Source organism: Pipistrellus kuhlii, unplaced genomic scaffold (genome assembly GCF_014108245.1).
Source record: "Pipistrellus kuhlii isolate mPipKuh1 unplaced genomic scaffold, mPipKuh1.p scaffold_m20_p_1, whole genome shotgun sequence".
NCBI lineage: Eukaryota > Metazoa > Chordata > Mammalia > Chiroptera > Vespertilionidae > Pipistrellus > Pipistrellus kuhlii.
In genome coordinates, this window is record NW_023425404.1 from 53532289 (window position 1) to 53676467 (window position 144179).

Genomic DNA, 144179 nt, shown 5'->3' on the forward strand with positions numbered 1-144179 from the left:
GCACTGGTGGTGGCGCTGAGAGTTCAAACTCCAATCCATCGCCCCCACAGCAGCTGTGAACTAATCCCTCTCTCCCCACACTGATCTGAAATGCCACCTCCATCCTATTCTAGTCATGGCTTCTTGCGTCTTTGGTGGAAGCATGAACATCATTAAGGTTGAAGTTTGTTATATTAAAAAAATTTTTTTTTTAATGTGCCTTTCTCACAAGTCTTAACTTTAGGAGCCAGATTGGAAGCAAATTTTAACATTAGAAAGAGCTGGATGAATAATTTCTCATTTTCAGATGTAACAGAAAAGCAGCACTTTTTTGCTTAAAAACTTTGGCCTAAAATACAATAAGGAGATTAATTTCAAAGAGCCAGTGTTAACCATCTAAAAGGCTTTCTTATCTACCTTGTGGTAATAGCTCAACTAACAGTCTAAAGTCCAGCTGTCAGAGGAGACCGTTTCATTCCCAGCCTCAGGTCTGGCACCAGTGGAGCACTGTAACTGGAAGGTTCTTACACAGCTGGCACAGGACACAGGCGTTCAGCGGCAGGAGGCTGGGGTGCACACTTTGTGAATGGTGAGGCACTATATAATACTCCATGGCCTCTTTCCAAACAAAAGTGAAAATCCTGTCTTTTCAGATGTTTATTTTTCTTCCACGTCCTCATTATGCTATTCTTGCCTTAGTGAGACAAGAAATAAGAATTATTTGAACCTTCTGCCAAAAATCATAGGCTTCTTTCTCCCAAGAAAAACAATGCATAAAATATACAAGAAATGAAAATGTGCCCGCTTTGCGGTTTTATGCTTATGCTAAGATGTCCTAACTGATCAGATACTATTTTCTCTCCTCTACAAAGAAGGCCTGGAGTTGGAGGGATGGGAAATGGAGGGAAGGTGGCAAAACAGTTGCAAGTTCCCTAGTAAGTGGCTTCTTCAAATTCTCTTCCTCTCCTCTGAGTAGACTTTCAGAAAGAAAGCTTTCTCCCGAGAGCAGTAGTTTGTCAGCCAAGCTGTCAAGGTTGCTGAAGAATTCACTAGACTGTAGCTAAGCTTACACTAAGAAAGAATCTAGGTTCACTGTCCAGCCTCAGAGTAATGACTTTGTACAAAGCAGTAGATTGAATAATGAGGAAAGCAGAGGTGCTGAAGGGCTCAATTACATAGTCAATACAGATACGTTACTTTACATCAGCAGTTGTACGCGAAGTAAACATGAAAATGTTATTTTGAATAAGAGCAAGAATTTCTAACTTGGATCTCCTAGATCCAAGTCATGTTTCAGGGCTTCAACTATATATGCTTAAATATTTTTAGTTGCGATATATTTAGAATTTTCTACTTTCCAGCAATCTTCACTGTCACAGCAGTAACAGTGACAACTAGAGCTCGAAGAAAAAAAATAAACAAATAAATAAAAATTCAGGCATCTGCACGGAGTCATATTTGATAATTTTGACATTTAGATATGAAATAGATAATCTTCAGTGCCCTTTTATACCAATTTTTTCTCTCTCAGCAAGGCCAGGTGTAGTTCATGCTTCCATTTGGGGGCTCACTACTTCATCTAGAACTATTCTCTTACAAATTATTCCATACTGCAAAGTTATTTTTTTATTCTGACCTCTGCCTCTTCAAATCTTCCAAACAACAAAATCTCCTTCTATTCCTTCAAGCCTCCACCAAGTCATTCTGTATGTAACAGAATGATGACTGCTCCATTTCTAAAGGGTTGTTAAACCAGTGAAAACCTTTCCTTTTCCTTTCTAATAGCACTGCCACAATCAAGAGACTCAGTAGCAACAGCACCACTAGATTATATAAACAGACAAAGAAATGGGTAGATAAAAATTAAAATATCCTATATAATAAAAGCCTGATATGCTGTCTAGTCAACTGTTCAACCAATCAATGTGTAACATGCTAATGAGATGCTAAGGCCGCTCAACCACTTGATATGTATGATGTATGCTGACCACCAGGGGGCAGAAACTCTGACTAGTAGGTGAGCTTGCTGCTGGGGTCTGGCCAATTGGGTCTGAGTGAGATGGGCTGGCCATGCCCTGGAGCCCTCCCACAGTCCCTTCCTGGCTGGCCAACCTCTTGCATCCCTTGGCCTAGCCTGCGCCCTCTTGCAATCCGGGACTCCTCGGGGAAGGTCGGAGAGCCAGTTTTGGCCCAATCCCATAGACCAGGCCAAGGGACCCCACTGCTGCATGAATTCGTGCACTGGGCCTCTAATTAAGATATATTGAAAACATAATCTTGCCACTTGAAAGTTAAGAAAATTTGGGCCTAGTGTAAATATTTTACCTACTTTTCAATTTAGATCACTTAGTGAAAGGTCAGGAACACCTAAAGGAATGGTTTGCCACTATCTAGTTATAAACCTATCATAACAGTTCCAAATATGGGATATATAAATTTCCATGGCAAAACAGCTCCTAACTACAAAACCAAGCCATTTATTATCTTCGTTGGCAAAAAGTAGATGTTAGAAGCAGAAATTTAACAAATACTATTTTATTATTTACAAAATACACAGTGATCAGAAGGGTACACATCACAAATTATGGAAGGGAAAAGTAGAGACAAATGCAATGAACGACAACAAGGTACCCATTCACATGGAGTCCATTTGGAATAAAACAGTTCTTTGTTAAAGTTTGACAAGAAAAGTAGGCACATTGCTGTGTAAAAAAACCGCAGTTACCTAGAAGTACACCACTACCAAAAAGCAGAAAGTGCTGGTAGTGTATCTAAACGCTTCCTAGAGTGGCTTATAGCATAGACAGGCCTAGTGTACTACAGCAGAACCAGGGGTTTTAGGCAGGAACCTGGGAGAGACTTGGCTGCCTATCTTGCTGGAAGAGCAGAGCCCCAGGACCAATTAACTTCCCTACCTTCCACAAAGCTTTGTTCAGGTGACTGTAGAATGTGGTGTCAAACACCCCATTCATTTCTGCTGCAAGTTCCCTCAGAACAGACACTGTGGACTCATCACTGGCATTCAGAATCCGCACAAAGAACTTATTCCACAGTTCACCATCTTTTAGCCTAAAAACATATAAAAACCATTTCTGTCAACATTAGGCATGTAAAAGTTAAAATTCTGTGTTTAACTCAGTGGTACATTTGCGTACCATATGATTTAAGGTAATGCCTAGAACACTAGGGTTAGAGATCATTCAAATAACACTTTGGAAGTCCAAGGTGAAACTTAAAAAGACTATCACAGTGGGAAAAGCCATAATACAATGCACTTACAAGAAAAAAAGTCTCTCATCTAAATCAATAAATTTCCTCTATTTACTAAAATGCAGCACTTCTCTTCTACAAATAGAAGAAAAATGAATTTTGTCTCCTCTAACTTTCCTAAAGTCTAGGTCATTAAAAAAACTATAGAATCTCTCCCCCTGCCTAGTGGTTTATTATCTTCACAATCCTCTAAGAATCCTAAGCTTGACTGAAGTAACTGCTGCTTAGTCTATGATGTTTGTACTTTTTTTTCTTTTCTTCAAATCAGAGAAGCTGCCATTATTGTATAAGGCAGAGCTCTAGGAAATCCCAACTGACCCCACCTGTGTGTGTTTGTGTAGAACCAACTAGGATCATAAACAACCAGAGGCACCTGAATCTATCCTATGTGTTTTGTGTTATATTTCAAGCCTATTTTTAAAGTATATGTTGGAGGCAAATAAGATTGGCCAAATTTTAAATTAAATAAAGAAAAAATGCAATTCAATTGTTGGGAATGGGGAATGAAAGAGAAGGAGTGTTAAATCTTCAACACTGATTTTTTAAAACCAAAGAATGGATCAGTGATACCTTGGTAAACTTATCCCGGGAAGTTATTAGCTCTGATAAACTAAAGGGAAACATGGGATATTTAATAAGTTTCATGATCAGGCTTGAGGGAGTACTAAAGTTCTGAGACCAAGCAGCTCTTTTTAGTAAAAGACGAAAGATTTATGCGGTCTGAAGAGAAACCAGAGCATGGCAAGCAGCTCTTTTTAAAAGAGCATTTACCTCTTCATCAAGGAGATTCAGTTCTCTGCTTTGGTTCTACCCATTCACTAAATAAACAATAGCCTACAATTAGTATATAATTTAGAAATTTAACTATCTTCAAGAGGTGGTTATTAACTTTTGATAAGAACAGTTATTAAAAAGGGGTATAACACTAGCACCAATTAGTTAGAAAATTATTTTCATGAATTAATTTCATTTCTAAGAGGCTCAATAGTTACAGTCTCAACAACTGCAGTCTACATCTAGGTCTAGAATGATGTCCTGAAGTCTGAATAGTTTCTTGTTTTTAATTACCAATTCCTTTGTCCTAGGTGCTCCACTGATACTTAATAAAAACTGTTGAAATTAACGGAATCATGGCATTGGGACTAAGAAAACTAAAGCTGCGAAAGCAGAGAGAGCACCCAATAGAAGAAGAAAATTATTTGAGCAAGCAAAGACCCTGAAATCACCAATACTTACTCAGAAACATTCTGGCTAAGTTTCCAGAGGGACCCATCCCAGAAGACCTGTAGGTGTTCCTTGAATAACAGTAAATGTGCTAAATCTGCTATACCAAACAGATCTACCTGAAATCACAAAAAGCACCATCAGCTAAAACAATTCTTTGCTACTCTCATGGCAATTTATTTAATTATTTTTATTTATTTTTAGAGAGAGGAAGGCAGCGAGGGAGGGGAAGAGAGAGAAAAGGAGGGAGAGGGGGAGGGAGGGAAAGAGAGAAACATTGTTCGGTTGTCTCCCACACTCAGCTTGATAGGGGATCAAACCTGCAACCTAGGTATATGTCCTGCCTGGGAATCGAACCCGCCACCTTTTGGTGTATGGGACAATGCTCAACCAACTGAGCCACACGGACCAGGATTCATGGCAGTTCATTTGTATAGGAAGTTGAGATACTAGAGTGATTAAATTTATTTCATGACATGTATTTTAGTAGACTCTCCGTACCCTTATACACAGTAAAGGGAGAAGCCCCCAAAGAAGTGACCAATGGAGCCAACTCTAGGAACTATCCCTAAGAACAAAAGGTAACAAAAATAACTGGACCGTCAAATTCAAATCGTAGATCTACTGACTGTGCATGGACTCCAGCTGTGATCTAAATGTGGTCCACATGACTAATTCAGGTTCAAGCTACATAGTCAATCAGCCAATGCTATCTGTCCAGAACTGAGTCAGAGAGTGTTGTGCATATAATGTATAAAACACTTTACATGTGTCCTAATGTTCCCTTTATATTTTCTAATTTAATCCTCACAACAATTATTATGTACACAAAGCAGATTAACCTTATTTTACAGAGACCACAGAGAATGACTTACTACACAGATAAGTGCTAGAAATAGTCTGACACTTAGGTTACTGAGTTAATCATGGGTTTGTCTGTATATTCTTTAATGTTGTGGCAAAAAAATGGTATATTTTGCTTGACTTCATGATATTTGAAAATTAGGTCATCTATTACATTATCAGTCAACGCTAGCTTTCACAGCTTATCTAGAAAAGAGGGATGAAGAAACCCTCTCCATATTTGCTCAGGCTTATGTTACACTTACCTGGAAGGGAGAAGAACAGTTAGCCAGGATCTTTTGTCCTTCCAGGATCTGTACAGTCCGAAAACCACTGACGGTAAAAACATCCAGCTGTGCTCTAAGGTCCACACTGTAGGAGAAGTCCACTATGTTCAAAGCTTGATTGTTCTTATCACAATCATAGGGATCGTAGATTCTAAGCCCAGATTTAAGAAAGAGATAATAAAAAATAGGCCATGAAAGAAGCTGCATAGCTGATCTCAAACAAAAAAGAAAAAAAAGAGGTATTGCAGGTGTGTCTTAGCTATGCCAACAGCTCCCCCCAGTGGTTAGTTTTGAAAATACACCTGTAGGAGCAGTGGTAGTGTCTATCCACCCAAGTGAGCAAGTGGGGATTGTCAAGATTATGGTTTAGTGACATAAGCATTAGTATATATCTAAACCATAGTGCGTGGACACCACAGAACATTTATCAAGTTTCCATAAGTAAGTACCGAAAGTATTAACTCATACAACAGCAATGATTTATTTATACACTGAGGAAAATTATGATGGAGAAAATTAAGCTTTTACAGGTGTAATAACCTTTCTGTTTACTACTATAAATTTGATTTTCCAAGTTTTCATTTTCATTCAGGTTCTTTTCTCCCAAATTTTAACGGAAAATATAGGACTTTTTTTTTTGTAGTAAAATGCTACCTATATTGACATCTATCCTGTTTTCTATTAAACTAACACCAAATTCAACCTTACTCTTATTTCAACCCTTATTTCCTAAAATAAAAACAATTAGAAAAGTAATTTTGTAACACTAATTCACCATTAATTTTACTTCCTTGGGTTTATCTATTCCATACAATAAAGCTACTGTTTAAAGAGATGTAGGAACTATTATGTGAGAGAAAAGAACGGATTATTTTTGTGCTTCTTTGTCTCTCTGCTTTTCTAAGTGAGTTCCCTCAGATCCCTGACTGACACTGGTGGCAGGTTCTCTATTCCTAAACACAGGCTTTGACTAAACCACTTACTTACGTCTAGAGCACAGAACGATCTAGATAACCTTAAAATTTATATTTGCTTCCATTTTATATGATGCAACTGTTTTGGCCATCACAAAATTGTAATTTCTAGATATTTTAAAACTTGGGAGAGAGAGGAAAAGTGTTTCTTAGGTTAATAAGAAGCAGAAAGATCTCCTCACTCTCTAATTGGCCACTCACTGTTACCTTGGACAAGGCATTTCACTATTTTGGATCTCATTTTGTCACATGTATACACACACACACACACACGCACACACACACTGAATTAAATGATTTCAAAAGGTTCTTTTAAATCCTTTTGAATGTATATGAAATTTCCTACCACATTTGACAAATCGTGATAAAAAAAAGAGATATCTAAATACAGAGTGCACAAATGCCCAATCCTTAAAAGGCTTTGAATATTCCTTTGCTTAAAACTTCGGTAGAAGAGGGCTCTAGCATTATACTCTAAACTTTCAGTGCAGTGAAACACAGTGGGTGGAGGGGAGTCTGATGGTCACAGGGCTGGGGGAATATAAGTTGTATTTAATTGGATGGGGTGGGGACAGTTATGGGAGAATAGTGACTTAAAACATCCTAACATGTATGGAATAGACCGGCATGAAGAATTATCTTATCCAAAATATTTCTGGTGCCCTGGGTGAGAATACTGCTGTACTATGCCTGGGGAGGACTTTAGGATTCTGCTCTCTCAGGAAAGAAGGTGGGGTGCCCCAGCTCTTTTGGTTATAATTGCAGAAATACACTGGGGGTTCCTTTAATTTCCATACAAACTCTAATTTAGGGCTGGATTGAATCTTTTCTTATAGATTAAGTAATCAGGAGAAATGTAAAGAATGATTGCTGCTTTTAGTGTCTATCAGTGGCCTCAGAGAAAGTTAACTGCTTGCCTAAGGTTGGGGTAGACACAGGGTTGGGGCAGAGAAAGCATCTTTAAACCAATTGCTTTACTCAAACACCATGAGACCAGCAATCACGACAAAGATATGCTGGTCCTCTAGTCCCTCCCATAAAACAAAAACTGTGCCTTCCTTGTTCTGCCTTAATGTGTGCCCTCTTTATTTTTTAATTAAATTTAATAGAGTGACATTGGTTTGCAAAACCAGATAAGTTTCAGTGTACAACTCAATAAACACCATCTGCACACTGCATCATGCTCCCAGTGCCCCACGCAAAGTCTCTGCCTGCCTCCACCTCTCCCCTCCTCCCCTTGCCCTCTGGCTATCACTACTGCTGTCTGTGTCTATGTTATATATATATATATATATATATATATATATATATATATATATATGTGTGTGTGTGTGTGTGTGTGTGTGTGTGTGTGTGTGTGTGTGGTCTTCTTTTTTCTTAATTCCTTCCCTTTTTTCACCCAGCCTCCCAACACCCCTTCCCTCTGACAGCTGTCAGTCTGTTCTTTGTATCTATGAGTCTATTTCTATTTTTTGTTTATTTTGTTCATTAGATTCCACATGTAAGTGAGATCACATGGTCTGTCTTTCTTTGATTGGCTTATTTCACTTAGCATAATACTTTCCAGGACCATCCATGCTATCACAAAAGGTAAGATTTCCTTCATTTTTATAGTCAAGTAGAATTCTAATGTACATGCCTTACTGTGTTCTATATTTTCTCAGTTCTTAGTATTTGGGCTTTTTTTCTTATTTCCTGCTCTCCACTTACCCCTTGAACTTGATGGCTAAGCTGGGTTTAATTTGAACACTAAGCCCCTTTTCTTGGCATAGTTTGCATTTGTATTCTGGTTTTTACCTATTCCTCTTGGCAATTGCCTTAATTTGGCCTGACTTAAGCTTTGGTCTTTGAAACTAAGCAGTGCCTTGGTTTTGCTAGCATAGTCACTAGATTTGTACTGGTCCCACTCAAAGAAAGACTGGACAATCTATTGTACTTTACATTCCCCAAAATACTCATATGTTTTTTTTTGACAGGAATCACCACAATACTCAGAGTGGTTAATTACGGTATTTTTTTCTGAATTAATGTATTTCCAATTTTTTTTCCCTTTGCTTTTAAACTATTGACTGTTTAAATAGTTATTGATTTTTAGATAGCAAATATTTTCTTAACATACTGTGTTTGTCAATGTGGCACTTATTGAAAGGCAAAAGAAAATGGCAACTATCTATGCTTGAGAGAAAGCTAACAGAAGCGTAAAAGAATGAAAAGGACCAACCTGTTTCTAAAAATCAGAGTACTTGGACTCAAGTCACCATGGACTATTTCTGCTTTGTGTAGTTTCTCCACTATTGTCAAAAGGTTATAAACAACCAGCACCGTTATTTCACGGGTATTCAATTCTCTGTGTTGAAGAAGATCCTAGAGATAGAAGGACAACAAAATTCACTGTCTTTTAAGTTAGGGTGACTGTACTTATATTCAATACTTTGCTTGCTGCTGCTCTGTCCTCTTTGTTAATGTTCTGTACTAGAATCGGGGGCTCTTTTGTAGGTTTGGCCTTTGTCCCAGTTTTAACAACACTGCTCTCCTATAAGATTGTTTGTGAGGATTTAATGAAATAATGGACTAAGAGCATTAAGGAAAAACCTGGCCCATAAAAAGTGTTCTATAAATGGTAGTTTTAAAATACCCTTATTCCAACCATTTAGGGAAATCACACTACTGTCAAAGTATGCAGCAAAACCTTCTTAAGAACATTACAAGAGAAAATGTTATATGTAGTTGGGTTCTAAACATAATCAAGTGGGGGTAATAGTAAAAAGCTCTGTAACTCTTCTAGAATCTGTAAGCAAAGATCCACACTTTTGTGAGCATTTACTGTAGGAGCTAGACCAGGTTCTCACAGTACATAGTGGCAAAAATGTCTCTTGTGCTTCTGCAGGAGAAGAGAAGAAACCATGTGAACTAGCCCAGAGTGCTCTGTTCTTAACAGGGCCTGCCTCATGGGAAACTGGTTACCCAGAGCCTGCCAGGCCGGGGAAGGCAAAGCCCACTCCAGCCCACTCTAGCCAGCCTGCTCCACACCAGGACGTGGGGTAGGGAGGACAGAAACAGAGACATGGGCTCCTAAAAACAAATCACAGGACTATACAATGCTCCCGGTTCCTCCCCTCATCCCTAGCACCACGTTACTAAAGGTCTAATTATAGCAGTTTCTTTTACCCAGTACATCACATCGGCTAACAAGAAAAAATTACAAGGAATACTAAAAAGCAAAACCCAAATTTGAAGAGCCAGACCAAGTGTCAAAACCAGACATGGCAGAGAAATTGGAATTACCCAACCAGGAATTTAAAACAAGGGGGACCATGAGCTGATGATGATCATAGATGACAGGGTCATTACACAATTATCAATGTCTGAACATTGATATAAGTTAAAAGAGATCTTGGTCAAAATAACTTGGGAAAAGAAAATGATCTATGCTTTTCATTTATAATAAATTGGTCTACTTTTAGACAATTAACAAGAATTTAGTACTCAATTCTTTTGCTAAATGGAACACAAATCTCTCTACTTGAGGACTTGAAATTGTTTTTATGTTATTGCAAACCTGAAGGGTGAAGCAGTTTGTATATTGGTGCCAAATGATACAGCCATCTTGGTACTGATAATAGCTGCACAAATAATCACACTCCTCATTTAAACGTTCCTTTAACTTGAGGTTGATATAAAAGTCCCATGGGATAGTTTGAGAAGATACCTAGAAAGAAATGATATTTTAAAAATAAGAGCAATTAGAATCTATGGTTATTGTTGCAGATTAAAATATTCCCTCCAGCCCTTCTAATACCCCAACAGAAATAATAGTAAAGAGATGTTTTGAAAGGCATCTTACTTAATAATAGACAAACATGTAAACTGACTGTACCTCCATTATGCTACCAGCCAATCAGGAGTGGTATGCAAACTAACCAAAGACAGCAGTTAATTTGCATGCTCAGGCAAAAATGTCTCTTGTGCTTCTGCAGAAGAGAAGAAACCATGTGAACTAGCCCAGAGTGCTCTGTTCTTAACAGGGCCTGCCTCATGGGAAACTGGTTACCCAGAGCCTACTGAGTGAAGGGTGCAGGATGCTTGCATCATCGTCATGGCAACGATGCAGGAGTTCTGCCCCACCCCTGTCTCTCAGGGCCTCTGGGCAGAGTGGGAAGGCAGGGTTGGAGTAGAAAGAGGTGACTCTGGGGCCTGAGTGGAAAGGGGTTGGGCCAGAGTGGGAAGGCGGTGCTGGCAGCCAGGGAAAGGAAAGCCCATTCTAGCATGAATCTTCGTGTATCGGGCTTCTAGTAAATCTGTAACAAAAGAGCTGAGAGCAACCAAATCTTTGCCACAAGACCATCTGCTTCTCCTTTCCCCTTTCGAAAAATCAGTAAAAACATATTTAAAAAAAAATTCTAAAGAAAAAGTGTTTTAAACAAAGAATTCTAATATCCAAACTACCAATAAAGTAAAGATGTGGAATAAGAAATTTTCACAATGCTAGGAAGCTATTAAAGCATGGGGCTTAAACCAAAAAAGGAGAAAAAAATGAAATCCAATTAACGGGGCATCCAATCTAAGAATGAGGTAATGTGAATCACTGGGATGGTGGTGAATGAAAACTTCAAAATAATATTGTGTGCGTGTGAAGTCTAGAATGTAACTTGTTAATACTGAAGCAGGGCAGAAAATTTCAAATTTTCTCAAAAAAAGATAAAATTACAGAATACTGAGTATGTTTGGACATATTAAGAGAGTTACACAATAGCTTATTTCTGATATCTGGTCCTGGAATGTAATGGTGAGTGATTTCTTGAAGCACTAGTGATTTTCCTATAAGAAGCTTACAGATTATTCATAGAATTTGATGGTACCAAATCACACAATTAAAGGGGAGACAATTATTGCTTCAACTCACTTTATTTACAAGGTAATTGTAATGAGAAAGAATCAGTCCTACCTTTATTATGGTCAACTCTGCAGAGTTTCTTGGTGTCACCCAGAATAATTTGTAATCTTCACATCTTAGGTATTCTTGTTTAATACAATAATCCTCATTATCTGTTGAGAAGGTTTTGATTTCATTTAAAAACCACTGGGATATTCGATTTTACTTCCTGGTTTAAGGGCTAATAGCACCCTGTAATTAGTCAGTTAGTAGCAGCTAGAATACTTTTCAAAATCATTTGTTAGCCAGGCTGGTGTGACTCAGTGGTTGAGCAATTAGCTATAAACAAGAAGGTCACAGTTTGATTCCCAGTCAGGGCACATGCCAAGTTTGCAGGCTCGATCCCCAAAAGGGGCATGCAGGAGGAAGCTGATAGATTATTTTATCTCATCATTAATGTTTCTATCTCTCCCTCTCCCTTCCTCTCTCTGAAATCAATAAAAACATATTTTAAAAATTTATTTATTACATACTGAAAGGGAAGACAGAATTCCTACTGTTAGTAGGACAAGAACTTATCAATGATTCTGTTTCTTGTAATCTAGAAATATTTATTGTTGAAAAGCATCAAGCTCAAATACAAAAATAATCACTTATTTGTACACTGTCATACACAAAGGACATGCATTCAATGGTACTTACCCAGTTCAATTTCCTTGTCTATTTCCAGCTTAGGCATTGGTCTATCTTCTACAAAAAACTCTGCAGAAGCACTCAGCTCTGGTTGGGATTTTAGTAGTAGTCTGCGATACTGTGGACACCAGGGTGACTGAAGGGGGTTTTCTGGGGGAGGAGAAGTTGTAAGAAAACACACCCAAAACCCCCAAAATGAGTATTATAACAGAGGGGGAAAACAAAATTGCATGATCAATACTGGTAACCTAACAAAACTCATCTATCTCAGGTCTTTATGATATTTCTAGAGGCCTGGTGCACAAAATTCGTGCACTGGGGGAGGGTGATGTGGTCCACCAACCTGGCCTGTGCCCTCTCAAAGTCCAGGAGCTCTCAGGGGATGTCAAACTGATGACTTGGACCTGCTCAGACATCCTTGGTGCTGCTGCGGAGGCAGGAGAGGTTCCTGCCACCACCACTGCCCTCGCCAGCTGTGAGCCCAGCTCGGGGCTTCGGGCTGAGCGGGGCTCCCCCAGTGGGAGTGCACTGACTACCAGGAAGCATCTCCTGCATTTAGTGTCTGATCCCTGGTGGTCAGTGCACATCATAGCAACTGGTTGTTCCACTTTTAGGTCAATTTGCATATTAACCTATTATTATACATGATGTTCTGTTAGTACTAATCTACTTTAGAAATTTCACAATTTATGGAAACTTTTCTAGAAAAGAAAAACAGTTCAAAGTTTGCTGAGATAAATAAGTGTGTACCACACATGGATGTAGATGTCTGCTTACAAGTCAGTGGTATATGTGTACTTACCTGTTGCCTCATTAGTAAGCTCCAGTTTCTCAGGAATATGAAGACATTTGATGGACGAGGTACTCATAACTGAGGCAGAAGATCCAGAGAAGCCAGAGGAATGTGTGGCCTCACCGCTATCTTCAATAATTGGGCTGAAAGAATTACAAATCAGTCAATCCTCATAGGGAAAATACCTGTCAATTTAAAAAAAATATATATATATTTTATTGATATTTTACAGAGAGGAAGGGAGAGAGATAGAGAGCTAGAAACAATGATGAGAGAGAAACATCAACCAGCTGCCTCTTGCACACCCCCTACCAGGGATGTGCTCGCAGCCAAGGTACCTGCCCTTGACCGGAATCAAACCTGGGACCCTTCAGTCCGCAGACCGACGCTCTACCACTGAGCCAAACCAGTTTCGGCAAATACCTGTCAATTTTATCTGTTATATAACATTTTGATATTTAATAGTCTCATTTTCCAAGGCCATTATTTTCCTGAAACAAAAGTAGATTGATAATCAGAATCTAGGTAACTTTACCCACCCTGGTTAACAAGCAATACATAGCATTAAATTTCTAAACTTATGCTTTATTTATCTAATCTATAGTAAATGCCTATTCTATTATATATCTACCCTAAATGACTGAGAAAACTGAAATAGACATTAACTTTTTCCTGTTGATTGTTTCTCTGGATTTTTTACTCTGCAAAAAGAAAGAATCAAGAAAGATAAAGGGAAACCAACATCACTCAAGGTGAAAACATGCTAACAAATCTGATAAAAAGTTTGTTGGAAAAAAAGTCTGAAAATGCAGTTTAAAAAAAAATTGGCAAACTTAAGAATATTCCTGAAGATGGAGTAAGTTTGCTAAAATTAGCCAACTTTTAAATATGGATAGTCTCTGGCTATCTATGCCAGTCCCTTCTAATTATTCTTTGTTCATTTCCATCTCTCTATTGAAATATACTTTTTAAAAATACATCTCTAGTTGCCTAACCGAAGTTAATATCAAATTATTCTACTATTATTGCCCTAACCCAGTGGTTGACAAACTGAGAGCCACAGTTTGCTGGTCCGTTGACTAATGAGTTTATCAACCACTGTCCTAACTGGTTTGGCTCAGTGGATAGAGCGTCAGTCTGCAGACTGAAAGGTCCCAGGTTTGATTCCAGTCAAGGGCACGTACCTTGGTTGTGGGCACATCCCCAGTAGGTGGTGTGCAGGAGGCAGCTGATCAATGTTTCTCTCTCATCAATATTTCTAACTCTCTATCCGTCTCCCTTCCTCTCTGTAAAAAATTAATAATATATATATATTTTAAAAGTTATTCTGCCCTGGTTTGGCTCAGTGGATAGAGCATCAGCCTGCGGACTGAAGGGTTCCACGTTCGATTCTGGTCAAGGGCATGTATCTTGATTGCAGGCACATCCCCAGTAGGGGGTGTGCAGGAGGCAACTGATCGGTGTTTCTCTCTCATCGATTTTTCTGACTCTCTATACCTCTCCCTTCCTCTCTGAAAAATCAATAAAATATATTTTAAAAAGTTATTCTACTATTAAACTTAATATTAAAGAAAAAAAATAAATGCTTCTTCTCTCCCAATCAGGTATACACCATGATCCTCCTGGGCCTCTCAGTCTCCTAACCATCAAAATGTACTTTTCTGATCCTCATATTTAAATCAGTTAGTAAATTCCTTTGACACTTTATCTAATCACCTCAGCTTCTTGGCGCTGAGAGGCGAACTGTAAATAGTGCCACAAGCCGTCTGCTGGTCCTCAGAGGTCTTCACATCTAGATCCTCTTCCTGCAACAGTGTCTCAGCATCAGAAGGGAGATCCTTCAAGGATATTATCTCATGAAAAGGAGTGGACACAAAACGAGCTGCTCTAGCAAAGTCACAGGAGTCTTCTGGGTTAGGACAAATGGTTACGTTCCTGAAGCCCGTGATAATAGCATCCTCACTCAAAGGCTCGATTCCTGTAAAGTCATCCTGAAATAAAAATCAAATAGAGTTCAGCTGAAATATTTCAATAAGCATATGGATGCCCTATCTTTTTAACTTAGAGAGACATACAGTAGCTATGTGATTTTCAACACAGGGTACAGAAGTAGTATATCAGAATCTCTAAGAAAAGATAATTTAAAAAGCACATCAGCCGAAACCAGTTTGGCTCAATGGATAGAGCGTCGGCTTGGGGATTGAAGGGTCCAGAGTTCGATTCTGGTCAAGGGCATGTACCTTGGTTGCGGGCACATCCCCAGTAGGGGGTGTGCAAGAGGCAGCTGATCGATGACTCCCATCGATGTTTCTGACTATCTCTCTCCCTTCCTCTCTACAAAATCAATAAAATACTTAAAAAAAAAAAAAGCACATCATAACATTTGAAGAAAAAAGTTTTGTATCATAAAAACAGCAAACTACATTCCTAAAAAAAAAAAAAAAAAAAAAAGGAATCTCCACACAAAGGAAAAATACTGGCAATAGTTTTTTCCCCAACCAATTTCACCTAAGAGCTAAAGGGCTAAAACTATTTTTCTCCTTATTTTGGCCTAGAGAATGTTCTGTAATCTGCTATACTACTACTTTTTAAGAAATCTTCTATGCCAAATAGTTAATTTTTATTAAAAATAACTCATCATCCTGGTAGAAAATATAAAAAAACAAAATATAAAGTATAAAAAGAAACACTTAAAATATGTTTGTCTTTACAAGTAATACATACATACATACATACATATATATATATATGGTTTTAAAAAGTCAACTAATTTGCCTTGGCCAGAGTGGCTCAGTTGGTTGAGTGTTATCTTGTTTCTCTCTAATTGATGTTTCTAACTCTCTATCCCTCTCTCTTCCTCTCTGTAAAAACTCAAAAAAATATATTAAAAAAGATAAAGTCAAATAGTTCAAAGGACTTAAAAGGATATATAGTGAAAAATTCTCCCTCCTGCACTTGACCCTTACCTTCCCCATCACTTCAATTATCACTCTCCAGAAACAATTGCTGTTGTCATGTATTTACATTTACCTGCAGTATACAAAAGTGCCTATTTCATTTAACCCTTGTGGATGCTAGATATTAATTTTCTAGATGATCAATTTGACATATCCTTTAAATTCCTGATAACATTTGTAAGTAGAGATGAGAGGTACATCTAAAAGAAACAATAGCCCTAGCCAGTTTGGCTCAGTGGACAGAGCATCAGCCTGTGGACTTCTGTAATATCCAGACATGATTTTGCAAGACTCTGTCACAACATAAACTTTGATGCTGATGAGGAAGGACAGGGTAATGACTTTTTTTCTATTAAAAACTAACAAATACGTTTCTTATAGAAGCAGTGAAATATAAATAACTATTTAAAAGGCAAAACTACCCATTTTTGCCACCAAGAGATGACTACTATTAACATTGATATAGCCCTCCTTTTGTGTATGTACTGTTTTTGTTTTGTTTATAGACTTGGCATGTGTGGTTCATTGGATGAGTGTCATCCCATGCACCAAAGGTCATGTTGACTCCAGATGAGGGCACATGCCCAGGCTCAATCCCTAGTTGGGAGCGTGTAGGAGGTGGCCAATCAATGATTCTATTGATATTTCTCTCCCTCTCCCTCTCTGAAATCAATAAAAATATTAACAACAACAACAATAAATGTGGCTAAAAATTATAAAATCAAAGTAAAATATGTATCTATACTCTAAGAATACATTTTATGCAAATATGACTTACTAGGTGTACCAGTTAATAATGGCGGATTTTGTAATCAAAGAAAACACGATAATTTCAAGAGAAACAAAAAAGTGCTGTATTAAAGTAATGTCCATCACTAGCTACACATTTCCCCCATCTTTCAGGTAATTTGTGGATATCATCCCAATAGAACTTGATTTGTTTTGAGGCAAACCATTCAGAGACCCAATTTCCCACTTGTTTGTATGTTTTGAAGTGCTGCTCAGAAAGTGCGTGCGCCATTGATCGGAACAAGTGGTAATCTGAAGGAGCAAGGTCTGGTGAATCAGTGGGTGGGTTAATACTTCCCAGGCAAGATCTTTTAACGTGCCTTTTGAAGTTTGTGATGGTGCGTTATCATGAAGCAAAATTATTCTGCTCTGTCTCCTGGCCCATTCTGGTCATTTTATGATCAAAGTGTGGTTCAAATTGATTATTTGTTGTCGGTAGTGATCAGTATTAGCAGTTACACCTGATTTTAGAAGCTCATAATACATACATCACACCTTCCTGATCCCACCAAACGTAGAGCATTGTCTTCTTTCCGAAGTGATTTGGCCTTGCAGTCGATGATGGTTGACCTGGATCAACCCATGATTTTGTGCGTTTGGGATTCTCAAAATAAATCCACTTTTCATCGCCAGTCACAATTTGAGGCAAAAAAGACTTTCTTTCATGCTGTTGAAGCAACATTTTTCTGATGACTTTTCAGTATCCAATTGTCTTTCATTCAGTTTATGTGGCACGCATTTTCCTTCCTTTAAAATCTTTCCCATTGCTTGTAAATGATTTGAAATTGTTTGCTGAGCAATGTTTAATCTTTCTGCAAGTTGTTTTTGAGTTTGACACGCATCTTCATCCAATAATGCTTGTAATTGCTGGTCTTCAAACTTTTGCAGTTGACCTGGATGTTGTCTTTCACATAGAAATCATCATTTTTAAAGCGTTTAAATCAGCATTCACAAGTAATTTGAGATGGAGCATGTTCACCATAAGCTTCCCGAAGTATACGACAACTTTCAGTAGCACTTTTATTCAAAATAGAGTAATGAATTAAAACTTCCTGCAAATACTCTTTTTTTTGGCAGGAAATTCGACATTTTTAAGCATAAAATATTTATGATGTTTACAACTTCAGCAAATTTGACATATGAAGTTTTGAAGCTTGCTGTCAATATAACAAAATATCAAATCGCATATATATCAACGTATGTGTAACTCCATCTATTAAAAAAATCTGCATTATTAACTGGTACACCTAGTATGGCCCTTTAGACATATTATTTTTAGGGAGGAAATTCTGATAGGTATCTATTAACAAAATTCAAGTAAAAGGTTTAAAACCAAAACACTGGCTCTAGATGGTTTGGTTCAGCAGATAAGGGAGTTGGCTTGTGGACTGAAGGGTTCTGGGTTCTATTCCAGGAAAGGCACACGCCAGGCTGTGGGCTCAATCCCCAGTGTGGGAACTGAAGGAGGCAGCCGATCTATGATTCTCTCCATCATTGATGTTTTTTTCTCTCCCTCTGCCTTCCTCTCTGAAATCAATAAAAATATATTTAAAAATAAATAAAACCCCAATAGATTTAGACTTCTTTAATAATTCAGCCCATTTCGAATCTAGAACTACCACCTCCAAACCCAGCCTACCCATTCATTATGTTCTCTGGTGGTATTGTCAGGAACACAGTATATAATTATTACTGTTCTACATTGTTACCTTTTCATAGCAGTCAGTAAACTATCAGAATTATCTGGGAGAATATTTAAAACAAACAAAAATACAAGCTTATTTTACTAACTGGCCAGCCAATAAATTAAAAATAGTTTTAAAAGATACATGCTTGGACTTCATCCCTAGAAATTCCAGTTCAGTATAGCTAGAATGGGGCCTGAGCACCTGCAGACATAAATGGCTCCCTAGTCTCTTCTGTTGCTAGATATTGTCTACATCTTGATCTAGGTGGAAGTTGCTAAGTTATTCACACATGTAAAAACTCATCTAGCTGTAAAATTAATGTGTACAGTCTACTGGATGTAACATATACCTCAATAAAGAAATGGGGAAAACATGTTTAAAAAGTTTCCCCAAGTGATTAATTCCCTAGGATATGGAGAATACACTGCTTTAAATCATTATAGCCACTCTGTCTTCTGTCAAATTTTCAGATTAAACATATTCCATTTTCTTCCACCTCATGACAAGTTTCCAGATGCTGGTTTGAAGATAGGGATGATTTCTTCCTTAAAACTTCACTAAAATGTCAATGATAAAAGTTATTTACTTTGACTTGAATTTTTATAAACTAGTCATGTCACTAGTCCATAGTGGTTAAAACAGAACATTACTGAAGTCAGATGGTTGGTCACATAACTATTCTATTGCCACAAAAAGCATTTTATATAAAAAGAACAAATATTCTTTGCTATGTTATTTTTAAAAAAGTGCTTAAGGCTTTTAACACAATACTCCCCTCCAACACATACCAAAAAAAATCACCCTTTTAAAGTGCACATTTCAGTGGTTTTTAGCATATTCACAAGGTTGCACAATCATTACCACTATTTAACTCCAGAACATTTTTACCCCCCTTCTCCCCTTGCCCCTCCCAAAAAAACCCATACCCATTAGTAGTCACTCTCTAACTCCTCTAACCTCTTATTCCCTGGAAATCCCTAATCTAGTTTCTGTTTTGTTTTATATATATATATATATTTTGTTATTGATTTCAGAGAGGAAAGGAGAGGGAGAGGGATAGAAACATAGACGATGAAAGAAAATCACTGATGGGTGGCCTCCTGCATGCCCCACACTGGGGATCAAACCAGCAACCCCGGCATATGCCCTGACTGGGAATCAAACCATGCTCACCTGGTTCATAGGTGAATGTTCAACCACTGATCCATGCCAGCCGGGCTAATTTATCTTTTTATGGATTTGCCTATTCTGGACATTTCATATAAATGGAATCATATACTAAGTGGTCTGTTGTGTTTAGCATCACTCACTTAAAGTGTTTTCAAGGTTCAACCATGTTATAAGATGTAACAGTTCCTTTTTCTTTTTTATGCCTGAATAATAGTCCACTATGTGGATATATTGTACATTTTATCTATCCATGCCTCAGTTGATGGACATTGGGTTCCCACCTTTTGGCAATCATGAATAATGCTATCAATAATCAATCATTTACAATTTTTTTTGTGTTAACATGTTTTTAATTCTCTTGGATATAAACCTAGGAGAGAATTTCTGATCATGTAGTCACTCTATGTTTAACATTTTGAGAAACTATTGTACAAAGAGGCTATACCATTTTACATTCCTACCAGCAATGTATAAAGGTTCTAATTTCTCAATATCCTCACCACCACCTGTTATTGTCTATCTTTTTTTTATTATAGCCATCCTAGTGCTTATGAAGTAGTACCTCACTGTGGTTTCGATTCTCTGATGACTAATGTTGAGCACCTTTCTATGTGCTTTTTAAAACAGAGAGAAAGGGAATAAAACTGGCCAGTGCTTTTTTTAAGTCAGTAATTTTCACTTGAATCCTAAACTTTTTTTTTTGAGAATTGAATGAAACAATCCACTAGTCCATTTATATTAACTTAGGAATACTTCTTACACAAACATCTGGAGACACATCTTCATTTAAATTGATGCTGTCTGAAGTTTTGAGAACTGCAAGGGGTTTTCGTTGGACTAAAACCCGTGGAGGATCTGTAGGAGGACTATAAAAAGACACATTACATTTAACAATATTTTTCTATTGACAAAGATAACAGTAAACTTTCATTTATAAAAATAGAAAACTTTAAAGTGTCAAAATGGAACAAAAATACTCAAACCTGATATTCTTTTTTTCTGAGAGAGACTCATCAAAAATGGAGAAAGGTACACTGGGACCTATAGAAAAAGGGACTAGATTTATTCTCTTTAGAGTAAACGATCTATTCGTCAAGGCAACTAGATCAATTAATATTTTGTACTGTTTGAAAGCAGAAAGGCACCTGTTTGTTTTTTATAATGAATTAGGAGCCCAGTGCATGAAGATTCATGCGGGGGGAGGGAGAAGAAGGGGGGTCCTCAGCCCGACCTGCACCCTCTCCAATCTGGGAGTTTTTGTCTTTGCAATCATATGAGCAAACTGTCTGAGACCCTAACACAGTTTGGTTTGTTGCTCACAGAATAGAGGCATTCCTTTTTTTTACTTCTTCACTGGTGGAGATTTCCTGGAAGTTTTAGGATATTCCCTTTAACTTTTCCTAGACCCTCTGATTTTACTCGTCTCCCACCTGTGCTTTCCCTCCGTCCCCACCACAACAGTAACCTGCTCCAGGCTCACTCTGCTCCAGTGTCTAGGAGATCCGTCTGCCACCAGAATCCCCAGCATTTCTGGTGCTCCCCGCGTTCTGGGCTTCTTCTTCCGGTCCTGGGGCTGCCACCAGAACTACTATTCCCAGAATTCCTGGTGTTCCCATGCTCTTGGTTTTCCCTTCCTGCTCTATCTTCATCCCACGGCCTCTGGCTCTGCCAGGTCCTCCAAGCCACTCCACTCTCTGCGGGCTCCCCCGCTCTGTTCTCTGTCCAGGGGCTTGGTTGGAAAGACCAAGTGAGCCACACCTCCCCAAGCCACTGGCTCGCCCACACTGCTCTCCTCCTGGCAGTTTGGAAGGAGCTATAGAGGGAGCCATATCTCTCCAAGCCGCTGGCTCTCCTGCTCTGCTCTCTGCCTGGAACCTGTATATGCAAATAAATCCGCCATCTTTGTTGGGTTAATTTGCATACTCATTCCTGATTGATTGGTGGGCATCACAGAGGTGCAGTCAATTTACATTTCTCTTTTATTATATAATTTCAAACACATAAAAAGTAAAGATCATCTATATCTATCTATCTGTATCTCTATATCTATATCTATAGATATATGTATATAAAGCCAGTGGCTGTAATGCCATAAGTATCTTAACAACAGGTGGCTATGATGCCCACTGTGGCCAGTGAACTGGCCGAATCAGGTACAGATGTCTCCTTTCTTCTCCATTGACGCAAGAGCTCTCTATGTGGTTCACTGAGGCTGATTCCTGGCCAGTATTGAAGCTTTACTTATTCCTCTGCTCAAACCTGCTCTTTCTCATTCTTCCCAGTTACTGTTTCAAAAGTATCTTATATAATAAAAGCCTAATATGCTAAGTATCCAATCATCTGATTGGCAGTTCAACCAAACCATCACCTACCTAATAAAAGTATAACATGCTAACTGACTGTACTTTTGCGACGTCCACCAGCCAATCAAGAGTATGCAAATTAACCCAACAAAGATGGTGGGTTAATTTGTATATGCAGGCACTGAGCAGCCGGGAGCAGGGTGGGACGCTTGTGTCATCACCATGGCGATGATGCCGGCATTCTGCACCATTCCAGCTGCTCTGGGCCTCTGGGTAGCCTGGGAAGGCAGAAAGGCTGCTCTGGCCAGAGTGAACGTGGTGCAGGCAGCCAGGGGAAGGAGGCCCAGTCTTGCACAAATCTTCCTGCATCACGTCTCTAGTCCTTAATAACCCCTTTAATCAGCCTTCCTGTGTGCCCTGACTGGGGCCAGACCAGACCCCACCTGTGCAAAAATTCGTGCACTGGGCCTCTAGTTTAATAATAATTATCTAAACATGGATGATCTTGTTTATCTTTATTCCCTACCACTACCACTCCCAAACTTTCAACCCAACTCCAGGTTATTTTGATGCAAATCCAAGTCATCATTATCATTTCATCTATACAAATTTCAGTATGTATTTCTATGCAAGGCTCTTTTATAAAAAGCATAATCTCAAAGCAGGAGTCATAACTATAGAATTAACAATTTCTGAATATCAATTATCCAATCAGAATTTTCATATTTTACCAAAATTTCTTAGAAAGTCTGAACGGAGGATGCAGAGTAAGATTTATGTATTGTGACTGGTTAAAATGTCTCTTAGCCCACCCAGTGTAGCTCATGGTTGAGCACTGACCATTAAACTAAGAGGTCTCCTGTTCAATTCCTGGTCAGGCCACATGCCTGGGTTCAGGGCTCAATCCGCGGTGGCAGGTGTGTGGGAGACAGACAATACAAGTTTCTCTTATGGATGTTTCTCTCCGTCCCTCTCCTTTCCTCTCTAAAAATTAAATAGTAAAATAAAATTTCTCTCAAGTCACTTTTATTCCATAGAATTTAAAAAATATATATATATTATTGATTTTTTTTTTTTCCAGAGAGGAAGGGAGAGGGATAGAAAGTTAGAAACATCAATGAGAGAGAATCATCGATGGCTGCCTCCGGCACACCTTCTACTGGGTATGTGTCTGCAACCAAAGTACATGCCCTTGACTGGAATTGAACCTGGGACCTTTCAGTCTGCAGGCCGATGCTCTATCCACTGAGCCAAACCAGTTAGAATTTTTAAAAAAATAGTTGTTAAAGAAACTGGGTTGTTTGCTCCATAATGCTGAAATTTTTTGCCAATTACATCCTTCTGTGTTGTTTAACCTGTTCCTCCCTGCTTTTACTTCCTACTAGAGGCCCAGTACACAAGATTCGTGCACTGAGGGGGAGAGGAGGTGGGGTGTTCCTCAGCCCAGCCTGTACCATCTTGCAGTCCGGTACCCCTTGGTGGATGTCCCCCTGCTGGCTTAGGCCTGATCCCCAGGAGTCTGACATCCTCTCACAGTCCCGGGCTCTTGCGGTCTGGAACCCCTCTCTTCTTACCACCCGCCTGCAATGGAGGTGGTGGGAGAGGCTGACCACCAGGAGCAGCTCCTGTGTTGAGCGTCTGACCCTGGTGGTCAGTGCGCGTCATAGCGACCAGTTGTTCTGCCAGCTGGTCAATTTGCATATTAGGCTTTTATTATATAGGGTAATTTGGTGGGAGGTTTATTAGAATTAGAGCATTCCAGTCTTGGCTGCTAGATAGTAAATCCCCATGAGGGATTTAATGTACACTAGCTAAAGTGGAAGATTATTTGGTAGTTAGTACAACTTTATACTTAACATTAAGCCAAATATTTCAAAAACACTTTTTAAAATGTCTTTTTTCAAATCATATGCTTATAAATAAATTCCATGATTCAGAGATACAATAATAACCTTAGTTCCCCTCTCTGCCTTCTTTCAACTCTTTTTATTGTAATTAAGAAAAATATCTATAAAAAATATCACTTGTTACATAAAGCATGGGTTATCAGCAAGTTCTTCATGACATTGTCAAATGTAACTCACCTTTAGAATGAGGTTGTTCTTGCCAAATGTTTTCTGCAAGTGAAGTTTCCCTATAAAGAAAATTATTTTAAAAGACGTGCTTACTACACACAGAAAGAATTAATTTTTAAGTTTAGTAGGCTTGCTCTGGCTGGGTTGCTAAGTGGTTAGAGCTTTGGCCTGTGCCCTAAAGGGACTCGGGTTTGATTTCCGATCAAGGGCAAACACCTGGGTTGCAGGTCAATCTCCAGTCCCTGACTGTGGCTTGTGCAGGAGGCAACCAATTGATGTATCTCTCTCACACTGATGTTTCATTCCCTCCCCCACTCCTTCCCATCTTCTCTCTCTCTCCTTCTCTTTCTCAAAAGAAAGAAAGAAAAAAAGGCAATGGAAAAAATATGCTTGGGTGAAGACTAACAACAGAAAGTCTATGCGGCATTTTTTTTTTTTTTTTAATATTTATTGATTTTATTACAGAGAGAAAGGGAGAAGGACAGAGTCAGAAACATGGATGAGAGAGAAACATCAATCAGCTGCCTCCTGCACACTTCCTACTGGGGATGTGCCCACAACCAAGGTACATGCCCTTGACCAGAATCGAACCCGGGACCCTTGAGTCTGCAGGCCAATGTTTTATCCACTGAGCCAAACCGGTTAGGGCTCTATGTGGGCTTTTTTATTAATCTTTTTCACTCCTAGATAAAGAAAATATTCTAGTACTGTCAATCAAAATTATTTAAAAAGATGGAATCTTCAGTCATTACAGCCATTATAGAAATACAGAGGCCTGGTGTACGGATCTGTGCACACTGAAAGTAAATTAATGAGAAGGTGGCCAGTGGGGCGGGACTGGGTGAGGTGGGCTGAACACACCCTGGAGCCAAACTCCCAAGGACCCCGGAGCCGGCTGACTAGAGTGGCGCCAGGGCTCGAAGGACATCTGTGGAGCGGGGTCCCCTGGCCTGGCCTGCAGAGACTGGTCCAAAACCAGCAGTCCAACATCCCGAGGGGTCCTGGAGTGTGAGTGCACTCTGCAAAGTTGCTGTTGCTTGGCAGCTCCTGCATTGAGCACCTGCCCCCTGATGGTTAGTGTGCGTAATAGCTACCGGCCAGTCAGCTGGCTGCTTAGGCTTTTATATATAGACTAGAGCAGGCGTCTTCAAACTTTTTAAAGTGGGGGCCAGATCACGGTCCCTCAGAGCTGGAGGGCCGGACTATATGAACTACTAATTCCTACTGTAACACCTCGGCTGCGCTCACTGCCCAAAAAACCTGGCGGGCGGATCAGACTCCTCTTCGGGCCGCATGTGGCCCGCGGGCCGTAGTTTGAAGACGCCTGGACTAGAGGCTCGATGCACAAAATTCGTGCAAGAGTAGGCAGGCCTTCCTTCTCTCAACTGCTGGCACCAGCTTCCCTCGCAGCCCCAGCTTCATCCAGAGGGTCATCCAGAAAGATGCCTGGTCCAATTAGCATATTATGCTTTTATTATAATGGATGTTTGATAATATATGTTATTATATTAACAGTGTAAGATTACAAAATGGTAAACTCTCATGTGTTTGTCTTTTTGCTATTGTTAATCCTCACCTGAGGATATTTTCCCATTGGTCTTTTAGGAGAGAGTAGAAGAGAGAGAGAGAAAGATAGAAACATGATGTGAGAGGAACACATTGTTTGCCTCCTGCACATGTCCTGATCAGGGCCCGGGCTGGGGAGGAGCCTGCAACCAAGACATGTGCCCCTGACTGGAATTGAACCGGGGATCCTTTCGTCTGTAGGCTGACACTCTATCCACTGAGCAAAACTGGCTAAGGCTCTCCTGTATTAAAAAAAAAAATGTTTATATTGATTTTAAAGAGAAATAAAAGAAGAGGGAGAAACATCACCGGCTGTTTCCTGCACGTCCTCTCCTAGAAATAGAGCCCACAACCCAGGCAGGTGCCCTGATCTGGAATCAACCTGACCCTTTGGTTCACGGGATGACACTCCTCCAACTGAGCCACATGTGCCAGGGCTAAACTCTCACTTTTATGAAACAAAACAAAAATAATGTTAATAGTCATTTCTTGGAGGCAGAAATGGGTAGTTTTGCCTTTTAAACTATTATGTACATTTGATTGCTTCTATAAGAAATATGTTAGTTTTTAATAGAAAAAAGTCATTACCCTGTCCTCCCTCATCAGCATCAAAGTTTATGTTGTGACAGAGACTTGCAAAATCATGTCTTGATATTACATAAGTCAAAGAGACGCCAAGTCACTAGAGTCAGAGGTTGGTTGTAAGTGCCTTCCCACAAGCAGCATCCTTTCCACCAATGTGATCCTACCTGGCACAAGAGGTTACTGGACAAACAGAATTGGACACAGTCATTCCTGGTATTTCCTGAGTATCGGAAGCAATTTGCAATTCAGCTGTCTCTTTTGTAGGCATCTTTTCTTCTTGCTGTTTGCATTAAATAAACAAAATCAATTTGTCCCCTCTATCTAAAAAATGCTACCTATTTTCAATATTTAGTTACAAAAGTTAGCTTTATCATATTTTCCCCCTAGATATCCACCAATAAGATAAAAATGTCTGCTCCATAAAAGTTCTTTCCAGTAATTTACAGTATATTCCTAATATCAACTGGCACTGTTATGAGAATGCCAAACATATACTGAATTTCTTTATCGATAGTTAAGCCTATTTTAATGGAGAATGAATAGAAAAAAAGAACTAAAATTAGAGGTAACAAAACAATATAACTAAGAAGTTAATAAATTGTTTCACATGCCACTAATTCCATTCGAAATCACTTGTTAAATTACTTTCCTGTTCAATTTTGCTGCTATTAACAATTAAGGAACTACAGAAAACTCTAAATGGGGCTGAGGACTTTTACATTCTGTGCTTTTACATTGCATAAATTTGTTTCAATAAACTTTAGTTTCATGTATTAAAAAGAAAGAAAGAAAAATAACCTGATCATCCGCTCTTTCTTGCTGAGTAGTTTGAATTTCTTTTAGCTTCTTCTCCATCTCTTCAATTTGTTTCTGCATTTCTGCTCTCTTTTCTGCAATGATCAGTAGCTCAGCTAGAAACAATAAAGTTGGCTGAGGCATTTACTCCTCATAGCAATTTACTCAGTCAGAACTGCGTTTGGGTTTCATGTCCTTAACATGGATGTTAATATTACAGATATGAATGATATAAATGGTGCAGAACCCTCGACTTCAGGTCTCATTTATTCAGTCAGTAAAAAATAATATATCTACTACATGCCAAGTACCACTCTTTTTTTTTAAATATATTTTATTGATTTTACACAGAGAGGAATTGAGAGGGACAGAGAGTCAGAAACGTCGATGAGAGAGAAACATCGACCAACCGCCTCCTGCACCCCCCCACAGGGAATGTGCCCGCAACCAAGGCACATGCCCTTGACCGGAATCGAACCCGGGATCCTTCAGTCCACAGGCCGACGCTCTAGCCACTGAGCCAAACTGGTCCCGGCATCCACTCTTGAGCATTTACTTCTCAGGGAGGGGTACATAGTGCAAAGTCTTTGGTCATGTAATGCTAACACTCAATTTGGGGGAGACAAATACACACACACACACAAATTAACAAGAAAATCAGGTTTAAAAATAAAGTAAAATAGGTGATGTGAAAATATGTGACTGGTAGGGGATGGAAATCAGGGACTATTTAAGGCCAGTGATAAGGGGAGATCATTATCAGAAAGAAACATTATAAAGCTATAATCTGAATAACTAGGGGCCAGACATATACAGACCTCGGGAAAGATTCTAGGTCAAGAAACTAGCTGGCACGAACGCCCTAATGAAGGAACAGTATCACTGTGCTTAAGGATCCAAATGAAGGCCAGCAGGGTGTGCAGTATGGTAAGAGGGAGAAAAGTAAACGATGGGGTTGGAGAGGTAAGCAGAGGCCAAGTCACATGGGGTTAAAGAGTTTATATTGCATCCTAAGATAATGCAAAACACTGGAGAATTTAAGTAAAGAAGTGACATAATCTGATTTTTTAAAAAGATCATTTACTGTGAGCAAAATGGGTTGCGTTAAGCCCAGAGTGAATGTAGAAAGTCTAGTTGTAGTCTAGCTAAAAAATTGTGGTTTGGATTAATAATGGGAGTGATGATAAACAAAAGATTTGGAAAATTGGGGTGATCAAGTTGATGGGCTTATTCATTAATTGTGGGGCACAGTAAGAAAAGGGTGATCAAAGATGACTTCTGGATTTTTTTGGCTTGAATCAACAGGGTGCATGATCAGAAAGTTATTGGGTGATAAGGTCAATAGTAAGACCATGTGAGAGTTGGGCAGTAGGGTTGAAGAAGAGATCACAGGAGGTATGTCAAACACAAAATTGAGAAGCCATACTATTGGATGCTGTAGGGGTGGACAGGAAGATACAGAGTTAGGTACTTAGCCAATTAATGAATGATGGGGAGTGATTAAGGAGGTTCAGGGGGTAGAAAAAAAAATGGGAGGACACGGATCTGAAAGAAGGTCGAGTTTTTGGAGAAGGAAAAAAATTATTTGGAAGTAGCAACGGGAAGAATGTACAACTAACTACCTTGTCCCCCTGGAGGCCCTACCTGTGGCTTCCTCATTTCTAGTATTCCTACTTGACAGTAAGTAATCAGTGACAGTCTTTGGAGACAGTTTCTAATAGTAACAAGAAATCACTTCATTACAGGCATGAGGATTTATAAGGATACAAACTATACACAGTAGGGAAATTACATGTTCATGAATTAGATTCAGAGACCAGCTTAGAAAATGAGTATTTAAAAAGCCTCATAGATCTTTTCATCTATTCAAATACGATCTAAGCCTAACATAGATCCTTCTTTGGCTAGCTGAGAATAAAATGTACTTTCATCTTATATCTATATATCTGGTATAAGCTAGACCTCTCCTAAAGAAACTGAAGTGTGTTTTTTTTTTAATGCTGTTTTCTTTTAATTATTAAAAATTTTTCTAGGTATAACGGACATACAATGTTAGTTAATTATTCTATACTTGTATACATTGCAAAATGATCTTTACAATAAGTCTAGATACAATCTGTCACCATACATAGTTGTAAAATTTTTTTCTTGTGATGAGAACTTTTAACATTTATTCTTTCAACAACTTTCAAATATGCAATACAACATTATTAATTATAGTCACCATGCTGTTCATTATATCCCTAAGACTTATCAATGTTGTTTCAAATGGTAAGATTTCATTCTTTTTTTTGTTGCTGAATAGTCCATTATACACACACACACACACACACACACACACACACACACACCATTTTCTTTATCCATTCATCTATTGATGGACACTTAGGTTGAAGGAAACACTAATTTTTTTTAATTTTTATCTGAGTATCTAGTTCCTTTCCCAGCTCATATTAGGTTACCTTGCTAGCCTACTTCTTTGCTAGGGTGGTTCCCATTTTTTAAAAGCCTCAACCATCTCCTTGCTTTCTAACCATTCCCTTTCTCCTATCTATATAAATCCGTTCCATTTTTCAATACATTAATTTGAACCCAGAGCACCTTTGTCAATATTGATATAGCTAATATGACAAATGAAAGCCATTCCAAACTTACTAACAACAGTCTGCTTTATAGAAGTTTGCTTCTAACTTGTCACCTGAAAATCAGAAATCATTCTTCCATAAATAAATTATAAGTAATGGTTAAATTTCCCAGCTCTTCTTTCCATAGTAGGTTATTCTGGATATCTGTGTAGAAAGAAACATTTCTTCTTTCTTGGTATAGATTCTAATCAAAATATCTAAGTGGATGAACTTTACTTTTGGGCCCTCCCCTACCTTCTTTTCTGTGCTCTCCCTCATCTTTTAATGCCTTTAAGCTCCAAATACTATACTTCAATGTTTTTCAGCCCATTCAGCACTACCTTTTGCCCCAAGTACTCTAGGCTCCAAAACAGAATTGCTACCCATTTTCCCAAAATTCCAAATTTCTCTTACAGTAAAACTTTCCTTAATTTAGAAAAAAGATGCTGTCTTTAAGAAATAGTACAAATAAATACCATCTAAGTGATTGCAGTGTGACCGAGTATGTTAACCTAAGTCAGTCCAGGGAGAAATTCCAGGTAGAGTATCAAAAGTCAAGTGAAATATTTCAGGCCTCGATGAAGAAGGTACTTAATGGGGAGGCATGACATGCACATGTATGTATGCCAGGGATCATAGCTGTCTGCCTATTACAATGGTGAATATGAACTGTTCCTGCAGATTAGAGCTTCCTCTCTTCCTTTACTTTTGAACACAGACTTAGTTGCTTAGTTTTTTCCCTTCAGGGATCTCATGGAAAGCAGAAATGGAGTTCAGTTTAAATAGAAAGAGAAACAGTAGAAACCATGGAAACATCACAAACATACAAAAAATAAGGCAATTCTCCTCAGACTTAATATACTAACCTTCCTACTACTAAGTTAAGTTATTATGACCGACATAAATAGATCAATACACATACCTTCCCTTTGCTCTTTTAATTTCTTACGGAAAACTTCAGCCCGGATCTCTTCAAAGGAGAACTCGCCCACTCCCGCATAAATCTTCTCCTTGCAGTACATCACCTTGTCTTTCTTCTCCTCAGACGCTTGCTGATGGCTTTGAACTCTTTGCAGGAGATCACCTTCTTCCTTTCCAGGCTTTCTTGTGCTTAGAATATGGTTTATACTGGGTTCAATTTTACATGGTGTCCTAAAAGAAGCAAAATAATTATTATTCACGAAGCAGATTAAATGAGGTTTTTTTTTGTTTGCCCTTGACCGGAATCGAACCTGGGACCTTTCAGTCCACAGACCGACGACGCTCTACCACTGAGCCAAACCGGTTTCGGCTAAATGAGTTATTTTTAATGTTTTGATAAGACACATGTACAATATCAGCAGCAAGACTAAATGTGATTGATTTTAAAAACAAAACAAAAACACAAAAGGTTGAGAAAAGAGCCTACAAATAATTTACATTTGTTATCAACAATCATGCTCTAAGTACTATGTTATGATTAGGGGAAAAATTAGCCATAAGTTAGAGTAATCAAATATTTATATTCCTTATAGGTAAAAAAAAAAAAAAAAAAATAAAAAAAAAAAAATATATATATATATATATATATATAATAATGCAATTTCTTTGTTTTTTAAAACTATGTTTTTATTGAAGAGAGAAAGGGAGAGGGAAAGACAGAAACATCAATGATGAGAGAGAATCATGTGTCAGCTGCCTCCTGCATGCCCCCACTGGGGAGCGAACCCGAAACCCAGCGATGTGCCCCGACCGGGAATCTAACCATGACCTCTGGATCATAGGTCGACGCTCAGCTACTGAGCCACACCAGCGGGCCACAATACAATTTCTTTTTTTATTTTATTTTATTATTTTATTTAAAAAAATATATATTTTATTGATTTTCTACAGAGAGGAAGAGAGAGGGCTAGAGAGCCAGAAACATTGATGAGAAAGAATCATCAACCGCCCCCTGCACCACCCCCACTGGGGATGTGCCCGCAACCAAGGCACATGCCTTTGACCGGAATCGAACCCGGGACCTTTCAGTCCGCAGGCCGACGCTCTATCCACTGAGCCAAACCAGTCCCGGCACAATACTATTTCTTAATCAAACACAGTATATGAATGGAAATTAACCTACCCCATTTCCCACTGTTTAGCACCCAAAAGAATTGGAGTTAGGAATACAATTTTAGGGAACTGATGATGTAGGTTCAAGGTTCTTAGCTGAAGGGGAAGAGTGAGAGTGGTAATATAAGTTGGAAAAGAATGAAGTGTAAAGTGCCTCAGTAAGGATAGCTCAGATGCTGCATTCATTGAAACCATTGGGTGGAAAAAGTTTAAACTTTTTTTTTGTTTATTGAAAACACCAAGGATAAAGCTGACTGGTGTGGGGAGAGGTAAGGGATGTGGGGAACAAGAGTGAATCTCTCTAGGTGAATGGGTCATAAATGTGTTACTGGCTGTTTGCCTGCATTTTTTTTTTTTTTAATCCTCACCTGAGGATATGTTTTTATTGCCAGAGAGAGAGAGAGAGAGAGAGAGAGAGAGAGAGAGAGAGAGAGAGAGAGAGAGGGAAAAGAAAGGTAGAAAGGAAGGAGGGTTAATTGATTGTCTCCTGGATGCACCCTGACTGAGGATTCAACAGGGGATCGAACCTGAAACCTAGACATGTGCCCTGACTAAGAGTAGAACCTACACACAACCTTTTGGTATATAGGACAATACTCCAACTAAATGAACCACTCAGCCAAGGATGCCTGTAGCTAATTTTATTTTGATCCTCTATGCCCTGATTTAAAGAGGTCTGTGTACTGTACCCACTTCCCAGCTGTCCTTGTATCTCCTACTTTCTCCAGAATTTCATTTCCTAATGACATTTGAGAAAAACAAAATTATCATTTAAAAAATCATAAAGAAGATGGTAAATTTGTTGATTAAAGATATTTTTTTAATTGATTTCAGAGAGGAAGGGAGAGGGAGAGAGAGATGGAAACATCAATGATGAGAGAGAATCATTGATCGGCTGCCTCTGCACGCCCCGTACTGGAAATTGAGGCCGCACCTGGGCATGTGCCCTTAGTCAGAATCAAACCTGGGACTCATTAGTTGCAGGCTGACACTCCATTCACTGAGCCAAACCGGCTAGCGCAATGGTCAGCAAACTGCGGCTCTGTTGACTAATGAGATTGCCTACCACTGACCTAGACTCTCGATTCCAATAATTACAGGCTGTTGTTCCTTGTGATTAAGACCCTATCCAGTGGTCGGAAAACTCATTAGTCAACAGAGCGGCAAATCGCAGTTTGCCAACCCCTGGAGTAGGGCAAAGATGGAAAATTTTGATTGTGTAAAAAATTAAAATATTGTTATAATGGTTGCTATAGGCAACATCAAAAGATAAGCTGCAAACTAGAAGATAATATTTACAACTCCTATTACAAAGGTTAGCTGGTTTTCTTAATCAATCAAGAGTTCTTGAAACAGCCGAAACCGGTTTGGCTCAGCGTATAAAGCGTCGGCCTGCGGATTGAAAGGTCCAAGGCCTGATTCTGGTCAAGGGCATGTACCTTGGTTGCGAGCACATCCCCAGTAGGAGGTATGCAGGAGGCAGCTGATCGATGTTTCTCTCTCATCGATGTTTGTAACTCTCTATCCCTCTCCCTTCCTCTCTGTAAAAAAACAATAAAATATATTTTTTTAAAAGTTCCTGAAACATATTAAGAAAAACACAAACTAAAAAATGTTATAGAGAAGTCAAACAAGACAGCCATGAAAAAGAGTTTAATGAAAATAGAGTTGAACAACATTTTCTATACCATATTTATTCTGACATAATTATTTCTACAAAGTAATTTGAAACATTAAAAAAATTAAACATCCATAAATATGTGCTATCAATTTTTTCAGGTAATTTTTCATAAATACTCATTATTTTCTTAAGAATAATCTTCTGCCATGCCAGTGTGGCTTAGTGGTTGAGTGTTCGTTCACCCATGCATCAAGAGGTTGCCAGTTTGATTCTAGGTTTCAGGCTCAATCCACAGTAGGGGGCCTACAGGAGGCAGTTAATCGAAGTTTCTACCTCTCTCTCCTTCTGCATTCCTCTCTTTCTAAAATCACACACACACACACACATTTTTAAAAGACTAACTCCCTAGTAATGAGCTCTATCAGACAGAATATTTACTTTAAATCTTATCTATTTTACTCTGCTACACTACCTATCATATAGTACAATACAGGGTTATAGATTCTTTTCTTTTTCTTTTTTTTAAAGGATTTCTTCTTTTTTTTTTTTTTAACATATTTTATTGATTTTGTACAGAGAGGAAGGGAGAGAGATAGAGAGTTAGAAACATCGATGAGAGAGAGTCATCGATCAGCTGCCTCTTGCACACCCCCTTACTGGGGATATGCCCGCAACCAAGGTACATGCCCTTGACCGGAATCGAACCCGGGACTTTTCAGTCCCCAAGCCGACACTCTAGAGTCTATCCATTGAGCCAAACCGGTTTCAGCGGGTTATAGATTCTGATGAGTTAGGTTGCACTGGGGCACAAAATACAATCTAGTATTATAATGCCACAATGTTATGTATTAGAACAAATCTGAGACTGCCTGATTATCTAGTCCAGCGTTTTTCAACCGCTGTTCCGGTTGCCTGGTGTGCCGTAGGTGCAGACAAGACAAGAATTTTATAATTTTTCACTATTTTGTTTACTTAATATTTCATAATAAAGTAATTATAAAATACTTTCTTTGTGTTTATTTGATTCCTATTCAAGAGAATTACTTTATATATAGTCAATATAGGCACAGAGTTAAATTTTTTAACATTTTCTAATGGTGGTGTGCCTCGTGATTTTTTTCATGAAACAAGTGTGCCTTTGCCCAAAAAAGGTTGAAAAACACTGATCTAGTCATCATTCTTTCTTATAAACAGAAATGCTAAGGATTAGGAAGTAAAGAAAAGTACATTTGGAAGGAAAGAGTAGGATCAGATGAAAACACTATAATAATATCTAATTCTGTCAATAATTAAGGTAGAATATCTCACTTAAATCACAGTGGTTATCTTTGACTTCACCCACCAGCCACACCCACCAGCCAATCAGGAGCAAGTATGCAAATGTGCCCAACCAAGATGGCAGCGGCCAAGGAGCTGGAGCAAGTAGTAGGCTTGGGTTGCCCCTGGCAATGGACGAAGCCAAGCTTCCCACCACCCTGGCTAGCCCTAGCCTCTACTCAATTGTAGAAGATAGTAAATCCCTGATGCCTGCTTCCAGCCGGCCCTTGCCTCCACTCAAGGAGGGGCTGGGAGCTTGGGTTGCCAGGGACAACCCAATCTTCCATCCAGCCCTGGCCTTCACTCAAGGCTACAAAGTTTCAATTATAGAAGATAAAGAAATCCCAGACACCTACTTCCAACCAGCCCTGGCCTCTGCTGAAGGAGGCGATGAAAAAAAAAAAAAAAAAAAAGAGTGGCTGGGAACCTGGATCAAGCAGGCCAGTGTGGAGGAGAAGCAGACAAGCGGGGGGAGAGGGGACAGTTGGGGTGAGCAGCATGGCAGGGGAGGCAACTGGGGGCAAGCACACTGGAACGAGGGGCAGTTGTGGGTGATCAGGCTGGCGGATGGGCATTTGGGGACGAGCAGACCAGCAGTGGGGGGCAACTGAGGGCGAGCAGGCCGGCAGGCAGAGTGGTAAAGGGCAATCAGGCAGGAGGCAGGCAGGCAGGCAGGCAGGCGCGTGCAGTTAGGAGCCAGCAGTCCCAGATTTAAAGAGAGATGTATGACTGTCGGCTTAGGCCTGATCCCTGTAAACCAGCAGTAGGACATCCTTCCAGGGGTCCCAGATTAGAGAGGGTGCAGGCTCGGCTGAGGGGGACCCCCCCCCCCCCAATACGAATCTCGTGCACCAGGCCTCTAGTATAAATATAAACCTATTAGGTTTATTTTTCAGTAAGAATGTAAGAATATTACCAAATGGTCTTTTAGCCCTAAAATACTCAAAGGAATATAGACAGACATAAAGGAAACATGAAACTTTGGTTACTTTCATATCCACAAAGATGAAAATACCTTTGGGAATTAGGATAGGTACCTCTGACCATGCTTAATAATTCCCACCTCAAAAAATCTGGAAATCAAACTCACATAACAGGCTGTTGTGCAGTCTCTTCCACATATGGAGTAAAACTGGGCACCATGGAGGGTACAGCCGTCACAGAAGCTGTATTGTCATGAGGCTGGCAATGAAGAAAATAAAAATTACCATGGCTTTACATTCTGACACAACATATGCAGACCATGCCTAATTATGCAAGAAGAATCTTTTTTAAAGATGCTAAAAATACTCCTATAATCTAAATCTGAAGTCTTTTTATGTTGGCAAAGACACTGGATGAAAGTAAGAGTCCTTACCCTGGATTCCAAAGGCCTGCCTACGTTCCAAGGGCCCGCTCGCAGCTCATTCTCTTTGGCCCTGGACACAGGGGGCGCTATCCATGGCTGGACTGTAGGCTTAGACAGGTCTGCTACAGAAGTCTCATCAGCATTTTCATCAAAAACAGTAATTCTAGAATTACTCTGCATGGGTTGAGGAAGTGGATTTTGGAGTCCTCTGTTCTGGTTTGAAACTAGGAGAAAAATATTAAAACCATGTAAAATCTTTAGTTATCCAACTCAGATTCCACATAAGGTTACTTCTACTACATAGAATCAAAGTAATATTTTAATCCAGTGTTTGTTACTTTTATTCTCCTTTCCCTCACCTACAATCTTTTACTCATAAATATATTTATATAAAAAAAACCCAAATTCTACATCTGCCTTCAGCCATCATTCTAATATTGTCCTTTTATCAGAGACTAACCTAACCTAAATCTTCATTTCTCAGTTTAATTTTGTCAATGGAAATCAGTTGAGACATCCTGAAGCTTATGGAGACAAATTAAAATTAGTTCATTTATTAGGGGTGCTCTCTGTTGTGGGGCTGGTTGATACAATCAACCTTCATCATGATCTGAATGAAATGTTCTTTAGGACCATATACACTCTTTTACTCTAACTAGAGGCCCAGGCTTTGCTGGGTAATCTTCTTTGTAGGTTCTTGCTATTTCTTGCCACTCCCTTCTGGCACCCTCTCAAATCTAACATCCCTCTCACAATCGGAGACTGCTGGCTTCTAACTGCTTGCCTGCCTGCCTGATTCCCTCTAACCACTTCTGCCTGCAAGCCTGATCACCCCCTAACCGCTCCCCTGCCTGCCTGCCTAACACCTAACTGCTAGGCCTGATCTCACCCCCAACTGCCCTGCCGGCCTGATCTTGCCTCTAACTTTCCTTTCTTGCAAGCCTGGTCCCCCAACTGTCCTCCCTTGCTGACCTAATGGCCTCCAACTGCCTTCCCCTGCAGGCCTGGTCCTCCCCAACTGCTCTCCCCTGCAGGTCTGATTGCCCCTAACTGCCTCTGCCTACTTGATCACCTCCAACTGCCCTCCCCTGCAGGCCTGATCTTGCCCACAACTGTCCTCTGCTGGCCAATTTGGTTCTAAATGGTCGGTTTCTATGCCAGTGTCAAAAGCTCTGCCTCCTAGGCAGTCATTTGCTCCTCATAGTTTACGCAGATTTGATTTCCTTTCTTTTTTTAAATTTTTTTAAGTTTTGGGGATTTTTTAAAAAACACACGTCTTTATTGTTCAGATTATTACCAGTAGATGTGTTCCTCTTTTTTTCCCCCATAGCTCCCCTCCACCTAATTTTCCACCCCACCCGTCCCCCCGCCACTGTCTTCATCCATAAGTGTAAGATTTTTGTCCAATCTCTTCCCGAACCTCTCACACTCCTTTTCCCGAGAATTTAATAGTTAATAAAAGCTTATTGCTCTCTGTACCTTTTGTTCAATGTTGCTATAATTTACCTAAAAAATAGTGAATTAAAAAGCTTATTGTTGTTCATCTTTAGATGTACAAAGAGAGCCCAATTTCTGGCCCCAAAAGACCATGTTAATACATTCTCTGAGGCTCTGGACATGTAAACTTTATTTTGACAAGATATAACTTTTTAAAAAAATATATATTTTATTGATTTTTTTACAGAGAGGAGAAAGGGATAGAGAGCTAGAAACATCAACGAGAGAGAAACATCGACCAGCTGCCTCTTGCACACCCCCTACCGGGAATGTGCCCGCAACCAATGTACATGCCCTTGACCAGAATCGAACCTGGGACCCTTCAGTCCACAGACCGACACCCTACCACTGAGCCAAACCGGTTTCGGCAGCTATAACTTTTTTTGACTAGCAACTCTTGAATGCAAAAACTCTTAATGCTTCCTATATTAGATTTTTAAAAATTAAGTCACAAAATTGCTGACAAGTTTTTTGTGTACACTGTGAAATCAATTCTCCTTAGGCTTCCTTCTTTTAGCTACCTAGTACTCAGAATACTAGGACAATGTCTACATATATATTATCTCTTTACATAATTTGCCTACCACCTGAGACTAAGAATTTCCCATAATAACATTTAATAAAAACATACCCTTGAGAGCACTTCCTATACGGCTGATTGGAGCCCTTGCTGTCTTTTTCCCTTTGCTTTTTAATTCAGCCAGAGTACTTCGCTGTGGTAGAGATGACCCCAAATCTTCCTCCTCCTCTTCTTTCTCAAATACAGACAGAGTTTGTCGAGTCACTCGAGCTTGGAATTGTCTAAAGTAAAAAATAAACAATTAACTTTTGGTGAGATGAATACTACTCACCAGATTCAAAGTTCTAATTTGTTAAAACAAACAAAGGAGAAGGGTAGGATGGGAGAAGAAATATGTAGAAAAAGTCTAAGAAAGTATTTATTTTCTCAGGAATAAAGAAAACCACCTTGAGATCAGAGAGGGTTTGGGCTAGAATGATTTAGCAGCCTCCCCCTCCCCCTTTTAAAAAAAAATATACTTTATTGATTTTTTACAGAGAGGAAGGGAGAGAGATAGAGAGCTAGAAACGTCGATGAAAGAGAAGCATCGACCAGCTGCCTCTTGCACACCCCCTACCGGGGATGTGCCCGCAACCAATGTACATGCCCATGACCGGAATCGAACCTGGGACCTTTCAGTCCGCAGACCGACGCTCTACCACTGAACCAAACCGGTTTGGGCTTAGCACCCTCTTTCAAATGTCCAAATTTGACTAATTAAAAATATTCTGAAGATTACTATTAGGTTTGTCTGAAGAAAAAAACCAGGGTGACTAAGATTACAGAATTTATTAAAGTCAGAGTTTCCCACCATTTTTTAAATTTTAAAACTTACAAAACAGTTAACAAGAGTAAATAAGTACCTAAATACCCTTCTTGTAGATTCACCAATTGTTAACTTCTTGCCACATTATTTTATCACTGCCTTTATGTGTCTCTCTCTCCATACACTGCCCCCAACTCAGCATTTTTGTGTAATCATTCAAAATAAAGTTACATCCAACATAACATTTTACTTTAGTAAAGTTGGCAGAAGTTTGAAGATTAAAGTTCTTGTGCTGCTGCTAAAGTTTTAAGTAAAACACACACACACACACACACACACACACAAAACAATAAACTGCAAGTGCTGGCCAACATGGAGTACACTCATGATAGCACATACTTCTCTCTCTCTCTTCCTCCATCCCCCACCCCCTCTCTTTGATTGGAACTAAAATCTCTAGATAGAACACAAAAAAAGCAACTGAGGCCTCTGAAAAGTAAACAAAAGCAAGTGAACTGTGGAGAGGAGACAAACTTGAAGAAATAACCGACATGGGGTTGTTTCCTGTTTGTTTTCCCTTCTCTTTTTTTCTTATGGTTTTGAATTGTTGCAAAGGTGCAAAGTTAAAACTCCTAGAGAAACCTCATCTTTCTGGCCAGATGACTGGGAAAAGGGGGCTCTGAATGCCAATGGATATGGGAGAAGTACGGGAGAGGATGAGCTGAAAAAGAGCTCTCCTAATTCTGTATAGGAGTTGACACAAACCCTAGATTCACTCCTCAATTATGTATGCACAGGGCAGAACCATGGCAGCACAGAAAAGGCTGTGAGAACTGAACTATAACATAAACCACTGCCCAAGTCCCAGAACAACCAATGAGCAACACACATGGCATAGACCTCAAAGGTCTTCAATATTTAACAGACACTGAAATCTAAAATGAGAAAGAACTTGAGACATCTGAATGTTGGTTACCTACTAAGACATTCAACATCCTCCATAGAATATTAACCAATAGGACCCAGGGTCTAATAACATAGTATCATTATAAATGTCCAGGTTATAATACAAATTCAGCACACAAATAACCAGGAGAATGTGACTAACTCTCAAAGAAAAAGATAATCAAGAGATACTAACAGTAAGATGACACACGTGTCCTAGCTGGTTTGGCTTAGTATAACGGATAGAGCATGGGCCCGGGAACTGAAGGAGCCCGGGTTTGATTCCAGCCTAGAGCACATACCTTGGTTGCAAGCTCAATCCCTGGACCTGGTTGGGGCCTGTGTGGGAGGCAACCAATCTCCCATCAATGTTTCTCTGTTTCTTCCCCTCCCTTCAACTCTCTCTAAAACTCAATGGGAAAAAAATCCTCAGATGAGGATTAACAACAACAACAGCAACAACAACAACAACAAAAAGATGACACAGGTGTGATGCGAGTTTTCAGAGATTTTAAAGCAACTATTATAACTATGCTCCATGAGATAAAGGTAGAAACATTTAAAATGAATAAAAAGACTAAAGTCCTTAGCAGAGACAAAGAATATATAAAAAGAATCAAATGGAAGTTTTAGACCTGAAAAAACACAATTACCTAAAATAAAAAATTTACTGGATAGACTCAATATCAAAATGAAGAGGGCTGACAAATGAGTAAACGAACCTGAAAACAAAATCCATAATTGGCCATTCTGAAGAATAGAAAGAAAAAAGGTTTAAATTTTATTAAAATAGGAACTGAGCTTCAGGGACCTGTGGGACAATTATCAAAAGGTTTAACATATGTATAACTGAAGTCCCAGAAGAAGAAGAAAAAAAAATAGGCACAGAAAAATATTTTTAAAACCATGACTGAAAGTTTTCAAAATTTGTGAAAGGTATAAATTTAAAAAAATTGTAAAAGCCAATTAAACCCCAAATGGATTAAATTACATCTAGACACATCACAATCAAACTGCTGAAAGCCAATGTTAAAGAAAAATATCTTAAATGAACCCCAAGAAAAATCAACACATTACAGTCAAAGGAATTAGAAGAGCTAAAAAGAACAGTTAGAGAATGCAAATTACTTGATTTCCAGATTTACTATAAAGCTACAGTAATCTAGATAACATGGTATACACTAACGAATAAACAAATCAATAGAACAAACTAGATTAACAGAAATAAAACTACACAAATGATCAAACTGAAACTGATTTTTGACCAAGGTGCAAAGGCAACTTAATGGAGAAAGTCTTTTCAACTGTAAAAAAAGAAAAAAAAAGAAAAGAAAAGAAAAAAAGAACCTTGACCCAAACCTTATACAAAAATTAACAATTATGCAAAATGGACTACAGATCTAAATGTGAAAGTAAAACTATAAAATTTCAAGATGCAAACAATGGAGAAAATTTTTGTGACCTCTGGCTAGATAAAATTCTCAGATATAACATCTCTCTCTCAAAATTCTCAGATATAACAAAAGCACAGTCCATAAGAAATAACCGATGTCAGACTACTTCAAAACTAAAAACTTTTATTCTATAAAAGATATTGTTAAGAGAATGAAGAGACCAGAGGTAAGCTGGGACAAAGGCTTACAAATTACTTATTTGACAAAAGACTTGTATTCAGAATATATAAAGAACTCTTACATCTCAAATGCATTATGCTAAATGAAAGAAGCCAAACACAAAAGGCTACATATTTTTATCATTACATTTATATGATATTATGAAAAAGTAAAAACTATAGGGTGAAAGAATAAATGAGTTGTTGCTAGGGTTTGGGAGTGAAGTAGGTGTTGACCACAAAGGGAGAGCAAGATAGAATTCTATGGAGTGATGGAACTAGTTTACTAGTATATCATGATCATGGTAATGGTTATATGTCTCTTTTCATTTGTGAAAACTACTTATAAAACTTACACCACAAAATGCATATTCCTGTATGTTAAATATGCCTTTTAAAAAACTGAATAGTAAACATGCCAATCCATGGAGAGTACTTTATTAGATGCAAAAATGACCATTTATAGCCACTAGTTATAAAGAGTTAAAACAAGCTCTAGAGAAGCATCTTACCGGTGCTGGGATTGCAGTCTTTCCAGTGGTTTAGCCTTCCGTTGAATCCCTTCCTGAAATATCATATCTGCCTTCTTAAAGTTTTCTCTAGCTTCGTATTCTTCAGCCCACGAAATATAGAACTGAGCAAGTGAAACGGCAATCCCTTGGTTGTGTAAATAACTGTACATATCCAAAGGCTCATTGCATAAATGCCCCTGTAACAAATTAAAAGCATTAACAGTTAACTGATTTCTATTCACTTACTGTCTATTATGTGCCAAACAATCACTGGACATACTACCTGTAGTTTCTGCATTGAAAAAAAAATAGATAGATAGATAGATAGATAGATAGATAGATAGATAGATAGATAGAAGGCTAAGGGACCATCAGACCGGTAGCTATAACACGCAATGACCACCAGGGGGCAAATGCTCAATGCAGGAGGAGCTGCCAAGCTGCGTGACTTGGTAGTGGCAGTTCTTGGGTGACGCACCCCAGAACCAGAGAAGAGAGAGCCCGATTCCAGGGCATGTCACCAGAGAACCGCCCTCTCGCAATCAGGACCCCTTGGAGGATCTCAGAGAGCCAGTTTCAGACCTATCCCCGCAGGCCAGGCCGAGGGACCCCACCTACCGGAGGAACCCCATTCACTCCACAGATGCCCTTCAAGCCACAGTGTCAGGGAGGTCGGCTGGGGAAGAAACAAGGGAGGTTGGCTCTAGGGTGTGTCCAGTCCCACCAGCTGGCCACCTTCTAATTAATACCCTTTCAATGTGCATGAATTCATGCACTGGGGCACCAGTTATAATATAATGTTGTAAGGATGATACTGAGAGGACCTAAAAAAAAAAAAAAAAAAAAAAAAAAAAGACAAAAGGACCTACAAAGACAACAGAAAAGGTTAATTTGTGAGAGAGAGAAAAAAAAGGAAAGACTTCAAAAAGATATGATATTTGAGTGTGGCCTTGAAGGAAGAATAGACTTACATCAGGTAGAGAAGAGAAAAGGGCATTCTAGACATAGGGAATTGTTTGTAGGGGTGTAGGCAAGACAGAGGTTTGGGGGGGGGGGAGGAGTGGAAGGTGTGACAGGAGTTGAATGTCAAGCTAATCAATTCTGAATTTACCTGAGAGTCAACGTATGTGTGTTGGGTGGGAGAGCTATATGACGTGGTTAAATCTGTATTATATTCTCTTTTTATTTTTATTAATCCTCAACCGAGGATATTTTATCCATTGATTTTTAGAGGGTGAAAAGGTAGGGGAAGGGGAGAGAGACAGAGAGACAGAGAGACAGAGAGAGAGAGAGAGCGTGCGCGCTCAGCATCGATGTGAGAGAGACCCTTCAATTGGTTGCCTCCCTCACATGCTGGGACCGAATCCTAAATCTGGATTTTAGAAGGGAACTTGTATTTCTAGAGAATTCTAGTAGCAAGAAAGGGGTATGGGTGGAAATCACTAAAAATCCCACCACTGACAGTTTGATATTCTTTAGTCTTATACAGAATAAGATGATTGTTTCAATCATTTTATAAAGCTTTAATAATCAAAATTGCTTTTATTACACTTGGTGCATCACTCATTTTTTCCTTACTGTGGCTTACTCTTCACTATTACATTTTAAATAAACAACTTTTAAGTTTGCACCATTACAAATAATTCTATAATAAATATCTTCATGCATACAACCATTCATGTTTTACACTACCCTCTTAAGAAAAAAATCCTAGTAGGACTATGTTAAAAAGTTAAAAATTGCCTTTTAAAAGAGTCATACAAATTTAAAATGCTAATAGTAACTCCCAAATACCAATTTTTAGAACTCCCTTACTTCCTGTAAAAATGGCATTGCAGTGTTCCCATTAGTTCTTTTACTGTCAGGGAGGCTAACATGTTCTCCTGTTTGTTTATTAGATGTCTAGCCTAAAATAAGTCCTCCTTGTATGTATGTCCACACAGCTCAATACTTTCCCTCTTTTTTTGTTATTTTTACAATTAATTGCTTAACATCTGTCTTCCACAATAAAGTAAACTCCACAAACACAGAAAACTTTGCTTTCTACTATATCCCAATCCCTAACCATGGTCTGCTAGAAAATGGTTTAATGAAATGCTCCATTTATATATCTCTCTCACAAAAACAGTATTTTATAGTTTAATTCTGCAATAATTCAGTAAATTATTTTTCTCTGCTTATCCAAATTAGTGATGTTTTCCCATATGTGATAGTGCTTCAAACAAAGTTACAATTCTGAATGTGTTATCAGTGTAAGATCCAGTCTTAACACAGATTTCACTTTAGTAACAACTCTCTGAATAGCTCTGTGCAGCATGGAACTGCCAATAAAGCTGGCTGTCCCACGGTTATTCCAGAGTGTGAAATGACATCACTTAAGAAAACATAAATTAGGGGCAACGTGGTTAGAGTAATAGATCCAAAAGGTAAACAAATTGTTTCTTTTTTCTTTTTATTGAATTTGAGTGTCACTGGTTAATAAAATTATACAGGTTTCAAGTGCACATTTCCACAACACATTATCTGTGCACTGTATTGTATGTTCACCACACCCCAAAAGAATCTTTTTGGTAATCTCTAAAAAGACAAACTAAAACAATTTTAACTAAAAATACTGGAATTTTCTAAAAATAAACATCCCCTTAGACTGTAATTGTCCTTTATAAAAATAACTCTGATTGAAGACATCTTTCTGCAAATCAAAAGATAGTCAGAAAACCATCTGTTACTCCTGATTATCCCATAAATAAAAAAATAATAATTTGATGTCGTTCCAAGATGGCTGACAGGTAAACACCTAGCTGCAGCCGCACACAACAATTTCAATAAAATACAACTAAAATATAAAATGGACATTACCCAGAACTACAGGAAAGTCGACTGACTGGAAATTCTACAACGAGAAGCAAGGAGAAAACCAGAAGGAAGCGCGGAGGAGCTGTAAAAGCCTAAGGTACGGAGACACGCGGCGCACACGGAGAGGAGGGGCGGCTGAGTGCCTGGCTGGCGGTCCCTAGCAGGAAGGAGAGAAAAGCTCCGACTGTGCTGGGCCCAGTTCCGACTGCCCTGAACCCCAGTTCTAGGCCAGACCCCGGGGACCCAGGCTCATCCATAGGGAGCTGGGCTGTGAGGCGGAATCCCAGGGGAGCTGCGAAAGGAGGTCCCGGAGGCGCGCACATTGCGTGCAGAGAAGGGACGGTTGGCTGTGCCATGGAATTGCCCTGGTGGGAAGGAGACTGGGGCTCCAGACTGCTCTGAACGCCACCTCCAATCCCACTACCAACTGAACTGAACCCCAATACTGGGCTCATTGGGGGAGAGTATAGACTGTTTGGCAGCAGGCGAAAATCGAGGGCACCTTTCTCTCAGAGGTGCTGGCAGCGAGTACTGAAGGACCCTTATAGGGCGGGGCTGGCGGAAGCCAAAGCTGCAGGCTCCACCCTGAAACCCCGCCCCATCCAAGCAGAACACAGAGACTTTTAAGGCTACCAACTCAGGAAAGCTGCGAAATGCCGAAATGAAATGGATCACAAACAAAAGAAATGGAGGACAAAAAGCGACTGGATATAGAGTTCAAATCTACGCTTATAAGGTTTTTCAAGAATTTCCTAGAAAAGATGGATAAGACCTATGAGGATATGAAAAGGGATCAACTAGAATTAATAAGGAATCAACAAGAAATGATAAGGGATCAACAAGAAATAAAGAATACATTGACTGAAATAAAAAATATTATACAGAGTCCTAAAAACAGAAGGGAAGATCGCAAGAATCAAGTCAAAGAGTTGGAACATAAAGAGCCAGAAGACACTCCTCCGCAGAAGCTAGAAGGCAAGAGAATCCAGAAAATTGAAGATAATGTAAGAAACCTCTGGGACAACTTCAAGCGAACCAACATCAGAATTATGGGGGTCCCAGAAGATGAGAGAGAGCAAGATATCAAAAACATACTGAAAGAAATAGTGACAGAAAACTTCCCCCACCTGGCGAAAGAATTAGACTTACAAGTCCAGGAAGCGCACAGAACTCCAAACAAAAGAAACCCAAAGAAGACCACACCAAGACAAATCATAATTAAAATTCCAAGAGCAAAAGACAGAGAGAGAATATTAAAAGCAGCAAGAGCAAAGAAGGTAGTTACCTATAAAGGAGCACTTATACGATTGTCAGCTGATTTCTCAACAGAAACCATGCAGGCCAGACAGGAAAGGCAAGAAATATTCAAGGTGATGAATAGTAAGAACCTACAGCCAAAGATAATCTATCCAGCAAAGCTATCATTCAGAATCGAAGGTCAAATAAAGAGCTTCACTAATAAAAAAAACCTAAAGGAGTTCATCACCACCAAACCAGAATTATATGAATTGCTGAAGGGGGTTCTTTCAGAAGAGAAAGTAAATAAAGATAAAAATTATGAACAACAAATACGTAACTATCAACAAGTGAATCTAAAAACCAAGGAAATTAAAAAAAAAAATCCGATGAACAATATTAACTGTTGAATATAATAGAATCAGAGGTATGGAAGGGGAGTGAACTGACGATTCTCGGGGAAAAGGGGAGAGGGGGATGTGGGAAGAGACTGAACATAAACTGTGCACCTATGGATGAGGACAATGGGGAGTGGGGAAAGGGCAGAGGATGGGGTGGGAACCTGGTGGAGGAGAGAATGGTGGTGGTGGTGGGGGAAGGAACATTTATAATAATAAAAAATTTATTTTAAAAAAATAATAAGAATTTAATATGCACCTTGTTAGCCATGTACAATGTTAAGATTATTGCTGACCATTCTAGGGCTGATTATTTGAATTTGAGGATTGTCTAGAATAGTGTTTCTCAGAATACCTATGGTGAAGGGGCCAGTATTGGGGGCAGGGTGTGTGTGTGTGTGTGTGTGTTTAAAAATTTTCATTCCATCGTGGAACTGATATTTTAAATACAATAAAAACAAGTTACTAAATAGATCATGTGTTTGGATGTTGTGACAATGTGAAATGTTAACAAAATTTCTAAATAGCTACACAATTTTTATACTTATCTTGAACAGTCTGCAGACCATTCTTTCAAGAGCGATGGTCTAGATTATGATTTCTTTTTTTTACTTTATAATAATGTCATTGCTCTTCAATACCAATACCAAGATAGCATCAATTAATTGTTACTTTTAATAGCTTCAACAATATATAACCATAGAATCCCAAGATTAAGTTAATTTAGAGGTTTACCCAGTGTAACCTCTTAATAAAACACCTATAAGAATATTATATAAGGGTCTTCTAGTCAAGATGGTGGCATAGGTAAACATGGTACTCACCTCCTCCCATAACCACGTAAAAATTACAACTAAACTACAGAGCAATAAACATCCAGAACTATGTTAATTCTGGCTGAATGGAAGTCCTACAACTAGGGATTAAAGAAGCCACATTGCTCTGGCCATTGTGGCTAGGTTGGAGCATTGTCGTGGGTTGGATTCTCAGTAGGTACATACCCAGGTTGTGGGTTTGAATCCTGGTTGGGGCACATGCAAGAGGCAACTGATCAGTTTTTCTCTCACATCAATATTTCTCTCTCTCTTGTCCTCTTTCTGGGGGGAAAAACACACAAAAAAACACAAAAATACCACCAGCCACACTGACTGATAGAAAGGATAGACATGTAGAATGAACTGGTTCCACACCCACATGTGGCAGATAAAAATTGGGAGAAGCCCTAAGTGGTTTGTCTCAGTGGATAGAGCGTCAGTCCAAGGACTGACGGGTCCTGCGTTTGATTCTGGTCAAGGGAATGTACCTTGGTTGCGGGCTCGATCCCCAGTAGGGGGTGTGCAGGAGGCAGCTGATTGGTGTTTCTTATCGATGTTTGTAACTCTCTCTCCCTTTCCCTTCCTGTCTATAAAATGTGTGTGTGTGTGTGTGTGTGTGTGTATTGTTTAGATATTGGGAGGAATATCTCAGCTGCAGACGTCCCCCCTGAGGAGTGAAGAGTCCCAACTCCACATAAGGCCTCCCATGCCAGGGTTCCAGTGCCAGGAAGATAAGCCCCCATAACTTCTGGATATAAAAACCAGAGGGGATTGTGGCTGAGGGAGACAGAGGTCTGCCGGAGTCCCAGGCAGTTTCTCTTAAAGGGCCCACTCACAAGCTTAGACTCACTCCCTCTGAGCTCTAGTCCAGGGGCATGCAGAGGGGAAATGATTTGTCTGGCATCAGGGCAAGAACTGGAAGGACAACTTTCGCTCCCATATAGAAATGCTGACAGAGACCATTGTTCCTTTTCTGAGTCTTCTCACCACAGAGCAGGCAGGTGGGACCATATCTGAGTCTCTATCAAGTTGGCTATCACTATTCACCTGCCCTGGTGATTCTTTGAGACCTTACACTACCCAAATTGTGGACCCACACAAGCTTTTTCCAGTGGCTTTTCCATAGGAATGGCTTATTTTGGTTCATGCTTCAGACTTAAAATCTCTCAAACAAGCAGCATCTGGCCTTGGCATGCCCCATACCATTAAGTGGCCCCAGATCTGGCACTAGTGCCAGCCAGCCATGGTTAATAGCTGGTCTCTCTTGGACACCTCCAAGCCCAGCACAAGTAGCAAACATCTGCAGATCACTTTGTAGCTCATGCTGGGTGGCCCGGGGCAGAACACAAGCAGCAGCTGACCTTGGCCTGCATCTATGGGGAGGCCCCAGAGCCAGTGCAACCTAAGGACAGCTTCAGACCAAGTTGAATGACCACCACCCAACTATCTCCACAAGTGACACACACAAGGGGCAGACTCAGTGGCGCCAGAGCCAAAAGCGGGTTAGACCCCTGCACAGGTGACCCTCCACAGTGGTTGGAAATTGATGGTCGGTGGTTGCAGCCATTCCTTGCCACTGACTAGCCTATGAGTAAATCCCTTCCACTGATGTGCCAACAGCAATCCAGGCTCAATTATAAGAGGAGGGTCTTCACAGCCCATACAGGGATACAGTTGGAGAGCCCATCTTATGCCACTGGACCCTAGAGAACCCCTACTACATTAAGTCATTCTATCAAGCCTGGGAGATGTAGTAACTCTAGTACATAGAAACAAATATAGGGAGGCTGCCAAAATGAGAAGACAAAGAAACACGTCCAAATGAAACAAAAACTCCAGATAAGCAATCTACTAGTGCAGAGCTCAAAACACTGGTTGTAAGGATGCTCAATGAACTTAGTGAGAACTTTAACAGAATAAAAAAGACCAGTCAGAAATGAAGGCTACACTAACTGAAATGAAGAATAATTTATAGCCCTATCCAGTTTGGTTCAGTGGATAAAGCATCAGCCCAAGGACTGAAGGGCCCCAGGTTTGATTCTGGTCAAGGGCACGTACTCTGGTTGCGGGCTCGATCCCTGGCCTTAGTCAGGGCTCACGTGGGATGCAACCAATCCATGTGTCTCTCTCACATTGATGTTTCTTTGTCTCTCCTCCTTCCTTCCACTCTCTCAAAAAAAATCAATGGGGGGAATATCCTTGGGTGAGGATTAACAACAAAAAAAGAGTGAATTACAGAAATTCAACAGGACAGTAAATAAAGATGAGAATCAAAGCAGCCATCCTATATAATAATATGTGATATGCAAATCGACCGAACGGCAAAACAGAGCAATAACCATCAGGACAGCCATCCAGGACCATGCTATGACACCCACTGGCGCCAAGCCAACCATGTTGGGTGCAATGTGATTGGTCGGGGGACTGGCCATCGCCCCATGATCGCCCTGCAGAGGAAGGCCCAGGCCACCAGCTTGCGGGCAATCAATCAGGGGGCTCCATGATTGCCCCAAAGAGGGAGGCCCAGGCCACCGACCAGCAGGCTTCGCCTGGTAGGCAGGGCCTCCCTCTGCGAGGGAAGCCAGGATCCCTGGTACTAGAGAGAAGCTGATGCCAGCAGCGGGGGGAAGAAAGCTTCCTCTTGCATGAATTTTGTGCATCGGGCCTCTAGTTTGGAATACAAGAAAGCAAAACACACCAAATCAGAAAAAAGAAAAAAGAATCCAAAAAAGTGAGGACAGGGTAAGGAGCCTCTGTGACAACTTCAGCTGTACCAACATTAGCATCATGGTGATGCTGGAATGCAGAAAAGGGCAAGAAATTGAAAACCTATTTGAAAAAAATGACAGAAAACTTCCCTAACCTGGTGAAGGAAACAGACATAAGTTCAGGCAGTGCAGGGAATCCCTAACAAGATGAACTCAAAGAGGCCCATAGCCAAGACACATCATAATTAAAATGCCAAAGGTTAAAGACAAAAAGAGAATCTTAAAAGCAGCAAGAGAAAAGATTTAGTTACCGACAAGCAAACTCCCATCAGATTGTCAGCTGATTTCTCAACAAAAATTTTCAGGCCAGAAGGAATCGGCCTGAAATAATCAAAGGGATGAAAAGCAAGGACCTACAACCAAGACTACTCTACCCAGCAATGCTCTCATTTAAAATTGAAGGAGAAATAAAGACCTTGTCAAATAAAAAAAAGCTAAAGGAGTTCATAACTACGTACCAAATCAACATTACAATAAATGTTGAAGGGGTTGCTTTAAGAAGAAAAAAAAGGGGGGGGGGAGAGATAATAACAAAATGGTAATTAATATATATCAACAATTACTTTAAATGCAAATGGTTTAAATGCTCAAATCATAAGACATACTGTAGCTGAATAGATAACAAAACAAGATCTTTACATATGTTTATAAGAGACTCACGTCAGATGGAGACACACACACACACACACACACACACACACACACACTGCAAGTAAAGGGATGGAAAAAAACATATTTAATGCAAATGAAAATGAAAAAAAAAAAAAAAAAAAAAAAAACCCAAACAGCTGGAGTAGCAATATTTATACTAAACAAAATAGACTTTTAAACAAAGGTTGTAATAAGAGACAAAGGACATTACGTAATGATAAGGGAATCAAGCCAACAAAAGGATATAACTCTTTTAAACATTTATGCACCCAACATAGGAGCACCAAAATATAGAAAGTATACTTGAGGGGCATAAAGGGAGTGATCATCTGTAATACAGCCATACTAGGGAATTTTAATACCCAACTGACATCTAAAGATAAATCATCCAAACAGAAAATCAATAAGGAAACAGAAGCCTTAAATGACACACTAGACTAGATGATATTTTCAGAGCATTTCACCCCAAGACAGCAGAATATAAACTTTTTTAAAATGCATATGGAACACTTTCTAGGATGGACCACATTGTAGGACACAAAACATGTCTCGAAAAAAACTTAAGATTGAAATCATATCAAGCATCTTCTCTGTCCACAAGGGTATAAAACTAGAAATAAACTACAAGAAAAAACTAAACACAAACAAATACACAGAGGCTAAATAATATGTTACTAAGCCAGTGGTTCTCAACCTTTCTAATGCCCCCACCCTTTAATACAGTTCCTCATGTTGTGGTGACCCCCAACCATAAAATTATTTTTGTTGCTACTTCTTAACTGTAATTTTGCTACTGTTAAGAATCATAATGTAAATATCTGTGTTTTCCAATGGTCTTAGGCGACCCTGCTAGCGGTTCTCAACCTGTGGGTCATGACTGACATCTAAAGATAAATCATCCAAACAGAAAACACCATCAGAAAACACAGATATTTACATTTTGATTCATAACAGTAGCAAAATTACAGTTATGAAGTAGCAACGAAAATAATTTTATGGTTGGGAGTCACCACAACATGAGGAATTGTATTAAGGGGTCAGGGCATTAAAAAGGTTGAGAACCACTGTTCTAAACAATACATGGGTTAACAATGAGATCAAGGAAAAAATCAAAATATACTTAGAGACAAATAAAAAGACAACTCCAAATCTATGGGACATAGCAAAAGCAGTCCTAAGAGGGAAATTTATAGCATTATAGGCGTATCTCATGAAATAAAAAATCCCTCAAATGAACAATATAATCTTACACCTAAAGGAACTAGAGAAAGAACAACAAACAAAGCCCAAAGTGAGTAGAAGGAAGGAATAATAAAGGCCAGAGAAGAAATAAAATAGTCTAAAAAGATAACACAATGGATCAATAAAACCTGATGTAAGTTCTCTGAAAAGCTGAACAAGATTGATAAACCTTTAACCAGATTCATCAAGGAAAATAGAGGACCAAAATAAATAAAATCAGAAATGAAAGAGAAGTAACAATTGACACCACAGAAATAGTAAGAAAATACTAGGAACAACTGTATACTAACAAATTGGATAATCTAGAAGAAATAGATAAAATACTAGAAACATACAATCTTCCAAAACTAAGAAAAAACAGAACACCTGAACAGAACAATAACAACGAATGAAATAGAAGCAGTAATTAAAAAAAAACACCTTACAGCCAAAACCGGTTTGGCTCAGTGGTAGAGCATTGGTCTGCGGACTGAAAGGTCCCGGGTTCGATTCCGGTCAAGGGCATGTACATTGGTTGTGGGCACATCCCCAGTAGGGGGTGTGCAAGAGGCAGCTGGTCAATGTTTCTCTCTCATTGACGTTTCTAGCTCTCTCTCTCTCTCCCTCTCTCTCTGTAAAATATCAATAAAATATATTAAAACAAAACAAAAAAAAAACCTTACAATATAAAAAAGTCCTGGACCAGATGGCTTCACAGATGAATTTTACCAAACATTCAAAGAACTAACACCTATCTTTAAACTATTCCAAAAAATTCAAGAGGAGGGAAGACTCCCAAGCTTTTTACCAAGACAGCGTTATCTTAATTCCAAAACCAGATAAAGACACTACAAAGAAAGAAAAGTATAGGCCAATACCCCTGATGAACATAGATGCAAAAGTCCTCAACAAAATATTAGGAGACCAAATTCAGCAATTCATTAAAATGATCATTAACCATGATCAAGTGGGATCTATTCCTGGGATGCAAGAATGCTACAAAATCCACAAATCAATTAACATGACACACCACATTAAAAAAGTAAAGGATAAAAATCATATGATCATATTAATAGATACAGAAAATACTTGACAAAATCAGCACCCATTTATGATGAAAACTCAGCAAAGTGGAAAGGAAGGAACATACCTAAACATAACAAAGGCTGTATTTGACAAACCCACAGCTAACATCATATGCAGTGGGGGCAAACTAAAAGCGTTTCCCTTAAGATGAGGAACAAATTGAGGAATGTCCACTTTCACCACTCTTATTTAACACAATACTGGAATGGAAGTCTTAGCCACAGCAATCAGACAAGAATAAATAAAAGACATCCAAATTGAAAAGAAGTACAACTCATCATTTGCAGATGGTATATTACAAAGAACCCTAAACATTTCATAAAAAACTACTAGAACTGTTCAATGAATTCAGCAAAGTTGTAGGACACAAAATAAATATTCAGAAATTGGTTGCTTTAAAAAAACAAACCAAACCACCAATAATGACTATCAGGGAAACTAAGAAGACAATTCCATTTACAATTATCTCAAAGAAAATAAAATACCTAGAAATAAATTTAAGAAAGGAGGTAAAAGAACTATACCTGGAAAATTTTAAGATGCTAAAGAAAGAAACTGCCGAAACCGGTTTGGCTCAGTGGTAGAGCGTCGGTCTGCGGACTGAAAGGTCCCAGGTTCGATTCCAGTCAAGGGCATGTACCTTGGTTGCGGGCACATCCCCGGTAGGGGGTGTGCAAGAGGCAGCTGGTCGATGTTTCTCTCATCGACGTTTCTAGCTCTCTATCCCCCTCTCTTCCTCTCTGTAAAAAACCAATAAAATACATTAAAAAAAAAAGAAAGAAACTGAAGAAGATTCAAATAAATGGAAGCATATACTGTGCTCATGAATAGGAAGAATTAACATAAAGTGTCTATACTTTCTGAGAAAATCTATAGATTCAATGCAATTCCTATCAAAATACCAGCAGCATGTTTCACATAACTAGAACAAATAGTCCAAAAATTTATATAGAATCATACAAGAATCTCAATAGCCACAGCAATCTTGAGAAGGAAGAACAAAATTGGATTTGTCACATTACCTGATATCAAACTATACAATAAGGGTTTAGTAATCAAAACAGCATGGTACTGGTCATAAAAACAGACATACTTGACAAAATCAGCATGGTACTGGTCATAAAACATATATCAATGGAATAGAATAGAGAGCTAAAAAATAAACCCATGCCTACATGGTCAATTAACATTTGACAAAGGAGGCAAGAATACTCAATAAAGGCAATCTATTTAATAAATAGTATTGGGAAAACTGGACAGATACATACAAAAATAAAAATAAAACTAGACCACATTCTTACCCCATATACAAGCATAAACTCAAAATGGATTAAAGACTTAAATGTCAGACTGAAAGCCATAAAACTCTTAGAAGAAAACTAGGCAGTACAACCTGACATTTCTCTTAGTAATATTTTTTCTGATACAGCTTCTTGGGGAAGGGAAACCAACCAACAAAAAAACTAAAAAGCTTTTGCACAGCAAAAAACCTCCCAAATAAACAAACAAACAAACAAACAAATAAATAAATAAATAAAAACAACCTAATGAATGCAAGAAGATATTCACCAATGATATATTTTATGAGATTAATACTCAAAATTCATAAATAACTCATATAACAACACTAAAAAACCCCCAAACAATCAAATTTAAAAATTGGCAGAAGAACTGAATAGACATTTCTCCAAAGAGGACATAAAGATGACAAAAAGGCATGAAAAAATGCTCAATGTCATTAACATCAGAGAAATGCAAATTAAAACCACAGTAAAATACCACCTTACACATGTCAAATGGTTATCTTCAATAAATTAACAAACAAGTATTGGCAAATATGTGGAGAAAAGGAAATCCATGTGTACTATTGGTGGGGATGCAGATTGGTGCAGCAACTATGGAAAACCGTATGGAGTGTCCTCAAAAAATTAAAAATGGAACTGCCTTATGACCCAGCAATACCATTTCTGGGTATAAATCCAAAGAAACCCAAACACTAATTCAAAAATATATATGCACCCCTATGATCATTGTTTACAATAGTCAAGATATGGAAGCAACCCAAGTGACACTCAATAGACAAGTGGGTAAAAAAATGGTGAGATTACTCAGCCATAAAAAAGAATGAAATCGTCAAAACCGGTTTGGCTCAATGGATAGAGTGTCGGCCTGCAGACTGAAAGGTCCCAGGTTCGATTCCGGTCAAGGGCATGTACCGTGGTTGCAGGCACATCCCTAGTAGGGGGTGTGCAAGAGGCAGCTAATCGATGATTCTCTCTCATCGATGTTTCTAACTCTCTATCCCTCTCTGTAAAAAATCAATAAAATATATTTTTTTTAAAAAGAAAAAAGAATGAAATCTTACCATTTGTGACAGCATAAAAGGACCTAAAGGATACTATGCTAAGTGAAATATGTCGTCAGAGAAAGACAAATACCATATGATTTCACTTATATGTGGAATTTAACATGTTAAGCACCAAGCCTGTTTTGTCTTCCTTTCTGTTTTAGTCACCGGTGACTGGCATGGCATTTAACATGTTAAAGAAAAAAATACATGAATAAAATATAAAAAGACTCATAGATAAGAACACACTAATGGTTGCTAGTGGGAGGTGGGGAGGTGGTGGGTGGGATTGGATACTAGGTAAAGAAGGTGAAGAGATTAAGTACAAATCTGTAATTACAATATATTCATGGGGATGTAAAGCACAGCATAGGGAATGTAGTCAATAATCCCATCTAATAAAAGAGAAACATGCAAATTGACCGTACTGTCAATATGCCCACAAGTCTATCAGGGCAAGTATGCAAATTAACCCACCCAAGATGGTGGTTAATTTGCATATCCAGGCCAGAGCAAAGACTGAAGACAGTGCAGAAAGAAGCCAAGTGCTGCAGAAACAGGCGAAGCTGTGGAGAAGCAAGCAAGCAGGGCGGGGGAGAAGAGAGGGGAGCAGGCAGGGCGGTGGAGACTGCAGCAGGAAGCCCTATAGCAGGAATCTTCCTGCAATGGGCCTCTAGTATTATAATAATGACATATGGCACCAGGTGTACATGGAAAAGATCAGGGGGAACACTTTATAAAGTATGATTATCTAACCAGTATGCTGTTCACCTGAAACCAATACAAAATAATATTGATTGTAAAGTGTAATTAAAACATAAAATTTGGGGGAAAAAGAAGAAAAAAAAAGTTGAGCCTCCCTCAAGAGATATTTTAGCCAAAATTTTATCAATTTCAAATATCAATATTTTGTCATATTATAATAGTCACTATAAATATTCCATTACTTAGAATTATCTAATCTATTGTAATATCGAATTACCTATTTTTTATAATTTATTTTTGACTTATTTTATTTTATTGCTTAAAGTATTAAAAAGAATAATACATGTCACCTTCTTTTCCCCATTGACCTTCTCCCAGTCTCCCTTATCCCCCAGTCTCCCTTATCCCCCACCTGTTATGCTTATGTGCATGCATACAAGTTCTTTGGTTGATCTCTTAACCACCCACCCCCAATTTTTTTTAAATTTATTTTTTTATAAGTATCTATTTTTAAAAAATATTTTTATTGATTGATTTTTTTACAGAGAGAAAGGGAGAGAGATAGTTAGAAACATCGATGAAAGTCATCGATCAGCTGTCTCTTGCAAGCCCCCTACTGGGATGTGCCCGCAACCAAGGTACATGCCCTTGACCGGAATCAAACCCGGGACCCTTCAGTCTGCAGACCGACGCTCTATCTACTGAGCCAAACCAGTTTCGGCTATTTTTTTTTATAAGTATCTAATTATCCATTATCTAACACTGTATTCTAAAATTTATCATTTACTTTTTTCTTATCTCTTTTAGGATAAAAGCAATGACATTAATGTCTAAGGAACCCTGGTCATTATTACCGTAGTTATGAAGATATTTTTGTAAAAAACCCTTAAGAGTGTTCTAGAAATAAAAGAACTACACGTCAAGTAAGACAGTACAATATAGTTAGGCAGACATTTTTGGACATAGAAGCCCAAAGACAAATGAAAAATTAAACATTTTTTATGATGATGACTCTCAAAAAAGCAGAGAAAGGGATACCAGAATTATCTACAAAAACTTTTTCAATTTTATTAATATCATGTATTAGATCCTATACATTCTCCTCCAATATAGCTGCATGACCCAATTATATTTAAAAACAAACAAATAACACACTCCCATGGAAAGGTATACCAGCCTTGTAAAGAGGTATAAAACATTATATTAAAATCTATCTTTAAAGTAAAACCAATTTACCAAATATTGAATATTTATTAAATGTTTAGTATCTATTAAAAGGCTCAGGTTTGTGGATTTTTTTGTTTCGTTTTTTTAGAAATATTTTACTGATTTTTTACAGAGAGGAAGGGAGAGGGATAGAAAGTCAGAAACATCGATGAGAGAGAAACATCGATCAGCTGCCTCCTGCACACCCCCCACTGGGGATGTGCCCCCAACAGAGGTACGTGCCCTTGACGAGAATCAAACCTGGGACACTTCAGTCTGCAGGCCAACACTCTATCACTGAGCCAAACCGGTTTCGGCGAAAGGCTCAGATTTTGCCATTTTTTTAGTGTACTGGGTATTTCTAAAGAAAGTCTTTTGGTTTAATATTTTAAATTCAGATGGCATTTGAAACTTACCAATTTAAGCCATAGACTGAGAAACCGAGGATCATCATAATATCTTTTTTCTCCTTGTAGTGCTTCTACAGCTCTTTCCAATAATGTTGACATATTACTCTCCTTCCCACCCTGGGGATAGTTCTGCTCCGTCCAGTTAATATACCTGAACAGGAAAAAAAGGAAAAGAACATTTTAAAAGTACATTAAACTTCTGTTTCTGCTTCAAGACCCATTCTGAATTTTTTAAAGCAGAAATACCTAATATATTGAAAGTATGCTCATTTAGAAGTCCTCAATGACGTGTCCTAAGCTTGTATCCCTCAGACTTTTCCAAGTGTCTCTAATAAGCGCCAATTGGAAATAATGGGGATGGGATAAAAGGGTGTAGTTCACAGCTACAAAACTGAAATTTCTTTAGTCTTGAATAACTCAGGAAGAGACATTATAATTATTCTGTCTCTCTGTCCACAAGACTCCATTTTATATTCTGGCACACTGTTTTATAAACCCCAATTTCAGAAGCATGGTCGTAAGGATTCATCTGTTAAGTTTTTTGTTTTTAAAAAAATATATATTTTATTGATTTTACACAGGGAGAAATTGAGAGGGACAGAGAGTTAGAAACGTCGATGAGAGAGAAACACCGACCACATGCCTCTTGCACACCCCCCCCACTGGGGATGTGCCCCGCAACCAAGGCACATGCCCTTGACCGGAATCGAACCCAGGACCTTTCAGTCCGCAGGCCGACGCTCTATCCACTGAGCCAAACCGGTCCCGGCTCATCTGTTAAGTGTGAATAAAAAATACTCACCTATCCCAAACATCCAGAGGGTCATTTCCAGTGTAAAACCGAATTTCAGATTCAAATTCCCTAAAATTTAAACAAAACAATGTTAATATAAGCAATAGTTAAAGTAACCAAATAAATAAGTATCACCTCCATTTTTAGTCATTAAATATCTAATGTGAATCTAGATAACTACACTGGAGTTTGAGGGTTTATTAAACAGAAAGAATAATAGAGATAATTAGGATTCTGCCTGGTAACATAACAAAACATGTAGAAATTAGAGAAACAAATTCCAAGAAACATAGGAAAGCAGTATTACACAACAATTTAAAGTCCTGGAACAAGTCTTCCTAAGTTCAAATGCAGTTCCAGTAACACTGAGTGGCATTGGACAAGCTATTTAAATTCTGTTTTCAGTTTCCCCATCTGTAAAATCTTACCTAATAAAAGACAAACATGTAAATTGACCATATCTCTGCTACACCCTCAGCCAATCAGAGTGAGTATGCAAATTAACCCAACAAAAATGGTGTTTAATTTGCATATGTAGCTGGGTCCCAGGAACATCCTCAGCACCCAGGTCACTCAGAGCCGGCCATCGGAGGGGTGGGGGGACCCCCTGCCCAAGCTGGCGATCGGAGGGGTGTGGGGGGGCCCTGCCCAAGGCTAAAGCCTTGGGGGCTTTAGGCTTGGGCAGGGGCCAAGCCGGTGAGAAGAGGGGCAGGGCCCCCTGCTCAAGCCAACAGCCTCTGGCTGAGCCTGCAATCAGAGGGCAGGGGCCAAGCTGGCAATCAGAAGGGGGGAAAAAAATCAATGGAAACATATCCTCAGGTGAGGATTAAAAAAAAAAAAAGTCATATCCTATGAAAGACACATCCTGAAAATGCCTAAAGAAAGTTGTCATTTTTTCATAGTGATGAGACTGGAGTCCGTGTTGATGAAAATACCTTGGTGGCTGTGGTGAATGGCAGTGACTGAAGCAGCAGGGTGATGGGGCTGGCGCCTTTCCCTGATCATCCTGGTTGCCTCCCACAAAGGGAAGCCAGACTGCCGCTTAGGCGTGCTCCCCATTGGGAGCGGGCCTAAACCATCAGTAGGACATCCCTGAGGGCTCCCAGTCTGTGAGAGGAGACAGGCTGGGCTGAGGGACCCCTCCCCAGTGCACGAATAACGTGCACCAGGCCCCTAGTGGAATAATAATACTACTAATAACTATCTTATTAAGTTGATTAGTCTTAAATGTAAAATATTTAAACATAACTCAATAAATGAAATTTATTATTTTATATGTATACTAGAGGCCTGGTGTATGAAATTTGTGCCCTGGAATGGGGGGGTGGTAGGGGGAGTCCCCCAGCCCGGATTGCGAGAGGGTACAGGCTGGGCCTAGGAATCCCACTGGTGCACAGGGGCCAAGGAGGGATGTGGGAGGGGTCCAGATAGGCCAGACCCTAGCACCAAGCTAACCTACAAGTTGGATTGTCTGCCCCCTGGTGGTCAGTGCATGTCATAGCAAGTTGTTTAATGGCCTTACCATATCATTAGCATAGTACACTTTGATTGGTAAACAGATGACCAGACAACTGGACCCTTAGCATCTTAGGCTTTATTATATAGGATAATAGTATGGAACAAAATATATAGATACAGATACACACACACATGAATCTTAGAGTTAAAGAAAAATTCCATGGCCAACATTAGTCAAAGAAGAGCAATATCATGTAATTTTGGAAGTGCCTTAATAAAAGTATAAAATATGACTTTGTAAAGACCTGGGAAAGGCCAAGTGCTAAGAGTTAAGACTGACCAGTTAGAATAAAGGGGGAAATATTGGGTAATAAACCACAATTTAGATAAATCAACAAAAACTGTATAAGAAGTTATGTTTGATATAAATAATAATAAAATAGTCCCTGATACAAAGAAATTTATACTCTAATAAGACAAGGTTTAAAATAAAAAATTAACAAAAAATACAAAACATTACAGTATATTACATTTGTCAACAATGGATCATTAAGGCTTTAAGAAGTCAAAGCAGCAGGTTCAGAAGGTGAAGATGAGGAGAAACTGAAACTGCTGCCTCGCACAACCATTTCAAAACTACAACTAAAAGACAAAACGACATCATAAAGGAAGGCTGGCTGAGGGGAAATTTTACAATTAGAAAGAAAGAGAAAAGCACACTGAGACTCAGAGAAGCTGCGGAAATAAAGTCCAGAGGTACGGAGGCACGAACACAGAGAGGGCTGGCAACTGAGTACGAGGCTGGCTTTCTCAATCGGGAGGGAGACAAAAGTTCCCGATTACTCTGAACTCCAGTTCTGGGCAAGACTCTGGAGACCCAGACTCATTTGGAGAGAAATTGGACTGTCTGGCAGAGGGTGAAACTCGAGGGCGGCTTTCTCTCAGGGGTGCTGACAATGATTATTGCAGGATACTGAGACCCAAGAAGCCTCTTAGGGCAGGGATGACGGGAAGCCATCGCTGTTTGCTCCGCCCTGAGATCTACCCTACTCAAGCTGAGCACAGAGGCTTTTGCAAGTCTTGTCTCATAAGGGTGTCTCCAGCACAGAAGTTCTCTCAGCATAGACACAGCTGATCCTCACAGCCAATTGGCCTGGAGGTCAATTCCTCCCAGTGATACCAACAGCAATCAAGGCTTAACTACAACAAGACTATGCACATAGCCCAAAAAGGGTGCACCAAGAGTGTTCACCTCAGGGAACAAGGGAAGGCTGAGCCACTGAGCCCTATAGGGCAGCTAGCACACAAAGCCACTCTATCTAAACTCAGGAAATCAGCCAAAATGCAGAGACAAGGAAACAGGTTACAAATGAAAGAAATGGAGGAAAGCAAATGCCTGGATACAGAGTTCAAAATCATGGTTGTAAGGTTTCTCAAGAATTTTCTAGAAAAGGCCAATAAATTTTACGAGACCTTCAAGGATAAGAAAAAAGACCAACTAAGCATACACTGACTGAAATTAAAAATAATATACAAAGATCCAACAGTAGACTAGAGGATCTTAAGAAGTCAAAGATTTAAAATACAAAGAAGCAAAAAAACACTCAACCGGAAAAACCAAAAAGAAAAAAGAATCCAAAAATATGAAGATAGTGTAAGGAGCCTCTGGGACAACTGCAAGTGTACTAATATCAGAATTATGGGGGTGCCAGGAGAGAGCAAGATACTGAAAACCTATTCGAAAGAAATAATAACAGAAAATTTCCCCCACCTGGTGAAAGAAATAGACTTACAAGTCCAGGAAGTGAAGAGAACCCCAAACAAAAGGAATCCAAAGAGGACCACACCAAGACACATCATAATTAAAATGCCAAGAGCGAGGGGAAGGAGAAAATAGAGGCAGAATAGACAGACATTTTCCGAGTCTTGTCCCGGAGCAGATAGAAGGAGCAGCTGAGGGTCGCACGGGGAGTGTTTGGGGGCAAGCTAAGGGACAGCAAAACTCTAGGAGAAGGTGGGGGGCCGCTGGATGGGGTTCCCTGACAGGGCAGCCCACACTGCAGCTGGGCCCTCTCCTGAAGTTACGGGCTCAGATGGAAAACTGCGCTATCTTGCAAGGGAAAGTGGATCTTATCAGAAGCCTGAAAATCCACAACTGTGGCGACCACCAAACAGCTGTGACCCCCAGAACACTGGTCCCCAATTGGCACACAGATTCAAGGGAGCTCTTCACTCCACCACAGAAAGGTCATATTTCACCTTGGATAAGAAGAGAGAACACTACATAACCAGACATCCTAAGCAGAGAGACCATAGGGAGACAAAGAAACAGCCCTCATATGAAAAAAAAGCAGGCATCACCAGAAAAGGAAGTAAACAAATTAGAGGCAAGCAACTTATTAGAGCAAGAATTCAGAGAAATGGTCATAAGGTCGCTAAAAAGAATGGTAGACAGATTCGACAGTATGAGTAAGAACTAAGAGGAAATAAAGAACCAAGAAGAAATGAAAAATGAAATCGCTACTGTAAAGAATTCAATAGAAAGCATGAAGAGTAGACTATAAGAAGCAGAAGACCGCATTAGTGAGCTAGAAGACAAGATTGAAAAAAATACCCAAGTAGAGCAGCTTCTAGAAAAAAAAAATTAAAAAGCAGGAGAGCCTAAAGGAACTTTGGGAAAAACAAAACAAAACAAAACAATATTTGCATATAGGGGTTCCAGAAAAAAAGGAAACTGAGCAAGGAATAGAAAACCTGTTGAAGAAATAATGACAGAAAACTTTTCTGATAGAGGGAAGAAAAAACCCACACAAATCTAAGAAGCTCGCAGAGTCCCAAGCAAAATGAACCCCAAAAGAACGACACCAAGGCACATTATAATTAAATTGGCAAACACTAACAACAAAATAAGAAACTTAAAAGCAGCCAGAGAGAGACAGAAAGTTACATACAAAGGAACCCCCATCAACAGAAACTCATCAGGCCAGAAGGGAATGGAATGAAATATACAAGTCATGCAAAGGAAGAGTCTGAATCCAAGAATACTGTACCCAGCAAGGCTATCAATCAAAATTGAAAGTGAAATCAGGAGCTTCACGAACAAAAAAAAAAAAAAAAAAAAAAAAAAAAAGACCAAGGGAATTTATCATCACCAAACCAGCAATGCAAGAAATGCTAAATGGTCTGCTGTTGTAAAAAAAAAAAAAAAAAAAAAAAAAGAAAGAAAGAAAAGAAAAAGAAAAAAAAAAAAGAAAAGAAATAGGAAGCAAAGAAGGAACACAGGTGTGTAGAATAAAAATGGTGACAAATAAGTACCTATCAATAATAACTTTAAATGTAAATGGTTTAAATGCCCCAATTAAAAGACATAGGGTAACTGATTAGATAAGAAAACAAGACCCATTCTACTGTCTACAAGAAACTCACCTCAGAATAAAAGACTCACACAGACTGAGAGTGAAGGGATAGAGAAAGGTTTTCCAGGAGAAAGAAAATGAAAAAAAAAAAAAAAAGCTGGGGTAGCAATACTTATATCTGACAAATTAGATCTCAAAGTGAAGGACATAACAAGAGATAAGGAAGGCCACTTCATAATACTAAAGGGAGAATCCAACAAGAAGAAATAACTCTGGTAAACATATATGCACCCAATACAGGAGCACCCAAATACATAAAAAAAAAACTCCCGGAGGATATCAAGGGAGAGATTAACAGCAATACAATCATAGTAGGAGACTTTAATACCCCACTGTCACCATTGGACAAATCCTCTAAACAAAAAATCAGCAAAAAAACATCAATCCTAAATGATTCACTAGACCAGATGGAATTAATTGACTTCTTCAGAACATTCCACCCCAAAGCCACAGAGTATACAATCTTCTCAGGTGTACATGGGTCATTTTCAAAGATAGATGACATGTTGGGACATAGGCAAAGTCTCTTCAAATTCAAGAAGATAGGAATCATATCAAGCATCTTCTCATCACAGTGGCATAAAACTGGAAACAACTACAATAAAAATAATCAAAAGATATCAAACACATGCAGACTAAACAGAATGCTATTAAACAATGACTGGGTTACCAGAAAGATCAAGGAAGAAATAAGAAATATCATGGCAACAAATGAAAATGAAAACACAACAATCCAAAATCTATGGGACACAGCGAAAGCAGTCATGAGAGAAATTCATAGTTTTAAAAGCCTGCTGCAGAAAACAAGAAACAATGGTAATAAATTACCTAACACTACAACTCAAAGAGTTAGAAAAACAGCAATAAGAAAAGCCCAGTGTAAGCAGAAGGAAGGAAATAATAAAAATCAGAACGAAGATAAATGACATAGAGACCAAAGAAACAATACAAAAGATCAACAAAACAAAGAGCTGTTTCTTTGAAAGGATAAACAAGATTGATGAACCTCTAGCCAGGCTCACCAAGAAGCAAAGAGAGAGGACCCAAATAAAATCAGAAATGAAAGAGGTGAAATAACAACAGATCCAGCTGAAATACAAAGGACTGTTACAAAATACTACAAACAATTCTATTTCAACAAACTGGACAACCTGGAGGAAATGGACATATTCCTAGAAAAATATAACCTTCCAAGACTCAATCAGGAAGAATCTAAACAGCTCACTAGGCCAATAACTATGAAAGAAATTGAAGCAGTCATCAAAAAGCTTCCGGCAAACAAAAGTCCAGGGCCAGATGGCTTCACAGGAGAGTTTTATCAAACATTCAAGGAAGAACTAAAACCTATACACCTCAGACTATTCCAAAAAATTCAAGAGGAAGAAACACTTCCAAACTCCTTCTATGAAGCCAGCATCACCCTAATACCAAAACCAGATAAAGACAACTCAATGAAAGAGAATTACAGGCCAATATCCTTCATGAACATACATGCCAAAATCCTCAACAAAATTCTAGCAATCAATATAAGTACAACCAATGGACACAAAACTCTGGGGAGGGAGGGTATGTATAGGAGGGGAGGTGGACAATGTTAAAATATGTACACAGATAATAAAAAAAAATATTTAAAAAAAATTCTAGCAAATCAGCTCCAGCAGTATATCAGAAAAATCATACACCATGACCAAGTAGGATTTACCCCGGGATGCAAGGATGGTACAATATCCGCAAATCAATAAATGTGATACATCACATAAACAAATTGAGAGATAAAAATCACAGTCATATGAATTGATGCAGAAAAAGCATTTGACAAAATCCAGCACCATTTCCTGATAAAAACTCTCAACAAGGTGGGAATAGAAGGATCATACCTCAACATAATAAAAGCTATATATGATAAATCCACAGCAAACATCATACTCAATGGGCAAAAACTAAAACCATTTCCTCTAAGAACAAGAACAAGATAGGGATGCCCACTCTCATCACTCCTGTTTGACATAGTACTGGAAGTATTAGCCATTGTGATCAGAAAAGAAATAAAAGGCATACAAACTGGAAAAGAAGAAGCAAAGCTGTCCTTATTTGCAGATGACATGATATTGTACATAAAAAACCCAAAAGAGCTGAAACCGGTTTGGCTCAGCGGTAGAGCATCGGTCTGCGGACTCTAAGGTCCTGGGTTCGATTCCGGTCAGGGGCATGTACGTTGGTTGCGGGCACATCCCCGGTAGGGGGTGTGCAGGAGGCAGCTGGTTGATGTTTCTCTCTCATCGACATTTCTAGCTCTCTATCCCTCTCTCCTCCTCTGTAAAAAATTAATAAAATATATTTTAAAAAAACAAACAAACAAAAAACCCCAAAGACTCCATCAAAAAACTAATAGACTTAATAAGTGAATTCAGCAATGTAGCAGGATACAAAATTAACACCAAGAAATCTATGGCCTTTCTATACACCAATAGTGAACTTACAGAAACAGAGACTAAAAAAGCAATCCCTTTTACCATCACACCAAAAAAATTAAGATACCTAGGAATAAACTTAATTAAGGAGGTAAAAGACCTATACGCAGAAAACTACATGACACTGAAAAAAGAGATAGAGAAAGATGTAAACATATGGAAGAACATACTATGTTCGTGGATTGGTAGAATCAACATCATTAAAATGTCCATACTACCCAAAGCAATCTATAGGTTTAATGCATTCCCCATTAAAATACCAACAGCATATTTCACAGACCCAGAGAAAGAACTCTGCAAAAATTCATCTGGAATAAAAAAAGACCCCGAATAACCACAGCAATCCTGAGAAAGAAGAATAAAGTAGGAAGGCTCTCAATACCAGATTTAAAACTGTATTACAAAGCCACTCTTCTCAAAACAGCATGGTACTGGCACAAGAACAGACATATAAATCAATAGAATAGAATAAGAATCCGGATATTGACCCAAACCACTATGCTCAATTAATATTTGACAAAGGAAGCATGAACATACAATGGAGTTAAGACAGTCTCTTCAATAAATGGTGTTGGGAAAATTGGACAGATACATGCAAAAAAATGAAACTAGATCACCAACTTACACCATACACAAAAATAAACTCAAAATGGATACAGGACTTAAACATAAGACAGGAAACCATAAAAATATTAGAGGAATCCACAGGCAGCAAAATCTCAGACATATGCCAAAAGAACTTCTTCACTGATACTGCCCGTAAGGCAATGGAAGCTAAAGAGAAAATAAACAAATGGGACTTCATCAAAATAAAAAGCTTTTTTATAGCAAAAGAAACCATCAACAAGACAACAAGAAAGCCCACTGTGTGGGAGAACATATTTGCAAATGTTATCACTGATAAAGGTTTAATTTCCAACATCTACAGGCAGCTTATACAACTTTATAAAAGGAAGATAAATGATCCAATAAAAAAATGGGCAAGGGACCTAAATAGAATCTTTTCAAAAGAAGACAGAAGGAAGGCCAAGAGGCACATGAAAACATGCTCAAAGTCACTAATTATCTGAGAGATGCAAATCAAAACGACAATCTTGTACCATCTCACACCTGTCAGAATGGCTATCATCAACAAATCAACAAACAAGTGTTGGCGAGGATGCGGAGAAAAAGGAACCCTCGTGCACTGATGGTAGGAATGCAGACTGGTGCAGCCACTGTGGAGACAGTATCAGGGCAGACTGGCCAGACCACACCTGTGTGTGAATTTGTGCACAGGGCCTCTAGTTAATCTATAGAGTCAGTGCAATCCAATCAAACTCCCAGGTCTATCTTTTATAGAAATTAAAAATATGATATTGAATATTTGGAAAAGACAAAAGGATCAAAAATAGCTAAAATTATTTTGAAAAAGAACAATGAGACTTGAAGAACACACTCTACCTGACTTTAAAACTTGCCACATATAGATCTAATCAAGACAATGTATAATTGGTCAAAGAATAGACAATTAGAACAATGGAACAGAATAGAGAGTCCAGAAATAATACACACGTATACCAGCAAATGATTTTTGACAAGGGCCCCTAAGCAATTCAACAGGGATAGTAAAAAAAACAAAACAAAAAAAACTCTTCAACAAATGGAGGCAGAACAACTAGATATCCATATTGGGGCAGGCAAGAGGGGGAAGGGAGGGAGAACTTTTACTCCAATCTTACACAATACATAAGGATAAATTTAAGATGAATCATAGACCTAAACATAAAAGCTAAAACATTAAAGCTACTAGAAGAAAACATAGACTATCACTGCAACTTTGGAGTAGCAACAATCTCCTAGAGATGACACAAAAACACTTATCCTAAAAGAAAAACACTAATGAATTACTTTTCATTAAAATTAAACACTTCTTGCTTATCAAAAAATACCACCAAGAAAATAGATAGCCATGGAGTGAGAGAAAATATTTGCAACACATATTTGCTAAAGGACTTGTATACAGTTTATATAAAGAACTCCTGCAATCTAATTTTAAAACTGAGCAAAGCGTCTAACTAATACATCACACAAGAAGTGATAGAAAAGGCCAGTAAGCCCTAGCCAGTTTGGCGTAGAGAACAGTGTCGGCCCTCTGACTGAGGGGCTCGGGTTTCAATCCAGGGCACATACCTTGGTTCCAGGCTCAACCTCCACGCTGGCTGGGGCATGTGCGGGAGGCAACCAATTGATGTGTGTCTCTCTCACATCTATGTTTCTGTCTCTAACCCTCCCTTCCACTCTCTCTAAAAATCAATGGAAAAATATTCTCAGGTTAGGATTAACAATAACAAAAAAGTGCTCACTACCATTAGTTACCATGGTAGTAAATGGGAAGTAAAATCATTATGAGATACTATTACACATCCACCAAAATGGCTAAAACAAAAAAGACTGACACCATCAAATACTGGAGTGAATTTGGAGCAAATAGACTTTCGTACATTGGTGGTAGAAGCTTAAAATATCACAACCTCTTTGGAAAACTGGCAGTTTCTTAAAGTTAAACATACATTTATTTTATGACCTGCATTTCCTTAAGCCTTGTATAAGAATGTAAATAGTAGCTTTACTCATAAAACAAACAAAATCAGAAAGAATCTAAATGTCCATCAATTGATGAATAAACAAATGGAATACTACTCAGTAATAAAAAGGAGCAATCTATTTATACATGCAACATGAAAAACATGCTGAGTAAAAGAACTGTATGATTCCACTTACATAAGATTCTAGAATAAGCAAAAGTAACCTGTGTTGACAGAAATCTAATTACTGGTTGTTTTGATTGGAAAGGGGCATGAGAGAGGTGATGAAAGTGTTCTGACTTGAAATGCATGTCAAAACTGATTAAATGGTATAAAAATCTGAGCATTTCACTGAATGTAAATTATACTTTTAAAAAATTGTAAGTCCTTAGGAAATAACTAAATAAAATTAGGGTAAGAGAGCAGTAAATAAGAACATTCAGGTGAGTTTTGGTATCACTAACCAAAATGGAGTAGAAAAAGAGAGGTTATTTATGAGAAAAGAGATTCAGTATTTAATAATTGGTAGAAACATTTATCTAATTATATATTACAGATAGATAGAAAGATATTTGGAAAGCAAGTAAAAGCTGTATACAGCAGTTAAATAATCCTGGAAAATCTGAACATGGAAGAACTCGGGCAAATGCAGCAGGAAGTCAACAAGAAAAAGGTGTAGTAGTTGGAGAAGTGAAAAAAACTAGTAAAATGTCACAGAAGCCAGGAAGAACAGAATACTGCCAGCTCTGAAGCAAAATCACACAACCCAATGCTTTCAAAGATCTAATGAGATGAACAAGAATATTCATTACATAACCCAAAATTATAATTCATCTATGTTGGAAGAATTTTATCAAAGACCCAGGCTAGAAATCAATACTTTACTTTTTTGAAAAAAGTGTATTTATCAAAACATGTATTAGTCAAAGAAAAGCAAGTTCCATAGGTCTGTTTGAATAACGTAGTTTTTCCCCCAGTTTTTTGTTTATCCAGAGTTTGTTAAATCATTATTGAGACACTTTCTATTATAGTATAAATTCAGTTCTCTGCGGTTTATTTTTTTTTTTTTGGAGATCATTATTCCTTTTTGGTGTATTATAAAAAATACTTTCCTGCCGAAACTGGTTTGGCTCAGTGGACAGAGAGTTGGTCTGCAGACTGAAAGGTCCCAGGTTCGATTCCGGTCAAGGGTATGTATCAATACATTGGTTGTGGGCACATCCCCGGTAGGGGGTGTGCAAGAGGCAGCTGGTTGATGTTTCTCTCTCATCGACGTTTCTAGCTCTCTATCTATCTCCCTTCCTCTCTGTAAAAAATCAATAAATTAAAAAAAAAAAAATACTTTCCTAAAAAGTTAATAATTGAATACACATAAAAGATAGTGGATTCAATCTCATTCAGTACTCAGAATTTAAGAAGAAATTTCTCTAATTGATACTATCAAATAAAAGAGTTAATTCTGTTTGGGATTCAGAATGACAGAATACTTTTGGAAAATGTAGTAACATGATACTTGCTTTACTTTGCTTCTCATTGCCTCCTGTATTAAGATGCATTTCTACAGATATAAGAGTTTGGCTGCTTCACAATGAAATCCGAAAACTCTTGTTTTTAATCATACTTGAGATCTTCAGATAGCCGTCATGATGAAAAAACATGTGAGAACAGATTCTCATCCTACCAATTTTTGAAGAGTACTCCTAATGCCATTGTGCATGGAGCCACACACATATCTACCAGAGCTGGGGATGAACAATTCAGGTTGAGCTCCAACTGGTCTACACACCGTTTCTGCTGCTGTAGAGTAGTGTTGCGGACAGATTCTTGTTGTGCCAATACACCCTGAAGTGTTGATATGCTCCGCCCCTGTCTCAAGGGTTGTACATTTTCTTTACTCAGCTCCCACTCATCTCCCTCCAGAGACATGGCTTCACTGTGAAGGGGAAAACAAAAATAAGTTTCATATCAATATTGAAATATATCACGAGATTATTGTAAATGTTCTCAGATAAATGATTATTCATTATTAGGTTGAGTATGGTGGGCATGCACATTAGTAATGTTATTACACTTCTAAGCTTCTGAGTCTGTGACCTGATTTCCAAGGTTATGACTATAGTATTTGCTTAATGGAAGAGAGAATGTAATAGGGTATTGTGGATAGTATTATAAGAATAAAGTTTAAGGCAGGAAGGAAAGAAGGAAAACAATTATAGATTTGGCAAAGTGGACAAAAAGTAGTTCTATGCTTACCACAGAATGCATCATCTAGTTTAATTTAAAATTAGCAAAGTGTTCATGAGAATGATACCCACATTTTAGTTGATGACTTAAAACAAAAGTTTACATATATAGCTAGCCCAGAGCAGAAGCAGACAAAAAATACATTTTACTGATCAAATTTGCCCTCACCCCGCCCCCATTCTATCAAGCCTATGGGCAAGGGGCAATCACCATATTGGCTATGGACTCTGAACTTCAGAACTCTGTCATGGTCAGATAAAAGCCTACATCTAAATAGTGCGTTATTTTGGGTTTAAAACAGAGAGACAGATTAGGCACTCATCTTCAAAACTGAATGAAAGTTATCTGTCACCTCAGTCTAGATGAGAGCGCAAAACTCTCTTCAAGAAAATAAGTCAGGCCGAAACCAGTTTGGCTCAGTGGATAGAGTGTCGGTCTGCGGACAGGAAGGTCCCAGGTTTGATTCCGGTCAAGGGCATGTACTTTGGTTTCGGGCCCATTCTCAGTGTGTGTGTGTGTGTGTGTGTGTAGGAGGCAGCTGGTCGATGTTTCTTTCTCATTGATGTTTCTAGCTCTCTATCTCTCTCCCTTCCTCTCTGTGAAAAATCAATAAAATATATTAAAAAAAAGAAAAGAAAAGAAAAAAAAAAGTCAGACTGCGGAATGAAGGGTCCCAGGTTGGATTCTGGTCAAGGGCACACTCCCAGGTTGCAGGCTGGATCCCCTCTTATCATTGATGTTTCTATCTCTCCCCCTCTCCCTTCCTCTCTGAAATCAATAAAAAAAAAGTATATTTTTAACAAAGAAAAGAAGTTAAGCCTTAGCCTGTTTGGCTCAGTGGATTGAGCACTGGCCCACAGATGAAGAGTCCTGGGTTCAATTCCAGTCAAAGGCAAGTACCTCCGTTTCGGGACCAAGCAGGAGGCAACCAATCAATGTGTCTCTCTCACATTAATGTGTTTTCTCTTTCTTTCTCTCTGTCTCTCCCTCCCTTCCACTCTCTAAAACTCAATGGAAAAATATCCTTGGGTGAGGATTAACAAAAAAAAAAAAAAAAAAAAGGGGAAGAAAGAAAATAAATTCATTTAGGTTGTAATTACTCACATCATTTTAATATTGTGTGAATCCTGTAACAGCCATGCCATTTATTTTTGTATGCCCCCATAATCTAATACAGTAAGCAATAAATACTTGAATTTTTTCTCTTGCTCTTCAATTAGCCATTGAATTATCTCAGTTAAACGCCCTAAACTGAGTTGAGACTCCTCCCTTGCTTCCTCCTCCTCCTCCTCCCAAAGTCTTCCTCATCTCAATTTCATTTTTCCAGTTGCTCAGAAGTACCAACCTTGCCACTCTTCACACACCTCCCCGGTCACTCTGCAAGTCCTGTTGGCTGTACCTTCAAAATATACCTGGACATCAACCCATTCTCCCCGTCTTCGCTGTTCCCAGCTTGGCTCAAGCCGCCACTTCTCTCGCCTGGCTTATTTCAATCACTTCTTAACCAATTTCCTTGCCTCCCTTCTTTTCTACCTTTCGTCTTTTAAACACTGCAGCCAAAGTGACCCAGGGTAAGTTCATGTCAGACCATGTTTCTGCTGCTGAAAACTCTCCAATGACTTTCCATTACAATCAGAGTAAAAGCCAATCCCTTACAATGCCTGTATCTCACCTTTTTTCCTTCATTCCTTGGACTCTCCCGGTTCCTTAGGCTTCAGCCACTGGCCAGGTGTAGCTCCTCCTCCAACCCTCACCCTCCAGCCTTTGCACTTCCCCCATTTAAATGCATGACGAGCTCCAGAGCTTCTTTTCAAGTCTTGACCCAAAGGACACCTTCTCAGTGAGGCTTCCCTGTTCAAAACTTGTCTAACACTGCACCAACCTCAAGTAGTGACCATCACCTAACTTTTACTTTATTTATTTATCTCATTTATTGTCGGTGATCCCTACCCACATCTTACCCCAGAAGAAGTTTCACGAGGGTAAGGGTTTTTGTCTCTCTTATTTGCTGCACCTGGCACTCAGCAGGTTGTCAATAAGTATTTGCTGCATGAACTAAAGAGCTCATGGCATGACATTTATCTAGGTACTGTGTACCCCAACATGAAAACGCAGAGAATTCCAACCTAGAAGAGGGAATGCATATTTTACAGATGGGAAAGTAGCAAGCACGCTGAAAAGGCTTTAGATTTCTAATTATGCTAGCTACCAGTTGCTGAGCACTTATTTGGAGTCAGTGACTTTACCAATACTTTGAATTCTTCCAGAACCCGGAAAGGTAAGATTAATATCCAGATTTTCCATATTAAGACCTGTCCAAGGTCAAACAGCTAGTAAATGGCTGAGCTGAGATACAAACGCAGACATACACACACCCCAAATTCCAAGTTCTCTGTAACCCTGGGGTCCCACAGCCTCCTTCCTGTGGAAGCGGCACGGGGCGGGGTCTCGGAGCCGGCCATGCGGTGGCCAGTGCTTACCCCGAGTCTGCACCTTCGGCCAGGAAGGAGGCTGCGGCCCGGCCGGCTCCTCTACTGACCGTCCGCCCTTCTCCTGGACGGTTTCGAGCGGGGCCTCGGCCTCCTGTTAGGTACCATGGGGCCTCGCAGGACCACCTCTCGCACTTACCTCAAAGCACCCTCTTCCTTCTTCGCCGCCATCCCGCATCCCCGGCTCTGGTCCTTGTCCCGCTGCGGGCCTTTCCCCAGGGCCGCAGACCGTCTGGGCTTCCTTCTGCAACCGGCTCTTGGGTGTATCAAAGCGACCAGAGAGTGCTCTGCAACGTAAGGAAAGCATGCACCTAACTCCGTAACAAACCAGCCACCGCTAGACCAGCCGCCGATTTTCAAATTTAACGGTCCCGCACGGACAACGTAGCTACGCTCCTCCGCTCTGATTCGCGCCTTTTGCTCAAGGCATTCTGGGGTTTGTAGTTTAACCCACGCAGTCGCGGTGCATAATGGGAGTTGTAGTTTCCAGGATCGGTGGCTGCCAGGCGGGCACCGCAGGTTTAAGGAGTAGGTATACTAGTGAATTCTCTGCAGGTGCTTTCTGCGGGTAAGACCAGTTTCTGGGCCAAGTCAAAGACACTTGAAACACCAAAATGTCTTTGATTTTTTTGAAACTAGGGAGAAATTTTTGACTGCTTGCACTTGGCTTGACTTTTTTCTGGGTGGCTGGTCAGACTATATGATCCCCCCTGATGTCTACCTCAAGTCTCACGTGTGTCCAGAGTTCTTAGGCTACTTTGACCCAATTGTTTCCAACTCTTGAATTCAGAAGAGCTGGATTCTAGTTCTGTAAGCATCGTATCAGAGTTGCACCTGTCCTGTATCCTAAATGTTAATAACAGTTAATGTTTGAATGCAGTACTTTCCACATCATTTTCTAAGATGCTAATATATGTTACAGGAGAATAAGTGTTTGGTGTTCAAAAAAGTTCCTGAAATTCTGGGTTAAATGAGCATCTTTACTGAAAGTCTCCCAAGAGATCCTAATATGCCAAAGTGCATTATGAATCTCGGGGGAGAGGGTACTAGTTTTATATTGGTGCTAGAGCAAACTACCATAAATTTAGTAGCTTAATGCCACACCAATTTGTTATTTTACAGTTTGGTATGATAGAAGTTTGACCTGATCTCATTGGGCTAAATAAGAATTTGTTTAAAAAAAAAAAAAAAAGATTAATGCTGGCTTTTTTTAGGCAGAGCAGTTTAGCGGTGTCCCAACTGCCCATTCCATTTTAGTAAGAGTTGGCCTTTGCTCTTTCCCCTCAGCGTGCCCCTGAAGGTCCTGGTGTCGCCATGGGTCGCCGGCCCGCCCGGTGTTACCGGTATTGTAAGAACAAGCCGTACCCGAAGTCCCGCTTCTGCCGAGGTGTCCCGGATGCCAAGATCCGCATCTTTGACCTGGGGCGGAAGAAGGTGAAAGTGGATGAGTTCCCACTGTGTGGCCACAGGGTGTCCGACGAATACGAGCAGCTCTCCTCCGAATCCCTGGAGGCTGCCCGCATCTGTGCCAACAAGTACATGGTGAAAAGCTGCGGCAGAGATGGCTTTCACATCCGAGTGCGGCTGCACCCCTTCCACGTCATCCGCATCAACAAGATGCTGTCCTGTGCTGGGGCCGGCAGGCTCCAGACGGGGATGCGGGGTGCCTTTGGGAAGCCCCAGGGCACAGTGGCCAGAGTCCACATCGGCCAGGTCATCATGTCCATCCGCACCAAGCTGCAGAACAAGGAGCATGTAATTGAGGCCCTACGCCACATGTGTCAAACACAAGGCCCGCGGGCCAAATCCCTCCCACCAGGCCTTGCAATGTGGCCCGCACCGCGCTGTCATCACCGCACTCCGCTGCGTTTCCATCACAATGACAGTTTATGACTGTTCAGTAAACTATTCGGCCCTCGATTTAGGCTGGATTTTAGATTTTGGCCCCTTCTCTGATTGAGTTCGACACCCCTACCCTACGCAGAGCCAAGTTCAAGTTCCCGGGCCGCCAGAAGATCCACATCTCCAAGAAGTGGGGCTTTACTAAGTTTAATGTGGATGAGTTTGAAGATATGGTGGCCGAGAAGTGCCTCATCCCAGATGGCTATGGGGTCAAATACATCCCTAATCATGGTCCCCTGGAGAAATGGCGAGTCCTGCACGCCGAAGGGTCTCGGTGCTGCCCTCACCTTACACCTACCAATAAATCAACTTCCTATCCAAGAAAAAAAAAGAATTTGTTTTCTTTTTTCGTTTTTAGAGGCATTCACTAGTATTCCTTGGCTTGTGGCCCCCTTCCTTCATCTTCAAAGTCAGCAACATAGTGTTTTCCTGGCTTCTGTCACATCTCTTTCTCTGACCACAGTCAAGAAAATCTCCCTGATTCTAAGAGCTCATGTGACTAGATTGGGTCCATCCAGATGATCTAGGCCAGTGGTCGGCAAACTCATTAGTCAACAGAGCCAAATATCAACATTACAACGATTGAAATTTCTTTTGAGAGCTGAAAACCAACTTCTGCGCATGGGCCACGAAGTTTCAGTCGCACTGAATGTGTGCCCACACGTGGTATTTTGTGGAAGAGCCACACTCAAGGGGCCAAAAAGCCGCATGTGGCTCAAGAGCTGCAATTTGCTGACCACTAATCTAGGATAAACTTTCTATCTCAAGGTCTTGAACCTATAAAGTGACATATGCACAGGTTCCATGGATTAGAATATGGACATCTTTGGGGCCATTATTCTACATACTACTGAGGGTGCTGAACTATGTTGACACATCTAAACTTATTTGATCCTAACGAAAGCTTCTCAAACATCTTTCAGAACAGATTTTAGGCTCATTGTATTTTAACAGTAGGCGTAGGCCCTAGAAGAATATACTTAAAGGAATAATGCTTAATGGTGGAATTTCAGGCACAGTTGCACGTGGTAGCAGTTAAGGACTAGCAAGCTCCTCATTTTCACTCATTTACTTCACATGCAAAGCCGTACTTATCTGCACCAATGGCTGTTAAGGGATTCAGTTATCAGAAAAATCTATGATCTCTTGCTTGTGGAGGTTGTGTGTGTCTGTGTGTGTGTATGTGTTCTTAATTATCAAAGGCTGATTTCCCCCAACTGTGTCTTCATGGATTATACAAAATCCAGCTTTAGTTGGCTTAACTGCAAAGATGAAAACCTCTGGGTCTCCAGGGAACCCTTTGGATGGACTGCTTGTTTACTGTGCAACCACAGGAGGAGGGAGGGACTGTCCCACGGGTGGGAGGAAGGTCAAGAGAGACCAAATGGGTGTGTGTGTGTGCATGTGTGTGTGTGGGTGTGTGTGTGTGTGTGTTCAGGGCCTGAAGGAGACCACATCTGGGAAAGCAGCAGCATCATGCTGGCCTTTACCCTAGCAACAGATCAACCAATCAGAGCAGCATCTGCATCTTGTATTTACCAGTGGTGAAGTGTCTTGAGGTAGAAGAACCAATGAGAAAGAGGCATAGTAATTCAAACCATCTTGTGTTGCCAGGACGTAGAGAGGTGAAGGGTGAAAAGATACATTAGCCTAGTTGCATCTCACAGTAGCTGTTGCTTACTGGGTATTAGTTTACTATCCAAGGAGCTGGGTTTTTCTCTTTAACTTCATGGAAACTCCTTTCTGGACTATGCTTCTACTTTTCTACAGAACTACTTTACTTTTCATGGGTCTTCTCAAACCATTGGAAATTGGCTGACCCAGAATTTCTACACTTACACATGCAAAAAATATACATGCCAATGAGGAGACTCTAGTTATCTACTTTTGACAAAAGAACCAAAAGGTCAGGATGGACCACAAGCTGAGAACAGAAACTCGGCTGTTAAGAAACAATTTTAGATGTAGAGCTAAGTAAGCTATTTAGCTGACAGGAAGTGCAGAATTAGACTGATTTGCTCTGGCATTAATTTGACCAGAGTTTTGTGTGCAGGAAGTTCTTGGAGAATCTAGAAAGTTTCCAGGTGTTCACTACTGTGCTCAGTTTACACAGGAGGTGACCCAGACTCAAAGAAGTAAAGTGACTGTGAGACTTCCCATTAAGGAAGAGCAGAGTGGGATCTGAATGCTGCCAGCTCCGGACTTCAAGCCCAGTACTGTGTCAAGGGATTCAACCAGTTTTAATGTTTAGTAAACTTCACCTTCTGGGTGTCACTTTCTGTGGGAGGAGTGAATTCAGGTTCTCCAGCATCCTATGTAGAGGAAGCCTCTACCAATCCAACATGTTAGATATTTCCCCAAAACCAGTGAGTGGGACCCCTTGCAGGTAATTTTGTCTGCTTTTGAGGAAGAAGAATGGTGGAAGCAGGAGGGTTTGCCCATTGCTTGTGGAGAACAGGAATGGGGAAGGCCACCTAAGATCCACCTTGGACATGACCCTCCTTGGCCTGGCCTCAAGGACTCCTGGTCTGGTGTAGAGAGGGCCTGTGCAGGGGCTGCAGGAGTCAGCTCTGTGTGAGGCTGGCCTCCGGCAGCACTACCTTCATGCGCAGTTGCCAAGGGCACAGCTCAGCTCTAGCATCAAAGACTGGCCATTTTGCCCTAATCGGTTTGGCTCAGTGGATACAGCACCGGCCTGCGGACTGAAAGGTCCCAGGTTCAATTCCAGTCAAGGGCATGTATCTTGGTTGCCGGCATATTCCCAGTAGGAGGTGTGCAGGAGGCAGCTCTGATTGATGTTTCTCTCTCATCAATGTTTCTAACTCTCTCCCCCTCTCCTTTCCTCTCTGTAAAAAATTGATAAAATAAAAAAATAAAAATAAAAAAAAGACTGGCCATTTTGAGAGCACTGGGCAGCCACACCTGGGCCTAGACATCAGTGCCCACCTAGCTGGCTCCACCAGAGGTGAGATATCCTCCAGTGGCCTCAGAGACAGCAGGGAAGGAAGAGTAGGGCAGAGGCTGGCTGGGAACTGGACTGGTTGGTGAGCATAAGAGCTCTGGAAAACACCCACATGACCTGGGGGATGCTTTGAAAAGGGGGCTGACTCAGGGCTGTGCATACTTTGTACAAACTATGCCACACCTAAGAGTGCTTGACCAGAGGCACAAATGGGGACACTTTCCCCTGCTTTCTTCACTCAGAGGAGGCATCTTTAAAAGTTACCCTGGCCGGGTAGCTCTGTTGGTTAGAATGTCATTCCGATATGCCACGGTTGCGGTGCAATCTCTGATCAGGGCACATACAATGAGTGCATAAATAAGTGGAACAACAAATTGATCATTCTCAAATCAATAAAAAAAAAATTTTTTTTTAAGTTTATCTATCCAGAGGGAGCCTCCCCTTTCTAATTCACACAGAGCACTGTGTGTGCTGACAGTGGAGGGGCTGTGGGAGAGACATGCAATTTTCATCCCCCTGTTCCTGTGGCTCCATAGCAGGGACGCTGGGGAAATGAGTTACATGCCAGTCTGTCCCTGTGTAAGGAGGTGCTGATCCCATGATAACGGAGCAGCCAATGTGGGAAAGCTGACAGGAGGACGGAGTGTCTGGGGGTGGGTATGTCTGTGCTCCCGTCCCGTCGCTTCCTTGCTCAGACATGGCCTCCTGGGACCTGGTGCAGACTGTGGAAAGTTTGTTCTGACATTCTGAGGGGCCCAGCCGTGGGAGGTATTCCTGCAGATCTGGACTCCGCGTTGCTTTTCCAAGGAAAGGCCAGAGGTCAGAGGCCCCCAGGCTGGGAGAGGGTGAGACGACTGGGAGCAACTTGGTTTGGCTGACTGTGGGAGCCAAGCATGGAGATGTTTGGATTGCACTGGGAGAAGCTGACCGTGGCTAGATGGGAGATGACTCAGGGAAGAATTATGTGAGGTGACAAGCTATTTGGCCTCTGTTCCACCTCTACCCTCTACCCTAAAGGCTGTTCTTTTTTGGCCTTGTCTGGAGGTTTGGATCTTCCCCAGGATTAGCCAATATTATTCCTTTCTGCAGTGTTAGAGGAACTCCACGTTTCAGAGTCCCAGGCTCACTCTTGGGCTTGATGAGGCCAGCAAAGGGAACTCCAGTCTCTGGAGCCAGGACAGAGCCACGGAGCTTTTATTCTGCACAGTGGTCTCCGGAACACACTGTCTCTATAGGGAAGTTCCTATGCTTTTCCTCCAACACAGGCCCCCCAACTGAAGCGGAGAGCCCAGCCGGCATGGCTCAGTGGTTGAGTATCGACCTATGAACTGGGAAGTTGTGGTTCTATTCCTGGGTAGGGCATATATCCAGGCTTCAGGCTCAGTGCCCTGTGTGGGGTGTGCAGGAGGCAGCCGATCAATGATTCTCATCGTTGATGTTTCTATCTCTTTCTCCCTCTCCCTTCCTCTCTGAAATCAATTAAAGAACAAACAACAACAACAAAACTAAGGTGGGAAGAGAATCCAGAGACAGGCAGAGTTAGAAAACATCATCTCCTAGTAAAAGACAGAATCTGATCCTGTTTCTGGTTTTCCATCCAGGCCCCGTGTAAGGAGTTAGGAAAGGGAATGGGCGTGCCGGGAGAGGAGGCCGGGCGGTCGGCCAGCTATGGGCCCTGGGTTTTCACCAGGGGAGCTGTGGCATTGGGAGGCTGGCTTCTGCCACCTGGGAGATGTGAGCACGGACAGAGTCCCTCCGGGGTTGTCCTGGGGAAGACCCTGCCACACAGACAGGTTTGAGAAAGGATCATCCCGCCGAAACCGGTTTGGCTCAGTGGTAGAGCGTCTGTCTGCGGACTGAAAGGTCCCAGGTTCGATTCCGGTCAGGGGCATGTACGTTGGTTGCGGGCGCATCCCTGGTGGGGGATGTGCAGGAGGCAGCTGGTCGATGTTTCTCTCTCATCGACATTTCTGGCTCTCTATCTCTCTCCCTTCCTCTCTGTAAAAAATCAATAAAATATATTTTAAAAAAAAAGAAAGAAAGAAAGAAAGAAAGAAAGGATCATCCCTCCCTTCCACAGGTTGTAGTTTTCTCCTTGACTCCTTCCTTCTAGCAGTCAAAGGCGTGTTCCACTGTTTCACCCTGCATCCCTCATTGGAGTGCAGAGCCACGAGGCAGGGCGTGGCGGTTCTTGCTCATTAAGGAATTCCCGGGACCTGACTGACTACGGGAAGTGAACAATAGAGAATGGCTAGCACATGACCTGTTAGACCAAGCACTCTAGGATGTCATGCATTCCCTCAATATTCACTTATTGAATATTTTATGTCAGGTGCTGTGCCAGACACCAGGGGTATAAAGATGAAGAAGAAAAAAAGCACAAGTCCTGTGTTCAAGAAAAGCAATTTATAACATGGTAGCTTATGAGCGATAACCCGCATGTGCCTAGAGTTTGGCAGTCCTTCCCCCACCTGAGCCTGGGGGCTTAGAGAAGGGAAGGCTCAGAAAGTTCTTCCAAAAGAGGCCTTGAAAAGTGATTAGGAGTTACTAACCTGGCAGAAGGTACAGCATGTCTAATACAGGGAGGCAAGAGAGTGAATGGAGCCGAAACCGGTTTGGCTCAGTGGTAGAGCATCGGTCTGCGGACTCAAGGATCCCGGGTTCGATTCTGGTCAAGGGCATGTACATTGGTAGCAGGCATATCCCCAGTAGGGGGTGTGCAGGAGGCAGCTGGTCGATGTTTCTCTCTCATCGACGTTTCTAGCTCTCTATCCTTCTCCCTTCCTCTCTGTAAAATATCAACTAAATATATTAAATTAAAAGAGAGAGAGAGAGTGAATATACTGGGAACTGTGGGTAGGAGCGTAGGGGAGGCATAGGGACCTGGCTGGAGATGCCCCTGCCTCGCTGCACCTGGCAAACAGCAAGGTTGGAGGGCAAACCCAGCCCCTTCTGCTCCCAGTCTAGGGCGGACATCTTCTTTGGCCTCCTATTCCTGGGAAGGGCAGAGGGCAGGGCACAAAATGGGCACCTCACCCACCTGGATGCATTCTGTTCTTCACCTTAGACACAGTTCTTGGATGCAAAGCTGTTTTCATCTGCTGGTTTTATCCTGCCTGAGCCATTGAGGCGGCCCTGACCAGGGGGAACGGCCCCAGCTGCTCTGACTGGCTGCAGGTCGAAGCTCTTGTCTCTCCCAGAGGGCTCCTGCATCTCCCCTGCGCCCCGTCTTGCTGCCCCCGTCCCCCACGACATGTTCCCATTAGCTAGGGTGGCTCCTCCTTGGCCAGTACTCATCACATGGCACCATCCTCCACCCCACTTGAGCATGGAGGTCACTGTGAAGTTTTAACTTTTTATCTTTCCTTGCCTCCTGGGCCTATCTGCAGACTGAGGTAGCCCTGCCGTCAGGCACACTGTCCAGACTGCAAAATACTCCTCTCCAGGGGTTTGCACTCCACATGCTTCTGCTTCCCAGGGGCATCTGGAGGGTGAGGGCATTGCGGGACTACGGAGCACTGTGGGCATTTAATGGGGATGGCGCAGATTGTCCCACCCAAAAAGGTCATGACCTCCACCATTGAGAGGCACTGCATCTGGGCCCACTTTATCCACAGCAGGGCCAATTGGGTAAATCTCTACATCAGGGCTTCTTCCTGGTAAACCTCACTGTGCACGTGAATCACTTGGGGAACTTGTTAAAATGCAAATCCTGATTCTGTAGGGCTGGGGTGGTCCTGAGCTTCTGTATTTCTTTCTTCCTTCCTTCCTTCCTTCCTCCCTTTCTTTCTTTCTTTCTTTCTTCCTTTCTTTTTCTCCTCCTTCCTCCCTTCCTTCCTTCCTTCCTTCCTCCTTCCTTCCTTCCTTCCTTCCTTCCTCCCTCCCTTCCTCCTTCCTTCCTTCCTTCCTTTCTTTCTTTCTTTCTTTCTTTCTTTTTAATATATTTTATTGATTTTTTACAGAGAGGAAGATAGAGAGTTAGAAACATCCATGAGAGAGAATCATCTATCAGCTGCCTCTTGCACATCCCCTACTGGGGATGTGCCCGCAACTAAGGTACATGCCCTTGACTGGAATTGAACCTGGGACCTTTCGATAGCGTCGGCTCTATCCACTGAGTCAAACCAGTTTCGGCTAAGTTTCTGTTTTTCTAACAAGCTCCCAGGTGTTGTTCAGACTGATGTACTTATTTCTTTTAGGGAGGGGAGTGTATTGGGGGAGGAGGGCGCTTTGTCTGCAGAACTCGATATTGCCAAATATTAGCTTAGATTGATTTTTGTCCAGGGGTGATTTTGTTCTCCCAGGGGACATTTTTGATGGTCACAACTCAACTAGGGGGTTGGAGGCAGGGGTGCTAGTGGATATACTAGCGGAACAGTATAGGTGTAAATTCAGAAAGGCCAGGTGTACTGCTGAACATTCTGCAAAGGACAGGCCAGCCCTCACAACAAGCAGTCATCCAGCCTCAGATGTCTGTAGTGCCGAGGTTAAGAAACCCCGGGTTAGATAAAATTTTAAGACTATGTGAACTATATTTGTGAGCAGTCTGACTTCACTGCAGCCATAATGCTGTGAACACATGCCATTGATTAAGGCTTGGGCCCCTCTGAGCATGCACACATTAGTGGGCTAGAAATCAGAAGTACTGAGACTTCACAAGCCTTGGAGATAAAAATTTTTAAAAATCTATGGTGGGGAGAGGGATAGGGTGAAGGAGGAAGACACAGGTAAATGTGGGCATGACCCATATTTTAGTTCTGACACTGGGTTTTCATGTTTCTTATATCCTTTTGAAAAAAATAATTAAACATAAACACAAAGACAGACCTTGCCTGGATCAATGAAGGAAGAGGCTATAGACCAAGGATTGTGATTAAGCCGATGTACCCGGGGTTAAAAAAATCAGAATTACCCAGGGTGAGTGACTAATAATAAAGTTATACCATTATGCTCATGGCAAAAATATCTGTGAGGGGGAGAGAACGTGACAGGTTAGACAAAAAGACAAAAGCAGGCACCTTGGGAAGAATGTTGCTTGCTTCGGCTCTGACTCTTTCCCGCCCATGCACTGTGGAGGGGGGATCTGGAGGCCCGGGTCATAGGCTCTTCCCTCTTGTGTCCCATTCCAGCCACGGGTACCCTGAGGACTGACTGCCCCCTGGCTTATCACAGCCCCGGGGGCTACAGGTTCCATCTTCACAACCTGCTGCCCAGAGGTGCCCTCCATCTGGTCCTCTGGCCAGCTCTCCTGCAGCAAGGCGTGGGCCCTCACCCCATCCCTGCCCCATGTCCCTCTGCTATCATCATGCCCAGCTACTCTGCTAGGCAGACATGGACAATTGATGGCGGGTTTTTTTGCAACTTTCCGTGCCCTCAAAATTTCTCCCTGTCTGTATGCCCCCTGTTTTCTAGTTACCAAGGCTTATTATTTCCTCTCTATTTCTTGCAAAATCTCAACTAGTCCCTAGACAAGTACACCTGGCTTCGAACTTCCTTTCCTACCCCTACCTTAATGTACCTCTCATAGGCTCTCTCCCTCTGAGACTAGCTGATATAAACATCAGATAATTTTCCTCCGTGATGCTGATGGATTTTTCATTATGCTCACCTCCTCATGTGGTGTATGTGTATTTGAACAGATGATATTTGGATAGCTAATGTCCCGGTTCAGAGAAATAACTCCAGAGATGGAGGAAGTTAAAAATCACCAAGCGTCAGAATGAGAAGAGGTCTCGCAGATCTAGTAGTACAACTCTCTTAAGTGACAAACTCAGAACCAAGGTTCGGATAAATTATTTGCCCAAAGTCGCACAGCATATTGGGGCTAACGTTGAGAGCACAACTCAACTCCCATTCATTTATTCAGTCAGTCACTCAGCCAACAAATCCTTCTGGGCATTTACTATCCCATGTCAGATGCTACTGGGCAATGGAGGCACAAATAAGATGACAGTCTTGTCCCGGGTCACTGATAAAGAGAGATATGTTAAGTCACCAGCTACCCGTTACTTCACTTGGCTGCCGGGAAGTTAGATGTGAAATGCTGCATGCAGTTACAATAATTACCCTTAACGCACATTTTCTGGAAAAACTGTCACCCCATTTTTTTATACGCCTTTTATTCATTTATCTCTGCTTGCATGATTCTATCATTTCTTTGTTATTTGCTATAAGTTGTCTCAAATTATTTTTGGAAATAAGTGGAGTGTGAACAATACGTGTTAACATATATCAGTAAGGATTAGGTTTGGCTGTGAGTAATGGATACTTGAAACAACCATGGCTTCAACAAGATAGAGGCTGTCTCTTGTGTGACTGCCAGGGGTAGGCCCGCCAGGCCCAGCATGGTGGCTCTGCTCCACAGGTCCGCTAGCTGCAACCAGCCCTCTTGTTAACTATCTGCCAAGAGCTAAAGGAAGGACCCTTCAGCTGAGCAGAGGCACCAGCGCCAGGCCTCAGCCAGCACGCATCCCCTTAGCTTCAGCTGCACCACATCTGCTGTAATGGGTCCTTTGGACACCTGAATGCCAGGAAGCCTGGGGCTTGGATGGAGTTTGCTTCCCACCTTGCGGAAGAGGATGTGATAATGCGGGAAAGGAGGAGATGAATTGGGGCCCCAGTCAGTTGCCATGGGAAGGAGGAAAATGTGCTTCTTCAGAGGCAAAGGCCCAGTCTCAGGCCCCATGGCAAGACAAGTCTGGTGTGTAATTCCTTGGAGTGTGACCTCCTCACAGGCCTATAGCTGAACTGTGCTTGAGCCAGTCCCTGGGGATAGGAGAAGGTCAGGCAACGTTGTAAGTAGTTGGTGAATAATGTGATTGTAGTTTTATTGATAATTGCAATTGATTACCTTGTCTTGGCTTGTGTCCTGGCTTCCTCATTTCTGTTGTCTCCCTGGAATCCCTCCTCCCTTCCCAGAGGGGAAAAGTCTAACATCCTGGCGCAAATATCCAGGAAGTGCGCGCACTGTCCTAAGCCCTGCTCCTCTGAGTGAGGGACTTTGAGTCAGCTTTAAGGCAACCCTGGCTGGGGCTTGGTGCAGTCAAAGGCCATCTCCCATCTTGGGTCAGCCCCAGAGTGCTTCCTGGCGCCCTCTCTGCCTTTCCAGAGCTGCCCACGGTCAGGCTGAGCCTCCCGAGCTCCCCGCCGTCCTGAGCCCAGGTCCTACTCTTTCCGGTGCTGGACCGTGGGGGGGGGGGGGGGGGCATCTGGAACCATCAGAGGGGAGCTGCAGCTGGGAAGGAAGATCCATGGGGACGGGCAGGGCTCAGCCCCCCACCCCGCAGCCTCTGCAGTCACAGACTGGCAGCCGTGTCAGAGTGACTATAGGAGTAATTGTGTAAAACAATAGTAGTGATGGGTAGTAAAAGGAGGAACGTTTGATAATTATTCTTGGATAACATATGCTGGGACTGTTTAGGCTAGGGGTGTCGAACTCAATCAGAGAAGGGGCCAAAATCTAAAATCCAGCCTAAATCGCGGGCCGAATGGTTTACTGAACAGTCATAAACTGTCATTGTGATGGAAACGCAGCAGAGTGCAGTGATGACAGCGCGGTGCGGGCCACATTGCAAGGCCTGGCGGGACGGATTTGGCCCGTGGGCCTTGTGTTTGACACATGTGGGTTAGGCCCATGGTCGGCAAACTGAGGCTCTCGAGCCACATGTGGCTCTTTGGCCCCTTGAGTGTGGCTCTTCCACAAAATACCACGGCCTGAGCGAGTCTATTTTGAAGAAGTGGCGTTAGAAGTTTAAGTTTAAAAAATTTGGCTCTCAAAAGAAATTTCAATCGTTGTACTGTTGATATTTGGCTCTGCGGACTAATGAGTTTGCCGACCACTGGTCTAGGCTAACGCGGACACACAGCTTTTGTAACTACGGGTGCTGTGTACCCATTGGGCCGCACTCCCCCTGGCCCTCCATCACGCCAGGGGTTAAATCCAGGTTAACTTCCACTGTTTTCGGCAGCCAAGGGTGGGCCCTCCTTGTGGTTCTACTACTTGGGACTGAATCACCAGACACAGAGCCCTGCCTTCTGGTTTCTGAAGATGCTCCAACGCTGACAAACCAGTCCTCCTCGCCTTCGCCCCTGCAGCCCTGGGAGAGGATGTGTCTCTCTTCGTTCCTCATGCCTTGCTGAGCACAGGCAGGATTCTCTGCGGGCTGTGGAGCTGTCTGTCCCTGTGGGGTCGCAGCTCCAGGAAAAGGGAGGCACAGTGGACTGCTCCAGAGAGCACTGGGCCCAGGTTTGAGTTTTTTGCAATTTTTTTTTTTTTTAACCTTAAAGAGAAGGTGTTGGGCCCAAAGAAGAAAATTCCAGCTCTGAAATCTCGTGATTGTGGGAGGTTCCTGCCCTGAGTGACAAGCCTGGCATTGATCGGCCTCGGTCCTTGGGGCTGTGTTAGATGTAAGGTTGTGCTGAAATCTGCACCTCTTCAAAGCAGGCCTGATTCAGAAGAAGCAAGCAGGGCTCCTGCTTCGCAATGACAAGACTAACCCACAGGGAATTATACCCCTGGCTGTTTGGCACATTTTGCCTCATTCTCCCTTTAAAGACAGGCCCACATCTGGGTCCTTCTGGGCCTCCCTCTTCTTGCTGTTTCTCAGAGGTTCCCCACAGCTGATCATGGGCCTTCTTTGCTTATGAGAAAACATCTCCACTGGCCAGTCCAAGATGGCGGTCTCTTTCCTTCCAGCAATTTCCATCAGAACGGTGATAGAAAAAGTGAGAATCCCAGTAGCACATTTGCCTGGATTTTACAGACATTGGTTTCATCCACACTTCGAGTTTTTGTGTCTCCCCAACTCTACCCCTTCCCCAGCTCATTCTTTTGTCAAATCCTCTTAGATGTTAAACCTGTCTAGTGGTTTGAGGTTTGAAATCTACAGAAATCTTGCACTTTTTGATCGAAACCAATGAAATCCTCTCTCTGGTGTGCTTTTCTTCTGTGTCTCTCTGATGGCACTTCTCAACCTCCCAAGCAATGTTGTCTGGACTGAAAGGAAAGTGAGGGCAAGGACCTTGTCTTCTTCATCTTTGAATCCTGTCTGGCCTTGCTAACCAAAGTGTGATTCACATTATAATAAAATCTCCAGGCGATTGGTTAAGGTTTGAGCCACTCTGTCCTAGGCCTTCAGCACAGGACTCTTTCAATGTTGGCTTGAGCCAGGAAGTAGGTATACTGTGTGGATGGTTAGAGGCAACACACTTTTGAAATGACATGTTTTGTGGGTCTGTCTTACTGTTCCTGTTAAATCCCAGCAAGGAAAAAACCCAGGGGAGGAGGCTGGGCTGAATGTTACCACAGAGAAGCTGGAACACTTCCAGCAGGGGAAGCTACAGCCTTTTTCTCCAAGGCTCTCTTCTCGCAACAGCTGCATCGTAACAGGGCCCCTGGACGCTCCAAAAGAGAGATTTCATCGGTGGGATCGGCAAGTCTCAGGAAAGGCTGTGGGAACCCGGAGGTTGGGGAACTCTTCTCACACCATCCCTATTGGCAGCTGCCATCTTGGCCTACGTGTGGACAGTCTTGTGAATAAAGAAACTATCTGTAGCAAGGCCATGTGTGTGGCCCTGGGCTGAGGGTCAGATAGGATCTGGAGACCTCGCCCATGCTTGGCTCTGCCCTCCAGACACCAGGTAACTAACAGCCTAAGGGCGCAGAGCTCCTTGAGTGTGGAATTTGGGGCCAGAGGTCTAGGCAACCCAGACTTCCCGCTAACCTGGGAGGCTCAGGCCCTGCTGTCGTCTTCTGCTTCCTCCAGGCTCTGCCTGGCTTCTGGGACAGAGTTCTGAGCAACAAGCTCATTAGATTCAGAGAGCCAGTAGGAATTCAAACTTTAGAACAATCTGTCTGGCTTTGTCCCGAAGCCAGGCTGGTCAGTAATGACCAGAGAACAAAGGGTTCCACAGATATGGGAAGAAAGCAGCATGAAACTTTAATGGTGTATTTTAAAGGCAGGTGTAATGGACCTGCGCCAAATTCCTCCACACTCCTGGGTCTGCTCCCCGGCCTTCCTTCCTGGAGATTTATTTTTCCTTACAAGTCTCCATGCTGCTGGCATGCTCCTGTATGCCTGCTCCACTGTGGCTACCATGCGGATTCTCTTGAGGGGTGGGCACTGCCAAAGGGTCTGTGCCCAGCAGGCCCCTGCTTCCCAGACTGGGGAGCGCTCTGCAGCCTGAGGATCGCTGGGGGCTCAGGTCCACCCTAACCCAGAGCTTTCAGGAGGAAGTCACTACGCCATGGCCTCTCCTGGATCTGGAGGGAGAAGGGAGGACAGTTGGAGCTGGGGCTGGAGGAGAAAAGAGGAAGTTGGGACGGCAGAGAGATCAAGAGAGAATACTAGGTTTCTGTGACCCTGGTTTCTGGCCCTCATTGCAAGGAGGCCCCAGAGCAGTAGAAGCTTCTGGGCTGCAGCACTGTCCTGCCCTGCCCTGTGGTCATGCCACCTGCTTCCCATTGGCCACTTTGTAATATTGAAGTTGATTGCAATCACCACTGGGAGCCCTCATTAATTCACTGTACCCTTTTGCTTCTTACTGTATGCAAATGTATGCAACTAAGCACAACATTTGTGGCTATCCCAAGAGGCCTGGGCTATTTTTGTTCAGATTCCCAAGCTGGGATTGTGGGGCTTGTGTGGGTATTCCAGAGGACTGGGGGAATTTATAGGTTGGGACCAGTTCCTTAAAAACAAAAACAAAAACAAAAAAAAAACAAAAACAAAAACCTCACTTTTCCTCTATTTCCTTTTCTTCTTTCTTTTAGAAATTCATTCCTAGACTCTGAGAGAATGAAGAAATGTGAACCCAAACCCAAAAATGAAAGCCCCAAGCTGTCCTGGGGTTGGGCCCAGTCTGTGAGGCACTGTCTCCCCTGTGAAGAAGCAGCGGTCACAAGATTGTCTTAATTTTTACAATAATAATTTTAGGATTAAAATAAACTTTATGTTCTGCTATTTGAGTTTTTAAGTTATGTACTGGGAATATAAATCAAGGGTTTGCTGTAGCCTCAGCTGGGGAATTATTAGAGAAGTATTTAACATACTTGGGGCCCAGAGCATGAAAATTCATGCTCTGGAGGAAGGGGGGTCCCTTAGCCTGGCCTGCCCCCTCTCACAGTCCGGGAGCCCTCAGGGGTGGGAGGCGACCTGGCAATCAGGGGAAGGTGACACCCCCATCACACCTCTGCTGCTGACACTGCTGGCAGTGCAAGCCTTGGCCAGCCCTGGTTACCTGAGCCTTGAGCAGCCCTGGGCAGCTGGGGGCTAAGAGGAATGGGGGTCTCTGGAGGCAGGCATGTGGAGTGGCTGGACCTGCCCATGGGGGGGCCTGGCCATGCCATGCACCTGCTGCCCTTGGTGGGGCTGAGGGCACTGGGTGCCACCATCTTGTGTCTGTGGGTACTGCCATCTTTGAGGGTGTGACAGACAATTAGCATACTCTCTCCTTATTGGCTGAGGGTGCTGTCACCTTTGTGAGGGTGTGGCAGTCAATTAACATATTCCCTCTTTATTAGATAGGATAAGTCTTACCCTGTCCTAATTAGCAATAGCTCTGAAAGGCACAGAGAGTGAGCAGCAGGGACATTGGTGGTTCTGGAGGGGGGTGCCTCAGAGAAGGCTTGGACAGCTAACCCATCATACCCCTGCTACTCTAATATTTCCTTAGCATCTAGGTGGTTGGCCCATGCTAAGGACTTGTACGTTTTGACACCTGGTTTAATCCCCATAAGCAGATGAAGAAACTGGGCCTCAGAGAAGTCATTTAGAAGGGGCACAGCAGGATTTCCATCTGTCTGAGGATTCCAAGGCCACCCTCCTTCCTCTGCTAGCCACTTCCCTGAAACAGCCTGTAGCAGAAGAAGCATCTGCTTTCCTGGCTCACACAACCAAGAAGCCTGGTGGCTGTTCTCCCAAACTCAGGCCAGAAGCTGCTGCTCCTGAAGGTGTCATTTTGCACAGCCACTTACCCAGGAGGGCCTGTGGGCTCTAGGTTACCCAGGCTTTTCTTTCACTTTTATGCTTTGCTAAACTCCACACCAAGTTCTCTTTCTGTCTAGGAAATTGTCCTGGACTTTGGAGGCACCAAAGATACACCGGGTTGGGAAGGGAACAGCCAGGGAGCATGCTGTGGGCACTGCGTCTGGGATGGTCTGGGTCAGTGCAGGATTGGGGCTGATAAAGGATCTTCCTTGTTTCATGAATAAGTGAAGTATTTGGGTGACATGAGACCCTCTTGTGTTGAAGGTAGATGCTTCCTTCTCCTCCAGAGAGAATTAATTAAAATTAATTTTTAATTTAACTGCATGATTAAAAATGAACAGCAGGACCAAGCTCTCAGAGTCTGTTCCCTGGGATTGTAGTCCGTCTGGGAATAGGATACGCTGTTCCATGGCTCCCAGCTCAACCTCAGGTTCTGAAAGAGGCTCTGTTCTCTCCTGTGTCTCCCATCCTGTGGGGCAGATTTGGGAGAAGGTGCATAAAATGGAGAAGGGGTATATTAAGGCATTTTACGTAACCTCCTTTAGTTAATTTATTAATTTTAAAGTTTGAGTCTTCTTCTCTCCCTCTTGTTAATGAAAAAACTCTACCTAGAGCAGCGATCACCAACCGGTGGTCCAGGAGCCACTGGTGGTCTGTGAGGACCGCAAGGCTCGCGACTGCTGGGCTAGAGCATCATTCCGACATGCCAAGGTTGCAGATTTTTGTGTTTTTTTTTTAAGGTTGCAGGTTTGATCTCCCATCAGGGCACACACAAGAAGCAACGAATGAATGAATCAATAAGTGAAACAACAATTTCTCTCTTAAAAATCAATCAATAAATTTAAAAAGTTTTTAAAGATAGAGATTATATAGTATATAGGTGAAGTGCTTTGAGTTGGGCCTGGTTCAAACCCCAACTCTATATTTAAAATGTGGTCATAAACAAGACAGCCTTCTGAGCCCCAAATCCCTAACCTGTAAAATCATAATATAGCATTCAGCATAATGCCTGGCAAATAGTTAATAAGAGTACAATAAATATGAATGTTATTTAGCAAAGGTATTTCTTCTAGGAAGAGCTTTCTATTTCTCCCCCAAAGGCCAAAGGGGAGAACTATACTACATGTTCCCTCCATGCCAAAATGTGAACAATTCTAAAAAAACCCATAAACTCCCATACTGCATTTGAGTTCATAATTACAAATTACATGTTATACTAGGGTGTAAGTAAAATTTTACAATAACATTTAGTCATGATTAACAAACTTGGAGGGTTCTGTCCCCCCAAAATATTTATTTATGGAAAACATTTGGTTTGTCCTAACATTTTGAATTTAATTTACCACACATTTATGACTATGGAGACAGCAACTATGCCAGTCAAATAACAAAAGTGCCTACTTTTGGAAGAATTCTGTCTCAAGGGAAACAACACACTCACCTATATATAGGAATCCCTAACATGCAAATAGACCAAATGGTGGAACAACTGAACAACCAGTCACTATGACATGTGCTGACCACCAGGGGGCACGTGCAGAAGATGGTGGGCTTTAGTAGCAGGCAGCAGAGCTTGGAATATGGCGGGTGTCGGGCACAGCAGGATGATGGAGCAGGTGAGCGGGGCACCAGACCAAGGTGGGGTGCCAGTCACTGTCATCAGGGCAAGCCTCTGGTGGTTACTGAAAATTCTTTGCTCCCGCATGCCATGGTCCCACCTGACGCTCACACCTGCTGCTGGCATTGGAGCCACCGCTCACACCCACTGCCAGTGCCTGGTGCCGGTCCAGATCACTCAGTGTCATCAGCAGGTGTAAGGGGTGGCTGCAGGCACTGGTCCCCGCTGAGGGCTTCTCCACCTCCCCCTGCTCCTGAGGGGTGATCGAGGCAGCAGCCAGCACTGGCACCCACTGCTGGCACTGGCCTCAATCGCTCCACGCTGTCAGTAGGTGTGAGTGGGGCTGGAGCCGTCAGCACGTGGGAATGGCAGTGACGGGTGGGCTGCTGGCAAACAGGAGACCAGGGGTCACGGTGGGAGGGGCCTGGTGGCGGTGCGGAGGATGGGCCAAGATCCCTCCCCTGTGCCCACCGCAGCCTCATGGCCCACAGTTCCTTTCAAGGTGCACGAATTCATGCACTGGGCCTCTAGTGTATACATAAAAATACAAGCAAATAAATAAAAACCATAACAAGTAGTAGGAAAGAATAGGGAAGGGTTAGCAAAGGAAGGCTTTCTAGAACAGCAGTAACCAACCGGTGGTCCACAGACCACTGGTGGTCCATGAAGTTCGAAAGGTTGGCGGCTGCTGGTTCAGGAAACCTCTGAGGTATAGTCCTAAACCCAAATGTACATTTGAATGACCTGGGGAGCTTTAACAAAGCCGTAAGGCCTGGATCCTATCCCTAGAGATTCTAATTGGTCTAATTGTGGGATGCGTGGGCATCAGGGCTCTCTTTGAAAGCTCCCCAGGTAATTCTGCTGTGCAGCCAACATAGAACCGCTGCATCCCAACCACCTGGCAGACTTATTAAAACAGATTGTTGGGCCCCACCCTCTGAGTCTCTGAGTTTGTAGGTCTGGCAAGGAGAGCAAGAATTTGCATTCCTAACAAATCCCAGGAGATGCTGATACTGCTGGACCAGGCACCACACTTTGAAAACCACTGTTCTAGACTGACGCGTAGGTGAAGGGAACTGTTCATTATTACTACTGTTATTAATCGAACACTTACCCAATATCAAGCACCTTGGTGTCAAAGACTTTACATATTATAGTGTCATTTATTCCTATCATAGCCTGTATAATATGATTTTTTAAGGAAAGCATGTGCTGTTTTTATAATGCTATACTTACTTTGTATGTGCTGAATTTTACTCCCTGACTAGAATATGTGCCTTCTGAAAGTAGGGCCAACGATTTCTTTCACTCTCCTGGACTTTTTCCCCCTACCCTACACTGTCACACAGTGTGTGTCACATAGTAATAACTATGATTTGTTGAGCATCTGCTATGTACCAAAGCACTCTGCTAGGTGCTTTGCTTAGTTTATTATACTTTCTACTCCTCAGCAACCACATCAGGAGAGCGCTATAATTATTTCCACCTGACAGGTGATATAACTCAGTTCAGAGAAGTTCATTTACTACTCGCCTATCACCAGCAGGTGCCAATACTGGGACTTTAATCCCCATTTGTCTGACTCCAAAACTTTTGTTCGTAGCCTGCTATTCTGGCTTCTTCACTGTGTCACAGTATTATCTCTGGCCACCTAAATGAATCCTCCAGGAGTCCTGGCTGCTTTTTTAATGGCCCTTGTGCATGACTGAAGTGGAGAAGAGAGGGGGTGGTGTCATCAGACTTTGGGGATGCTGGCTTCCCAGGCTCATAGCCCCTGCAGATTCTATCTTCCCAAACCACAGAACTTGGCACATAGTTGATGCACAATAAATATTTACAGGTGCACTTAGAGATACTGTGTGTGTGTTTGGCTCCAGACCACCGAGATAAAGCAAAGTGCAATCTTTTTGTTGGTAGATGGTCTTGCCTGCAATTTGTAAAAAACACATTTGTAATAAAGCAAAGCACAATAAAACGAGGTATGCCTGTATTTAATAGAATAGCATTGACTGCATCTTATATTATAGCACTTGGTCATATACTGTTTTGCATTAAGTGTCCTTTATTCCTTCTTCTGTGTAAATTGTGCCTCCTCAAAAGGCGAAGAAAACAAACGATTGGCAAACCAATGGCAGCAATACATGAAAAGGATTACACAGCACATAGAATTTTCCCTGAGATTGCAGGTTAATTTCATATATAAAATCAATCAATATAATGCCCAATATCAATAAAATATAAAATAAAATCACTTGATCCTCCCAATCAACAAAGAATAAACATTTGACAAAATCCAACATGTTTTCATGATAAAAACACTCGATAAACAAGGAATAGAAGGGAAGGAACTTCCTAAACCTGAAAAAGGGCATCTACCTAAACCCCCACAGCTAACATCATACTTAATAGCAAAAGACAGAAAGCTTTTTCCCTAAGATCAGGAAAAAGACAAGAATTTTTACTCTTGTCACTCTGTGCAGCATTGCACTGGAGGTTGTAGCTTGGGCAGTTAGGCAAGAAAAAGTAATAAAAGGTATGCATTCTGGAAAGACTACCTCTATTTGCAGATGACCTGATCCTGTACATAATAGTAAAGCCTTAGGAATCCTCAAAAAGAAAAACACAACACTATTTGACTAGTAAATGAATTCAGCAAAATTAGAGAATAACAGGTCAATATACAAAAATTAATTGTACTTCAATACACTAGCAATAAGCAATCTGAAAATAAAATTAAGGAAACAACTACATTTACAGTAGCACCAAAAACAATAAAATATTTAATAATACATTTTCCCAAAGATTTTTAATATATATTTTTATTGATTGCTGAGAAGAAGGGAGAGGGAGAGAGAAATAGAAACATTAAGGATGAGAGAGAATCATTGATCAGCTGCCTCCTGCATGGTCCCTACTGGGGATCGAGCCCACATATAATAAAAAGACATATAATTAAATTTTTAAATGGGCAAAGATTTGAGTAGACATTCTTCAAAGATATAAAAGTAGTCAATAATATACTTCACAACATTAGTCATTAAGTAAATGCAAGTCAAACCCACTTGATTCTTGCCCAGCCAGCTTGGCTCGGTGATCTGTGGGCAGGGAGGTCACAGTTCAATTCCCGGTCAGGGCACATGCCTGGGGTTGCGGGCTCAATCCCTAGTAGGGGGGAGGGGTTGTAGGAGGCAGCCAATCGGTGACTCTCACTCATCATGATGTTTCTAGCTATCTCTCCCTCTCCCTGACTCTCTGAAGTCAATGAAGATATATTTAAAAAAACAAAAACAAAAAAACGACACATGATTCTTCAAAAGATTAAAATAGTTACCATTTGATCCTAAGATTCTACTCCTATATACTCAAAAGAGCAAAAGAACAGGTGTTCAAATGAAAACCTGTACCCAAATTTCATATTCACAATAGCCAAGAGGTGGGAACAATCCAAATGTCCATCAACTGATGAACAGATAAACAAAATGTGACATATTCCTATAATGGGATATTACTCAGCCATAAAAAAAGAATGAAGTACTGAGACATACTATCACATGGATAAATCTTGAAAATATTAAGTGAAAGAAGTAAGTATAGGGTTCCATTTATATGAAATGCCCAGAATGGGTAAATCTACAAAGACAGAAAGTAGATTAGTGGTTATTTGTGTTGGAAGAGTTTGACAGAAATGAAGAGTGACTGCTAATGAATATGGGATTTCTTTTTTGGGGGGGTTGATGAAAATGTTCTAAAATTGTGATGGTGGTTAAAAAATTCTGGAAATATTTTAAAAACCATTAGACTGTATACTTTAAATGGATGAATTTTATGGTAGGTGAATTGTATCTCAATTATATCTCAATAAAAATGATAAGGCCCTAACCAGTTTGGCTCAGGGAATAGAGCATTGGCCTGAGAACTCAAGGGTCCCCAAGGTTTGATTTCGGTCAAGGGCATGTACCTTGGCTGGGTCACATACCCAGTAGGGGGTGTGCAGGAGGCAGCTGATTGATGTTTCTAACTCTCTATCCCTCTCCCTTCCTATCTGTAAAAAAAATCAATAAAACATATTTTTTTAAAACCCACAAACAAACAAACAAACAAAAAAAACACCCTAAAAGGGCAAAAGGTGAGAAGGTAGAGAGGAGGTGGCCTCCTTAACATTCCTCATATGGCTTGGAGCACGTGGTATGTTCTCAATAAATAATAAATTAAAGGAAATAGTTTGTTTTCAGAGAAGTAATAAAGTACATTAGAGAAGTTAAACCTATTAGGGATGTGTAGAAATAGGAATAGGTCTCCATTGCCAAAGAACCAAAAGATATCAAATGAAACAAAGTCCCCAAAACATAAGACTAAATTGTTCCTTAAAATCACATTTCAAAGACCATGACACTGATTTTAAGTACTAAAGAAATGGAATGTAGAAGCTCTCTGCCTACCGGGTATATATGACAGAAATAAAAGTTTAAGCAAAACAAGGAAACTAGTAAACTCTAGGGATGCTTCCCGAAGAACTGCATTCTAAACCAAAGCACATCAATAATCTATTTTCTGCCAAAACCGGTTTGGCTCAGTGGATAGAGCGTCGGCCAGCAGACTGAAAGGTCTCAGGTTCGATTCCAGTCAAGGGCATGTACCTTGGTTGCGGGCACATCCCAGGTAGGGGGTGTGCAGGAGGCAGCTGATCGATGTTTCTCTCCCATCGATGTTTGAGTCTCTATCTGTAAAAAAAAATCTGTAATAAATTGTATTAAAAAAAAAATCTATTTTCTCCTCCCCTCAGAGTTTACCTCTCCCACAGGAACGGCGCTGGTCACAGTCAGTGGCCTGTCTTGGAGCTGAAGTAAGCCGGGGAAGCAGTTTCTTCCTCGGGTCAGTAAGAATGTATGCCAGGGACTTATACAGAAGTCAGTTTTGTATATTTTATATCCTCATTGTGAGAGAGGTCAGGATGAAAAAATGATTCCACCCTGCAGCGTCCAGCAAATGTTGACATTTTTCTCCAGCTGTGAAATCCAGGGTTGATCTCGATATTTGGTTTCTTCCTCACGAGTCCACTTAGCCTCCGAGGACGCTTAGGAGGCCACGAAACCTGGAATAGGCGCCAAAACCCGGTCTGATTTGGAGGAAGCGCTCAGTGTCCGTGAGGTCCCCTTTATTCCTTAAAGGTTTATTTACATCTTGAACTGGTTTGCTGACCCTCAGGCGAGAGCCTGCATGGCCCTACTATTACCCCATTACACATCGCATTTTGACATTTTTTTCAAACAAAGTAATCCGGTATTGTTAAGGCTGGGCTGGTCCTAAAGGAACATCTTGATATTTATTCAATCACTGATTCAGATGCCCTCACCCCTTCCAAGGAATAAGAGCTTAGTGGTGCAAAGAGCATCTCGGGGCTCTGAGAGACCACTGGTTTCATGTAGCTCTCTCTCTGAATGAAAAGACAGTGACAGCGTCACCCACAGGACCCTTTAATATGTCCCTCAGGCCGAAACTGGTTTTGCTCAGTGGATAGAGCGTCAGCCTACCTATTGAAGGGTCCCAGGTTCGACTCCGGTCAAGGGCATGTACCTTGGTTGTGGGCACATCCCCAATGGGGGGTGTGCAGGAGGCAGCTGATTGATGTTTCTCTCTCATCGATGTTTCTAACTCTCTGTCCCTCTCTCTCCCTTCCTCTCTGTAAAAAATCAATAATAATAAAAAAAAATGTCCCTCAGACGCAAGCAAACCATTTTCAAGTGGGGGTGATAACGCCACATAGGAAGACTTGCACTAAAATGTGAAGCATTTTATGGGCCCACGAAGGGCTGACCATTGAGGCTGTGGGCCAAGGTGAGCCCAGAGAGCGGTGGCAAATGCAGGAAGAAACAGGGCAGGAAGAGAGATGAAAGGGACAGAGAGTGCTGCACGGGGAGAGGGAGAGGGATGCGGGCAGAGAGAGGAAAGCAGCCCAGGTGGGCAGAAGAGAAACTACAGGGGCGAGGAGCTTCCTATCTTCAGATCCAGGAAATCCCACAGCTATGTAGGGTGGGAAGCCAAGCCCAGTTCAGTGCGTGTGCCAATCTCCGGACAGGACACCGGTGATCTCCTGGCTGTGCTGGGAGGCTCTTCCTCTCGCTGACCCGCCTGGCAGCCGGACACGGCCCAGACACGCGGGTACTCATCCTTGAACGGCAGATGTGAAGTCATGGTGGCTGCCTGGGACTGTCTCCTGCCTTTGGGAGGACTTTTCCTCTGAGCCCACAGGATCTTTGTCCTTGGCTGGGACAGCCCCTTCAGCCCAGCCGCCCCTCCCCTGTCTGGCAGCATTCAGACGGGGGAAAGGGGCCTTTCGGGCCCCGTACACACCTCATCCAAGCGACAGACCTCAGTCTCTTGTCCAGTCATGCACATTAGCCTCAACCCACAGCGTCAGGCAGGGGTAGGAGGTGAGGCCGCGGCTCATCGCAGGCACGGATAGAAGCAGGAACCGAAAATGTGCCCCAGAGCCCATGCCGGCCGCTGGACCGCTTCCTGCGGGTGATGCAATCGCATCTGCCACAGGTGGCGGCGGCTGTGGGAGTGTTTTTGACCGAGAGAGAGGCTGGAATTCACCTCGCTAGGTTGCCTCAGGCTTGGCCTTCCTGTTGTGGGGGCACAGGGGACGAGGTGTTATTGGTGGGGGAAGGGGAGCGAATTGTGCCCGTGGGGAAGGACTGGGTGTGCCTTCGAGGCGGTAGACACAGAGGATGGGAGCTGCAGCTTCCGTGCCAGACAGATGTGACCTCGAATCGTAGTTGTGCCGCCGCTCGCCTTTCTTCAGAAACCGGACCTTGGTTTGCTTGCGTGTACGATGGCACTGACAGCGACAGCTCCTGCGGGGGCGTTGTTTAGGGTCCAATGAGACATCTTTTGTCAGCAGGTGGGCGTTGTTTGGGTGATAGCTCAGAGACCTCATGCAGGGTTGGGATAAGAGGCTGGTGGTGCCCCAAAGTCCTAGCCCCTGCCAAGCCAAGCCAAGCTGTTTGCCCGAGTTATGCCCCCTCTGAATCTGTTGGGGCAAGGACATGTATATGATCCAACTCCCCTTCTCTGCCCTGGAAAGTCATCTGATGATAGCAGAGCTGGGGACTGCACCCAGATCTCCTGACATCTACTGCAGAGTTCTTTCTATTCAACCTGATGATGGGCAGGTGTTGGGAGCGGGGAAGAAGTGGGGCATCAGACATTTACAGCCCTAGCTGGTTTGGCTCGGTGGATAGAGCATCGGCCTACTGACTGAAGGGTGCTGGGTTTGATTCCAGTCAAGGGCATGTACCTTGGTTGTGGGCACATCCCCAGTGGAGGGTGTGCAGGAGGCAGCTGATCCATGTTTCTCTCTCATCAATGTTTCTGGCGACTCTCTATCCCTCTCCCTTCCTCTCTGTAAAAAATCAATTAAAAAAACAAACAAAACATTTCCAGAAAGCTGTTTACTCTTAGCTTGTCCCGTTGCAGCTTCCCCTGCTATACTCTCCTCCTGTCCCCAAGTTTCTCTTAGTTTGTGGGTAGGTGTGCCTAGGAGGGTTCATGTTTGGGAAGAAAAGATGTGGATATGCTCAAGGGTCCCCCAGGGCCTGTCTCTGCACCTCCTGTGCTTGGCCAGGGGCCTAGCACAGGGCGGGAGCTTAGTTAATGGTTAGTGAAGTCACACCTAGGAGACGGAGCCTCTCTCTCACCTTCAGATGGGAACCCTCTTCCACTTCAGGCCGTGGGGGCTGAGGGGTGGGCTGGGAAAGCAGCTGATCCAACTCCCCTTCTCTGCCCAGATCCTCTTAAACACCAGATTCAAAACCTGGGAGGCTCCAGGCCCAGAAGGGACCAGTCCCCAGCTCTTCCGGGACGGCAGGCTTCCTTGAAAGCCATCGGTCATTCTCAGTCCTCAGCTTGACATTTCCGAGGTTTCCCGGACAATCCTAAGGAGAGTCCGTACGGAAGTACTGATGCAGCTTTGTCCAGGAAAGAGGCTACATCCTGGGGGAGGTAGATTTAGACGAAGAGTATTCTGCGTGGATTTCTTCGTCTCTTAGCAGGACAAAGCCAACTTTCCCGCCATGGGCTAGGCGTGCTGAGCGCTGGGCTGGGCTGGGCAGGAAGTGGCGGGGAGTGGAGTGGAGGCACCACCCTCAGGGCCACGCTTGTAGTTTTCCTGTAAATGTGTCTCCAAAGACATAGCTCCATCATGTGCCAAGCCTGGAGGGTGGTCTGAGGGCACCAAAGCGTTGGTGGCATCTGCTGGTGAGAAGAAACTCAGGTTAAGGCCAACCAATCCAAGTGGCAAACACAATGCAATTCATGGCAAAACCTGCCACTGAAGGTGTTTTTCACTTATTTTAAAAATATGTTTTTTTCTTGATTTTAAAGAGAGAGGAAGGCAAGGGAAAGACAGAAACATCCATCAGCTCCTTCTGCATGCCTTCCATCGGGGACTGAGCCCAAAACACAAAACCCAGGCATGTGCTCTGAGTAGGAATCGAACTGGCGACCTCTCTATGCATGGGACGATGCTCCACACACTGAGTCATACCAGCCAGGCTAGTCATATTTTTAAAATGTGGACATGTACATTCATCCATTTGCTCACTCAGGAAATATTTATTGAATGTTCCCCCCAAACAAAACTGAATATGTGCTGAATGTCATAATCCATGGATTTCACCTTATCTTTTAGGTTCCACTGGGCTTTAGCATAGCAGCCTCAGACTCCACATTTCTCCTGACATCCAGTTTTCTGAGTTCCCAAAGGTCTTCCCTTTAGTATCTGCTTTTTTAAAAATATATTTTATTGATATTTTACAGAGAGGAAGGGAGAGAGATAGAGAGCCAGCAACGTCGATGAGAGAGAAACATCAACCAGCTGCCTCCCACACACCCCCCACCGGGGATGTGCCCGCAACCAATGTACATGCCCTTGACCGGAATCGAACCTGGGACCCCCCAGTCCGCAGACCAACGCTCTACCGCTGAGCCAAACTGGTTTCGGCAGTATCTGCTTTTTCTATTTCGGTCTCACGAACCAGTGATTGGCACATAGTGAGCTCATTGACTGGGAAATCAAGTCTCTCCACTTGTTTATCCAATTAGCAGAAGCCAATCTGTCTGTCTGCTGTCTGTTCTGCTGTTCTCTCCCTCTCTCCCTCTCTCTTTCTCTCTCTCTCTCCCTCTCTTTCTCTCTCTCTCCCTCCCTCCCTCCCTCCCTTCCTCCCTCCAGGAGAGAGGTACTAATTCCCATGCAGACAGAGCAAGTCCAGCAAGGGACGGACACCCGGGTTGCTGGTCTCTCTTACCTCCAGGACCCCTTCTTGAGGGAGTTAAGAGGCAAGGGGGTCAAGCATTATGGGCTCCCCCACCGAGACCCCCACCTTCCCCATAAATCAGTTTCCAATCTAACCCCTCCCTGGGGGTTGAGTTACAAACCTCAGTAACCCCAGGGCGGCCTGCCTGGTAATTCCTATTATTCAGCTGTCAGCTGGTTTTTAAAAAACCTCCCTTCCCAGTGATCCAGTTACCAGAGTTTTAGAGCCCATTCCTTGTCTCGGAGAGAAATCCTATAGCCAGGTGAAACAATGGAGAGGGCTCCTGCCTGCTGTCTACTGGGAGCTGGGTTTTCTCTTCTGCTGAAAGCGTTCCTCTTAACTCTTTGCATCCCTCCAAGACTGTGGGGGAAGACCCGCCTCCCTCCCAGGCCTGCACACTTTGCCTTTCTCTGGGGGCCCGCCTCTAGAGCCAGGGTCAGTCAGCAGAAGAGAAAACAAATTGGGGCAAGCAGGGGGGGGGGGGGGGGAGTGTTGGTGGGAGGGAGAATAGGAGTAAGGAAATTCTCCAAAATAAAGGCGGCTGCAGCTGCAGTGTGCATTTGCTCTGAGCCCAGTCAAAAGCCTAGGGTTCCTCCGTTACTAGTGTGCGGCTGCTGCTGCTGGACAGGGGGCTCCGGTCCCAGATCTCTAGCCCCGCAGGTCCTGTCTCTGCTGAGCCTGCCCTGTCTGGCGGGGGAGAAAGGGCCCAGAGGGAGGGGTCTGTTTGACAGTGATGAGAGGTGGGGAGTGAGGCTCCTGACCTCCCTGACCCCTTTATCCCTGACAGTCTTTTCTGGTCCCTCCGGCTCAGAAGGCTGGGCCCCTGCTGCTTGACCTTAGAGGCTGATAACACAGGAGGCCAAGCCACCAGGTGTCCTTTAGAACTAGCCCGAGGGAGTGGCCTGGGAAAGCCTGGGAGAGAGGTCTTAGGAGAAATGTCACTGGAGGGTGTGACCCTCCCTTCATCTTGCAAACGGCCCAGACCCACTAAGGGGACCCCCTCTGCTCCCCAGCCCCATTGCCCTACAATGATGATTTTTATCCTTTTATAGGGCACAGGCCCCTTTTGGAAACTGTTGTAAGCTGTGGAGTCACCCCTCCAAAAAATGTAGGTGTGAACTCATGCAGAAGTTAGCCAGTTTGAGGGGTTCCTAGACCCTAAAGCTGAGGAGACCCTGGTGAGGGTGACAGATACACGGACCCCAGGTGAACACTCTGCTCTACCAGCTTCCTTGCCTTGTGGACCCAATGCCACCTTGTGAGGGAGCAGACGGAGCGTTAGCAGCTTGGGTGAGTCAGGAGAATTAGGAGGCCCCTGCCCTTGGGGGCCTGTGCTGTCCCAGAGGACAGATTCAGAGCTGCTTCATCCTTCAGTCCCACTCTTCACCCTGAGTCCTTCCCATCACCATCAGTGGCCAGCCTGAGGCACTGGCCCCGAGGAAAGCCACCGGAAAGGATGGGAGGAAGAAGGGGAAGGAGATCTGCAGGAGGAACGTGAAGGCTCCCTGCACTGAGGCTGGGCCGGTCTCCTCCTCTCCCCACATGTGGCATGACAGGTTCTGACACTCCCTCTTGGCCAAGCCTCCTGGTAAATAATAGACTCGCTTTGGCTCCAGCACCTCTTTTTTTGGATGCCTGTCAACTCCTGGGGGGACTGGGCTGCTGGCCAACTTGGAGTCTCCTGTCTTTCCCTTTTCCCTCTTCTCCATCCTTTTGGGATGGTGTTGTTTTTTTACTCTAGCAACCATAGTGCTCACTATGGTTTGCTCTCTTTGAAGCACCCTTTGAAGGAGCCGGGGGGAAAAAATGGGTAGAAAAAAGGTATAAGATGATTCCAGGCTCCTCTGGGCTACGGGTCCCAGCTCCACTTAAATCCATCCCAGTTTACAACCACCAGTCCTATAATCAATCATCAGGTCTATTACAGGGACTGGCTCCCTCTCACTCATTTCTGGCCCCTTCATTTATCTTTCCTAAAATTCAGGCGTGGCCAAGTCACTTATTTTCTACAAAACCTTTGCTGGCTCCACTTTGCCTCCAGAATAAGTCCAGATTCCCCTGCCTGGCATTCTAGGACACTTCTGTACTCTGACTTAAACCTACCTGTCCATGCCCACTGCTCCTTCATCGCAGTGTTCACCTACCGATCCCATCCTCTAGTCTGCCCCCAGGACAGATTCCCCAGCTTCCTTTATTCTGCTGCTCCTAGGCCTGGACTGTTTTCATCTGGTTTTCCATGTGGAAAAATTTCCCCATCCTCCAAGGCCTAACTCAAAAGCCTTCTCCCTAAAGCCTCCCACCTTCACATTCTGTGTTTTTCTGCATCTCTAGCAGTCATTATCCCCAAATCAACACATTACCTCCTGCTTCCCATTATTGTTACGTCTGTTTCTCCGAGTAACTTGTAAGCTCCCTGAGGACAGACACCGGTTTTTGGCACCCCGCACAGTACAGGTGCTAAATAAACGTTTGTGAAACCCCACACTCCCTTCCCGGTGGCATGCCGTCTGCAGGACACTTTGCTCTCCTGGCAGCACCAGCACCGCCTCTGGATGCAGATGTAAAGAGGATGCGTGTCCACTGCCCAAGCGGTCCCTGATCTCGCCTCTCCTCCGCCGGCCGGATGCTTATTTAGTAAGAGTGCTCGCCCAGTCAAGAAGAGGACCCGAGACCCCCTTTGTTTGTTTGTTTTTTGTTTGTTTTTTTTTGTTTTGTTTTTCTTTATCCAGGTCCTTTATTTGAGGGGGAAGGCACCCAGAAGAGGCCATCCACTTGCAAATTCAGGGCCAAAGAAGGATGGCACAGTCTCTCCCGGCCTAGCCCTGCGTCACAGTCCATGGGCGGCCACTCTGCCCTGCATCTCGGGCCATGTCAGGTCGACGTGTCCATCTCAGGGACCTCCGTGGATACTTCTGTGGGCACTGCCAGCCGCTTGGGGGGCACATAGGAGCCCATGCCTGCTGCCCTCTCAGCCTCTCCCTGAGTGTAGGGCTCCACGCTCAGCTGCTTTAGCCTTTTCTTGTGGTCTTTGGACCGGAAGTGGGTCTTCAGGTTGGCAGAATCGATGAAGTACTTCGCGCAGGCCAGGCAGCGATGCAGGCCGCCCCCGGGCAGGTCCGGGTCTGGCTGGGCACCCGCGTCCGGCCGGGCCGTGAGGGAACCTGAGGGCGCAGCTCGCGGTGGATCTCGTCCAGGTCCGGCCGCAGCCGCTTCGCCTTCATCCGAGACCCCCTTTGGATGTGTTTGATCTGAAAGCCACTCAGTGTCAGCTTCAGACACGTGTTCCCAGGCTTCCTCTATACTTGGGGCTGGCGTTTCTCCCGACTCGCCCGGCAAGCAGAGGGTGCTTTGCCTCCAGGCCAGGACCCACGGGCGCCTGCACCTGCACCCACTGGACGCTGCCAGCCGCGTCTAAAAGCTCTCAGCCCCTCTCCGCTCCCCCCTCCCTGTCTGGAGCCGTTTTTATTCAGCCCATTCCCGAGGAAGAAGACAAAAGTCACTTGGGCGCCCCCTCGCTCGCTCGTTCCTCATGGAAGGGTGACGCTCTGGCGATTCCCGAGCTCGCGTTTGGGAACAGAATCTGCGCGGAGGACGGCGCACCAGTTGCGTTTCTGGCGCTGGTGCGTTTCTGGCGCGGGTAGGAATTTTGCTCGGCCCCTTGGAGACACGGAAGGTTCGCACATTCTTGACCATCCCTGGCGGCCGCCCAGCCCGGAACCGGGGCTCCGCTCGCCATTGGCCAGCCGCCGGCGTGACGCGAGGGGGGCGGGGCCTAATCAGCTGTTTGCGGGATGCCCGGAGCGGGCGTATTTTGGAAACAATACCGCGCGGTGCGGAGTGGCCTCCTCCCGCGCCCACCCGCCCGCCGCGGCTGCCGCCCCTGCCCGCGCCCCCCGCGCCACGCAGCAGCCCGGAGGGCGCCGGGCGCCCGGGAGCCGCGCGGAGCTGGATCGCGCCTCTGCGGCGAAGCGGGGAGAGGAGTCGCGCTGTGCGTGGGGGCCCGGGGAGGGTTGGATTGCGGGTATCTGGGGTGACCATGCAGGACTGGGGCGCTGGGGGCTGTGGGAACGGGGTGCAGAACCCACATCGAGGGGCGCTGCTCCCCGAGGCAACTTGGGGTCGTAGCATTGGAGAGGTCCCGGGAGTTGGGTCCAGGTGGGCAAGGGAGCCTGCCGCGCGCTGCCGAGCCGACCTCGGCGCCGGAGAACAGCCCGGTCTCCGGATCTCACTTTGGGGCAGGGCAGGAAGTTGTGGGGCGTCCTGCTTGCCTCCCCGCGGAGTCTGAAGGCCCCTCTCCCTAACAGCAGGGCTTTCCTCTCCTTCCCGATCGCGTCTGGGCGCCAAGCCCCCGAGAGCTCGTCACGCTGGACCCTGGCGCGGAGCCCTGGCACCACGACTCGGAGGCCGACACTCTCCCCTGGAGTCACCCAGGTCTGCTGTGAGTGAGTGAGTGTGAGTGTGTGTGTGTGTGTGTGTGTGTGTGGGTGGGTGGTGTGAGTGTGTGCGTGCGCGCGCGTCCCCAGAGTTTAGCCCGTGTCCAGGTTCAGAGTGCCTTCTCCTGGGAGGAGGAGTCTAAGTTGAGCATCCCTGTTAGAGCACGTAGGGACTGGGATGGCTACGGGCGGGCTTCAGTTCAGTATCCCTCGCTAGGAGAAAAGCCTTCCCTAGCGGTGCTCTCAGGAAGTGCCCCTCCTCCCATTTGGGCATCACCTCTTCAGGTCTGGGGACGGGAAGGAGAGGTTCTCTTTACTGTATCCTAGTTTATGCTTGACCTTGCTCAGCACCCCTCCGAGGCTCCCACCTGCAGTTCCTGTTGAGAGTAGGGAGGGTACCCTGGCTGGCAGAGCCACACCCTTTGGCCGTACCTCCCCCCGCCCCCCTGTCCAGTCCAAGAAAGGGTTGAACTTTGGGGCTTTGCTGGAAGGGGGAGGGGGAGGGGAGGTGACAGGCTTCAAAGGAAGAAACAAGACAATGAGTGCTGGTTGTGGTTGGCTTTGGGGGCCCCTTCTGAGGTTGGGGTTGCCGGCTTGATGAGAGGAGGCTGAGGGACTGGAGGGGAGCCCCTGCCAGTTGACTGGCAGGACAGCCTTTGGTCTTTTCAGCAGGAAACTTTGTTTCCTGGCGCTGATAAGCTGGAGTTCTACCCCCTTCTCTACCTTCCCCCCTCCTTTCCCCCCCCTCCCCGCCCCCGCCACCTTTGGGAAACAATATTCAAAGAATAATCCAAGTGGCCATCTCCTCACTCTCCAGGGAAGAGGGCAGGGAGAGGACCACAGCTTCAGGATTAGGTGGGGTGGAGGGACAGAGAGACAGACGGCTTGAGTTTGGGAAAGCCAGGACTTCTGAATTTAACTGCGATTTCTTAAGTATTTTACCAACCCACAGACCATTTGGCTTGTTCTTCAAAGGCAAGAGACTGGGAAGCAGAATTCCCAGGGGATCTCTAATTGAATCTGGCAGTGACAAACATTGTCTCTCTGTATCCTTAACTATTCAGGTGGTTTTTGCTTCTAGCTGCTCCAGTGGGGTTCCTAGTGAGTGTGGAGGGGGCTGGGTTGGGAACTCAGGATGCTGGTTGGCTCCAAGGTCAGACTTCCAAGAGTCATCAGTCAGGTGGAGCAAGAGGAACTTCTTTATTACCAAGAAACTCATATCAACAACCTGAGTATTTTGGCAGTGAGTGAGGTCACAGAGAAAGGGCAGAATTTCACTTCCTCCTGTGAGGCGGATCGTACCAATCTAAGGTTCAGCGCTGGCAGGAGTGGTAGGCTGTGGGAAGAGGTTTGCAATCAGGGAGACTAGTGAGGAGGCTGAGCCGGAGGAGGTCGGCTACTTTGCTGGATGTTGGACCCACCCTCCAGGCCAAGCTGTGGTGGGCAGACAGCTCTACTGTGCCGAGAGGGCAGCTGCAGTGACTAACTCGGGTCTCTCTTCCCTTTCTCTCCCAGGACACGCTCTTACCACACCAGGGAGCCTGTTTGTTGTGTTGAGCAAGCTGGGGGTGGAGACTTGAGTAGATGGGCAGATGGGCAGGGCCTAGCAGGTTTGGAGGGAACCTGGCTGTCCTAGGATTGCTGGCTAGCTTTTGTTTTTACTGCTGAGCCTGGGGCTCAGTTTAGACTTGGTGGTTGGTTACTCCTCAGGGCAGTGAGGGAGAGAGGAGAGAGAGAGAGAGAGAGAGTGAGTGTTGTGAGCACTATGTGTCCCGTCAGTCACGGCACCCTTCTGCTCTCTCTCAGAGGCTAGTCTCACTGACATTTCCCCAGGTACCCTGGGTGCTTATAGCAGCTGATCACACCCCTGCTGTTGCTCAGAGTTGGGAGCAGACTTCATGACTGTGGCCAGCTGGGTCTGAAGAAGAGACTGAGGGGAGGGTGGCCGTGGGTGAGCTCAGGAAGAAGTATGGAGAGTCCCTGAACAGTGAGGTGAGGCAGTCCACCTTTGGGGACAGGTGTCACCCTTGGCAGCACTATATCACCGGGGTTATCAGTCATCAGTACCTGGCCCCACTTCCACTGATAAGAAGAGAGATAAGGAGGGGCGGGGGAGGACCCCTTCTAGGACTCCCACTGCAGGGTTGGCCTGGAAGGGATAGCATCCTGGATGCCTCCTTACACCCAACAGGGGAGATGGATCCACCGCAGTGTGTGGAGGAGCTGGAGGATGATGTGTTTCAGCCAGAGGATGAGCTGGGGACCCAGCCTGGGAGCTTGCCCTCCGCTGACCTGTTTGCCCAGAGCCAGCTGGATTGCCCCCTCAGCCGCCTGCAGCTCTTCCCTCTCACCCACTGCTGTGGCCCTGGGCTTCGACCCATCAGCCAGGAAGACAAGGCCACCCAGACCCTCAGTCCAGCCTCCCCGAGCCAGGGTGTCATGCTGCCTTGTGGGGTGACCGAGGAACCCCAGCGACTCTTTTATGGTGAGTGCTCTTAGCCTCAGGACTCCTCCCATAGAGACGTGGGGAAAAGAGGGGACTTTCCCTTCCCAAACCTGCCTGTTGCTGTTTCCTTCCTCAAACCAAGCAGCAGGGGCCATTGATTTCCTCGCCTCTCACCTGCTGCCTTTCTGCTTGTCGTTGCTCCTTACCTGTGCTCCTCGGGCGCCAAGAAGGACAGATTGCCCTGCCGTTATTTCTGCTCTTTCATCCATCTCTGGAGGGGTCTTTGGGTCCATGGTGTCTCCTTGGGTTGGAGAGGGTACCTGAGCCTCAGCTTTTACATCCTGTGGCCAGTAAAGGGGTGCAGCCTTTTGTGTGTGCTGGCAGTGATGCACCTTCCGTAACTGACATTGCTCTGGAGAAGGTTGGGGGGATCTGTGACTGGCCATTGCCACTGAAGGGGAAAACCCAGCTGGTTCTGGGACAGAAGGTTCCTGAAGGCAGAAGGTGGCCCCCCACTTGTCACTTGGGACTTTCTGGGCTTGGAAGGGGAACTGGAAAAAGAGGTAGAGAGTGCCTAGGCTCCATGCCAGCAGAGGGGTTTTTTCCAAGGTTCAATAGGACAAGACCCCTTCATTTGTGGGCTTACATGGTTTGTTTTATGAGCTGTGGGCCCACCTCTGGCAAAAAAAAAAAAAAAAAGCAGAGTTAGACACACAGTCTGCTTTCTACTTTTAGCACAACAGCGTATGGAGAGAGGGGAAAAGTTCAGAGGCTATCTTGCGGAGTCTGATGGACAGACTGGGGAGATGCTGCAGTTATTCCCAGAGGGTGCCGGCCCATAGGGTAAATCCTGCACCACAGTTCTGGCGGGAAGAGGGACAGGAGGGAGGAGGCAGGCGGGTGCCCCTAGTGGCAGCTCGATTGCCAGCACTTGGTAAGTACGGAGCACTATCTGGAGGAACAGGGCTGTTCTGTGGGTCTGAGTTTTCTCTCGCTAGTTTTTATACCACTGCCCAGAGCTTTAGGAACTGAGACCAGCCTCCCTCCGCGGCACTAATAAACGAAGACACGTTTTGGTTTTCTCTTTCTCTGTCCCTTGCTTTGCTCCACCCAGGAACTCTGGAGAGCTGCCTCCAGTGCTTTTCCAGAGAAGAGCTCCAACCTGCTACTACATGAATAATAAATTATGGTCAAGCATAGCTTGGTAAATAAGGACAGAAGGTTGGCAAGTTCACCCATACGTGTTACTTTTGCCACGGCACTGCCGACCAATGTAAACCCGAGGGGAGGGCTGGGACCTTCGCTTCTGTCCTCCCGGCACCAACTTTTATATACTTGCTCATGAGTCAGGTTGTCCGAATTTGGCAGACTGCCCTGATAAGGCCTCAACCCCGGGTCTCTGCCAGGAGCGTTAGGCATGGGGAGGAAGGGACAGCCGTGCAGAATGCTGAGACGTGGGCCCTCTGTCCTTGCAGGCAATGCTGGCTACCGGCTCCCTCTCCCCGCCAGTTTCCCTGCAGGCTTGCCCCTTGGTGAGCAGCCCCCTGAGGGACAGTGGCAACACCACCGAGCCGAGATCCAGATCGCCAGGAAGCTTCAGAGTATTGCAGACCAGTTTCATCGGCTTCAAATGCAGCAAGTAGGCACGGGTCCCTGGGATGAGGGTGGGGGTGGGGGGATGAGGTTTAAGTCTGCCGGGAGGGTGGGTAGGGGGCTGGCTGGAGCCTGCCTCTGCAGCTTTGTCTTGCTAGATCTGAAGAACACGGTCCCAGAGTTTTGGCCTTGACTAATGTGATCCCTGAGGACCGGAAGGGCCCTCCTGGGGGAGTATGCCCGCCCTCACCTCTGAGCTCCAAGTTGGTTATCTGCCCACTTTCAGCTCAGGCTCCACAAGGTGGTTTGCTGGGAGATGCCACGATCCCTCCTTCCTGGAAAACGGGAAGGCTTTTTGCAGCCGTGCTTGACACACTGTGTCTTCTTGAGGCCAGGGTTGAGAGATTGTCCCGTGCGGACCTCAGGGGAAGATGTTCAGGGTGCTGCAGGGGACCCGGGCAGTTGGGGGTGTCTGGCTGAGGTGCAATGGGAACCTAATAACCAAGGCCGAGGGATGGGCCGAGGGGGTGGAGGGGGGGGGAGGGGGAGTGGTGGAACCGGTTGTAACCTGACACTTTCCAGCTGGGGAGGCTGCTCCTCATTGTCTCTGTCTGGGAACCGGGGCCTGGGACTCTGGAGAGCGTACCTCGGGGAGCCTCTCCAGACCGGCGGCCGGGCGCTCGGCCTGGTGCTTGGCCGGCAGCCTGGCACCAGCACCGCCAGGGCGGGGCATCCCGTGTCAGTGGAGCATGTGGCAGAGTCCGTCAACAAAGGCGGCGGCTGGCAGGCTCGTGCTGAAGGAGCCCTTGTGCCACGGGCTGTAGGCTGCCCGGCTCGGCAGCCCTGTCTGGGCGGCCCCCAGGCCCTTAACCCTTCCGCTCTGGGCTGACTCTCTGGAGGGCTGCCAAGGCAGGGAGAGGGCTGCGGCTGATCTGTGCTAGGATGCCCGTCGTGTGAAGCAGAGGCAGGCCACCTGGAAGTGAACACGTTCCCCCCTTTTGGGACAGTGTCCCTGGCCCGAAGGATAAATATGTGCGTGCGTGCGTGCGTGCGTGCGTGCGTGTGTGTGTTTGTCTGGAAATCGGGAAGATAAATAGCATCGTGATTGGGCAAGGCCCTGAGGTTAGATGGGTCACGCCAGGTGGCCTGAAGAGAGCTATTGATGGTAGCAGGTTTGACTCAAGGACCAAACCGTTGCCAGCACCAGGGGCGGGAGAGAAATGGACGTTGGGTCTCCTGAGATCAGGCCATCACGAGTTAAATATGGTCAGTGCCTTCTGCCAAGGAGTTCTGAGGGGAATTTGGGTCTAGAACTGGCCCTGGTGGGCTCTCCTCGTCCCTCAGAGACCAGGAGGGGAGGGTGGCCCTGTGCTTAGATAATAAGGCAGCTTGGCCTCCTCTTCTGGCCCCAAACTCGTTTCTAGTCTGTCCTTTGATTTTTCTGTGGAAACTTGGCTTAGCGTTTCCCCTTCAGTCCATGTGTGGACTCACTCTGATTCTTGCTTTCTTTCTCTTGGCCTCCTTCCTGCCCATTCACTCTAGCCTGGTTGTACGGTACATGGTTGAGTCCAGCTCCCAGCGTCGGGTCCTGGGGCTGGAGCTGATGGATGACACGGTGGCTCTGGGTCTCCTAGACTCGTCTAAAGTACTGTTTGGAAGGCAGCTTTTTCATTTTCAACAGACCTGGTCTCTCTCTGCAGGTGTTTTCCGGAACATCCTTTCCTCTGGGAGCTCCTGGAGGCCTGGGGCAGGCTGGGAGGATAGGACTAGCCCACAGCCCAGCGCCCTTTCTTCCTGACTCAGTCCTGAACAGGAGGAGGGCGGCCCTTATCTCAGGGCCTGTCCCTGCTCTGCTGCTTGGCATCATTTCCCCCAGCCAGGGGCTGCCTCTGTGAGGGCATGGCTCACCCCTGGGCAGGATGCCGTCCTCCCAGCAGAGCCACCCAGCTGGGGTAGGAGGAAGGATAGAGCAGGAGGACTGACTGTAAAAAGGTGTTCCCTGTGCAGCACCTCACCCTGTACTGGCTCCTGAGCTCTCTGCCCCTCATCCACCTGCCAGCTACCTGTTTCTGTCTGTGTCCACAGGCTGGCTGACGAAGCCTTTCTAGCCCAGAGCTGGTTTTCCTAAATTTTCCATTACAAAGACACTCTGTGGAGTCCTCTTGCTTTTCACCCCCTCCTCCCCATTAACCCTGCTCACGGGGAGCAGGGAGTGGAGGAAGGGAGAGCTCACTCATCCTGGGGGAAGGGCTAGGGTGATTGCACACATAGCATCTTTTAGCGCCTAGTTTTAAGGAGTTAGTCATTTTCTGAACTTCATTATTACATAACTACTGTCTAATATGTCATATCTACAAAGTACTGTTGACACACTTGCATTCTTACCCTTTATCTCCTTTCCCTATTTCCTTCCCTCATCTTTACAGGCAGGGAGACCGAGGCCCTAGGGAGGAAGGGGTTTAGGATTAAGTCTGTACGCTTTGAGTATAAAGTCAGCAAGCCCAGGTTTGAACACCGGTTTTGCCACCTACTAGCCATTGGGAAGTCGCTTGACCTCGCCAAGCCTATTTCCTCGTCTGTAAATTTGAACTAATACCACGGAATTTTACTTGGAAGGTTAAGTGAGTTAATACCTGTGGAAACTCCAGGCACATCAGTAGGCATTCTTTAATGGTTGCTTACTTCTGTCTCTGTCATCCCAACCAGCCCTGACATTTCCCACCCCGCCCATCACGCTGCTCCCTGCGCTCTCCTCCGCCAGTCTTGTCCAGAGAAATCAGTGTCCACACTGTTCAGCTTCGGGCTTTGGCCTCGAACACTCTCCTCTGTGAGTGGTGGTAGTTCCCCGTCATTGTAGGCTGAGTCTGGAGAGCCACGAAAGATAACCCAAGAGGTAAGAAGAAGTTGAAGGGGCCTGGCCATCTTCTTTCTCCTTGGATCTGGGATGGTCTCACGGAGCCAGACAGTGGCCATTAACCCCTGAGTCCTGAAGGCACTGAGCTCTGATTTTTGTCCCTGGTTTGAACCTCAGTTATTCTTTTTCTGTATCTGGTAGGATCTTCTCCCTAGGAGATGTGAAGCCAAGGGCGGGGGCATGCTGATGGGAAGCATGTTGATGGCAATATGGCAAACTGAGTGCATCCATGTAACCCCAGATTGAAGAGGTTGCAGATCCTCCCGGGTCAGTTTGTGCTGGCCATATTTCCCAAAGAGCATGCAGGTCTAGCCTGGTTACTCAAGTGATCAGTTCAGGTGGCTCCTCTGGACCAACCAGCAAGGAATTGGAGGCACATCAGTGTCATCGAGGGTCTTCAAAGCTATAAGAGATTGGGAGGCAGAGTGAACGGAGGTAAAAGCCTTTCCAAACCTGGTCACATACTCTACCTTCCTCTTTGCCCTTCTGTGATCTGACCGGCTACAGACTATTGACAATGGTCTGCCTTGACCCAGGCTCTGTGAGTGTGCCCCTGTCCTTCCGTGTCCGTCCAGCTCCCGCAGGAAAGCGGAGGTGCGGGTTTGCTTCCTCCCTGAGCTCATGGCTGCTCTGCCACCGTGTCCTCCTGCGTGGGCCTAAGAATGGACAGCGGGAGCTAGTGTCCCCTCCCCTTGAGAAAGTCTCCTGTCCCAGTGGCACCATCTTTAAATTTGTGGTGATATTTTGGGGCAAAGTTAAGAAGCCAAGAATCCTCCAAAAGCGTAGCTAGTAGCTACTGTAGACTGTCGAGTAAAGCTGAAGGAGGCTTGGAATTTTTCATGTTGGAAATGACTTTTTCACTTGGACAAGGAGGATAGCTCCATTCAGAACAGTCAGATTTGGAAATTCCCTGAATAGTAATTAGACTTTCTGGAAAATGAAATCTGAGGAAAAAATTCAGCCATTCATTTGAAATCATCTTTAATTGCCTTACTATCACAGAAAGGATCCTGGACTTCAGAGGCAGATCGCCGTTGTAAGACGTATCACTAGTAAGGAATGGACAGTTTAACACTTTCGGAAATGTGTGAAAAGGTGATTTTAAGATTCCTCTTGGACCCGCCCTTGTGGTTCTTGGGGAGCTCTTTGGGCAGTTGTACCCCGGGTGGCGTTTGCTCGGTGTATTAACCAGCAGCTTCTCTGCCAGCAGCCTGGATCCTTTGTTCAGGGAGCCCCTGACTGCTTCCTGACCCTTTGGGATGCTCTCCTAGTTAGCGAGTGGTTTTCTGGAACTCAGACTGTGGCTAGTGAGGTTGTTCAGGCTTTAGATGGGACAGCCCTGGGCAGAAGCGCCAGAGATTTGCCTCAAAGTGAGAAGGGCCCCAACGGAGCCAGCCCCTGACCCAGGATCGGGAGATCCACCTAGGAAGAGTGAGGCTGAGGGAGGGGCCGTGGAAAGCTCCGTGCGTGAGAGCCAGCGCAAGGGCTCGGGGGCCCTGTGTTTGCTCTGTGGCTGGCTCTGTTTATATCGCTCGCTATATTTAGCTTATGAGTCATCAGCGTGGCTGACTAGAGGCCGAGTTCCCCACACGAATCTGCACCTGACTACTCTCTTTTCTAGGAGAAGGGCCTTGTAGTTCCGGACAGTTTCTTCCCTCCCCGCCAAGGCAAGCCATGGAGAAGGGACGTGGCTTTTGTTGTGTGTGTTTTTCTTGGAGGAGGGGGGTGCTGACGGAGGGGGTGGCGGGAGGCACTAAAAAAGGAAAAGGAAAACGTCTAGTTTGCCTTTTGATCCACATCTGGCCACCAAGAGGGCATGTTCCAGGACCAGGATGAGAACAGTCACTGGTATGGTGAGGAGGAGGGTCTGGCCAGCTTCCATGCTCAGGTGGCGACAAGAAGAGCCAGTTGCAAAGGCCCCAAGTTGGGAGTCAGAACCTTGGGGTTCCTTCTCCACAGCCTTGTAGATCACCACAAACCTGCCCCCTCCTCCATCCCGTCTCCCTTGCCTCTGGCCCTTTGAGCTCTTGAGAGGTTGCCTGATAGTTGGATGGAGCTGTTCTCAGATTGAGGGAGGCTGAAGCACAGAGCCCTCCCGGAGGGGAGCAAGGCAAGGGCCTCGGCAGTCCTTCCTGGGGAGATGGGGGTGGTACCCAGCCTGTCCCTCATCCACAGCCCCCAGTGGCTGAAGGTAGTGTCCTCCAGTTGCATTAGAGGAAACTTGCCTGGCTTTGACTGAGAGCCTGCTGGCTCCAGGCTGCCCTTTGCCATGGCGGTGGCCTGTGGCTTCAGTGTCCTGTTAGCACTGCTAGTTGAGCTGAGGAAGCTCTTGGCAGGGAGAATTATTAAAAAAAAAAAAAAAAAAAAATTAAATTGATTTTCAGAGAGAGCAAAAAAGAGAGAGAAAAAACACGTGAGAGCAAAACCAATTCACTACTTCCTTCACGCCCCCTACCAGGGATGTGCCCTGACTGGGAGTCCCACTGGCAACCTTTCTGTGCTCAACAACTGAGCAACACCAGCCACGGCGGCAAGGAGAATTTTTACTTTCCCCAGTTTGCCATTCCCCTGGTCTTTCTTGAGTATCTGGGCCAGAAGCATTTTGGGACAGTGGGCCCACTGGGGGTTCAGAATCCCTGGTTCTGTCCCTAGCCCCATGGCCTGCCTCCGGGGGAGAAGTCACAGCTTTCCCCAGGACTCGGTCAGTCTGTTCAGAAGACAGTGCTCCCAGACGGGCCCGCTGAGCAGAGCGTGCTGAGGGAAGAAGCCAGCGAAGTGGCCCAGGTGCCCCTGGTGCTCGCCAGGAGAGGTGAGCTTGCTCAGTGCAGCCACTAGGCCCCCTGCTTGACATAGCCTTTTCTCTTAGGATCACCACAGCCACCTTATACATCTGGACCCCATTGTGCCTGTCTGATAGGCAAGCGAGACGCAGAGACCCGCGATAAAGTGCCCAGGTGACGCTGTGTGTGGCTGGGCTGGAAGCCGTGGGCTTTCCCATACCCACCCCTGCTCCTCACAGCACATGCTGGAAAGTGAGAGCACCCTGCCCTGCCTCCTCTCACCTCAGTGTGGGCTCTTGCTTTTCTTCGGTTGTAAAATAATTGGCATTGCTCATCTCTGTATCCTTCATAACCCTCAGCTCAGTTGGGTGCTTGGTTGTTCAAATATCTTCTCTGCTTCTTGCGAGTGGAATTTTCCTCAAGTCTCCCTGATCTCCATTCCTGGTTCTCAGCAGCAAGCCTCTTTCCTTCGGCCCGCTGGGCTAGGGTTAGGTGGGGGAAGGGAAAAGGTAGGAAAATGTCACTTTATAGAGAGTGTGTCTCTCCAGAAAGTAGAGTATGGAGAGATCTGCATTTTAAAGAAACTGAGCATGGTTTCAGAACATGATCTGAAGTTGTAACTTCAGACCAGTTTTAGCTTTATTTCTGTTTGATCTTCAGCTAGCTCTGCCTCCGAAAGGTTTATTTTTTCTGGTCCACAGCATCCTTACTAAATAGTTAATGATCTGGAAACAATGTCTTTTAAACATACTAGGGGAGCAGTCCAGTTGTGATTTGCTTTGAAAAGTTAATCCTATTTCCATAATGTGAATAAGCACACGGTAATATTCTAGTGCCATGGACATGACTCTGGAGTCAGAAGTCAGGGTTTGAATAACCCACTGTCTCAACTCATTTGCTTGGGGTAACTTCTCTAAGCCTTTGCTTCCCCGTCTGTGATAACATCTGCCCTTCCTACATCCCAGATCTTTGTGAGGAGCAAACGGGAAGATCAAGCACTCTGTTCCAAGTATGAGATGTAATAAATTGCTATCTTGGTTGGCAGCTTTGCAGGGCCCTTTTAAAGCAGGGCCACCGCGTAGCAGCCTGACTCTTTCCTCTGGTCCCCTGGAGGGGAGTGAGCTCCCCTGGAGCCTCTGGAACGCTGGTGACAGCCCCCGACCCCCCTCCCACGGGTGCAAATTGGATCCGAAGGGGAGAGGCGGAGGGAGATTTTTATCTGGGGAGGGCAGGGAACGCTCTTTGTGCGTAGGGCACAGGCCACGTGGGATGAAACAGAGTTTGATTTGTGTAATCCAACCATGTCAGACACCACAGATAGCTCTAAAAAAAAAAAAAAAAAAAAAAAAAAAAAAGGCTTTTACTGGTTGGGCCTCTCCCCAGGCCAGAGGCTGATCCTATCACATCTAGTACATCTCTAGGCCTGGCCAGACATCAGTTGTTCCTGGCCTCAGACAAGTGGGTTATCTTGCTAGGCTGACTTTTCTGTAATCAGTCCAGTGGATACTTGTTGAATACCTACTGTGGGTCCCTACCTGTTCCCCGTTATGCAGGATAAATGCCCGTTTAGTCACACCTTCAACCCTGGGCCACCTCGAGAGAGGGGACTGAGTTAGACAAACCTTAGGCCTCTAATGCCTGGTTGTACCCTCTTACCTGAAGACAGTATCATTACCCACCGTGTTTGAACCCCTTCCCTCGGGCATTCACCTCTGCTCTTTCCCTCCATGCCGTGGTCCTACGCTCTAGACTGAGTTTGAATACTTCCAGTGTAAGCTTGAATTGCCACCAGCTTGCCATGCCCTGTAGCCCAACCCTTTCGCCCTGAGGGCACCTGACTATAAATTCTGGAACATACTTCTTTTGTTGTTGTTGTTAATCTTCACCTGAGGATATTTTTCCATTGATTTTTGGAGAGAATGGAAGGGGAGAGAAACATTGATGTGAGAGAGACACATGGATTGGTTGCCTCCTGCACAGGGATTGAGCCTGTTAACCTAGGTAGTGCCCTTGACTGGAATTGAACCCGGGACCCTTCAGTCCATGGGCAGCCTGTCCTCTGAGCCAAATATTCTGAGAGGTGCTCAGGCTGAGTCTGGGAGCCTGGGCCTTGCTTGCTCTGGGGTTTGCACTCATTAATCTGAGTTGAATGTGCTGGCTGCTGTGCCAAGAACCCGCAGGTCCTAAGCCAAGCACCCTCTTTCCTGGTTCCCTCTTCCTTCTCCCCTTCTCCTCCACATCCCCTCCTGGAAGGACCCAGGCTCCCTGGCGTTCTGGCGTCTTTGTGTACTTCATCCTGTTGGGCCAATGCTCATTTCCTTCCTCCTCCCTGTTTCTCTCCCTGGCCTCCCTTTAAGTCCTTTTTCTTTCCTTTCTCGTCAGGCCCCTTTGTTTAAATTTTTTAAAAAAATATTTATTGTTGCTCCTCAAAATCAGAGCATTCTTTGATTCACTTGGTGTGAGGCAGCTTGTTTTCCTCTCAGAAAAGGGCCCTGTGAGGCTGCAACTGCGGCAGGAGAAAGCCAAGTGGAGTGTGTGTGGCATCTGCCCATGCCCAGAGAGGGGGCTGCCGGGGCCTCGAGCAGGTTCCCGGCGGCTCTCGCTGGCCTCACGGCTGCCGCCACGCCACCGATGTACCTCTGTGCGGGGCAGCCTGTGCTCCAGGCCCGCCCGGACCCTCCGCCGAGCTCACTGGATTCAGTGGTTGGAGCTCTGAGTTGTAATCCTGAAGGTAATTGTGGACGACAAACTCCGAATCACCGAACCTGAGGGCTGGAAAGCACCTCAGTGGTTTCCAAATGCCGGTCTGTGGCCTGGCGGCTGCAGAACCACCTGGGCAGGGTTTACCCCTGAGCTGGCCAAGGCATTACCCTGGTGGGAAGAGGTTGGAAGAGCGTGAAGGAAACACCAGGTCATGAAGTGTTTTCTTCCAGGCTGTAGAATCATGGACGGTTTTATTTGCTCTTCTATTTTTTTCTTGTGTGTTCCCGTTTTCCACAGTTAATAGGTAATTACGTTTATGACTGCAATATACAATACATGTTAACTTCTGATTTTAAAACTATCACTCAGGGAGCTTGTTTAATAGACAATTCCTAGGGCTCTTCCCTGGAGATTTCTATCCAATCGGTCTGGGTGAGGCCCGGGGACTCTGTATGTACCACAGCACCTCAGTGGATTCTGGGTGCCTCTGGCCTGGGAAAAGCATGCAGCTATAAGAAAGTGAGGACTCACAGACAGGCTGGTGGGAGACCCCAGCCTACACCCAGGTCCTCTCACTCCTGGACCAGAGCCTTCCTTGCCAGTTCATGAGCCCTGAGATCTTCACAGGCCGAGGCACAGAACCTTGGTCCCTCCTGAAGGTGGACCTGCGTGCCCACCTATGCCTGGGCCGGCCTGTGCTTCCCAGAAGACCTCAGCCTGCCCATCTGACAGCACTCTCCGGCCACAGCTGTTCCTGGGTCCTCCAGTCTCCCCAGTGATGGGAGTGAGGCTGCTGGCCTTGCCTTATTCCCAGAGACTCAAGGCAGCAGGTGGCCTCTATTAGAGGATTGAGGGAGAAACTGAGGCATACAGAAATGGTATTGGACCAGGTCCCAAATCATAGAATTGTGATCTCCCATCCCTGGCTGAATTGCTGGTTGGAGACGATTTAGAGAAGGGAGAATAGAGGGTTAATTTGGTATACAGAAAGGTGTATATGGTGGTACTTGGAGCACAGTGACAATGGGTAAAGATACAGCTCCAGGGTCAGATAATCTGGACTCAGTCCAATCCCTGACACATACTAGCTACATGGCCAAGTTACCTAACGCTTTCAGTGACCTCCTCTGTGAAATAGGGATGACAGCACTCACCTAGCTCATCGGGTTGTTGAGAGGACCAAAGGAGTTAATGTATGTGTCATTTGTCTCCAAGTCACCCGGGGATCTCGTTATAGGTTCAGGCTCTGATTTAGTAGATCTAAATTTCTGAGCTCCCAGATGATGCCAAAGCTGCTGGCGCGTGGACCACACTCGGAGAGAAGAGATGTGAAACACTCAAAACAGAGCCTTGCCCACTCAGTGTTACTATTATTGTTGTTGTCATGGCCGTTGTTGCTACTTGGCCTTTTCAAACAGGCACCTGAGGAGACGGGATTCCAGCAGACTGGCCTCTCCAGGGACCGGGCCTTTCCTGGAATCTCCTCCTGTTCCAGGACATGCCCTTTGCACCTGTCCTGGGCAGCAGCTGGGGAGGGAGGGAGGGTGCTCGGCCCAGCTGCCGCAGGCCTGCGTCTTCAGGTTTGCAGCTGAGTCCATTTTCACGCTGTTTTACTATAACCAGATTTTGCTAAGCCGGGTGTGTTTCCTCTTTTTACTCATCTTTGTTTACACAACGCGAGGAAGCTATCAGTCTCCCCAGCGGCTGGCTGCGGGGCCTCCTCCGTGGCACAGCCCGGCTTTCCTGCCCCTCCCTGCAGTGGTTGTGCCTCCACGTTGTTTTCCAGTCCTCCTTCTGCAGGGGAAAGAGTACTCTTGCCGCAGGCACGGGGCATTCTGTTCTGGGCTGGCAGGGCCCTGAGGCCAGCCTGAGCTGACACCTCTCCTCTCTCCTCTCAGTGGCCTAAGTCAGAGCGACAGGGAACCCGGCAGCCTGCCTGCTTTTCCCAGGCCCGAGGTACCTGTGAAGCTCTGGAACAGGCGTCTTCAAACTACGGCCCGCGGGCCACATGCGGCCCGCAGAGGAGTCTGATCCGGCCCGCCAGGTTTTTTGGGCCGTGAGCGCAGCCGAGGTGTTACAGTAGGAATTAGTAGTTCATATAGTCCGGCCCTCCAGCTCTCTGAGGGACCGTGATCTGGCCCCCACTTTAAAAAGTTTGAGGACGCCTGCGAAGAACTGGACTCACTTTCCAGTTCTGCTACTGACTTACCCTGTACTCTTCCTGTCTGGGGAGTAGTCTCCTGGTGGTGGCCAGGGCTGTGTGGTTAAAGACAGCCCAAGAGCCCTAGCTGGTTTGGCTCAGTGGATAGAGCATTGGCCTATGGGCTGAAGGGTCCAGGGTTCGATTCCGGTCAAGGGCATATGCCTGGGTTGCTAGCTCGGTCCCCAGTGGGGGGCTTTCAGGAGGCAGCCAATCAATGATTCTCTCTCATCAATGTTTCTGTCACTCCCTCTCCCTTTCTCTCTGAAATAAATTTAAAAAAATATATATTTTTTTAAAAAGCCCAAGAGAGGGCTCCAGCTCCCCTGGCCCTTGCTGCTGAGCCCCTGCACACTAGGTTTTTATTCCCCTGTCCACGGAGAACCCTGTGGAGAGGGCCCCAGCCCAGTCCTGCCCTGGCAGACAAAGAGAGAACAAAGACTGCCTCTTCCAGCACCCCTCAGGCCCCTTCTGGCCCCGGGGAAATGTACCTGTGTGGGTGGGGCACCAGCCACAATCCTGTGAGCCACTGACCTTTGCCCCCAGCTTCCCTGCCTGATAGTAGGACCTGGGATAACCTCCAGAGGGTAGTGTGCATTCTTTGTTTTTGTTTTGTTTTCAAGTATGTTCTTGCTTAACGTTTAATTGGCTCCAGTCAGTAGGAAAGCGCTCCAAGAGGGGTTATTTATGGCTTACTGTCAAGAGCAGCTATAAAAAGGGCAGTGCTGAGCTGGAGATGCTGGGAAGGGAGAGAGGGCAGGCGCTCAAGTGTGTGTGTGTGTGTGTGTGTGTGTGTGTGTGTGTGTGAGTGAGTCTGTCTGTCTGTGTGCGTGTTTGCACTGGATGAAATCAGATTTTTGCTGCCTCAGCAGTGTGGTTTAAATTGAAGATTAACCCTTTGACCTTCACAGTGTCAAATCACTTGCAGATGGAGGCTCCCCCCCTTTTCCCCCTTGTTCTCTGTGTTACTTTGGAGTGGGGGACGGAGGGGGGCACTTCTCTTTCTTTCTGAAGAAAGTTTGTTGTTCATGCAGCTGAGGTTTGAGGGGCTCGGGAGCCAATCTGATTAAAAGCAGCACTTGGCTAAACTCTGGAAAATCCTGCAAGCAGGGGAGAGAGTTTAATCCTCTTGTGCACAGGGCGGAATGAGCCTGGCCTTTTCTTTTTAATGTTAAAAACTGCAATTGTTTTTGGAGGACTCCGCTATCTCGCTGCTTCTCTTGTCTCCTCCCCCCCCCCCCCCCCCCCCCCCTGCCCCATTTCGCTGCGCTGATAGGATTAAAGTGCCGCCCCAGACATGTTGATCTAAACTTTTATTGGAAATGATAAGAAGTCATTTAAGGCTGCGTTTAGGAGTCACATTGATTTTTTCCCCCCCTTTTCAGCACCAGCAGAACCGAAATCGCATGTGGTGGCAGTTCCTCCTCTTCCTCCATAACCTCGCCCTGAACGGAGACGAGAACAGGCACGGGGCAGGTCCCAGGTGAGGCTGGACTGCCCTCTTCGAAGGGGGCGCCACCGGAAGGACTTCGGCGAGGACTGGCACTGTGTCTTGTGAAGTCGTTTTTGTTGTTGTTCTTACCTGAAAATGTTATCGCTGTGTGTAAATAAGACATACCCAAGCAGGACCTGCTTCCCTGCTCAGGACCGCGACCAGGAATGGGGGCCCTTGTCAAACACTGTTGAAGTGAAGGCGGATGAGTCTCTGATGGCGGGTCCCCCCGAGGGCTCTGACCAGCAGGTTCTTCAGCCGTGGCTGTTGAAGAAGGTGACCAGGGAGTGATGTTCTCTGGCCAGAGGACTGTCATCCGGCCACGGGAACTCAGTTAAACCACAGGACGCTGGATCACACTCCGGCTCCCACCAATCCTGTCAGCCTTCCGCCATGGATGGAGCCGAGATCCGGACAGTCACACCGCCTCATCGCCACCAGGGCCTTGGTGAGGGGCTTTCCAGCTGGGCACGGCCACCTCGCTAGGCCGCTCAGCCTATGTCTGGGCTCTCATGTGGCCCAGCCAGTGCCCACTCCAAGGGCTCAGGGATTCTTGCCCAGCCCCTGTCATCTCCAGCAGACCTCAGGGAGGGTTGGGTTTCTCCAAGGACCCCTCACACATGCCTCAAAATGAACCAAACTTCCGTGTAGGCCTCAAACCTGACTCGGTCCCACTGGGAGGCCCCAGGATTGATCCTGAGGTACAGAACCACTGCCACCTCTGGCTTCCTAGAACTGGCTGCGTGTCAGCCATGGATGAGCCAAATAGCCAATCACCGTGCTGCCACCAGCAGCTTGTGCCTTTGTGGGCTCTTCTTTCCAAAGACCCAGCAACAGACTGCACTCGGCCCCCAGATCAGCACTGTAGGGCGTGAAGGGGCAGCATTGCAGAGGGACGGGAACTGTGGCCGTCCCACCTGTCAGAGTCAGCCCGAGAGGAACCCAGACCACTTGGTTTCCTTGGGAACAACATACCTCCTCCTCCTTATTCCCATTCCTTTTTCACACCTGGTATGAAAGGTAGAAGGAAGAAGCCAGCACGGTGACTTTGCCGGCTGACGTGTGTCTTTTCGAGCAGTGGACAATGGTTAGCGTGCGGAACCGTCAAAGCTGGCTCCACTGTCTCCCGCCTTCCTTCCGCTCCCAGCGAGGCCAGCAGGGCGGGCTCTGGGACGCAGCGGGATCGCAGCTGCCTCCGAACTTCCCTCCTCTCCCTGCGCGGCGCTAATGGAGAGAATTAAAAGCAGCCAGCCTGCCGCCTCTGACAAGACAGAGAATTTGGCCAACAGAACCTGTTAACAGATACCTAGACATGAAATGGTCGTGCGTGCATATGGAGGGAAAGATAACATTGGTGCTAAACAGGGAAGCAAGGCCCAAAGAAAAGACTGCTTTCCTGGGCAGAGAAGACCCCGGGGCGACGCCGGGAAATTGGAGAGTCCAGAGGAGGCTCTCACACCTGAATGAGCCAGGCTCCTCCAGTTCTGCGGAGAGGAGGTCTCAGGACTGCTGAAGGAAGCCGTGATCACCTGTGTGGACAGTGGGGCAGGTTGTTCACCTGCAGAGGAAGGGAACAGAGACTGAAGTCGAGCTCGCGCTCTGCTCGCCACGTTGTGTGCCCCGGTGCGGGGCTGTGTCTTCCAGAAGAACCTGGTGCCTTTGCGTGAAGGTGCCTATGGGCTCATAGTGACCCTGAGGAGAAGGACCTCAAACTGTGCAAATGCCTTCGTTTTGTTCTACTTAGATGTTCTGGAGGTATTACCTTTCCTTGGCCAGAATTCTATTCTCAGGGTGTGTACCATGGTTTGTCTGCTAAGAAGGCGGGTTCTCACTGACAAGGAGGAACCCAGGGAACAGGCGTGAGGCCTGGCTCTGGAACACGATGGCCGTCGTGATGAGTACCGTTCCCGATGTGTGAGGGCCTGGTGCTTCCCCCTCTCCCGGGCCACGGCCCTGGCCGGCAGTGGCTGGTATGGGTGCTGGAGTGGAACACACGAGAAAACCACGAATATTTCTACCAGCCATTTTTTAACTCTTGGCAGACTTTTCACCTGAGCTGAGTGAGAGAGCAAAGAAATGGTCTGAACTTTGGTGCTGAGGCAAAGCCATCCACTTCAGGGACCCTGCCCCGCCCAGGAGGGCCCGTGCTGAGAACTGAGCCCAGCGTTTGGCAAGCCCATCTGAACATGGGCCAGGGGGAAGATGGTCCGGCCGCACTATCTCCACCCGTGAAGCCAGAGCAAGCCAGGGCAACATTCAAGACCTCCTTCCTTTCCCACCCCCCAGAAAACCCAGGGGGTAACTCCCAGAATAGCCCTAGGAGAGAGGTTCCTCCTGGCTGGCTGTTTTCAATTGGCCTAGTGATCGAGGTCCCGCCCCTTCCCCCTCTGCCTGGTGAGTTGGTCTGAACATTCCTCAAGTCCAGCCTCCGGAGACATGTTCCTCCCCCTGGGCCTCTCTCCCACCCCCGCCCTCCACCCCCACCCCCAGAGGCTGGGCTGTCTCCCGTGAGGGGGTGGAGAATCCCATTGAGAGGGAGGGGGAGTCTGACCTGGGTCCTGACCTGTAACCAGCTGAAGACTTGTGGAGCTTTGGTGGTTTGCTGATGGATGGGGGTGGGAGCGGGACTGGAAACCGCCCTCCCCGTTGCGGAGATGCCCTGGAGGAGAGGAAGCCTGCTAGTCAGGGTCTAAATAGCCCTTCCAATTCAGAACCCCAGAGTAGGGGTTTCTGGAAGCCTACAGACAGAAGTGGGGAGACAATCCCCCCAGGCCAGACCTCTGACTTGCCCGAAGTCTGGGCTGCTGAAGAGCTGGCCGCCTCCTGCTCCATCTGAGGCAGGAGGAAAAGATCACCTCCCAGTGACCTCCCTGCCCCCAGGGGAGGCGGCCTGTTTTCGGAGCTGGTGTGGTGGGGTTCGAGTGCTCAGAGGGGCCCGGCCGACTTGTCTCACTGTCTCCTGCAGCCAGGCCCTGTCCCAGGGTGGCTCCTGCCTGGGGTGGCCCATTCAGGTCCTCCATCTGCCTGACGTCATCTGGGAAGGAGACTGGGGGCCACTTGACTGTCCTCGTCAGCAAGGAGCACACTGTCTGTGAAAGCTTGCCTGTGGCGGGGACTCGCTGAAGAGGGAGTGGGGGGAGTGGAGAGCAGCAGAAGCCGGCAGACTTAAACTGCCACTGCCCTCGGGGCTCCGGGGAATTGGTGCTACAGCCCAGGCTGGAGGAGGCCGAGGGCCCCTCTGGTGTAGGCGGGGACCCTTGGTGGCAGGCCAGCCTGCCCAGACTTGCCCGAGGAAGGGGTTCACCTATCAGCCTGCGATGCCTCCCGGGAACACTGGGCAGTGGGCAGGCATGCCAGGGCTGGTGAGGACTTCGAGCCTCGAGGGAGTGAATGGCAGAGAAAGCCCAGCCCTTCCAGAGATGCACCAGCCTCGACGCTGACGGGGCTCAGAGCCTGTGCAGGTCCCAGGCCCACACGGCTCCTCCCTGCGCAGTGGGCCAGGGCCTCTCCCTGCTGGGGGGGCATTGCCGGGCCCACAGGGCTGCCGGGGGAGACCCGCTGAGAATGTAGCATTTTGTTCACCCCAGATTAGCTGCCCTGGGTTCTAGGCACTCTGCCTCTGGGAGAGAGACAGGGAAAGAGGGAGGGGACTGGGGACCTGTTGTTTTTTAACCTGTACAGAGTATTTGACTTTCTGTTCTTCGAGCGTGTGTGTGTGTGTGTGTGTGTGTGTGTGTGTGTGTGTGTGTGTGTCTTCCCTCCATCAATTGGTACAGTTTTTAATAAAAACCATTTAAAGCAAAACCGGTCTGTTCCAAGGTGTGGTAAAAATGCAGCGGGACCCCCTAGAGTAGGGGTGTCGAACTCAATCAGAGAAGGGGCCAAAATCTAAAATCCAGCCTAAATCGCGGGCCGAATGGTTTACTGAACAGTCATAAACTGTCATTGTGATGGAAACGCAGCGGAGTGCAGTGATGACAGCGCGGTGCGGGCCACATTGCAAGGCCTGGCGGGACGGATTTGGCCCGCGGGCCTTGTGTTTGACACATGTGCCCTAGAGAATCTGAGATTCCTAACGTGTGTCCCAGCTGCACCCCTGAGCTGTCCCTGAGGCTCCGGCTCATCGGGACTTTCCTTCCCCCGTTGGATTGCAGAGAGCCTTCTGACCACACAGTGAGCAGCACAGCAGAGGTGCCATGGGCTGGAAGACATGGGCTTCGGATCCAGATCTAGATCTGAATCCCGTTCTGGCCTCCATCGCCTGCATGATCTTAGGCAAGTGAAGGCATCTCCCTGAGCCTTCGGTTCTTCCCGTGTAGAACACGGCCGTGCCTGCCTTGCAGGATCGAAGGGAATGTGTGCAAAGACTTGCCCCCACACCTCCATTCCCCGACCCCTGTCAAGCCAGGCTTCCGTTCTCTTTTATCAAGGTAGCATCTCAGGAGGTAGGCTCCTGGTAGGGGAACTTTCTTTGTGGATTAACAATGTGTCTGATTCAAGAGGGTAATTTAAAGCTCTTGACAGAGTTCTGAAAATCCTCGGGGAAAACCACCCCTGGTCCTGTCAGCGGCGAGCAGGGAGCCAAAGGGCCGAAGCACCTTGCCAGCGCCGGGCCCTGTGATTTAGGAAGCTGCCGGCTCTCTGAGGACCAGCCGTGGACTCCAGTTCCTCCCCCCATAGACAGCGGGAGTTTGAGGTGACATTGAACTGTCCGGTCGAACCTCTTCCTTTTATGGTTGAGTAAACTGAGGCCCAGAAAGGGGCTGCAGTTTTCTGCGGGGCTCCTTAAATAGCTGAGTCAGTCTGAGGGGGGGCGCGCCCCATCCATCTGGGTTTCCACTTGGAAATTGCAGTGCTCTTGCCCAGATCTGCGGGGAAGCCAAAACTTGTCTATTTTTAATGCCAAATAGCTGCCTCTTCTCCTGTAAAACATGGCACTTCTAACCACTCTATATTTGGACGGAGAGGTTTATTTTTACTGGAGTGTGGTAGGAGTGCGGCCTGGTGCCACGTCCGGATGTTATTCTACATTTCACGTGCTGGGTTGTAGTTGAGCCCATTAGCAGCTCCTATGAGCTACACAGGGAATTAGTAGGTGATTGGTGATGTACTGTCTTTCTTTCAAGTCATCTGCTCCTACTTTGGGTACGGCTGCATTCAATTGCCTCGGCTGGAAACCTGAGAGCTCACCCTGTCCCTCCCTGCCCCTCCCTTTCTCTCTCTCTCAACCCTTCCCAGGAAGTCCAGAGAGAAGTTAAAGGCACAGCTGCCCCGGTTTGAACCCAGGCTCTGCTGCTCACCTGCTGAATGGCATCCGGCAGGTCACATAGCCTTTCTGTGCCTCGGTTTCCTTATCTGTAAAATGGGATGACAATAGCATCTGTCTAAAGTCATTGTGAGCATTAAATATGTGAATACGTGTCAGGTGCTTAGAATAATGCTTGGTACATATTAAGTTGTCAATAAATGTTAGCTGGGCCCTGACCAGATCCTTCAGTTGGTTAGGCAGGGGTCCTCAAACTTTTTAAAGTGGGGGCCAGATCACGGTCCCTCAGAGAGCTGGAGGGCCGGACTATATGAACTACTAATTCCTACTGTAACACCTCGGCTGCGCTCACGGCCCAAAAAACCTGGCGGGCCGGATCAGACTCCTCTGTGGGCCGCATGTGGCCCGCGGGCCGTAGTTTGAAGACGCCTGACCGTTAGAGCATTGCCCCTCATATGCCAAGGTTGCAGGTAGGATCCTCAGAGCACTTGTAAGAACCAAGTAATAAATGCATGAATACAAGGCGTAAGTGGAACAACAAACCAATGTTTCTCTTTCCCACTCTTTCTTCTCTCTAAAAATCAATAATAAAAAAAAGGCCTCTGCCTCCTCTTAAATAATGTTAGCTGATAATAGTATTACTTTTATTATCATTATTTGTAGGCACCCAATCAATATGCTCTGACCAGTATTGATTTCAGAGAGGAAAGGAGAGGAAGAGAGAAAGAGAAACATCAATGATGAGTAAGAATCACTGATTGGCTGCCTCCTGCACATCCCAATTGGGGATTGAGCCTGCAACCTGGGCATGCGTCCTTGACCAGAATTGAACCCAGGACCCTTCATTCTGCAGGCTGATGCTCTATCTACTGAGCCAAACTGGCTAGAGAGCAAAGTCTGACCATCCTTACTAGGAATTGTCTTTTGCACATATCTTCTATCTCTGCTGTGTTGTTCTAATAGGATTCTTTTTGTTTTCCTTCCCCTCCCCCACTAAACAAATGTAGAGTCTCCTGACTGGTCTCCCTGCCAGCCTTATTCCTCCCACAGTGACCGCTTTGCGCAGACACGTTTCTAAAGGACAGGCCCGGTCCCCCTGGCCTCCACGGGAGAGCTCGCACTCCCGAATCAAGCTCCCAGTCCTTAGCCTGCCTCTCCGGCTAGCCCCGGAATTGGAATTCTGCATTTGTATTCTGTATAACGAAATATTCCCAAACCTAGCAGCTCCCAACTGCAAACATTTATTATCTCACAGTTTCTACGGGTACACACTCAGTTTGGAGGGGTGTGGAGGGGAGAGAGAGAGGCATGTATACGGTGACATAGTGTAGCAGATGGGACTCCTGCCCTCCACTCAGGGAACATGTGGTGCCTGTAGTGAGTGTGACGTGGGGACGTGCATGACAGCCCTTTCCTGGCCTCACGGCACACCAGCAGCGTGTCACCCTGGGAGATAAGTGTGCCCCGCTGCCAGGGGCTGCCTCTGCTGCTCCACTGAGGCCACAGAGCCCTCTTCCAAGCTGAAGGAAACGTGAGCTGGCTGGGATTTCCTGAGAAGCGATATGTTTGCTTGTACTTCACGGGTGTCTGAGAGGACTTTTAAGGGCAATTTTCACATCATGTGATGTTTGCCCCGTAAGAGGGCTTGGAACCAGCTCTTGTGGAAAATGAGACTCCATTGGACCACTAAAACCCCAGTCATTCTCCCTTAATCCCCTGCTTCTCAGAAGAAGTGTTTGTCCTCCTACACGGAAAGGCTCCGAATGGAATTGGAGTTGCCCTGAAGGGAGGGTGAGAGCAAGTGATGTCCTCTCTGGCTGGTGCCTTTGCTGCCATTCAAAGATCCACGGGCTCCAGGCTGCCTTGCAGGGGAATCCGGCACTAGCATTTGAATTATGCCCTGCGCTGCAGGCGAGGGGAGATAGGTCCACTGAGTGAGTCAACGGCACTGGCTGAACCCTTTCCATGAGCAAGGCATCAGCCTAACCCATGCACAGATTTTAAAGAAACAAGCCAGCCCTGGCCGGTGTGGCTCAGCTGGAGCACCATCATCCTGTGCACCAAAAGGTGGTTGGTTTGATTCCCCATCGGAGCACATGCCCAGATTGCTCTATTGCAAGAGATAGCCGATGCATGTCTTATGCTCACATCGATGTTTCTCCCTCTCTAGAAATCAATAAAACTCTTATAAAATAAAATAAAGAAGCAGGCCACAGGATGCCTGCACTCAAAATTACAGCCTAAAAGAAATCCAGTTGGGATGAAGGCGTGGAAACCCCATCTGATCAGGATTAAGGAGACTGAGACTGAGTTTTTAGACGGACTCTGTCGCTAACTGGCTGAAGGACTCTGGGCAAAGAAGTGACTTCACTTCTCCGGTCCTTGGTGTCCTCACCTGTAAAATGAGGTAGTACCAGACTGCATGTCTGTGAAGAGCAAGAAGTACAAAAACTTTGAAACCCACCCTGGGCAGGTAGTTTGGTTGGCTACAATGTCATCCTGATACGCCAAGGTTGTAGGTTGGATCCCCAGTCAGGGCACATACAAGAATCAACCAATGAATGCATAAATGAGTGGAACATCAAATCAATGTTTCTCTCTCCCCCTCCTTTCCTTCCTCCCTTCCTCCCTCCCTCTTTCTTTCTCTAAAATAAAACCAATTGCGTACACAAAACTTAGAAACCAAAGCTAATTCTTTCCTCTTTCTGTGCCTGACTTTGTTTATACCACAAGAAGTTACCTCTAGCCCTAACCAATTTGGCTCAGTGGATAGAGAGTTGGCCTGTGGACTCAAGGGTCCCAGGTTCGATTCCGGTCAAGGGCATGTACCTTGGTTGCGGGCCACATACCCAGTAGAGGGTGTGCAGGAGGCAGGTGATCGATGTTTCTCTCTCATCGATGTTCCTAATTCTCTATCCTTCTCCCTTCCTCTCTATAAAAACATCAATAATATATATATATATATATATATATATATATATATATATATATATATATATATATATATATATATATACACTTTTTTTTTTTTTAAAGAAGTTATCTCTGCCTCCCAGACATTTCGACCTCTGTATAACCATAAAGAAGGACAGTGCAATCTCGGGATGCACTTCTTTTATTATTCTGGATCTCAAAGATGCACCCTCCTTCAGCACACTTGGAGACTGGAGCTGTGACAGTGGTCTGGTTCTTTGGAGACCCCCATCTCCATACTTGGTCAGGGTTATTTGTGGCCACAGCCGTCTTTGCAGCCCTGCCATCCTATCCAGCCTAAAGTGGGCAATAAGCCCACGTGCCATTCCTTAAACTCGGGGACGAAAGGGGCTCTTGCTGAAGGTGTCTCGGGATTCGTGCAAATGAGCTGGTGGGGTGCAGCCAGTCACTGAAGGTGCAGGAGAATGTGGCCTGTGGCCCTGGCAGACCCAGGAGCTGTCAAGGGTAAAAATCAGGGCGCTTTGGGCAATCCCAATAAAAGGTTCTTGTTTTTCACCTGAATGAGTCCAGGGTTCTGCCGGGTGAATTTATCTTTGAAGTGGAGAAGGTTCAGTGCCTGGTGGCAACCTCATTTCTAACACATCATTACACTTGCCAAGTGCCCTTGAGCACTGGGCAGCAGTTTCATAAATACTGTGCACGCGCGCACACACGTGAACTGTGTACTGTTGCTGTTTTTAAATTATGTGACACAATTTTTTATTTAATCTTCTTTTTTCTTTTTCTTTTTTCATTAACTTCAGAGGGGGGGGGAGAGAGAGAGAGAGAGAGAGAGAGAAACATTGATGTAAAAGAGAGCCGATTGGTTGCCTCCTGCCTGTGCCCCAATAGGGGATTGAACCCAAAATCTGGGTATGTGCCCTGACTCGGAATGAAACCAGCCACCTTTCAGTATATGTGATGATGCTCCAACCAACAGAGCCACACTGGTCAGGGTGAACTGGGTATAGTTTTGTTGTTTTTTTAATTAATTGATTAATTAACTAACTGCCTTTGCTTCTTTATTTTTATTAAATTTATTGGGGTGACATTGGTTACTAGGATCATATAGGTGTCAGGTGTAGATTTCTACGATATAAGATCTGTATATTGCACTGTTTTAAGTAGCAACCTCGGAAAAATCCATCAGCTCCAAGTGTGGTAGATGAGGATGTGGCACTTCCTCCGCAAGCTGCTGCTGGTCGTCCTCCCAGCAGTGATTCCTCCCTGAAACGCAGAGAAGAGCTAGAGACATGTCAGCAACTGGGGAACCGAACCCACGGTAAGACTAGATTTCAGTCCATCGGGGCAACCTCTCACACGGGCAGTCCCCATGTACCCAGCACAGTTACTACCACGCTCCTGACCAGTGAGCACTAGAGTGTGCATGGCTCTGTGAATGTCTGGTGGCCACAGCTCCTGGTGGCCAGAACTGGTCTGTCTCATTCTGTATCCCCCGATCCAGCAAAGCACGTGACACAGGCACAGTGCGAAGAAATCTTTGTGGGAGGAAGGAGTGACGAGTTACAGCTGGAGGCTGGGGTGAGTATTGATATGATGTTCAGCAAGGTATGCCCCCATTGCCATGTTTATTTCTGAACTCCTCCTGAGGAGCCTCTGGGATCCAGGCTTTGAGTGATCGTTGTTTCCTTTTCCTCACCCAGCCGGAGTCTGAAAGTCAGATTCTCTCAGTAGACTTTCAGGAAACTTGACTCACTCATTTCTAATACATTTGATGCAGTAATATCCGGGCAGAGGTGGGATTGGGGAAGGGGCACATTGGCACTGGGGCAGGTGGGCTCTGAGCAGTGTAGCAGAGTGGGCCAGCCTGAGGACCACCTGCCTCACTCAGGACGGACCGTGAGCAGAGCCCAGGCTCACCAAATGCCTGTGGGTCCCGCCACGTTGGTGAAGGAAGCTGCCAGGGGGCTGCTGCTGCCTATGGGGGCAGCCAGGGTGGGCTGAGTCAGCCGCCCGCCCGCCTCCCTCTTGCAGTGCTCACCCAACACCAGCCTTCCCACTGCTGAGCGGGGCCAGTGAGGAGGAGATGCAGTGCAGGCTGCCCTGCTCTCTTCCCCGGCTCATCCCAGCCATCCAGGGTGAGAAGCAGGGGGAGCTGGGGGCAAGGGAGGGGGAGGGGGACGCACTGGCACAGGAGCAGCCTGCAGTGTTTAGATGTTAGGACTCCAAGGAAGTTCTATCAGATTATCTATCAACCCCACCCCCTCCCAGGCATTGCTTTTGCTTCCAGTTGCTTCAGCCTACCTTCACCTCAACACTGGCTGCGGGAGAACATGCATTTCTTTGCAAGCCAAGGAAGCTCTACTCGTTTTTTCCCTAAGGTCTTTGCTCTAGGATGAGCCACAAGCAGCAGCTCTCCCCAGGGAGCCTCAGAGCCTGACACAAAGAGTTAACCTCCCTCGGCGGTGCCCTATCAGACCCTTGAAACCCGTGTCAGCGCTCTTTCCCTCTCCCCCTGTGTTTAGCCTTGGGACTGCCAATCGCTCGCTCCCTGCACACAAAGGCTCCTCTGTTTCTGGCCAGGCTGGAGTCACATGTTTTCACTCTTAACCCCAGAGCTTTAAAACTAAACACCCACCCTCTTTGGCCCCAGATGACCCTGTTTACGTCTGCTGAGCCAATTCCAAACAGCCAGCAGTAGTGAAATCCTCTGCAGGGAGAGACTCCTCGGCTGTGGTAGTGAGAGAACAAATCTTCACTCTGTATAACCGGAGAACTTTAAGACATTTTGGGAAACGTCTCAAGAGAAAAAAAAATACCAGGAAGCCAGCAGCCTACCCCAACTTCTCTATTTTCTGAAGTGTCTCTTCCCAGAGACCCCAGGGACTCGGGTTAAAGCTCTCAAGAAACAGACATGGTGAGCAGAGTGTTAATGGCTGAGAGGAAGAACATTCTGGATTTTCTTGTTCAAGACCCTACTTTGTTTAACTCTTCAGAAAGGGGATATTTTTTTTCCTTTTTAATGTCTTATTACTTTTAGGAAGGCTATTCTCTTTGCTACACATCACTCAGGGGAGGAACAAAAGATTCCCTTTCTGGGTTTAGGGGACTGGCCTGTGAAACTATAGAAGCTTCTGGAGAGGAGATCTGGACTGTTCCAGTCCACAAGCCTGGGTCGGAAGGATTTGTGTTTCTGTTTTTCCCCCAAAGGTCCCTTTTCTTGTGTTAGCCCATGTTCGTGGTGAAGGAAGTCAAGTTTCCTTTGATTGTTCTTACCCTGATCAAAGTGGTAGACGTTGAAGGGAAAATACCAGAGTCCAAAAAATGCTGGTAGCATTGGGAGCCCCAGATTAGGTGTTTGTAAACAGGACAGATAACAGGAATGATCAACTGCCTGCTGGTTTCATGTTCTCCCCCAAAGGAAGAAGTGGAGCCAAGCAAGCCAGCGCCACGTCCGAGGCGTCAGTGAAATCCTCCAGCCAGGCATGGAAAATAAGTCTCATCTCCACCTGTGTTGGGGAGTTCCGCTGCTGCCTCTTGGCTTAACAGAGAAGAGTCCTGTGATCAAAGAGCAATGTCTGCTGGGCTTGGGAGGAGGAAATGATAGCACGTGTTTGCCAGCCCTGACCCAGAACCATGTCAGAAAGCTAGATTACTGTACATACGCTAACCTAAGTAGAAAACGGGCAGTTCCAGAGAGGAAACGGTGGACAGGATGAGAGAAGACGTAGTAATTACAGCAGAGACAGTGGTGCTCGCTAAACATTGTATTTAGTCCTTCATATGAGGTGGGCCATGTGACAAGTTGTGAGCACTAAAACATAAGTAGAAATGGTGTGTGTGTCACTTCCAAGCTGGGCCAGAAAATACCCTCGTACCATTCTTGACTCTCATCCCTTGTTCCGTGATTGAGGAGGCCTCTTGTTCCAGATAGCGCAGCTATAATGTGGTGTAACCTGTCACCTTGGGGTCCCTGAGGACTATGTGGAGCCAACCTCGGATGAACACATAGCCTAAGAGAGAACAAAAATCTCTCCTGTGTCCACTGGAATTTCAGTTACTTTATTACTGCAGCATACGTTGGTCTATCCTGAATAATAGAGACAAAAGGGGAACGTTTTTTGTTTTAATTTTAATTTTTTCATTTTCTGCCCATATTTGAAATCACTATTTCAGAAACATGAAATAATAGAACCTCGAAAGTTATTTCTGGTGCATATGCGAGTCGCCAGTCTGAAAAATGACATTTGAAGTAATAATAATGACAATGCTGCAAAATAGTGAGAATGTATTTGGAAGTATAAGCAATATATAAACATAAAATATTTTAAACATTAGTACTACCGTGTTTCCCCGAAAATAAGACATCCTCCGAAAATAAGACCTAGCGCATGGAAAGATAAGACATCCCCTGAAAATAAGACCTAGGGCAACTTTGGGAGAAAATATTAATATAAGACACTGTCTTATTTTCGGGGAAACAGGGTAGTACTTACTTTACTAATACTACCATCACTGCCTGGGGTCAGAGAAGATGGTGAGAAGCATCACTGACAAAAGAGAACAAAAAGCTTCGGATTTATGAAAACGCTAATGTAAAGGTTTGTGAGCTAGAGAAATCCAGATAGAAAAGGTAAAAGAGCCCTGCAGGTGTGGCTCAGTTGCTTGAGCATCATCCCAGGCACCAAGAGGTTGTGGGTTCTATTCCCAGTCAGACCACCTGCCCCGGTTGTAGGCTGGATCCCTAGTGGAGTTGGGCAGGAGGCAGCCAGTCAGTGTTTCTCTTTCTCCCGCTTCCTTCCTCTATGATCAATAACAATAAAGATGTTTTTAAAAGAATACAAAATTTAGCCGGAACCGATTTGGCTCAGTGGATAGAGCGTCGGCCTGCAGACTGAAAGGTCCCGGGTTCGATTCCGGGCAAGGGCATGTACCTTGGTTGCGGGCACATCCCTGGTAGAGGGTGTGCAAGAGGCAGCTGATGATGATTCTCTCTCATTAATGTTTCTAACTCTCTATCCCTCTCTCTTCCTCTCTGTGAAAAATCAATAAAATATATTTTTTTTTTAAAAAGAATACAAAATTTAAAAAGAGACCTTGAAAATTTAATCAGATGTCAATGGATTTCTTAGGGAAAGGAGGGAAATGCTGATGGCTCCTGATTGCAATTAACAAAGTATTTCCCTGCAAGGATCTATTCACCAACCTCTTCCAAAATGTTTGTACAGATGGTTCAGTTTACACTCTTGTTAAACACAGGGATTGTTGATCAGTTTTCTTATTTTCTTCTCAACTGCTGTTCTTCCTTATTTCCCACAAATTTAGTATTTGTACTACTGTGCAATTGCCCAATCTGTTTTCTCTCCTCTGCTGGCCACTTCCCATTCCCATATTTCAGGGCTCTGTGCAGTGCTCACTATGATTATAACCATTTAAGGTTTTGCTCCTTGTTCTCAGGCTCTATAAATCTTCGTTTCTCTATATTTCTTTAGGAAACATTCCTATAAGTGCAATTTCTGGGTCAGGGATGTAAGGAGTGCTAGCTGGTCTAGTACACACACCCCGAGAACCTTAAAGGCTTAACACAAAACAAGTTTATCACTCACCCTGCTGTCTACGGAGGGTGATTGGTGGGTGGCCTTTGATGTGGTGAAACAAGGATCCAAGTGCCTTCTGGCTTGTCATTTGGTCAACTTCACAAGTACCTTCAAAAGCCACTGCAGACGGGGAGAGAGGGGGCGGAAAAGGCACATCTGCTTCTCAGCCACATGGGTTTGGAAATGACACACACGGTCTCCACTCATTTTCTGTTGGGGAGCACGAGTCACGTGGAACCGCGCACACTGCAGGGGAACTGGGGAACATGGCCCCTGGCTGGGTGGACACTTCCCAGCATCACCTGCGCGCCATGGAAGGGTGCATCATGGTGCAACGACACCATTTCTGGCCACGGAGGGTATTCCAAGCCCCTGTGCATTGCTCCCGCTAGGAAAGTCACAGACACCTTTGATCACAAGATTGACTTAGACAGCTAAAACATCCCTCTCTTATTGCTAGACTCAGGGGGTCACTCTGATTCCAGTGGGGTGCTCTTCATGCTCTGTGTGCCTCTCTTGCTTCTGCTTTTACCCCGTATCTTGGCAGTCTTGCTGAAGGGGGTAATTTCCACCCTTACTCTTCTTTCCTTTTCGGGGGAGGGCTTAGAATTTTTGCTGACTGTCCTCGTGTCCCCCTTCCCCTGGAGCCTGAACAGATACTCCTCTGTCAGTGGAGTCTGCTCCACAGGGGTCTTTCTGGAAACCAGCCCCCTCTTTCTTTTGGGATTTGAATTTGCAGGGCACGCTCTTGCTGCCTTTCGGTCTATTGTTCACCTTGTCACCTGCTCACAGTCCTGCCTATTTAGTCTGGTCCCCAGGCCGGGGGTGCCCAGTGCTGATCTGAAAGGGAAGGCTTGGGGCTCAGGGCTTGCCCTTGGCCTGGCAGGCTCCTCTGCAGTGAGGGGTTCTGCCTGGATGGGAACCACAGGCAACACCTCTGCACCCTGGTCCTGCTGACTCGTTTTAATCATTAGAGGGGGAAGAGGGAGAGCCGGCAGGATGGAGGAGCAATGTCAGCTGTGTTTTCACACTCTGAGCACGGTACTAGTTTTCTGGGGCGGTGAGAATTGACCGAGTAGAGTGCTGACCCTTCTGAGTAAACCAAGTGTAGGCCCTTCAGGGCCCAGGGCTCCAGCTGCTCCGGTGAGAGCCGGCCTGGGGTTGAGGGTCCAGGGGAGGGAGGGATCTTGAAGCTCCAGAGTAAATGATACCAAAAGGATGAGTCAGGGCTGTCGATGGGAAGACCAGGGGTGAAACAATCCAAACTCCTTGAGTCTTCTGGTTTTAAAAAATATTGTGGAAAAAGCAAGACTCTAAAAAAAAAAAAAAAAATCAGCACTAACGCCTCGGGAGAATCCGAAAACGCCCAGTTCGGGGCGGGAATGGCTGCTTCACATTCTAGAACCAGAGGTCCACTCTCAGGCCACTGGGATTCAAGGTTCTTCCCAGTGAGCAGCCTCAGCCAACTCAGCTTCCTCCGCGGGAAGGCAGCAGCTGGGGCAAGTCCCCCTGTGGCCTAGGCCACTGGGCAGTGTGACGAGGAGGAGCAAATTATAAAGAGCCCATCACCTTCTTTCAGAATTGGTGATGCAAGTGCACTAACGAGAGCTGCTCCTGTTCTTCTACGCCCTCCCCCGGCGGCAGGCGGGGGGGGGGGGGGGGGGGGCCTCCCTCTCTGATCCTCGGAGTCTAACTCCACCGCAGGGCCGCTGGCAGAGGGACCCCAGCGTCAGGGAGTTGCTGACTTCTGACCCGCCTTGTGCTTCAAAGGACCCCTTGTCCCCCGCCCCCCCCCCCCCCCCTCACACCTGCTTTCAGGATAACCCTCATAAACGGACCGGTTTCCCGGAGAGAGGCGGGGCGGGGAGCAGCCAAGAGAAAGGGCTGCCTCTGGAAAGGAAGCCCGAGAGGAAGACAGAGTCTCTTTGAACTTGTCCCACCGCGCCGATAGGAAAATGGCAAAAACACCTTCCGACTGGATCAGGATGCAGAGGGAGCAGCCAGGAAGGCCTGGCTCCTTTGAAGGCTCCCCGCTCCCTATGAAGTCCGGCTTCTGGAGGGGACTCCAGCCGCCCTGAGGAGCGGGCCTGGCTGCCCAAACCACATCACACTGGACACAGGCTCTGAAGTGCTGCTGGGCTCCAGGTGGCCACCAGAGCCAGACAAAAGGGGGATGTGAGAAATAGATGCTGACGCGCTGGTGGGGCCAGGAGGGGGGCGGGAGGATTGCGGGGCCTGCAGGGAAGAAGGAGAGTTAAGGAAGGACAAGGCCATCTGGGATCCCAGGGACTCGGTGCTGTGAGGACCAGCGATGACCCAGAGAGACCGGGACTGGGAAGGCCAGTGCTGGCCTCAGGCAGAGGGACGGGTAAGGGTGCAAGTAGAATCCACTGTGTAATCCGTGGGACTCAGTGCAAAGTGAAAATGTGGGCCCCTTGTTAGAAAATTATGGAGAATTTTAAGATGGCAACAGCAGAGCAGTAAACCAAGTGCAGGCCCTTCCAAGCCCAGGGCCCTCTGCGGCTCTGGCTGCTCCGGTGAGAGCCTGCCTAGGGGTGAAGGTCCGGGGGGAGGGGGGCTTGGAGCTCCTGAGTAAGCGATGCCAAAAGGATGAGTCAGGCTGTCGATGGGAAGGCCTGGGGTGGAAAAATCCAGACTCCTTGAGTCTTCGGGTTTTAAAAAATATTGTGGAAAAATCAAGACTCTCCATTAGCAACACATTTATGACTTTATAACAGGCCTTCACATCTCCAAAACCATATAACAAAGGTGACAATTTTATGAGCCAAGTTATGCATAGCACAGTTTATGTTCCTAAACGACCTCAGTGGCTTTTGTAGGTCCTTCAGGACTCTAAAAAGTAAGTGTGTGTGTGTGTGTGTGTGTGTGTGTGTGTGTGATAATTGTATTTCTATTCAATTTTAAAAAAATATGTTGTTATTGATTTTAGAGAGAAAGGAAGGGAGAAAGAGAGGTACAGAAACATCCATGTGAGAGAGAAACATCAGTTGCCTCCTGGACGTGTCCTGACCAGGGATGGAACCCTCAGCCGAGATATGTGCCCTGACCAGGAATCGAACCTGTGACCTTTCAGTACATGGGACAATGCTCCAACCAACTGAACCACACCAGCCAGGGCCATACTTCTTTTAGAAAAACCTCCCCCCCCAGCCCCCCCCCCCCATTTCTCCTTTTAGTACAAAATGGCCATTTCTCATCCCCAGTCCAGACTAGCTTTGTTTCTTGTCACCGTGTCCATTCCATTTGAAGGCCACGATTCCCCAGTGTTGTTAGAGCTGATGTCACTTGGGCCACACATCTCCCCCTCCCCTAGGTCTCACCTACCCTCAGTCATTGTACACACCAACCGCCCTCTGACAACAGAGTTCAGGGGGAAGAGTAAGATCTGGTCTGAGAGCTTGCGAAGGGAGACTAAGAGTTTGAGGAAGAACAGGAAGTGAGTGGCATGAGAGCTATCTGTTTTACCTGGGCCCTGGGGTGGTCCGTTTCAAATGCCTCTCTCACTCCTTGGCTCAACTTCCCTCTCTGGGTATTGGGCTGGAGGGGTCCACCCGGGATGGGGTAGTCTGCACCTGCAGCTCCGAAGACGTGGTATGATCAGGCTCTCGCGGGACCTGACCTCCCGCTCTCCACCCGCGGCCTCGGGGAACAGGGACTGTCACTCTGGGATGTGACCAGGTGTTTTCTCTCCTCAGTGGGGTTCCGGGGCCTCGCAGGGACCATCCCCTCAAATGTGGGGACTCTTCCCAGTGGAATGAGGTCAGGCCAAACCTGCAAAACCTTTGCTCAGCAAGACGGAGACCGTGAATCTCCTCAGCATGGGGCGAGGAGCGGACCTGAGGTCCAGGCCCGTGCAGTGATGAAGAGTCGGATGATACTGTACTCCACTGCCCAGGGGAGAGTGTACGAGGAGAGTCTTGGAACTGGAGGCGAACTTTAAAAAGCAGAGCATTTCCTTTGCACCCAGGCAAGCCGGGGTTGTCAACTGCAACATGAACACCTTTTCCGGGCGTCCTCAAACTTTTTAAAGTGGGGGCCAGATCACGGTCCCTCAGAGAGCTGGAGGGCTGGACTATATAAACTACTAATTCCTACTGTAACACCTCGGCTGCGCTCACTGCCCAAAAAACCTGGCGGGCCGGATCAGACTCCTCTGCCGTAGTTTGAAGACCCCTGTAAGCAGAGAAGGGAAGGGAACTAAAGTTTTGCCACCTTGAAGCTGCCTTTTGGGATGTTGATTTTAAGCTGTTTACTAAGAAACGAGACTCAGGAAGAACCTCTGACCCTCCCCCCTTTCCTGCCCAAGAGATTCAGACAGAGAAACTTGCTTTCGGAAGGGTGTCTCGGCTTAATCGTCTTACAAATCTTCACCCTGGCCTTTCTCCAAGCCCGTTAGCTGGATGCCCACGGTGTGCCATTGTGGGGCTGCCTGGCCAGCATTTCCCTGCCGTGTCCTTCCTCAGCTACCTGTACACCGCCCACCCTCACTTTTGAAATCTAAGAGCCTGTCTGTGCGCTCCCCTTTTCTCCTTTGTCCAAAAATGTCCCGTGCACCCAATAGGGCCGCCCCGTCTCTGGAATGCTCATGCTTATTTGATTCCCCATGCACATGTATGAACATTTGGCTTTCTCCTGTTAATCAGCTTCTGTTAATTGGATGAGTAGGAGCCCAGCCAGCAGGGTTCAGAAGGCGGGAGGGAGAGTATTCGCTATTTGTAGCCCCCGCAGCAGCTCAGAAGCGCCCTCCAGGGTGGGGGTGCTGAGGCGGGGCTTTGGGGGGACAGGAAAAGAGAAAGCCCTCCCGGGGCCCCAGTCTGAAGCCGCTTTGGAGCCTCGGTACCTGCTCTTCCCGCTCACAGACACCAGCCAAGCCTAGCAACCCCCGCGGGGTCTCAGTCCCCCTCCCGGCCCCCCCCACCCCAGTCTGGGGCCCCGGGCAGCCGCCCTCCCCCCCCCCGCGCCAGGGCAGGCAGAGGCCGGAAGGGGCAGCCCCCGGGGAGGCCCGGAGGTCAGCCGTGCCCGCGCGGCCGGGGTGACGGTGAGCAGCCGCCGGCGGCCGCCGTGCCAGGGCCGCCGGCTCCGTCTGGCCGTACGGGCGCTGGCGCCGGGCCAGGCCCCTGCCCGCCGGTCACACTCGGCCGGCGCGGCGGCCCGGCCCCTCAGCTCCTCGCCAAGGCCATTGTCTGGGCCCTGCCCGGCGCTATTTACTCCGGGGGCGGGCGGGCGGGCGGGGCGCCGCCGCCGCGGGCTGAGGGCCGGCGGGGCGCAGGCCGGGAGGCTGGTGGCGGCGGCGGGCAGAGCCCAGGACTGGGGAGGGGTCCGGGTGTTCACCTTTTTGTTTTTGTTTTTGTTTTTGTTTTTGCCACATCACAGAGCCCCCCTGAGGTGGAGCGGGACTGTGCGCGGCCAGAGGAGCCGAACCTGAGGGGTGGGGGTGGGAGTGGGGTGGGTGGGGGTGGGAGTGGGGTGGGTAGGGGTGGGAGTGGGGGTGGGGTGGGGTGGGGAGGTCACCAGCTCCCAGACAGTGGCCTTCAAATCCTCTAAACATTTTTTTACATTACATACCCTCTTGTATTCTTTTTTAAGTTGGCATTTAGAACTTTTCATCAGAAGCTTCAACAGTTCCAAAGAATATCCTTTCTAGCACTTGATGAAAATGGATTTTTTTCACTTCTATCTGCCTGTATTTGATTATATAGTACAGTTTTCATTATGAAAACTCCAAGAAAAAATAATATTGATATGTTAAAATAAAAAATGTTCATGTCCAAAGGAATGCAAACATCATAGCAATTGGACATCCTCCATTATCCATTTAAAAAAAATTGAGAAACACACTGATTCTTCGCCAGCTGGGAGTGCACATTGGTCCTTTCCTCCCAGGAGCTTGTCTTTTCATCACACCTCATTACAGTGTATCCTACTGTAACACAGCTTATGGCTGAAGTATCTTTTATTGAGTAACATATCGAGACAGTTTTTAGTTATAACTCTGTTCAGAAAACTCTGTTAATAATTCTTTTATGATTATAGTTGTTAACAGTGATTAACACTTGATTGGTCAAAACAATATAAATAATTATAAAATTTGATAAACAACTATTAACCAAAAAACGTAAAATCTTATTGGAAATACATCTTTTAATGAGGTGGTAGGGGTAGTTTTCTTCCAAAATAGTCCATGCGTATATGGATGACCATTACTTACTGCTAGGTTAAAGGCTGAGCATCTATTATATTGCCATGTTTTATTTTTATAGATTGAAACACTCAGAAACATTGTTCAGATAGATGATGATAGATAGATAGTAAATTAAATGGAAACCAATGAGCTTTTTAACAGAAAAAATGTCATTCAGTTCTTTGAACTTCTTCCAACTTATATGCCTAATATTGTTAACAGAGAAGAGAGGCCTTGTCTGCCCCAGTTACTAGTGGGGGGACAGGGAGAGAGGGCTTTTTGCCATATCCTGAGAAAAGGAGTTTTCTGAGACTCACAAGTGTATTTCTGTGGAATTACACTCCTGAGTTTCCAAAGGCCCATTTCCCTTAGTTCGGTCGTCATAGAGGAAGGGTGGCTAGTGGGGGCTTCAGTAGAGTGAAAATCAAAGTCAGTGTCCAGAGTTTCCTTTCCATGTTGGACCCGGGTCCAGTCCAGCATCAGGCGAGCTTAGCTTGTGTTTCCCCTGCATCCATCAGTCGTTGCATGTGGGGTCCACATGGCAATAAAGACAGATGTAAGAGAACCAAGAGCCACAGCCAAGTATGCCAAGAGTAACAAGAGATAACTCCTTTGTTTAGGAGATTATGTATCCCAAACTTTCAATTCCGGGCATTCATCTCTGTCCCCAGGTTTGATTGACAGGCAAGAACCTTCCCTATGCCCCACCAACTTTGCTGGGCATGTGTCTCTTTCCTTTGTTGGATTCTTCCCTCCAGTGTTTTGCAGGGAGTAGGCTGATGGAGTTACCTGGGGAGTACAACCTCGCAGCTTCCTGGTGAAGCTGCCCAAATGATATGCCTATAATGTCTGTGGCCTTCCCCTGGCTTCTTTCCTATCATTATTTTTTAAAAATATATTTTATTGATATTTTACAGAGAGTAAGGGAGAGAGATAGTTAGAAACATCGATGAGAGAGAAACATCGATCTACTGTCTCCTACACACCCCTAACTGGGGATGTGCCTGAAACCAAGGTACATGCCCTTGACCGGAATCGAACCTGGGACCTTTCAGTCCGCAGGCCAGCGTTCTATCTACTGAGCCAAACCGGTTTCAGCTGGCTTCTTTCCTATTATTAATAACTAATTACAATGGTATCAATATTACCAAATTGTTTTTAATGCTCCACTGACAATTTCCTTCAATCTTTTTTATATGTTTTTATTGATTTCAGAGAGAGGAAGGGAAGTGGAAAGAGGAATAGAAACATTAATGCTGAAAGAGAATTAATTGATCCGGCTGCCTCCTGCATAGCCTCTTGTAGGGATCAAGCCCACAACCTGGGCATGTGCCCTGACCAGCAATTGAACCTTAACTTCCTGGTTCATGGGCCAAGGCTCAATCACTGAGCCACACTGGCTGGTTGCCTCTCCTTCAAATTTGTTAAAAACAAAGAGTTGGAAGCCACCTAAGTTGTAAAAAGACTTGTTTGGAGTCACTCAGAGTTCTTGTCCACAGTGGGGTTCAAAACAGAGGTGCCACTTTCTCTTGTAAAACCTGCCATTCCATCAGGTGTGGAAGGGATTGGCTTGTCAGAGGTGCCTTTTTAGAAAGGTCACTTTAAGGAAAGAGGGTAAAAAATTGAGGATCAGAAAATGGATTTTTTTCAAGCTCTCTTGACGTACAATACCCTTTGAGCCTTCCTGGGATAAAACACCCCAATTTTATGACGAAGACTGAAAATTTATTTGAGAACCAGAGCTTAAATTCTGACTCCTCTGCTATGAGTGAGCTCAAAAATAGATATGACTTAAATACACAGTTGCCTGTGGCATCCAACCAACCAACAAAAAATTGAGAAGCAGCAACCCCCAGCTATGTGTACATTTATAACCTACATGCAGGTACTACCACTGTCAGCCCATATAGTATGTGGATTCAACTTTATTTTTATTACTTTTTTATTTTTTTAAAATAAATCTTTATTGTTCAGATTATTACAATTGTTCCTTCCTGCCCCCCCCCCCCACATAATTCCCCTCCACCTGGTTGTCATCCCACTCCATGCCCTTATCCCCACCCCCCTCACTGTTCTTATCCATAGGTGTATGATTTTTGTCCAGTCTCTTCCTGCACCCCACATCCCTTCCCCCCTCCAAGAATTGTCAATCCACTCCCTTTCTATGCTCCTGATTCTATTATATTCACCAGTTTATTCTGTTCATCAGATTTTTTATTCATTTGATTTTTAGATTCACTTGTTGATAGATATGTATTTGTTGTTCATAATTTTTTTTCTTTACCTTTTTTTTCTTCTTCCTCTTCTTAAAGAATACCTTTCAGCATTTTAATACTGGTTTGGTGTTGATGAACTCCTTTAGCTTTTTTCTGATCTGTGAAGCTCTTTATCTGACCTTCAATCCTGAATGATAGCTTTGCTGGGTAGAGTAATCTTGGTTGTAGGTTCTTGTTATTCATCACTTTGAATATTTCTTGCCACTCCCTTCTGGCCTGCATATTTTCTGTTGAAAAATCAGCTAATAATCGTATGGGTGCTCCCTTGTAGGTAACTAACTATTTTTCTCGTGCTGCTTTTAATATTCTCTCTTTGTCTTTTGCTCTTGGCATTGTAATTATGATGTGTGTTGGTGTGGTCCTCTTTGGATTCCTTTTGTTTAGGGTTCTGTGCACTTCCTGGACTTTTAAGTCTATTTCTTTCACCAGGTGGGGGAAGTTTTCAGTCATTATTTCTTCAAATAGGTTTTCAGTATCTTGCTCTCTCTCTTCTTCTGGCACCCCTATAATTCTGATGTTGGTACGCTTGAAGTTGTCCCAGAGGCTCCTTACACATTCTTCATATTTTTGGATTATTTTTTCTTTTCCAGTTGGGTGTTTTTTGCTTCTTTGTATTTCAAATCTTTGACTTGATTCTTGTGATCCTCTTGTCTGATGTTGG

At 44.8% G+C, this 144179-nt stretch overlaps 2 protein-coding genes and 3 pseudogenes across 3 annotated transcripts; 3 read left to right on the top strand and 2 right to left on the bottom strand.

Moving 5' to 3' along the window:
- Positions 1-2498: 2498 nt before the first annotated feature.
- BUB1B (BUB1 mitotic checkpoint serine/threonine kinase B) lies at positions 2499-73278 on the bottom strand. 2 transcript variants are annotated; one of them, XM_036446291.2, is made up of 23 exons: positions 73036-73278; positions 69950-70096; positions 58261-58320; positions 57465-57609; positions 41760-41956; positions 37997-38166; positions 35878-36092; positions 35611-35702; positions 30411-30640; positions 26868-26980; positions 26234-26349; positions 23928-23977; positions 20524-20581; positions 20301-20406; positions 14653-14927; positions 12946-13079; positions 12153-12293; positions 11523-11623; positions 10137-10286; positions 8799-8941; positions 5583-5754; positions 4486-4592; positions 2499-3048 (listed from the first exon to the last, which is right to left on the bottom strand). In XM_036446291.2, exons 1-23 carry the CDS (start codon positions 73065-73067, stop codon positions 2817-2819), a joined length of 3186 nt encoding a protein of 1061 aa, XP_036302184.1. In that variant the 5' UTR covers positions 73068-73278; the 3' UTR covers positions 2499-2816. The 2 variants fall into 2 exon arrangements, with proteins under 2 accessions (XP_036302184.1, XP_036302176.1); XM_036446283.2 differs by having other exon boundaries at positions 26868-26959; positions 73036-73220.
- An 874-nt stretch (positions 73279-74152) lies between these two features.
- Positions 74153-74662, top strand: LOC118723703 (annotated as a pseudogene).
- A 28696-nt stretch (positions 74663-103358) lies between these two features.
- On the bottom strand, positions 103359-103903 carry LOC118723713 (annotated as a pseudogene).
- Positions 103904-104461: 558 nt separating this feature from the next.
- BMF (Bcl2 modifying factor) lies at positions 104462-125047 on the top strand. The gene is given in 6 exon segments (XM_036446311.2): positions 104462-104606; positions 104609-104670; positions 104987-105113; positions 107307-107600; positions 109037-109200; positions 121137-125047. Coding segments are annotated over 6 exon segments (882 nt in total). The 5' UTR covers positions 104462-104473; the 3' UTR covers positions 121239-125047.
- The window catches only part of LOC118725181, a 48805-nt pseudogene continuing 26262 nt past the window's right edge, over positions 121637-144179 (top strand).

Coding starts and splice junctions, on each gene's coding strand:
- BUB1B (XM_036446291.2), bottom strand. CDS start 73,067: ATGGCGGCGAAGAAGGAAGAGGGTGCTTTGAG. Junction 23,978..26,233: donor CCAGTAACCTCTTGTGCCAG/GTAGGATCACAT, acceptor TTTTCTTTATAG/GGAAACTTCACTTGCAGAAA. Junction 14,928..20,300: donor ATGTGTCTCCAGATGTTTGT/GTAAGAAGTATT, acceptor TTTTTATTTCAG/GATGACTTTACAGGAATCGA.